General features: G+C 47.0%; 1 protein-coding gene and 1 pseudogene across 7 annotated transcripts; one reads left to right on the forward strand and one right to left on the reverse strand.

The window, feature by feature from the left end:
* The first annotated feature begins 12,823 nt into the window (after nt 1-12,823).
* Pfkfb3 (6-phosphofructo-2-kinase/fructose-2,6-biphosphatase 3) lies at nt 12,824-86,796 on the forward strand. 7 transcript variants are annotated; one of them, XM_047520082.1, is made up of 17 exons: nt 12,824-12,966; nt 67,550-67,675; nt 68,684-68,780; nt 69,440-69,506; nt 69,955-70,029; nt 70,243-70,299; nt 72,557-72,681; nt 73,278-73,485; nt 73,835-73,981; nt 74,107-74,211; nt 76,007-76,136; nt 76,702-76,764; nt 76,887-76,951; nt 78,453-78,626; nt 80,302-80,324; nt 82,844-82,896; nt 84,176-86,796. In XM_047520082.1, exons 1-16 carry the CDS (start codon nt 12,951-12,953, stop codon nt 82,884-82,886), a joined length of 1,521 nt encoding a protein of 506 aa, XP_047376038.1. In that variant the 5' UTR covers nt 12,824-12,950; the 3' UTR covers nt 82,887-82,896; nt 84,176-86,796. The 7 variants fall into 7 exon arrangements, with proteins under 7 accessions (XP_047376038.1, XP_047376040.1, XP_047376039.1 ...); XM_047520084.1 differs by lacking the exon at nt 12,824-12,966 and adding an exon at nt 27,691-27,773; XM_047520083.1 differs by lacking the exon at nt 12,824-12,966 and adding an exon at nt 47,945-48,088.
* Nucleotides 86,797-99,371: 12,575 nt separating this feature from the next.
* On the reverse strand, nt 99,372-100,068 carry LOC124961968 (mitochondrial nicotinamide adenine dinucleotide transporter SLC25A51-like; annotated as a pseudogene).
* Nucleotides 100,069-112,582: the final 12,514 nt, after the last annotated feature.

The raw sequence follows: 112,582 nt of genomic DNA on the forward strand, positions 1-112,582 counted from the left end.
AGTGCCCCTGGGTTCGATCCCTAGTATCACACTCAAAAGAAGTGAGGATATACTTTATTTTCCTTTTATTTTGGAGATGGGCTGCCCAGACTGGTCTCGAATTTGTGGGCTCAAGAGATCCTCCTGCCTCAGCCGCTCTAGTAACTCAAGACTGTACACCACTACACCCAGCAATTATTTTTTTAATTTTTAATCATTTTTATTAAAAAAATTTATTTTGAGATGGACTCACTATGTTGCCCAAGTTGACCTTGAACTCTAGATTTTCTTGCCTTAGCCTTCTGGATAACGGGGATCACAGACTGACTTTACCTGAGGAAATGAGTAATTTCCACTTTACTTATGAATATCAGGTTCCCTATAGACCTTGTATGGACAATTGCTTTATAAAATTCATGAGTACATTTACCTCAGCTGGAAGGGTGGCATATAATTTCTACATTTTGCTACATCTCACCACCAATTATTTTTATAACAATGACTCTGCAGGAATAAGGTAATACTTTTTCCTCCAGCATTTGGACAAAGCATATTTTTTTGGACAAAAATAAATTTTCCTCCTCACATGTCTTTTCAGGCTTCCCACCAGTCGCCCACACAGCCTTTCATTGTGCATAGCAAGTCCCCTCCTGCTAATGACAACCTTTGGGGCAAACCCAGAAGTTGTTTCCAAAGACTGAAATAACTTCTGTAATTGGGTGATGCCACCAAATTTGCTGCGCTCTTCAGTGGCCCATACAAGTTTGTGCTGAAACACATCATCTTCCCAGGGTGCAAAGGGGAAGAAAAGGCTGTGGTATGCTGTTGAACTTTTTGAAATTAATGAATTTAAAAATCGGGCAAGGGGAGATAGGATAGATCTTGCTTTTCCCAGTTGTTTCCTCTAGTTATCTACACAGAGCAAGGGAAATTATATATATTTTTTACACCAGTTAAGCAGCAAAGAGGTTTATTAAATGCTTACTGGTAGGCACTGAGGTTTTTGTTTTTTTTTTTAAATATTAGATATCCCCAAATCATGTTCAGGTGGACATGGCTCTAAAATATGTAAACAATGATGCTAGTAAACAGATGAAGATATGATATATTTGGCCTGAAAAACCTTTGGATCTTAGAGGAAAGATAACTTTTCCCCCTTTTATGACTTGCACTGCCTAAAACAAAAAATTAACAAATTCCAAAGCACAAATGCTTTACCGAAGCCATTTCCATACCAAAACTCCAACTCAAAATGTGGGGGCTTGCATGGTCTTTCTATTACCTTTTTTTTGGGGGGGTGGGTATCGAGATTGAACCCAGTGGTGCTTTACCACCAACCTACGTCTCCAGCCCTTTTTATTTTGAGACATGATCTCACTAAATTGCATAAGGCTTTTCTATGTTGCTTAGGTTGACTTTGAACTTGATATCCTCTTGCCTTGGCCTCCTGAACCACTAGGATTACAGGTGTGCACCACCACACCCAGGTTTTTTTTTATTTTGAGACAGTCTCAATTGTTCAGGCTGGCCTCAAACTTGTGATCCTTCTACTTCAGCCTCTGAAGTCACTGGGATTATAGCATATGCACTGTGTCCTGTGATTTTCCTGATCTTGCAAGGCAAATAGACCCATTGTGTTTTTTGTTTAGGGGGGGTATCAGGGATTGATCACTGAGCCACATCTCCAGCCCTATTTTGTACTTTATTTGGAGACAGAGTCTCACTGAGTTGCTTAGCACCTCGCCATTATTGAGGCTGGCTTTGAACTCTTGATCCTCTTGTTTCAGCCTCCTGTACTGTTGGGATTACAGGCATGTGCCACTGGGCCCGGTGACACATGCTGTTAAGCTAAGCCAAAAGTAAACCCTACTCATCCTTAAATCAGGTGATAAAGCCATGACATTAAATTGACCTATAAGACGAGTAAGTTCATTTAATAAGATGTTTTAAAACTTTACTCAAAGCAAATGTTTTAGACAAACTTTTGCTTTGAGTAAGTTTTGTGGACTGGGCTAAGTAAGAAGTACTTTAAATAGACCACCTTTGGGTCATTTTGATAAGACCCTGAAAATCCAAGAGAGCCACTTCTCACACAGTGGCCATCTCTGTGCTTGCAGACTGCCACCCCAATCCCTTGCTTTTCAGCTGCCCCAACACGTACGTGTCATTATTCTTTTTGTTGAGATGAAAGTAGAAATAGCTGGGATCTTGTGGGGAAAGCTGTTGCTTTTTCCTGGTATAAAGGGAATGTGTGGCTGGTGCTCCTTCTTTGTACGCAGCTTCAACCTTGAATGAGTGGACTGATGCCAGGAGACAGCAGTGATCTTAGACCGTGACTTCCCAGGTGGTCATGGTTGGTGGAACAGCACATTGCTGAGCCTGCTGACCTCTGGGCTTCTTAGACAAGAAGAGGCCTTTTTGTTACGACACGGTGAATTGGGGTTTCTGTTACTTTAAAACAAAGAATACCTAACTGATAATGGAATTAACTGTCTGAAAAAGAGTGTCTCCAGCGAACAGTTTCTTTTTTAAATGTTAAATCAGCTAAGTGGAGAAGTAGGGTGGTAGGCAGAGGAGTTTCACCTGTTTGAGGATGGAAGTTTAGGAACCCTTGACATTAGGTGGTACGTAGTTATATTGTCATCTACTGACAGACCCAGAGATTAAAGCTATAGTGTAAAGGGAAATAGAACAAAGGTAAGCCTGCAATCTAAATTGACTAAGGTCCAAAATATGGAGGCTTGCAAGGAGTGAGAAAAACCTCCAATGTGTCTAACTACGGACCCATTTGAACAAGGTCAATGAAAAGTTGTTATTCTTTATTTGATGTGTTGTGACAGACTGCTTGTCTTTTAGGTGCAGTTGGCTGGATCGCGAGGATCTAAATCTAGCCTTAAGACTACACAGTACCCATATATACAGGACTCAGTTAAATGGAATAACTTGCTCAGATTTGGGGCTGGTCTTGTAAACGCTTAGGTGGGGTGTTCTATATAAAGAGGTAGACTTGAACAGGCTTGTGAAAACTCCAGTCCAATTTCTCATTCCCACACTTTTCTGTATTTTACTTTTTAGAAACAAATATTTTCTTTCTTAGCCTTTGCAGCTAATCAGTAAGACATAAGCAGAAATCTACTGGGGGAGAGGGGTTCTGAGAGTACTTGTCTTTCCAGACAAGAGAGACATACTGCTGCTATGCATATTCCAAATACAGATGTGGTATCTGTCACTTAGCAACCAGGTTGTAACCTTGAGGAAAAGGTCAAGTGAATTACAGAGAGGAAAGCCTTGACTTTATTGAGTCTCAAGCCGTATTAACTGTTGCTACCTCCAGACTTTCTTGTTCTGTGACAAAACACATCCCAATTTGTTTAAGCCTCTGTAAGTCAGAATTTTATTTACATGGTGCTAAAAGTATTTCTAATGGATGCACACACACTCAAAAGGCAAGATTCAACCCTAATGGCAAAGACCATTAGGTGAAGTTAGTGAGGCTTTCTGAGCCAATACTGGTTTCACATAATAAGCTGCTTTCCCTGGAGGCAAGACTTGGGATGAACTGGGGAGGCCTCCCCACCTCAAAATAATTCCCTCAGTCTGATGCCTGAACTCCTGCCTGCAGAGCTGCACAGGATTTGGGTGAAGTGTCTACAGAGACCCTGCAGCTGTGGTCAGGAGGATAGCACCCCAAACCTTGTCCAGCTATGGTTTGTCCAATGTTGATCCTGTTTCCCAGAATCCTTATGTATTTCTACAGGTCTCACTTTCAGAAATTCTCCCACCTAGTCCTCTTTAAGCATTCCATTTCTGGTGCCTTTAAAACAAGGTTCGTTCTCCTCACCTTATCTGCAAGTCACTCCTTCCCATCTCTGGCTTTGTCCACCCGACCCTTCTCCACCGTCCATCTCGGGACCCCTCAATGCTCGCACAGTGCAGACGGTGTCTTCCAGCATTCTCCCCGGAGCTGTGCTCCGCCCATTGCGGTAAGTGCAGGGCCCTTGAGATGACTGTGCGACCAGGAAGACGGGCTGGTGCTGGGAGCGGCGGGACCTGCGCGGGGCGGGGAGCGCGAAGCGCCATTCGCAAGCCCTGGGACCCACAGAGTGTGCCGAGGCCTCTGTTTTAATTACCTTTTTTTTTTTTTTTTTGGCCGGGGGGTGCTGGGAATTGCACCTGGGGGCGCGCTGCCACTGGGCTACATCCCAGCCCTTTTCATTTTTTTCTTTTTCCTTTGCTCTTTCTCCCTTTCTTCCTCCCTCCCTCCCTTCCTTCCTTCTTTCTGTCTCTCTCTCTCTTCCCCCGCCCCTCCGTCCTCCCTCCCTTCCTTCCTTCCTTCCTTCCTTCCTTCCTTCCTTTCTCTTTCAACAAGTCTCTGTCCTTGAACTTAAACTGTCCTCCTGCCTCAGCTCCCTAAATCGCTGGGATTTTTTTCTACACCTTTTGTTCGCCTACTGATTGGGGGAGGGAAGATGTTTTCCTTTCTCTGGAACAGAGAGTAAGGCATATGATGTAAACTTAAAAAGATGCCAAAGATGCACAGGGGCCTTACCATCCCTCATCTCCTTCCCATCTTTAGCCTTGTTTGAACCTGACTCTTTCACTTCCCTTCTCAATTCATTGTCTGGTCAGTAGTCACATCGGAAGGGTCCTTTACTAATTCCGGATTAAGCAGGAGGAGAACACTGCTAGACTGACCCACCTCATTAGCTGGAATTTTGGCAATGACTTATTCGTATACCAGAATTAACAAAGCTCCTTAGTTATTCTGAGGAGAGGGGCAATTTGGCTTTCTTCCATCTGCCCTAACAAATAGCTTTGGGGCAAATGTGGCAGAGAGGGTTGCTGTCCACTTTTCCACACTCAGTTGATGGTGCCTGAACTAGGGCATGGTCAGGAGGCAGTGATGACAGCAGCAGGCACCCCCCAGGTGGGGACCCCCTCTCCCCGATCCTGGCCTTGAATAAAGGTCAGTGGGTCTGGAAACCTGAGTGGCTGAGGCTTTCTCAGTGGGTGACAGAGCTCCTGGCATAGTGGCTCCAACACTAACCTTTTTATCAGAAAGTATTAACTTCTGGGTAACCTCTTTTCCTTGGGACAAGATCCACCACTTGTTGGTAATGACATATTTTTTTCTTCATTAGGTTTCTTTTGACATTAGAGAAGTTTCTATTTAAGCAGAGACATGTGACATAAACTTGCTGTTGATATTTAGGGTTAAATTTAGATCATATATGTGTATTTGGCTTTTGTGTGTGTGTGTATTTGTGATCACATATGTGTGATCACATATGTGTGTTTGGCTTTTTTGTGGCACTGGAGATTGAACCCAGAACCTTGAACATGTTCAGCAAATGCTTTACCACTGAGCTACATGCCCAGTCCTGTATTTTGCATTTCAAGAACTTGAAGTTTTAAGAGAATATATCATATTTGAGTATGCTACATTTAAATCGTGATTCCAATTTAAAATGTATAATTGAGTAATTGATATTGATTTGTGATTTAAACTAGAAAATTCAGTATAATTTTGTTAAGATTATGAGCAGTATGGTAACAAGAGAAGTTAAGAGTTACATATTTAGTTGGTTAACTACAGTTTGAGCAAAGTGAAGTACTTAAAAAGTCTAAAATATTAATTTCACAAGTGCAGCTTAAAATCTTTAAGGTAGTTCAAATAACTAAATTTCTGATAACTAAATTTCAGTCATCAATGTTTCCCTTAACAGTGACTATGAAAATTTTTCTTTTATAAAAAATTTATAAATACAATCACAGAATTTTAAGTTAAACCTATGGACTTAAAAAAAAAAAAAAGACAAAGAAAAAAGAAATCGGAAGCTGAAGCTATATGTCAGGAGTAGAGAGTTTGTCTAGCATGCACAAGGCCCTGGGTCTGATCTCAAGCACTGAAAAAAAAAAAAAAATCAAATTTTGAATTTGAATAAAATGAATATTGATCAAAAATGAAAATAATTCCAAGCAGATATAAAAGCAAGCCTTAATTATAATAAAAACATAAAATTTGATTTTTTTTTTTTTTTTTTTTTTTTACAGTTTTTAAGAGTCATTTGCTTCTTACATTTGACCAATGACAAATACTCTCTGCATCTTATGGGGAAGGAAACAGGTAGAGGAAGGAAGAGAGCAGAAGCCCCGGAAGCACAATAGGGCCTCTGTTGGATTTGTGCACATCCTTTCACCCACTGGCCTGGCTCTTGTACTTTGTTACTTTGGCCTTCAAAGTGTCCTAATTACAAATGAAACACTATAACAATCACCATTTTCCTCTGGGAGTGTGCTATGGTGGATATAAGGTGTCCCCCAAAATCTCCTGTTAGTGCAGGTATATTCAGAGGTGAAATTATTGGATTTTGAGAGCTATCACCTGATCAGTCCATCCTACTAGTTTGAATGGACTGAACAGGTGGTAACTGCAGGCAGTTACCTACAGTTGGGATGTAGCTGGAGGAGGTGGGCCATTGGGGTGTACTCTGGAAGGGTGCCTCTTCCCTGTGGCCCCTTATCTCCTCTTCTCTCTCTGCTTCTTGGCTACCATGTCCTGACAGCTTTCCTCCGTCACACCCTTCCCCAATGATGTTCTGATTCACCTTGGGCCCAGAGGAATGAACTAGGTTGACCATGGACTAAACTCTGAACTGTGAGCCAAAATAAACTTTCCCTCCTCTAAGTTGTTCATGTTGGATGTTTTGGTCGCGGTGATGCAAAGCTAACACAACATGATTATATGGTTAATTTGAAATCACTGACGGTCCTCAGAAGACAGCATCCTGTTCTTGGAAGTAATGCAGTGGAAAGCAATCACTTAGCCCCAGAGACACTGATTCTGATTCCTGGGGGAAAGCCAGCCAGGCTCCTCAGCTGTAAATAGAGAATCAAAACTCAACTCGTGAAGGCTGAAGGCCCTGGGTTCCCAGCAAAGTTAACCCCTGAGGACTGTGATGTGGTGACCTTAGGACAGGGCTAAAGGAAAGAACAGAATTATTAGGAGGAAGGCCTAGGTCGAGGACTCTGTGCTGTCCTCTGGCTAAGCAACCAGGGCAAGTCATTCCCCCAGCTGAGACCAGCTTCACCGTGAAATGGGGTGAATGCTTGCCTCTGCCTGAATCAAAAGTTTGTCAGGGTGCTATGGGAAAAAAAAAAGACAAACATGAAAGCTTTTTATAACATTAAAAGAAAAAGAAAACAGCAAAAGAAATAAGAAGAGCCAGGGGAAATGGTACATGCCTGTAATCCCAGCAGCTCAGGAGGCTGAGGCAGGAGGATGGAAAGTTCAAAGTCAGCCTCGGCAATTTAGAGAGAACCTAAGCACCTTAGCAAGACCCTATCTCAAAAAAAAAAAAAAAAAAAAAAAAAAACTTAGAATATGACTCAGTGGCTAAGTGCCATTGCATTTAAATCCCTGATACCAAAAAAAAAAAAAAAAAAGAAGAAGAAGAAGAAACAATCTACAGAATGGAAGAAAATATCTGCAAACTATACATCTGACAAGGAGTTGATATCCAAAATATATAAGGAACTCTTGAGAGTGGGGTCAGGGAAGAAGAGAAGAGGAAAGAATAAAAAAGAAAAAGAAAGGGAAAACCTGATTTAAAATTAGATAATAGGTTGGGTGTGGTGGTACATACCTGTAGCCCCAGCACCTCCAAAGGCTGAAGCAGGAGGATCACAAGCTCAAGGCCAGCCTCAGCAACTTAGGCGGGTGCTATCTCAAAATACAAAATAAAAAGGTCCGGGGATATAGCTCGTGGTAGAGTGTCCCTGGGTTCAATCCCCAGCACCAAGAAAAAAAAAGAAAGGAAGGAAGAAAGAAGGTATGAAAGGAAGAAAGTAAGAAAAGAACAAAAAAGCCTGGTTTACATAGTTGACACCAGGGCAGGCCTTCCAACAGCAGACTGGTTACGGCTGAGAGTCCCTGAGGGCTCTGGTGTTTTCAATGGCTCCATCCTCAGTACAACCCCATCCTTTGGCTCAGTGACTTCAAAGCCCCACGTTTACTGTGGAACAGCTTGCTAGAGCCTTCACTCACTTTGGAGCCTCCCAGGAGTTACTCCTCCCCTCTGAAGGGCATGCATTCCCAGCTGCCTTGGCTGTGGCTGCTGAAGTTGCAAGGACAGCTGAAAGATAGGCACAGCGAACTCTCCTCCCATCAGGAACATTAATCACAGATTTGAACTGCATCCTGAGTCTGGAAATTTCAGCTGAGGGCAGGAGAAAGGATAATTAATTGCATTTCACTAGAACCAGGGCTGTACATAGGAGCTGAGTTTAAATAGGAAGATTATTTGGGAGAAAAAAGTTCTCTGTGAGGCATCTTTCATAGAGGCAGGTCAGGCTCTCTTGGGGGAATGGGGGAGCCCATACCCTCACTGCTTAGGGCTCATTCCCTCCCAGTGTAATCCTGTGCTACCAATTAATAGCTATTTATTTGGTATAATAAATTATTGTAGCCAGGTGTGATGGGTACACCTGTAATCCCAGTGGCTCAGGAGACTGAGGCAAGAGGATCACAAATTCGAAGCCAGCCTCAGCAACTTAGTGAGGCCCTGTCTCAAAATAAAAAATAAAAAGTGCTGGAGATGTAGCTCAGTGGTAAAGCGCTGCTTGAGTCCAATCCCCAGTACCCCCTCCCCCACCAAAATTCTCTCTAGTGGGCAGAATTCTAATAAGTTTCCCAGATTTCCAGGCCTTGTGCATAAACCTCCACCTGATTATTCAGTCAAGTGCCAACTAGGTCCAGCCCTGCAGGGATTTGCAAGTGTAACTGGATGCCAACCAGTTGACCTTAAGATAGGGAGATAGTGTAGATGCCTGAGTTCTTTAAGGCAGAGTTTTACCCAGCAGAAGCTAGAAACTGAGGTCAGAGTTCAAAGCACAGGAAGGACTCAACTGCCCCTTGCCACTTAAAGAGGGGTGGTACCACATGGCAAGGAATGAGAGTCTCCATAGCAGCAGACCCTGCTAACAGCCAGCATGGGAAAGATAGATGAGTCAGGGGAATAGATTGTTCTTGTTTGTGATCTGTGGTTCCATGGGTAGGTCTGCCAAAAGGAGGGGTGCCCTGCATAGGGGATCTTGAACCCCATGGGTTTCCTCTTTAATTCTCAAAGTGTGGCCCAAAAGTAACAGAACTACTGCTTCTGGGAACCTGGGAACCTTGCTAGAAGGCTAGAAATGCAGATCGCTCTACACTTAATGGGAAACCAGGATGTGGCCCGCAGATCTGCTTAAACAGCCCTTTGGGTGGTTCTCATACCTACTTGGTTTTGAGAGCCTCGTTACCAAATCACTAGTTAAGGCGACCATTTGTAAAATGATGACAGAAGGAGGAAGAGGTTGGGGATATTTGAGCCTGATCAACGTCCTTATAGTTTACCCACAATTCTTAGCAATTATGTTGGATTTTAAAAACACCACTTTGATATGCTAAGAGAGCCTTAGGAGCAAAGCAGTTTTCAAATCAATATCCATTAGGCAGAAAAGAAATGTCAGTGGGCACATTTGAACGTTTGGTGAGTAATGGCGAAATAACGTGGTTCTGTGACTCAGTGTATTGTTGAAGAAGCCTCAGGATATATTCTCACTTTCTCTTTTTTTTTTTTTCTTTTTTTTCCCTGGTACTGGGGATTGAACCCGGGGTGCTTTACCACTGAGCTACATCCCCCACCCTTTTTATTTTTTATTTTGAGACAGGGTCTCACTAAATTGCTTAGCCCCCCCCCCACCCAAATGCTAAGGGTGGCAAGAACTTGCAGTCCTCCTGCCTCAGTCTCCTGAGTTGATGGCTTAACAGGTGTGCACAACTATGCCCAATTGGGGAGAGTTTCTCCATTTAAAATAGCTTCACATCTTTTCTCTTGGTCTGCAAATTGGAGGGACTGCCCCACCACCCCTGTCCCCCTCTCTCCAGGACTGGCTGTGAGGAGATGGGTCTTCAGTCCTGGCCAGCCCAGCAGACCCAGTCCTCCAACGGCCTGCCCATCACAGGGTGAATCTGCTGAAGCTGCTCCTTCCAGGAAAAATCCGTGTGCTATTATCCGAACATGGAAGGGAAAGAAGGCAGCAACTGGTTACATTGTTCTTTTTCACATGGGATTAAACAGATTCAAAGTAGAGAGATCAGAACGTGACAGTCTGACCTGATTTTACTCACAAGTTTTCTGAAATCAAATGTGTAGGGTCTTTTTATTTTTTATTTTTTTCACTTACCAATAACCAGTTCTGGAAACCAGGCAGACATCCTATAGTTCAATCCAGTTCTGACCCTGGAGTAAGATGCCACGAGTTCAAGAGTTCAGTCCCACAAGACCCAAGGAAGTACTGGGTACCCAGCTTACGCACACTTCTGTCCAGCTTGGCTACAGTCTGGGGTTCCCACACCCACCAGCCTCCCACCTTTCATTTCATGTTCAGTTTTCCTAGAACAGCTCACAAAACACACGAAATCACTTTACTATGACTTCGGTTTATAAAGGACCCAGCTGGGGAGCAGCCACCAGGAAGAGATGCAGAGGGCAAGGTAAGTGGGGTGGGGCAGGAGTGTCGATGCCCTCCAAGTGTTCCAACCATGAAGTTCTCGGAGTTCCCTCTTTAGGGTTTGTATGGAGGCTTCGCTGCATAGGCATGATGGATCAAGCCATTCACCGATGGTGATTAAATCTATTTCTAGTCCCTCTTCCCTCCCCCGAGGTCAGGGGCTTGAACTGAGAGTTCCAACCCTTTCATCAGACCTTAGTCTTCCTGGCCAGCAGCTCCCATCCTGAAGCCACAGTTCCCAGTTCTCACACGGTCATACAAAGGCCACTTGTCACTCCGGAAATCCCAAGGGCTTCAGAAGTATTGGGTTGGGAACTGGGATCAAAGACGGAGTACCGTATATATTTCTTCCCGTACCACACCAGCCACGTTTCTCTGGGAACAAGTGAGTCCACTGGGGCAAAGGTGCCAACTGGAAGGAATGAGACCCACCCACATCAGAGGGCAGATTCTGGCTGTACTGTGACAGCCACTGCAGCACATCTGGTACGTGCATTCTGACCCTCTCTTTATCTGGACCTGGTGGCCTTAGATAAAATTTGCCTTCTGTGACCTCCAAGTCCCTGGAACTAAGTCCACATTCACTTGACATTATAATTCAGGCAGGGAAAAGGGCAGAGGGAGCTGACCATCACTCGTAGCACTGAATCTGGTCAGGCCCTGGGAAGCCCCACTTGTGCTCCTCGGACACCCACATTCCCAGTGAAGGTAGTCTGAGAGCACATAACCCAGCTGTCCAGCCAGGCCCATGAGGCAGTGTCTGTTCACAAGGCCCAGCAGCTGTGTTCCCAGGTTAAGTAACAAGACAAGGTCGGAGGCCGTAGTACTTCCTTCTTGCTGGCATTATCTCTCTTCAAAATGTAGGGAGAGCTGGGCAAGGTGGTGTATACCTGTAATCTCAGCGACTCAGGAAGCTGAGGCAGGAGGATCATGAGTTCAAGGCTATCCTAGGCAATTTGGCAAGACCCTTTCTAAAAGGGCTGGGAGGGATGAGGATGTAGCTCAGTACTTGCCCATCATGCCTGAGGCCCTGGGTTCAATCCCTAGCATTGGGGAAAAAAGGAGGAAGAGGAAGAGGTGGGAGAAGGGCAGGGGAGCGGGAGGGAGAGCAAGGAGGAGGAGGAATGTACCAGTGGTAGAGCACACCTGGGTTCAATCTTCAGTGAAAGGCAGGAGAGTCAGTTCAACAATTACCCAGAAAACATCGCAGGCTAAGAAACCAATAAAAAACAAAAACAAAACAAACAAAAAAAACCCCAGAACCGTTCCATGCCTACTGGCTGTAACTTTCCAGCTCAGCTCACCAGGAAGGTTCTTTTTTTCACCACATGGAGAGTGGGCCAATTGCTATCTGCATGGGCGTTTTAAGTATTAGATGAGGACATTGTAACTAGCATCACTTCTCCAAAGTGCAAACTATAACAGCACTCTTCACAGGATTTTTTTTTTTTTTTTTTTTTTTTTTTGAGAAGGGATCTCACTATGTCGCCTAGGCTGGTCTCCACTCATCCCTGGCTCAGAATTTCCTCTTAACTGACCCAAAAGGGGGTCTGTCTTTGAGACATTTGGGTTCCCCAAACAATAAAACGTCGCCTTTACAAAGCAAAATAAGTAGTAGGGCGAGGGCGACTCTGGCCTCCACTCCGCAAGAACCCCAAATGACACGGCTAACTTCTCTTGAGCTTTTATTGAGCCCCCGTGAGATTGTTTCAGGCTCTGGTGAAAGAGCAGTGACAAAAGAGAAAACAAAGATTCGCCTTCATGGGCCTGTGTACAAGCAGACATGAAGATTGTCGGGTGGCAAGTGCTGGGTGGGCTACGGAGCGCAGGGCTGTGCTGAACAGAGGCGGGAAGGCTCCCGGTTAGATGACCACGTCTTTTCCTGGCTGCCCCCTCCAGCCCTCTAATTTGAATACGAATTAACCAGTCATTTGAGCCCATGCCCTGTGCCCGTCTCATGTGCCCAAACGGCAGAAAGGTAACAATGGGACAGAATTCTCCCAAGTCCCTTTCCAGGGTGACGGTCCCAAGGAGTTGATGGATGCCTGTTTGCTTCCTGCGCGGGAGTGTGCCTTCCGTTCCACCGCATCGGCAAAGGCAGGCGGCAGCCCCAGCGCTCTAGCCAATTCCGCCTCTGGGGCCGTGTTGGGACAGGGCGGGACCCGGCGCAGCACCCCCGGCCTCACCGCGCAGCCCGCAGGCGCCGGGAGCGCACGGGTGACGACGCCTCCCGCGCTTCCTGCTTCGCCGCGGGGCCTCCTCCGCGCGGTGACGCGCCAGGCTTTGACCAAATATGTCCCTTTCCCCTCCCTCGTCTGCCCCATCACCCGCAGGCGCCCCGAACCGCGGGGTTGCCGCTTGGACATCGGCTTGCCTGTGCGTCGCGGGCCAGCCCCGCGGGGAGCGCTCCCTGCGCGATGCCCTTCAGGAAAGGTAGGGGTCCCCCTGGAACGCCCCGCGCTCTGCTCGCGCGCTCTGGAGACCTGCGCGGCCCCTGCGGGCAAAGGCGGGCTCGGGTCCCCGCCAGGTGCGGAAGCCTCGCGCTCAGGGACCACAGCGGTGTCGGGGCTGATGCTGAGACTCGCGCTGCCCTGTACCCTCGGGTCCCACGTTGTCCCCACGACCCTGCACTGCCTCTCCAGCTATGCATTGTCCCTTTTACCCCCGCACTGTCCCCTCCGGCGACTCCGCGGCGACACCACGTGCCGGAGCCGGCGGCAGAAAGCGCCGGGTGCGAGTCGCGGCACTTTTCAGCGAATCCCGGAATCCCGCTGCGTAAGAGTCCCGAGATGCAGACCGAACAGAGGACGGGAATTTTAGGGTTCCCGCAGCGGGCTGTCGACTCTGGCGGCTGGAACTGTGCCGTGTAGGGCGGCTTAGCGCCTGGCTGCGGAGGGGAAGTGACTCTCCCGTGCAAGGCAGATCTGTACCAGTCCCGCCTCTGCCCTTTCTCCCCTGCGGACCCCGGGGAAGTCATTTTACCACCTACGCTCAATTTCTTCCTTGGCAAAAAATGAGCACACGAAGAAGGGCAGTTGTGGAAGGACTGGGCGACAGGACACAGAGAAGCAAACCAATGCCTGAGTGAGGTCAGCCTGGCAGTCGCGGGCAGTGCCCATCTCGCTGTTTCTGCAGGCCCTGTCTTCTGCTATGGCTCCTGCATCTGATCTCACTCACTGTGTCCTTCTCTGCACCTGGTGCAAAGTCTGCCAGAAAAGCTCGGAAACGTCTGTTGGCTCCTGGGGAGGGTCGCCGATGTATTTGGCCCCATTTTACAGGCGGGGCAATGGAGGTCCAGTGACTCCTTCAGTCATAGCTTAGAGCTGGGCAGGAACCCAGGGCCACCTTCAGAGCAGAGCCCACGGGTAGATGTTGGGGCAGCAGAAGTGCTGGAAGAGGGGGGCTCATTTTACTTTCAAACCAGGTCTGTCTGACTCCTGCGTTTTCTGTTTATGTTGGGCTCAGGTGACCCTTTGTTACTCAGGAACCAAAGACTCCCCACTCTCCTGGGTACATTGCTGGTGGGGATTGAGTGGAAGTCTGGCCTCCCAAGGTTCTGAAACTGTGTCATGTGGCTCTCTCTGAACCCTCCACCCAGCTTCCTTGTCTCTCTCATAATTTGGGTCAATTGTCAGGTTAGTACTTCGGTTGCTGGGTAGCTGTACTGGCCTTTGTCCCTTAAGCAGAGAGGGTACTAAGGTACCATTGTAAGCTCCTGGCAGTGAACAGGGCTGACTTACACTCCCTGGAGATAGGGAGTTAGGAGGTTGTGAGAAGGCAAAGTGCTGTTCAAAGAGCAGGGGTGGAGTTCTGTCCCATCCTCAGTCAGCTGGTGACACTTAGACCCACAGTGGCTGAAGTCAGTGTCTCCATTGTTCCGTGTGTAAGGGAGCCACCTGGTCTCTTGGCTGTCCTGAGACTCTCAGAGTCCCTGCCCCACCTCATTAACTCTAGTGTGAAAAGTCACTTGTCAGTGAGTTCATCACTTCTCTTGCTAGCTTTGTGCTGTGGTTGCTGGTTGGCAAACTCCTAGAAGGCAAAGACAAATGTTTACCGGTCACAGGGCTTAGGGGGTTGCCTTATGAAGATTTCACTTTATGACAGTACATCGTAGTGTATTATTACACAGGTCAGAACATGTGCAAACTGCCCACTCGAGTTAAGCTTTGCTTCTGTTTGTTGCTTTACTAAAAAGGATTGCTGCGCAGTAAGGAAAGGATCACCCTCTTTTCCATGGACGCTACTTCCTGAGGGTCCGTGTGTGTGAGAAACAGTGCTTGCTTGGAATCAGTGCTAGATGAATTTTCCAGAAACTCTGGTGTGAGCCAAGGTACAAACTCTGACAGGCTGTGAGTTGTAGGTAGCGCTTCCCTGATTGATTGAACGGTGAGCTCTTGTTTAGCAGTAGACAGTCACAAGAGGGAATTGCAGGGAGCCAGGGCGTGGCTCTCTTGGTGTCCTGGTGCTCTGTCCTCTGAAGCTGCCCGGAGGGGAAAGTCCATTGCGAGAGGGAGCACCGCACCCTGTCTCTGTGCTGTGCACAGGTGGGGAGGCATCCGTGTGCATCCCCTTCTGCACTTTCTGAGTTTTGAGCCATCTGAATGTATTAACTATTTAACATGTAAGTTTATGAATAGGAAATGGAAAGACTCTGTTGCCCTTCTCCCAAATTCAAGTGCAGCCAGATGGAGAAGGCTTCTTCAGTGGGCCAGGAGCCAGAGGGATGGCTGCTAGTCCCTTTCCATGCGGCATTTCTGTGTTTGACAAGCCTAAGACTTGGGATCAGCTTTGTCAGGGGCCTGGCAGAAAACACTGAGAAGAGTTGAATGAGGGCTTAGTAATAGGGGACGGGGGAACATGCAGGGAGACCACAAGGGTTAGTGCAGAACCCTGGGCATTCTGCCCCTAGGTCTAAAATGTCTCGGGGCAGAACAGTTATTGGTGACAGCTGCCTGACTGGAGCCTCCTCAGAGGATGCAGGCAGCTCGTAGGCCAGAGAGTGGGAGCTGGGAGAATTGCACCCAGGTCTTAATTGCCCCTGTGATCTTGTGGCATTGACAGTCAGAGGGCCAGAGTCTGGTGAGTTGTCCGTACAGGTAGCCTGCTGGAACATGGTGCTGGATAGTGGACAGTGGATCTGGTGGGACAGCAGATAATCGCCAGAGATCTTAGGTCTTGACCAGGCATGGTGGCACATACCTATAATCCTAGAGACTCCGGATGCTGAGACAGAAGGATCAAGGACAGCCTGAGCAACTTAGCAAGACCCTGTCTCAAAATAAAAAAATTAAAAGAACTGGGGATGTAGCTCAGTGTTTCAATCCCTTGTCCCAGGGATAAAAGAAGAAGAAAAAAAAAAATCTTATGTCCTGTGCCTTGCCTGTAGGAAAAACCCAATGACATCTACTGAATTTCATTAGAGCAAAGTTGAGTGTATGCTACCTCTTTTCTTTTCTTACTTTCTTCACTGGGGATTGAACCCAGGGGTTCTTTATCACTCAGCTACATAACCAGCTCTATTTAAAAGATATTTTTTATTCTGAGACAGGATCTTGCTAAATTGCTTAGGGCCTTGCTAAACTGCTGATATTAGCTCTAAATTTGTAGTACTACTGCATAAGCCCTCCAGGCTGCTGGGATTACAGGCGTGCACCGTTGTACCCGGTTCTCATTCATTCACTCTCTAGACTGAGCATTTACTATGTGCCAGCATGGGGTGAACATACAGATATGGGGTCCTCACCTTGGAGTTCATCTCCTGCGCTCCCCAGCAAGTGCCAAGGAGAGGGATTCAGAACATAGCAGTTCTTTTTTTTTTTTTTTTTTTTTTTTTTTTCAGAACATAGCAGTTCTGAGTAAAAATATTCCAACTAAGGGGACTGGACTCTGGATTGAGAGGGATGTGGCCCTGGTCAACCTCACTGGACTGTCACAGACTGTGGTTCTAGAGGCTGTGACTGAGCCAGAGAACTTAAACCTGGTAGTCTACTTTTCCAACATGGACCAAAATGCTGTGGTACGTGTCAGGCAGAAACCATATATTTGGGGCAGAATAAATGGCGGCAGCTGGAATTGAGCCAGGTGGCCCTTGCTTGTGGTAAGTCTCAAGCAGCAGAGGCAGAGGGAAGGATGATAAGGCACCGTAGTCAGTGCTCAGTTCTCTTCCTGGTTGGTCTCCAGGGTGACCTCGACTGTAGTGGGAGGGAGGGTCACCTCCCTAGCTGAGCTGCTAGAAGTGGGTCTCTAGAAGTTGATTTGATTAGTCTGAATAGGGAGAAGTTCATGTCCTGAGATGAAACATGAAAGAGATTCAAGAGAACAAAAAGGAGCAGGAAGCACATCAGCTAGACCTGGAAGGAGTCATAAATGTCATGATTTAATCTGGGAGGCTGTGAGGGAGACTGAGGCGCTTCATCCTCAGCAAGAATTTTGCCCCTTAAAACCTGGATCTCTCCAGGAGTGTAGGTGTGGCTCAGCCTGGAGATAGGGGTCATGACTAAATTTTTGAGGTCCTTTTCAGGTGTAGAGTTCTATAAAAATGTCTTTGGACAATGATTTTCCAAGTTTTCTTGCCTCTCCCCATGGTCAGAAGGAACAACATGGAATAGCAGCCGAGCATTCTAACATTGTTCTAATGATAATTAGAAACTAAACTTTGCAGGTCCCTTCTGAGTGCTGGGAACTGTACAAAGTACTTTATGTGTTTCCATTTATCCATTCACCCAGCAACCCTCAAAAGTTCCTGGTATTATTACTTATATTTGAATGACAATGGGGCCTGAGAGACATTAAGTAACTTGCTGAGGCACCTCAGCAAATCATGTGATAAATCACGTGATCTTATTCTGCCTTTCCAACAAGGACCACAGTGCTGTGACACGACATGACATGATGCGATATGTGGTATCTCTCAGGCAGAAATCATGTACAAGAAGTCTGCCATTAACAATCAGCAAGGTTTTACATTAGGGCCTAGTAGAGAGACAGATTCAGACGCCTCAATCTTCTGGATCTGTGAGAGGTACGTGCAGATGGAAGTGGATGGAAATAGCCCTGGGTTCTGCCTCTTCTGCTGGCAGGACAAAGGGGTTCCCAGGGCACTGCTGTCATAGGTGCTAAACTCATAAACCCCGGTTGGGGTATTGTGGAGAGTAAGCCATCTGAATGTCAAGGCCACAGTTACACGATGCATTAACTGGTCACACTCTGACCATAGAGGTTCCACAGGGGAACATGAGGGGCAACAAAGTGACAGGGTCACCTCCAGGGATGTAGCACTTTTGGAATTTCTGTAGGCCAGCTGCTTTCTACAGGAGCTCAGTGGAAGCTATGCCAGCATTCTGGACCCCAAACTGGGACTGTCTCTTTGGTTTCCCCACTGGCGCAGATCCTAGAAAGACATCCTCGCAGAGGAAGCTGGGCCCATCGCTGATTCTCTCATCCCTTTCCTGGGCCCCTGCAGAGCCAGGTATGGTCCTCCACTGGAGTCTTTTCCTTAGTAGGGAATGTACTCTCTTTTCTCTCTTCTCTCATGGTGCCTAGGAACCTGGTGACCATGAACTGGGCTCCCTGAATTTCAGAGACTTTCTCTGACACCAACTTTGACATGCTTCTCCAGGAGAGGGTACCAAGGAATGACATTGGCTTTGGGAGGGCACCTACCAACCCAGCTGAGCCAGCTCCTTTTCCAATTAGGGGCCTTCTGTCTCTATGTTTCCCTTCCCCTGCTTATCACTTGAACTCCCTGCTGACAATGTCTTTCCGGCCTTTAATTATTTAGCTATACCCATCTAGCATTTCCTCATTACTCCATGAAGTGTTCAGGTGAGTTCCTCAGTGTCTAACAGTGTCCACTGAGGACCCCCACCGAGGACCCCACTGTGTGTGCTCACTCACCTGTTACCTTTCTCCTCAGACCCAGCCCATCTTCCCACGTGCCTACCACACAGTTCATGCTGCATTACACCCACACACACATCCATGCACACACATGTGTACACTTTGGATCATTCCTGAAAACAAAGTCCACATCTTTTCTGACACCTTTTCTGTCTATTCTAAGCTCATGGCAGCTCATGCAGGTATATCCTGTCCCATAACCAAAGTTTAACACTCATTTGTTCTCAAAATGCTTCCTGCATCCAGTTTTGTAAGCTACTTGAGTTGGGGTCTATACCTCAAACTTATATGGGCCACGTGGTAGCGAGTGCTTCGTAAACTTTATACTTGGTTAATCTTGGTTAATCAATCAAAAACTCCATTTTCTTTTGGAATGGGTAGCTGCAGAGCCGAGTTAGGATCCTTAGAAGACCTAAATACGGTATCATGTACCCAAATGTAATTTAAAATAAAGACAATGCCAATAAAAGGAAATATCAAGTTCTAAACATCACCCCTGGTGCCCTCAGCATGAGCATGGTCAGTGCGCTAGTTAATTCAGACTGGGGGGGTGGTCCTCAAAGTAGGGTGTCTTCTTGCAGAGAGCTAAAAATATGAACTGCTCATGAAGTCCTCAGGAACTGTGGATCCCTGAAAGTCTCAAGCTCACATTACATTCCTTTCACCTCTGCAGAACGGTGAGTCTCTCTTGTACCTTCTCAGGCCACTGGGAAATTCCCAGCAGGGCTGCCTCTTCGTCTGTGACCTAGTACCAGCAGACAGACACTGGTGGCTTTCCTGTTCCCTCAGTATCTGTGGCTAATGCCCCTGGGGTTCGAAGGCTCATCACTGTGTTACCCATCCTTCCCAGTATCTGTATATAGACAAAACCGGATAAAATGAACCGAGGGGAGATAAGCCACAGAAGTCAACTCAAGAAGGGCAAGGGACCATTGAGGTGGTGCACACTTGTAATCCCAGCTACTCAGGAAGCTGAGGCAGGAGGATCACAAGTTCAATGCCAACCTCAGCAACTTAGCAAGACTCTGACTCAAAATAAAAATAAAAAAGGGCTGGGAGTATAGCTTACTGGTAGGGCATCCCTGGGTTCAATTCCCTAGTATTAGGAAAAAAGAAAAGAAGAAGAAGAAGGGAGGGCACAGGCAATGGGGTGAGGTCATGCCTGTTCCCAACACTGTGCCCTTGCTTGCTTTTCTACAGGAGTTGTGTTCCAAGGAAATATAAGAGCTTAGGTCTTTTTATAATAACATCTGCCCAACATAAGGAAGGGCTCCTGGGTGACCACATGTAGAAGCCACTTACTCATTCCACAGGCCTGTGGTCATGTTTGCAGATCAGTTGGTTTGTAAGTGTGCATTCATCATTTGCTCTTGTGGGACAGTGCTGGAAGCTGCTCAGGCAGGTCCGCACAGGCAGTGAGAGGCTGCTGAAGCACTGGAGCAGTGTCAGGAATGTGTTCAAAGATGCCATGGCACTAGGAGCAAACAGTGGCCTGGGAGCCAGGAAACCAGGTTTTGACAGGTTCACCAGCATCAGGTGTCAGCTGGGCGATCTCAAGGAGGCCATCAAGGTCACTGGCCTCTACCCATCTGTCAAAGCAGGTGAGCTAAGATTCCCTTCAGTTCTGGTTCTGAGATCGAAGTGCCCTAGTTGTTTCGATGCTTGTTACAGACACCAGGTGTCCAGCCTCCCAGCTTCATGGCTAACTTGGCTGCAGGAGACAAAAGGAATTCCATTTGTACCTTTATCCTCCCGAGTCTGTCCTGGGCATCTTGGCCTGGTATCTGTTAGCATCCTAGGTGAGAGGTCAAGTTCTCAGGCAAGTAGCAAAAGAAGAGGCCATGACCCTGTTCTGGATTCCATGTGCTTGTTTGGCTTTGACTTGAGGACTGAAATTTACATGAAAAGGGCATCTATTTTAGTCAGTTTTTTATGGCTGTGATCAAATGTCCCCACAAGAACAACACTGAGGAGGAAAAGTTTATTTCGGCTCTCGGTTTTACAGGTTCAGTCCATGATCTGCTGACTTCATAGCTCAGGGCTCAAGGTTGGGCAGAACATCATGGCAGAAGGATGTGGCAGAGGGAAGCAGCTCAGGATATGGCAATGAGGAATCAGAGTCCTGCTCACCAGGGACAAAATATAAACCCCAAAGTCACACCCCTGGTAACCTACTTCCTCCTGCCACACCCTGGCCGTCTACAGTTACAGCCCAGTTAATCCATATCAGTGGATTAATCCACTGATTAGGTTATACCGCATAACTAGTCATTTCATCTCTGAAAATTCTCACATTGTCTCCTCACACATGAGCTTTTGTGGGACACCTCATATCTAAACCATAACAGTATCCTTGCTGTGACCAGCATTCCGTGGATGCAAAGCACATTTGTCCATGTCTCTCTTACTCTTTCTTGTCAGGCCATCCCCAGCATAAGTCTATGGTTCTTCAGATGGCCTCACTGCAAAGCATCTTTTTTTTCCTTCAGTACTGGGGATTGAACCTAGGGGCACTGTACCATTGAGCTACATCCCCAGGCTTTTTAAAGACAGAATCTAGTTAAGTTGCCTAGACTGGCTTAGAACTTTGAATCTGTAATCCTCTGGCCTCAGCCTCCCAAACTGCTGGGACTACAACCCTGACCACTGTGCCAAGCAACAAAGCATCCTTTGATAGGCTTCACAGAGTCTAAAGTCATCCGGAAGCAGGTCCCTCTTGCCTTCCTTTTAGAAGGGATGACTATGCACTTTTATAGATGGCTGGAAGAAGAGATTTAATTAATTTTGAAAGTTGGAAGCCTTAGTGTTTTCTTTACATGCTTAATTGTAGGCAAATTGGAAAATGCAGAAAATGATAACACAAAAATTGCTCATCATTTTATGATCTGCAAAGGAATAATCCCAAGGTTTCCTGCTGGGTGATTAGGACAGCAGAGGGGGAAAACACTGAGGAGAGTAAAGGAGGTTCAGCCTGAGTCTATTGACTATCCCCCTTTCTATTTTCCCCAAACCTTGTGTCTGGCTCCTGACTGTCTTGTGTGCAGGATATGAGCAAGTTGACCAGCTCCAGTTCAAGCCTTGTGGAGGCAGCCAAGGGAAGTGTGAAGAGTAGAAGGTGGTTGTCCTTAGCCTGTCCAGATGTTTTCCCAAAGCCATTCTGATGGGACTGCTCTTCAGATACTCCCCTGGCCTGTGTTTCAACCAACACTTTGTTAGAAATGAGAGCCCCTCCAGCCCTGTCCTTGAGCAGCTAGACAATAAGTGATTTCCAGAGGCACTGGGACCCTTACTTTGGCTCTCTCCCCTCACATGCAGGCAGACTGAGGTGCTGCTGGTACTTTTTCCTTTTTTTTGCAGTATTGGGAATTGGACCTAGGTGTGCTCTACTGCTGAGCTACATTCCCAGCCCTTTTTATTTATTTCGAAAAAAGGTCTAAGTTGCCCAGGCTGGGCTTGAACTCGCCTCTGTACAGGCTGAGAGTACAGGCGTGTACCTGATTACTGTCTCTGCTGGTGCTTTTGATGAATTCTGCTCTTTCCCAGGATGTTGGTTTGGTGCTTTGACAGTCTGCTTAGGATGCTGACCCTGATGATGGAATCCTGGAAACTCTCTCCCTGATGATACATAAGTCATGCTAGAGGCTTGTCTAGTTAAAGGGGTAGAGAAAGTCTAATCAGTCAGTGGGTGGTAAACAGGAAGTTGGGGAGGTGCCTCAAAGGAAGTATGGACTTTGAAACAGGAAGAGCAAAAGAGAAGGTCTGGCAGCCTGGGCACAAGAAAGATCTGCTGGATGCAGACAGACTCTAGGGAAAGCCTGGCCCTGTGACTGTCACTGGCCAGATTCTGGCTTAGATCCATGGGTGTCAGACTCCTGAGGCTCTTGTTCTGTCTGTACATTAGAATCAACTGGAAAGCTTTTAAGGAAGCTGAATGCCCCAGAAATTCTGATTAATAGCTTTGGCTTATGCTTGGACAAAAATGTTTCATGAAGTAATACTTAAGACTATGTAGTACACTCTGGTATTTTTTAGTCTTTTCTATTTCATAGAAATAGAGGCTGCTTCTGTTCCAGTAAATTGACAACAAGGCTACTAATGGACTATATATAACCCACCATCCTGAAGCTACTTTTCTGTATGTGTGCTCATTCTGCAGAGGCTGGGAACTATAACCTCCCTCCTCAGGCTCCCCTGCACCTATGGCTCTGTGTGACTTAAGTTTGCAGCAAGTTCTGGAAGGTCCAAGGAGACAGAAGCCTGCCAGGGAGCTTTGCTGGTCAGCACTGCTGTGGAGGCATCTGACCCTCCTGGGAGCTTTCTGAGCAAGGCTGCCACGGGAGGGAGCTGTGGATCTGGGTAAAGGGGGAGTAAGTACCACAACTGACCATGGACTGAAACCTCTGAAACTGTCAGTCAAAATAAACTTTTTCCTTTTTTTTTTTTTTTGGTGTTACAGAGGATTGAACCTATAGGGTCGCTATCACTGAGTCACACTCTGAGCCCTTTTTATTTTTTTTTGCAGTGCTGGAAATTAATCCCAGGGCCTCATGCATGCTAGGCAAATGCTTTACCAATGAGCTATGTCCCCAGCCCTTTATTCTGAGACAGGGTCTTGCTAAGTTGCCCAGGGTGGCAAGAGCCTTAACCTTCCAAGTTGCTGGGATTATAGGCATGCATCACCATGCCTGGCTAACTTCTTCTCTTTACAAGTTGATTATTCCAGGTATTTTTTCACAGCAACAGAAAGTTGACTAACATACCTACTAATGTCTAGTAATCCAGGTCTGGGTGTAAGTGTTGAGGATATAGAAGTGAATAAAACAGATAAAACTCCTGGACGACCAACAATAAAGACAAGCAAGTGAATGCAGTGTGTCCAGTGGGTCTAAGTGCTGGGAAAGAAAGAGCAGCAAAGAAGTGGGAGAGGGAGGAGGAGCATGGGGTGCGAGGGCTGCTGTTGTGAATAGGATGATCATTGCCAGGTGGCACGTGGGCAGAGACTGAAGGGAGGGAGTGGAGTGTTCCAGGCAGGGAGGTGTGAGGCAAAGGCCCATGGCTGGAGCAGGCAGATTGAGCTCTGGAGGAATCTGTACGGCAATAGCAGTGTATGGGAGCCGGATGGATGTGGGCTCAGGGAGGTAGTGGGCAGGTCATGCAGGTCCTCATCTGCCATGGTAAGGACTTTGTTTCTGACTCAGAGGGGAGTGCAAAGCCTTTGGAGAGTTGTAGTGGAGATACGACATGAATTAACTTGATGTTATAAAACACATTTCATTCATGGTTATTCTCCTGAGCATAGATTGTAGGGTGATGGCAGTGAAGCAGGGTGGGCAGGTAGGAGTCTCTAGGCATCAGGTGAGCAGTGATGACAAGATCTGTCGATGGATTAGATGTGGGTGAAAGAGAGCGAATCAATCACGGATGACTCCCACACTGCCTTCTACATGAGTCTTAGAGATGCTGAGAGCACCAGTTTCTTCCTAAACAGCTGCACAAAAGAGCTGAGGTGGTATGCTGCAGAGCTGAGCAGACCGCTTGGTTACAAGGGCAGCAGACACCTCTTCCATCCATCTTTGGTGGACGCCTTGAAGAGCCTGTATGAGGTCACTGTGACCTCCCTAAGCACCAGTTCAGGGTCACTGCATAGTTCAAAAGTACTGGACTCAACAAACAGTCTTCCAGAAAGATCCATCATGCTGTGGGCCGATCATCAGACAGATTTGATTTTAAGTAGAAAGTGGCCCTTAGGCTGGGTCCCAGCAGTGACAGTGGTGCCATCAAGTGGTGAAAAAAGGAGGGAGGGAAAAGAAATTGATTTTCAAATTCAGGGCTGATGCTCACTGCTACCTATAAGAACCTAGGAAAGTTTCTGTGTGGTTTACTTATAGGCACTGAGCACGATATCTTCCAATGTGGGAGGAAAGCATTTACTAGGTTTCCCAGATTCCCTTGTTTCTGTGTATTGACAATTAAATTTCTGTCCTTCCCTCCATTTCCACAAACTGAGAAGGGCTCCATTGTGAGGGGAAAGGTAAAACCCAACTCAGGAAGGCTTCCTGAGTCAACTCAGCCCAGCCTCCAGCTGATTAAGCCTCCAAACCGAGTGACCAGTTTATTCTGGTTTGCTGGGACTTACCTTATTTTAGCACCAACAGTCGTAAGTTCTAGAGACCCCCTTTTCCCAGGCAAACCAGGGCAGTTGATCACTCTGACCTCCAGTTTACCTTTGTGCCACAGTCTTGGTGACAGCTAGATGCCCTGTCTTAGAGAAACAGTTAAAAACCTCATTCATGATTGAAGAACAAAAAGAAAGAATCCAAGTTAATTTTATGGCTCTGGGCCAGCAGCCTGAAATGATGGAAGATTATTTTCCTAGCCAATTTTGCTAGACGGATTTATTAGAAAATCAAAACAAGAATTTTATCATCAACTTATTGCCTCAGAATAACGGCAAAGGAATCTCAATCTGGTTTCTTTGTGAAAAATCTAAAACTTGAATGTCATCCCTTTACAATAAAAATGAGTCAGTTAGCATGTACTTTCTCAGAAATCATATCTGCTTTTGTCACATCATTTCCTGTGGCCTAGATATAAATGGACAATGACAAAGGGAATCTATTTCAAGCTGAAATCATGTTTTGTTTAAATCCTGGATTATATATAAAAGCTTTTTCACTGAAAGCATTTGAATGAAGTGAAAAGGTCATATTGTCACTACTGCTTTACAGGAAATTGACATCTTAACTGTATAAACTTTAAAAAATCCATTCTGGAATGAATAGCAATAAGTAGCACATGCATAACAGTAAATCCTAATCTATGTTATAGAAGAGCCAACTCTGCTTAGAAAGGAGACAGTTATTTTTCTCTCAGAGGCTGTGAACTTTGTTTTTATAACTGATGATTGACTGGTAAGACCTTTTGAAAACCAGGCAGTGAAAAATCAAAAATCTGAATGTCATAACATTTGAGTTTAGTAAATAATAAAGAAATATAACCTCTTTAGTGATCAGGAAAATGAAGATTGAGACACATTTGGCCCCTATTTGGCTAAATGACAAGGTTAGATAATTTCACATAATTTCACATGTTGGAGAAAATACGGATTAAAAAGGTCCCTTAATCATTGTTAGTAGGAGTTGAAATTGAATACTCTGGAGATAGTTTGGTATTTATCTTGTAAAGCTGAAATTCACACATATCCTAAAATCAGCAATACCATTTGTAGGTGTAGGTGTGTTACTGAAATAGATGTTAGATGTGATGTTCATGGCAGTACTCTAAAACGCACTTTGACAGGAGGCTAAACAATTCTTGATATGTTAACACAAGGGGATATATGTGTATATTTATATTTATTTATTTTGTGGTACTAGGAATTTAACTCAGGGGTGCTCTACCATTCAACTATATCCTTAGCCCTTTTTTATTTTTGAGATAGGGTCTCACTAAGTTCTGGAGGCTAGCCTCAAACATGCCATCCTCCTGCCTCACCCTCCCAAGTAGTTGGGATTACAGGTGTGCACCACCATGGCCTTTTATTATTTTTTGTGGCATTGGCGATTGAACCCAGAGGCACTCTGCCACTGAGCTACATCCCTAGCCCTTTAAATTTTTTTTTTTTTATTGTGAGATAGGGTCTTGCTGAATTGCCCAAGCTGCCTCAAACTTGTGATCGCACCTCTTGCCTCAGCTTTCTGAGTAGATGGAATTACAGGTGTGTGCCACTGCCCCTGGCTTTTTAAAAAAGGGAAAGCCACCCAATCCAGGAGACATGCCTTTAAGCAGATGAAAAACATTTTAATGCCATTAGCTGGCATTCGTAAAGAAGAGCTTTCCTCTCCATCAACATTTTGACATTTTAATTTCTTTATTAGTAATAGTAGCTATATTATCAGCATGGACTCAGGGATTTTAAAAATTATTATTCCATGTGTTACAACTTGAGACATTATTCCTTTTGATGCTCAAATTGTTCCAAATTTGCCTGAGAGCTCCTTCAAGCTGGCTGTTGAGTCCTTTTGGCACATTCTCATCTGTTTTTGAGCTCCTGTTTATTTATCTATTCTATCTATCTATTTATTTATTTATTTTGCCATACTTGGGATTGAACACAGGGACACTCTATGACTGAGCTATATCTCCAGCCCTTTTCGGTTTTTGAGAAAGGGTCTTACTAAGTTACCAGAGCTGACCTAGAACTTGTGGTCCTCCTGCATCAGCCTCCAGAGTTTCTAGGATTACAAGGCATGCCCATCATGCCTGGCTTTGAGTTAATTCCTAGCACAATCAGATGTTGCAGGTTTGACTTCCCAATCTCAGTCTTGAGATCAGCCACTCCTCAAAGGATCTGCTTGCTTTTAGTGGAAAATGATAGTTAGAAGTCAGGATCTGGACTTTCTTGCTTCTGGGGTATCTTTGCAGAGGTAGAAAACATGTTTTTAAAAACCATAAATTCATACTGATCTCTTGTTCCAGTTCAGCAGCACATAGTTCTCTCCTTTCCCCATTCCAGAGCTGCGTTTTCCACTTACTTTTTTTGTTTTCCCTAGGAATGTTGTCTTCATCTTGGATCTCCTTTGCTGCTGGCTGTATTCACTAACATTTCTCAGGATAATAGCTGACCCCCACCCCAAAGAGCGATGGCTTTGTGTAGAGGGAGATCACACCTTCAGTGAGCCCTCCCTGGGAGTTTATAAAATATGCAGACAGGAGAGTTTGGAAGCAAGTACCACCAGCCATATTTTATGCTCACTCAATTACTGCATAAAAAGCGTACATAACTTTGATAATAAGAAGGATACTTCAAGGCAAAATAAAAAAGATAAAGCCTACGTAGACTTCGAGTGTCAACCCTTCTGGCCTACCTATACCTGCTGGGAGCCCGGCGTTGAGGGGAGGGAGATGAAGAAGTAGATAACAAAGGACCGAGAGATGGAGAACGCCCGGGGGGGTTCCCGCGGGAGGCCAGGGCGCTGCCTGTTCAGGGACCCCTGGCTCTGAGGACCCTGAGGCGCACCCCACCGCCTTCTCCGGCGCTGAAGGCAGCTGGGCCTCACCGGGCACAGCATCCCTTCCGAGGTCAGCGGAGGACTCGCGGCAGCTGCTGCAGGAAGGGGCGTGGCCTACGGAGGGTGGCCCGCGCGGATTGGCTGCGGCGCGCGGCGCACGAGCCAGTCAGCGCGCGCCCCGCCCCGCCCCAGCCGCGCCGCACGCTGTGTTCACGTGTCGCCGCGCCCCGCCCGGCGTGCCCCGCGCTGCCTGTCTGCGCCGTGAGCACCGCGTGGACCCGGCGCGGACCTGGCGCGCCAGCTGCCGAGCATCGGCGCCCGCCTCCTGCGGTCAGGTGTTTTCCTGGCGGGGGGTGTTTTCTGAGAACCCCTGGGAGCGACTGTGCTTTGTAAACACTGGGGTTGAAATGGGTCGGGCAGGTGCTGAGTGTCTGAGTTGGGTGGGGCCGGGATGGGCGTGCCAGCCGCAGAAGAGGAAAACAGTTACAGGGAGTTTTTGTTTTTGTTGAACAAGGGAGTCTTGGACCAGGGAGGTTGCGTAAGAGCACGGAGTGTTTTCATCTTCGATTTGAAAGTAATACAACTGCTTGGCAGAAGGGTGGTGCTAAACCCGCGGCTCGTGGACACGATGTTGTGCATGACATCCGTGTAAATAACGCACTGAAACCGCTGGGGAAGACACCTTCCGAGGATCGGGGGCCACGGTGGTCCCAAGGTGACGAAGCAACTGTGTCATGGGTGCAAGTTCTGAGACCCTGGAGACTGTTCCTAGTCTCTGGCTTGGGGTCCAGACCCCCTTCAAGAATTGGGTTTGTGGCCCCACTGATTCTTCTTGGAGAGGGCCTGAAGTTAATTTGGGTAGAGTTACTAAACTGGGAAGGGGTCAGGAAATGTCACTTGAGTTATGGTTGCAAGAAGTGGGGATGTTTAACCCAGACAAGGCAGGACTGAGGGATATGTGATCTATGTCTGCTCCTATTGGAGAGAATGTAAATAAGAGGTTAGACTGATCTTGTTCTCCCTCCGGACAAAACAGTTTTTGTTTTTTTTTTTTAACAGGAGTTGAATTTGAGGTCAGTTATAAAGACTGGGTAGGAATAAACACTTAGGAAGTTAGATCCTGGAGCCAGGTTCAGGTAGATGTTTACATTTATTAGTGAGAGAGTGGTGGAGCTAAGATTCAATTTTCATCTGCCAGACTCCAAAACCCTTGCCTTTTCTTCTCATGTATCTATTTAAATAGAAGAGATTACTTGGTGAATAATGAGATTGCAGAATGGTTTCTTCATTAATGAATCACACTGTACTGGAGGGTTTGTCTGCCTTGTTAATCTGTATGATGGTTACCTCAGGTAAAGAGGGAGATTGTCCAGGGCCAGGGGAAGATGCCAATGTGGGTTACTTGGATGGAAGAGGCCTCCAGTCTCACTATAAAGTCAGACCTTCATTGGTGGGTGTTTTGTCCTTACAAGTGCCCTCGCAGTTACTAAAAGAGTAATCCTGACTTTGAGTTTAACAAATGTGAGCATAGTATCCCATTGCCTTCCATCTTTCTCATTTCCTCCTAGCTTACTCCTCAACCCTCACCCTGGCTGACACTACTTTCTCTTCTCCATCCCATCTCCCTTTATCAGACTAGAAGTGAGACAGACCCCTCTAAGGACTGGAGTGAGTAACTTTGACCTGAGTACAGTGTAGCCCTTCAGGAAACACCAGATATAGCATCCTGTGAATACAGGAGGAAATGCCCACTCTGATTTGATTCAGCTCTGTGGTCCCCAAGGGTGGGATATTTAAGACTTAAGCCTGTATGGATGCATAATGGAGGCAGCCCTCTCTAAGGCTTTGAATTTAATTTGCTTTATGAATTAAGAGCTTCATACCTTTTTTTTTTGGCGTATGGTAATGGGGATTGAATCTGGAGGTACTCTACCACTGAGCCACACCTCTAGCCCTCCGCCCCTCTTTTTGGATACATGATCTGACTGTGTTGCTGAGGCTGGCCGCAAACTTGCTATCCTCTTACCTCAGCCTCCCAAGTAACTGGGATTACAGGATTACATGCATGCACCACTGTGCCTAGCTAATAGCTTCATACTTTCTGAAGAGGAGCACTTTTTAGAAGTTTTGTTTTGGGGGGTGGTATGAGGGGTTGAACTCAGGAGCACTCAACCACTAAGCCACATCCCCAGCCCTATTTTGTATTTTATTTGGAGACAGGGTCTCATTGAGTTGCTTAGTGCCTCGCTGTTGCTGAGGCTGGCTTTGAACTCATGATCCTCCTGCTTCAGCCTCCCAAGCCACTGGGATTACAGGCCTGTGCTACCACACCTGCCTAAAAGTCCTTTTTGATCCATACTATGTTAATTAAATTGTCAAATACAAGCCATTTTAACATCCATTGGAAGATGGGAGTTAAAGTATGTGTATGAAGAGGAAATACCTGTTTTTTTTCTTGTTCCTGGCAGACTTGGTTACAGTTTCTAATCAAGGAAATAACAGCTAATTCCTTTTCCCCTGGAGGGGTATGCTCGAGGCAGCCTTGGTGTCTGGTCACCTCTCTACACTGAGCACTACTTTGAGAGCTCCACAAGATAGCTCTGCAGATCCTCTTTCCTTCCTTTCCCTAGGCCTCCTCTATTATCCTTAACCCCTTTGGTCTCTTTCCACTCCTCTGCTCTCAGGCTTTTAAGGAAGTTGAGATACACTGAGGCAGCCACACACTGCCCCAAGCCATATGGTAGAGAAGTTGAAATGGTGTTTGTTTCTGCTGGTCTTTTTTTCCCCTTGGAAAGTCCCAAGAGTTTTCTTCTTTTTCTGCTGTCAAGTCCCCATATCCTTCATTTGCATGGTCTTTGAATAGTAGATGGTTGCTCAGTTGCATTTTGAATGATCTCTAAGGTTGTTAATCCGAGATTATATTTAATAAAGGGCTTTAGGACATCAACAGTTTAGAGGTGTAAGGACCTAGCTTTAGTCACATTGTGTTGTTTTCCTTGCCTGACCCACTCTTCACCTCATTTTTGTACAAAAGGGCAGCTCAGGTAGGGGCAGCCATGGAGATGGTGGGGGCCTGTGGATAGTAATGGGTCAGCTGTGGAGTCTTCTCTGCTCCCACTCACTGAGGTAGGTTCCTGGTCATGCTGACCATTTTGTATTCATGAGCCATCTTGAGGTGTGCTGCCTCATACATTTATAAGGGGGTGGGGATTCGTTCAGTAGGACTGAATCCCAGGCTCTGCTGTGGAGGCCAGGAGTGCATGTAAGAGGGGCAGAATGGTGGAATGTTGAGCATGGGCCCTGGAGTCAGCTGCCTGGGTTCAGGTACCAGCTCCACTGCTAAGCAGCTGTGTGGGTTTGGAAACTTTCCCTAGTCTCTGCTTCAGCTCCCTAATCGGTCAGTCTCACAGAGTTGTGAGGATTAAACGAACTACTAAGCACCAGGTGCTTCAGTGTGGCCTTGCACGTGCTTAGTACTTTCTCAATGGTTATTTCCAGTCTTAAAGGAGCTCACAGTCAAGCAGTGACAATTCTGCAGTTTCTGCCCCCACCTACTTTTATGTGAGTTTAATGGCCAGGAAATACAAAGAAAGAATGGTGAGCACAGCCGCTACCCCTGCCCCTAGGTATGAACCGTGCCTTCATTTAGCCTCCCTGGAGTGGGGAAGGGGGAAGCAGGCCAGCTCCATGGTGTGACTTAGTGTCTAAAAACTTCCAGCACCCTCCCAAAGTGGTCTTTAGTTCAATGCCTCTCCTCTTGTCTTCCCAGAAGTTTATTAACAGGGTCTCCATTCTTGAACTTCTTGCACACTGACCTTCCTGGGGATGGGAGTGGAGGGGGAGCATTATCTCCATTCTTTCTCTTGGGCCTGGAGAAGGGTAATGTGGTCTTTCTGGCTACAAGCAGGGCAGGATCTTAGTTTTAATGAACAGAGGGATACAGGCAGCCTACAACTGGGCCATGATGTAGGAGACGGGTGTCATTGATGAGTGTATAGAACAGACCTATTTTCCTTGGGATATCTGATTTTGCTCTTGGACTGTCAGTATGTGTTCCCCAGACCACTCAGATCCTTAGTTAGGAGGCAGATGAGCTTGCCATTGGGAACAGGGAGGAGGCGGCTGCTGGTGTCTACAGAGGGGCTTACAAATACATGGAATCTAAAAAAAAAAAAATCTAAACATTTGGCATCTCTAAATATTTATGGGCTAGGGCAAAATTCCAGTTACTGAGCCTTGTAAACAAAATTGGCCATGAGGCTGAGACCAGAGCCTCCCATCTAACTCCCAAGTTTTCATTTCTTGGATGTGCATTTCCTTGAGCTTTTCCCAGCTTCTTTTAGTTTTGGGTTCTTGGATCCTGAGAAGATTGAAATATTGATAGTATGACTTGCCTTCTAGGAAGACTTTTCTTATTCCCTATTTATAGTTACCTTAAGTTAGTAACACTCTGGGCATCCTTTTTGCATTGGATTTTTTGGGCTTCTGTTTGGGGTTATTTTGAGGTGGGAGTGGGTCTGAAAAGGGGAGTGTGCCTTGGGCTCCAAAAATAGAAACTTAATCCCAAACATTAGATGGTGTTCCTAGGAACAATTTTAAAACCTGTAGTTGAGGTAGTCACCTTATCTTGAGTGACTTCTGAGATTGTTTAAGGAGGTAGAGGTGGAGCTTAGGTAGAAGCAGGAAGACCACTTCCTGCTGGGTGGATGGATCAGAGGAGGATAGCCTACCCAAAAGTGCTTCAGAAAAGCCAGAAGAGATTACCGATCCAGGACCAGAATCTGCACGGAGGACTTTCCTCTTAATCCAGCAGCTGGGAAGGCAGGACATGCCTCAAGTCCTTCCTGTGCAGGAAAAAAATATTACAACTTACATGTTCATTTTAAATTTGTCTCTTTTATTTCTATTTATTTATGATAGGTTTTATTGTACATATAAAGTATCAGTACAGCAGCATGTATGTAATTTACAAATAAATATCTTATTTGAGGTTGTAGTTTGTGATCTGAAAAATCTGAATACCTCTGCTCAAAGCAGTAATGAGAGAATGGGGAGAGCGCAAGCCCTCTCAAGCTCGAGTGCCTGGGAATCCTCTGGAGAATGTGTTCAAATGCAAATCCTTGTGCCATAGGTCTGGGCTGGAGCCCAGAGTTCTGCAGTTGGAAGGCTGACTCAGAAAGCATGAATTAGTGCTTTTCCCATTTTTTGCTACAGAACTCCATTGAGAGTCTTAGTCATTGAGGGAAACCCCAAAACCACCGGTGTCAAGGACAGATCCTGTGACGTCTCCTGGAACACCCAGTGCTGTTGTAGAGACTGAGGAAGTACCTGCTCACTGCCTGGTCCCTGGCACCCTTGGTGGAATTAAGAGGATTTGCCAGGATCTGTTCCCATCAGGGATGTGTCATGTGCTTCCTGATGTGCTTCTTGGTCCAGATGGCTTCTTCAGCCCGCTTCAGGGGAGGAGAAGGTGCTGGTGAGAGGGTGGACACCATCCAGTTCAGGGGAGCAGGTAGCTGGAGTCTAGAACCACAGTGAGGTTCCTCTTCCACCATCCTTGCTGGCCAGACAGTGCTTTACTTTCCGTCTTGCCTCACAATTAGTGGTCTGTCACACTGCTTCCTGTGGGAACTAATAGTGGAAAAGCACACTTAAATACTGTGACTTAGAATTGCAACTCCACCAGGCTGTATTCTTTTACCACTCTCTAAATGAACTGAGGCACCAAATGGTGTAGTGACTTATTTATGATCACAAGGCAGAGCAGGTACAAATTATTCTTATTTTTTTTCTCACCGTTACTTCTCTTTTAATAAAAACTGCCTCTGTTTCAGAGTCAGATTATTAGATTTGAGTTTTGAGATTTAAATTCTCATTAAGTAAGTACAATTTGTTCAGTACTATCCAAGAATTCAGAGATGATTGTGACATAGTCCTTGGCCATAAGGACTCATGGTCTGTGGAGAGAGACAGATCAGTAAGGTTGTGTTTAGACTGTTGAGTGCAGTGATAGGTGAGGTCATTACGCTAAAGGGGTCTTCGGAGGATTCCATTTCTCAAAGAAGCGGGTCTGAGAAGGTTAGTTGGAGGTGTTGCCAAAAGCTCAGTCCTTGTCCCCAATGCCAATAAGGACATGATTTTGCATAAAAGGAAAAATAAAGTTTATTGCTTTGCTAGCAAGGGAGAAACACAGGGGAATCATGTCCCAACGGCTGTGATTCTGCCCATTAGCAGGAACAGGGGGCTTTTAAAGAGGTGATTCAGAGAAAATGAGATTAGGGAGGAGAGATCAGGAAGGAGAAGCTCAGGAAAAGTTTAGGGAAAAGAACATCAGAGAGGAGAAGGTCAGGGAGAAGAAGGTTGGGAAAAAGAAAAAATAAGTTTTAAGGGACATAGTCAATGCATCAGGTGAACCCCTATTCCAGAGGGAGTGTCCAAGCTGAATCCTGTCAGGTGAATAACCAGGTAAAGATGGGGGAGGGTGTCACCAGCAGGAGGATCAGTATGCAAACATAAGGAACATCTCAATTAAACCAAAAAAGAAATGATAATCGGAATAAAGAAGTCTAATTACTTAGGCTTGTTAACTGTCTGCCTTCTTGATATATTGAGCCTTTTGCCATGAAATATCCCTCTTCTTTAACTCAGTGAATATTCTTCATTTTGGTTGATTTTTTTTTTTTTTTAGATATTGGGTATTGAACCTAAGCGGTGCTTTACCACTGGACATCAACCCCAGTCCTTTTTATTTTGAGAAAGCTTCTCACTAAGTTGCTTGAGGCTTTCCCTAAGTTGATTAGGGCCTTGCTAAATTTCTGAGACTGGCCTCAAACTTGTGATCTTCCTGCTTCAGGCTCCAGAGTGGCTGGGATTGCAGGCATGTGCCACCACAGCTGGCTGGTTTATTTATATTTAATGCAATTATTAACGCTCGTCAAGCACATAAGAACCGAAAGCCTCTGTCCTTCCTTATTCCTCTTGGGAGAAAGGTGAGGGGGAGCTCTTAGAGGGAGCTATGTTTTCAGTCTGTTCTGATCCATGTAAGTATGGGTTTGGGTGTGGCCTGCTCTCTAATGGTTTCCTGAGTGGCAGGCACTGACCTGATGACCTGCTGTATGTGGGACTTGCAGAGGGGAGTCTTCAGGTTTGGGTTATTGCTCACCACACTGTGCTTTTAAAAATACTTTTTTTGCCCCCATGGATTGAATCCAGCTGCTCAACCACTGAGCCACATTCCCAGTCCTTTTTACGTTTTTTATTTTGAGACAGGATCTTGCTGAGTTGCTGAGGGCCTTGCTAAGTTGCTGAGACTGGCTTTGAACTTGAGATCTTCCTGTCTCAGCCTCCCAAACCGCTGGGATTATAAACATGCACCACCATGCCCATTCCACTTCTTGAGGAAGGGGCTGGTGTGAGGCGAGTCAGCCATGGGAACCACTCTTTCTGCCCTGTACCTTCCATCCTGTCACAAGGCCTCTGTCTTTTCCTCTCTAATCCCTTTCTACCCTAAAAAGCCCCCTGACCTCAGGATGACATCTTGGCATGATGAACTTGTCAATTTGCAAAGGGTTTACTTATATGAGAAGTTCGCCATCTATGTGGGCTTTACAGAGGTGTGCCAGTGGTAGCCTGGGCAGAGGAACAGGAAAATCTCTTGAAAGCAGGATTTCTACCCTTTGCCCCGAGCCTAGAGCGTACTGGCCAGGCCTGGTTTGACATGTCCTGGGTGTGGGCAAGGTAAATATGCTCTTCTGTGTCTGCATCATTGGTATGGAAGGTGTTCTCCCAAAGAGCTGCATGTCCTGTTGGTGTGTCCTGGCACTAGGCAGACCTTGCAGTTTCACCACAAGTTTCTCAGATCCCTAACAAGACCTAGTGGTCAATTTGTGGAACCAACTCCTTCATGGTCAAGCTGTGAGAGACCGATTTCTAACATTCTAAACTGGAGCCAAAGATGCTGGGTTCTAGTGACCTAAGGTACTATAACATGGTGATGAGTCACTTCTTAAGATATTAAGGGCATGTGCAGGTTCTTTAAAAATCTCTCTTGTGGTCAATGGGGAGACAGAGTAAAAACATCTTAAAAGCCTGAGGTGGTGAGGACTGGAGCAATTGACAAGTTCGCCCAAGGCCAGACACCTTGTCCAGGAAGAAGGACAGAACTAGATCTTCCACTTGTGACTGAGATGCTGGAATGTATATGTCCTGTCTCCCTGAAAGCAGGCTGCATTACTCAACTTTTTGTGGCTGTGACCAAAATGCCCAACAAGAACAACTTGGAGGAGGAAAAGTTTATTTTGGCTCACAGTTTGAAAGGTTCAGTTCATGGTCAACCAGTTCCATTATTGCTTGGGACCTGAGGTGAGGCGGAACATCATGGCGGAAAAGTATGGTGGAAGAAAGCTGCTCAGCTCATGATGTCCAGGAAGCAGAGAGAGGGGGGAAGGGGCTGCAGGGAAGGTGAACCTTTTGTGGCACATCACCCACCTCCTGCATTCATGCCTACAGTTACCACCTAGTGAGTCCATTCAAGCTCAGATGGACTGATCAGGTTTTGGTACTCTGATGCAGTCATGTCACCTCTGAGTATTCCTGCATCAACACAGGAGCTTTTAGGAGACACCTCATATCCAAACTGTAGCACAGGCCATTGTATAATAAGCTGCCGTGTCTACCCTCAGGTTCAGGTTCAGCATCATTACCAGTCATTTCTACCCAGTAGCCATCAACTACTGCAGCTATGCTGTTCTTGACAAGGGCCCCTGGCAGGTTTTTTTTTTTTTTTTTTTTTTTGGTACTGGGACTTGAACCTTTGCCACTGAGCTACATTCCCAGCCCTTTTTATTTTTTATTTTGAGACAGGGTCTTTCTAAGTTGCTTAGGGGCTTGCCAAGTTTCTAAGGCTGGCCTCAGATTTGCAATCCTCCTGCCTCAGCCTTGGCTGGGGGTACTTCTCTCAATCCTGTCTTCACAACGTGCCTTGCACTGGTGTCCTCCAGGTAGCTTTCCCGGACTGCACAGGTAGAGTTGGAGCATCCTCCTTGGCCCTTACATACGCCATAACAAACAACCCCATCGCTGTCATTGCTCCTGAAGTCCTGTGGCTCCCAGTGCTGAGCAGAGACCTGCACCCTGGAGGGAGCTTGTGAAGAGGCCATCTGCTGCATTGACATGTGGGAGATCTTGTCTGTCACTGTGTCTTGAGCACCACTTGCAGTAGGGGAGGTAGGCCAGCAGCTGTGTTGGATGCCGAGAGGAGTCAAGCTCTGAAGAGACTGAGTGTGGATGGGAATGTGCATACCCACACACACACACACACACACACACACACACACAACCTGTATACACTCCCAAGCTAACATCTTTGTGGTACAGGAAGTAAGAGCTTATGGGATCAGCAAGGGAGGTAGGCATTCATCGTGGAGGATGAGTAGGGAGTAGACAAAGGCAAAGGGGATTTCTGGAGGAGTGCTCCGTAGAAATGCCAAGATGGGCTGCAGGAAGGCGTTTGTGGGGAAGAAGTGGGTCAAGTGCAGGAGGTTGCTGAGATCCCGTTGTCGGGACCCTCAGTGAAGACTGAGGAGGCCGAGATTGGTCTTGGAGGCACCAGGGAGTCAGGGAGAGTTTCTGGGCAGGGGAAGAATAAAGTGTTGTTTCAGGAAGATTAGACTGTGGTGTGCACAATGCATTGGAAAGGAGAGGCAGTAGAGGAGGAGGTGGGAAGTGATGACCTAGGGTCTAAGTTAGACTTATAGAGTTAAAATCTGCAGGGATGGAAAAAACATTGATAACTGATAAAGGAAACATTATGGTTGGGCATGGTGGTACACACCATAATCCCAGAAACTCAGGAGGCCGAGGCAGGAGGATGGCAAGTTTGAGGTCAGCTTCAGCAACTTAGCAAGACCCTTAACATCTTAGCAAGACACTGTCTCAAAATAAAAAATGAAAAGAGCTGGGGATGTGACTTCGTGGTAAAGCACCCCTGGGTTCATCCCTCAATACCAAAATAATATTAAATGAAATAAGTAATATAAAAATAAATAAAAAGGAGTGGGGATGTAGCTCAGTAGTAAAGCACCCCTGGGTTCAATCCCCAGTACAAAAGAAAAAGAACTAAAAGAAGATGTTATGTGAGATAGGATTTGGTGACAAATCAGATACAGGAATGAGAGGGGCAAATTACTGTAAGGGGAGGCAGCAGATGTTACCACGTAATGTTAGGCCTTACTCCAAAGCCCAGGCTGTTCGGACCATCCTCTTGAGCCTTAGTTTCCTCATCTGTACAGTACGGTTGTTGGACCTCTGTGATTCATTCTGGTTTCCTAATTCAGACCTGCTAGTCACATCATTTCACTGACCCAGACCTGTTTACCAGAAGACTTCCCTGACCTTTTCCCTACCTAGCCGTGTAACTTAGTTTCTTATTCCAGGGTAAGAGTTCCTAGAAAAGTCATCTTCAGTAAATAATAAACAAGTCGAATTCTCATCTGTCTCACAATGCCCTGCACACCTGCCTGACTGCATCACCCCAGGCAGGGGACATGCGGCCTCCAGCTCAAGTTCTGCAGGGTGAGGGATTCCATAGCCTGGCCTGACCTCCCGGGCCAGTTGGCTGCCTAGGGCTGCCAGCCAAGGAAACCAAGACCTGAGGCTCACTTGCTGGGCTTGTCTACTTGTGTGGAGCTGGGCCTACTGACTGGACCACAGGTACCTGGGTGACTTGGGCAAGAGCCAAAGCCTGCATGAGACCTGGATAACCTGGAATTAAGTCCTTCCTCTTCATTTCCACTGAGAGAAAACAAGGTGCTCAGCAGCACTGTGTGCTCACGTTTTGGTTCACTCTGGGGCCTAAAAGGCTTTGAGGGCTCAGAGTTCCTCTTCCACTGGGCTCTGCTGGTGGCGCTTAGGGATGGTCCTTGTAAGTGTGGGAAGCATGAACCTTGTGAATAGCTTCTGTTTTCACTTGAGATTAAATTATTCCCATGCTTGCCTTACAAGCACAGGGCCCCGGGTTCGTTCCCCAGTACCGTTAAAAAAAAAAAAAAAAAAAATTATCCCCAGCTTATCTACTCAAACACCAGTTTTACCTTCTATTTAATTCCTGTGCACAAGGAAAATGTCTCTAGAAGGGAGAAATATGAGGTTGCTGTTAAATGTGATTCTCAGAAAATTGGGAGCTTTCATCTGTCTTGTTCCATCTTTCCCTCTTCTCCAGTGCAGCATCTAGTGTTGGTGTAACAGTAAGAATCCCCACTCGTCAAGTGTTCAAGCAAAAATTACTGAAATGGTTTCAGCACCATAATGAAAGCACAAATAGCTGGGATGGGAGTGGACTTGATGGATCAGCAGTGCATTTTATTCAGAAGCAGAGTCAGGCATCGGAGGGGCTCACTTTCTGGGTAGAAAATGGCCCCCAGTTACAGGAGGAACCTGTGCTTATATAGGTGGTACTGACAGATGACTTAGTCAGTGGGGACTTTAACAGAATGTCAGTTTGGACATTCAGGAAAGAGGTTGCAAAAATTTGAGACTCATTTTTACTGTGCAAGGATGGAGGGTCCAGAGTTCACTATTCAGTGCCTATCTCTTTCCTTCCAGGGTCTATTGTACTGTCACTGGGAAAGGATCAATGCTTGTCTTCTTCCCAGGGACTGTCATTTCCTGTATCCTTCAAAGTGCTTAGTACTTAGTACAAGCAATTCTCTGAGTATTTGCATGAACTCAAGATTCAAGCTCATGAAATCATGATGCTATTTAACATCACCCCCATTTTATAGATGGCACAGCTGAAGCATGGGCGGGAGTGAACTGGCCCAGAACTGTAGCTTGTCAGGGCCAGAGCTAGAACGTGAATCCAAGCGCTGGCTCCAGAGCCCTTGATCATCTCCAGGAACCTGTCTCATTCCTATGTGTATAGAACCACACTGGGGAAATAAGGCAGTGTGTTCCATCAAAGCGAGTAACTTATCTGTAGTGTGTTCGTGCAATGGAGTTCCACAGAACGACGCAGAAGAACAAATCAAAGCTGTGGAAGAATGCTGTGGGCAAATTGTTGGGTGAGGGAAGCCATCAGATCACATAATATGTGGTTCCATGGATAGGAAGTTCAAAACCTACCAAAGCGGGCTGGGGTTGTGGATCAGTGGTACAGCACTTGCCTAGCCCGTTTGAGGCACTGGGTTCCGTCCTCAGCACCACATAAAAATAAACAAACAAAGGTATTGTGAAAAGAAAAAAAAAAAAAAAATACCAAGATTCCACATTGTCAAGACCCTGGTTTCCTTGCAGGTGGTGATTGGAGAGGCTCCGGGGCCTTTGGTGCTGACCTGGTTCTGAAGTGGGGTGATGATTTCACTGGAAATTATCAGGCTGTGTGTTTCACATGTACATAGTACTCCAATAATGTTTATTTTAAAAGATGAACTAGGAGCTGGGGGCGGAGCTCAGAGGTAGAGCCTTGTCTAGCATGTGCAGGGCCTTGAATTCAATCCCCAGTACTGGGAAAAAATTGGGTGACAGGAAACCTGGGTTTTACTCCTAACTTACTTGTAAGTGACTCAAACAAGTCCCACTTCTGGGAGATTGATGGCTTGAACTGTCATATTGCAGCTACTGTGCCACCTCTTCACACAAAACCTTGCCTGAAATCTGGCCATAATAAACGGATCTAAGCTGGTGAAGTGGCATAGCCTGTAATCCCAGCTTCTCAGGACGGCGAGGCGGGAGGATTGCAAGTTCCTGACAGCCTCAGCAAATTAGCAGGACCCCATCTCAAAACAGAATTAAAAGATGGGTTGCAGGTGTAGCCCAGTGGTAGCGCTCCCCTGGGTTCAATTCCTAGTACTGCAAAAAATCAATACAATAAATAAATAAGAATAAAAAAGCAGATCTGGTGGAACTCTGAATTCAGGAGAGGAGCTAGCCTGGGCTCTGGCGAGTGGGCAGGAGCACCATGACTCCAGGCTTTTGCCACTGCTGAAGGTGAACTTCTTGTCCTTAGGAGGCCACCTCCCAGGGCCTGGTCAACTCTGGGATCCTGGGATCTCCTGATAGCCTGGTGTCCTCTTTCAGCTCCTAATTATTCCCTAACAGTTTCCTGGGGCCTCGTTCCCTGGCTCTGCTAGAGCCTGTCACAGACAGGGCTTGGCTTACCTCTGGTGTTTCTCAGACAGAACAGAACGAAAAGGCAGAGGGTCCCTGGTGGCTGAAACGCCACCATTCACGTCTTAGTATGCATTCCTTTTATCAGGTTGTTTTTTTCCCTAGTGGTTGATGAAACGGAGCTCAGTAAAGTAGGGCTTTTGATGCAGGGAAGGAGCATGGAAAGTACTGGGAAATGGAGCACGTGGCAGAGAGCCGTGTGCACCACGGAGGGTACACTGAGGGTGGACACGTGGATGGACGTATGTGGGTGGGTTTATGGGGGAGGAAAAGTGGGGGGGGGGGGTGGATGCTGCGCGAAGACCCCGGATGTGGGAGGGACCAAGGCATTCAGCCGAAATCCCCGGGGTTGCAAGGTTTCTTGCTACTGACCTCGGTGATAATAGGGAATCTAAAATCCAGGGACGCCCAGGCTTCAGGAAAGAGCCTTATTTGTTCAGAACCCCCTGTGTCCCTCAGTCCCAGTTGCTTTGGACCTCTGTGATCCCACGGGCCCATGCCGGCCTGCCTGCCTTCTCTCCGTCCTTCACTCAACAAATACTTATTGTGCACCCATGTGCCGGGCTGAGTTCTAGATATTGAGGATCTGCCAGTGACAGAAAGAGACAGAAACATCTCCGTCTTCACGGGGAGACACGAACATAAACAAGATGATAAGTCAAACACATAGGATGTTACATGGCGACGGGTGCTTGGGAGAAGGGACATAATGTAAGAAGGGATTCAAGTGTCGGGTGAGTGTCAGTCCTAAATGGCGAGGCCAGGAGTCCGGGCTGAGAGGTGACTCAAGCGGCAGGAAGCCAGAAGACTCACTTGGGAGGATCAGGAGTTGAAGTTGGGGAGAGCATCCCAGGCTGCTGCAGGAGCTGTGTGGCCAGAGCCTGTCCCCAGCGTCCCTTTCCTGCCTTCAGGACCTGGCATACCAGTGTCCAGAGAGCTCTGGACAGAGAGCAGCTGGGCATCATTTTGTCCTCGGGCTTAGGGATGGGCATCTCTGCCGTGACCTTGATCTCTGTGGGATGAACAGATGGACTTGCTCTTAGGGCAATTGCAACCTGCATTTTGCCAGTTGGGACTGGGGGAAGATTGAGGGCAGAAGGGCCCTCTGGGGGCCCCTCTCTGTGTCTGGCCTCTGTCCACCTCCTCTGCCCAGTGGGTGCTCCTGCTCTTCTGCTTCTGGAAAGTGGGTTGATGGGCCAGGGACAGAGGGCACTGGTCACTACCTTTGAAACTAACTGCCTTTGGAAATGGCCTCAGTCCCAGCTCCTCCCTACCAGCTATGACCTCTTTGCCTTTCTGCCCCTTGGGTGTCCTTGAGATTGTTTTCTTATCTCCAGAATATCAATAACGTCTACCTGGTTAGGTAGTTCTTAAGATTAGAAACAATTATTTAAAGTACCCAACACAATGCCTGGTACATTCAGTAAAAGGCAGCTATTATTAATTTATCAGCAATGAATACAAACAGCAAACACTTCTTAAGATCTATTGTCTCCCTTGTTATACCAGCTGGGAAAATGAGGTTAGGCTGTTGGTCCAAGTCCCACAGCTAGTAAGTGGGGAAGCTGGATTTGAACCCAGGCAGTCTGGTTCTTATTTGGGGAGAAGAGACTAATGGAAGGGGAGCTGGCAAGAGCCTGAAATCATACACGCTGTGCTGCTTTTGAGCTCTTTGTCCAAGTTCTTTATTCTTTGCTTAGACCTTTCTGATCGGGTTTCAATTAGCGGTTTGTTTCCTTCTGTGCTGAAAGACTTGTGTCTACAGGAGAAGGACTGGGCAGGAGGCAGAAAAATACGTCACTCTGGTCACGGACCACGGACGCCCAGGGAATGGTCAGAGAATTTTTCTTCCACTGGGGGAATGTTGTCATCCTTGGGGACCATCAGAGGACCTGTGTGGAGGCCCAGGACGGTGGCAGACAAGGGGGGGGGGGTGGAGAGAAAGAATCCCCCTACCGCCCATCTCCCACTGTCTCCTGCTTTGCTTTCCAAAGGGGAACTGAGGAGCTCAGGCCATGTGAGCAGGATGGGAAGCCCTGTTGTGGTCTGAGCAGATAGCACCCAGAGTAGGAGAGAGAGAGGGAGAGGGAGAGGGAGAGGGAGAGGGAGAGAGAGAGAGAAAGAGAAAGAGAGGAAGAGGAAGGGTGAGAGAGAGAGAGAGAGAGGGAAAGAGAGAGAGAGAGAGAGAGAAGCAGAAGAAACCCTCGTTCAGGCCCAACACAGCCAAAGGTGCTGGCTACAGGGTGCAGCCCTTAATCCCAGTGTGTGTCTCATTTGGTAAGTGGTGAGATGACCGCTGAGCCACCTGAGTGACAACCAGACATATGGCAACCTGGATTCTGCTCTGGGCATACAGCTCAGTGGGAGAGTGTTTGCCTTCAGTCTCCAGCTCTGCAAAGGAGGAGGAGGAGGAGGAGCAGGAGGAGGAGGAGGAGGAGAGATGCTTGGTCTCTTCATATTCAGTGATTCTAATTATTCAACTTTTGAGAATGCCTGTGATGAGTCTGGAAGGGTGGATGGATGTGGCGGCCCAAGCTCCGGGCCACAGACAGGCCTAAAGCAATCAGATCAAAGGGAGAAAAAGTAATAATTTTTTTTGTGTGATAACAATAATACAAGGCTCATTGTAGAAAAGACAGGAAATGCAAAGAAAGAAAGAAATCATCCACAATTCTGTAACCGAAGTAGACATTGCCAACATTACACTTTTCTTCTGCTTTTATTTTTTTATACCTTTATTATTTATTTATTTATTTTTATGTGGTGCTGAGGATGGAACCCAGGGCCTCACATGTGCCAGGTAAGCGCTTTGTCCCTGAGCTCCAGCTACAGCCCCTGCTTTATTTTTAATATAGTTGTGATTTTGTGGTTTTCGTTTTTTTGTTTTGTTTTGTTTTGTTTTGTTTTTGGTACTGGGGATTGAACCCAGGGGGCGCTCAACCCCTGAAACACATCTCCAGCCCTTTTTTATATTTTATTTAGAGAGAGGGTCTCACTAAGTTACTTAGGGCCTTGCTAAGTTGTTGAGGCTGGCTTTGAACTTGTAATCCTCCTACCTCAGCCTCCCAAGCTGCTGGAATTATAGGCATGCGCCACCGTGCTCAGCTCTTGATTTTGTGTTACAACTGCCCTGCTTTTAGTGAGTCAAAAGATGTTCTACTCTATCAGTTCTCTGCTAAGCATCAAAAGTGTGGAACATGTTCCTGAAACCAAGACATGCCCTGATCATGTAACATAGAGGCCAGTGCTGTCCTTCCTTAAAAGACAAGCCTTTGGAAGTGAAAATAGGGACCAGAATAAACATTTGCACAGCCCTGTTCATAGTGGCTCTGTTCACAGTAGCAAAGAGATGGGATAAACTCAAAAGAGTCCATCAAAGTCCAGGAATAGTGGCTCACCTGTAATCCCAGCTACTTGGGAGTGTGAGGCAGGAGGATTGTAAGTTTGAGGCCAACCTGGGCATCTTAGCAAGATCCAGACTCAAAAAATAAAAAGGGCTGGGGATATATCTCAGTGGAGGAACATCCCTGGGTTCACTCCACAGTACCAGAAGAAAAAAAGAAAAAGAGTCCATCAAAGGATGAAGGGATAAACAAAGGTGATCTGTATACATGATGGAATATTATACAGCCTTTAAAAAGAGGGAAATTCTGACATATGCTACAACACGGGTTAGCCTTAACAACATCATGCTGAATGAAGTATGCCAGTCACAACAGTACAAATATCTCTTGATCTCACTTAGGTGAGCAGTGGTCAGATTCCTAGAGGCAGAAAGTAGTAATTAGAATCAGTGGTTACCAGGGGCTGGAGGGAGAGGGGGCTGGAGAGTTTACTGTTTAATGAGGATGCAGTTTCAACCAGGAATATGAGAAAGTTCTGGAGGTAGATGGTGGTGATGGTTGCCTGATGATTTGAATGTATCGAATGCCACTGAACTGCATGTTTAAAGATGATTAAAATGGTGAGTTTTATGTTATGTATATTTCTCCACAATAAAACAGCAGCAGCACCACGGTTCCTGATTCCGGTCCTCACACCTTGCCTGGGGCTGACTCTTCCTCCCTCCTGGAGGTTTTCCTCTGACTCCTCCCCTGACTTTTCTGCCCTGACTTTTCTGGTGGGTAGCGGCAGGTGTGGGAGGGGTGAGCCTGAGAGGGAAGAAGGAGAGGAGCAAGACTAGTCTGCTGGCGAGAACAGATCATCCAGGAGGCGCAGGGTAGTGCCAGCAGCTGTGTCCTGGGGCCGTCCTGGTCGGGGGGAGGCAGGAGCCTCTGCAGAGTCTCATGGGCCAGGTCTCCATGCCTTCCCTCTCTGTTGAGCTCCAAGGTGCAGAACAGGCAGAGCAGCAAGCACTGACCTGGTGGGCTACAGACGGGCCTGGGCTGTGCGACGCAGAATCCCCCTGCCTGGCACCCCACCCGTGCCTCCGCTAGGCTTCTGCCATGCCCGACTGAGTCCCTTGGTTGTAAGGCAGGGGGAGCCAGCAGAAGGGGAAGCAGGACCATCTTGGCCTCACCAACTCGGCTGGATGACGTCCAAATGTGGGTGAAGTTTGCCATCCAGGCTGGGGTCTGGGGCCAGGGCAGAGGGCAGAGCCCCTGCCAGGCACTGTTGCGTCTTTCCGACTCCCCAGGGGCCCCCTTGCTTCACAGCAGGGGCAGTCGGAACTTCTGCCGGTCCCCAGAGTCACTCTGTGGCAAGCCTGGCAGGTGCTGGGGCTCCAGAGCACAGTGCACACCCACCCAGCCCCATCCTAGGAGATTCAGTCTTTCCCGGCCTCACCTGCTTTTCCTCCTGGGAACTCCAGTGGGTCTAGCAGCAGGGAACTTTCTCTGGAAACTCCCTGGGAGTTGAGGATCTTAAGAATGTATCCAGTCTTCTTTCAGAAGGTCAGCCCAGTTTTTAGTTCTCTAAAAGCTACCAAACAAAGCCGCCTTTCAAAGTTGCTTAAATGGCTTCACGGGGAAAAGTCGGCTGCCCAGACTCAGCACGGACACCAACTTCAGGGGGTTTGCTTGCTCTAGACTCTGCTGGCCCGTCTGCAGAACACCTCCAGACTCGCCGCAGTCTCGTTGACTCATGGCTTCCCGCACTTCTGGCTCTTGTTTCCGCAACAAGGAATAAAATCCTTGCAGCCAGGTACCATCGCCCAGCCTGAAGCTCAGGGAACAGCTGGTGCTGTGGCTAGGGAGGTGAATACTACCAGTCTCCACAGGCTAGACGTTCCATTCACTCCAGAAACTTTTTCAAGATCGCCAAGCCTGAGCCCCATCCCAGGGATGTGGACTTAATTTGACACGATGGACTTTACATATGGTATTTCTAGAAATTCCCAAGATGCCCCCCAGCCCTGCCCTGGTATTGGGGCGGGGGAAACCAGAGTCTGGAGCATGCTACGCAAGTGCTCCACTATGGAGCTACATCCCCAGTCCTTTTTAAACAGAATTTCACCAAGTTGCCCAGTCTGCCTCCTCCTCCCAGGTAGCTGGGAGTACAGGTGTCTGCCACCATACTGGGCTCCCCAGGTCATTCTTATGTACCTCTGGCTGGTGTTGGAAATTCTTGATCTCAGTCATGTTCAGGTTCAGTAGCGGGCTTTGCATATTCACTTTTTCTCCCCCTGGGAACTTTTTTTGGGAGGTACTTGGAATTGAACCCAGGGGCACTCTATTACTGAACTACACCCCAAGTCCTTCTAATTTTTTTTTTTTTTTTTTTTTTTTTTTTGAGACAGGATCTCACTAGGTTGCTTAGGGCTTCACTAAGTTGCTGAGGCTGGCCTTGAACTTGCGATCCTCCTGTCTCGGCCTCCATAGTTGTTGGGATTACAGGCATGTGCCATCACACCTGGCTCTCCCGCAAGGCTTTCAGCACATCAGCCGGAAGCTCAGTTTATCCAAAGCCAGACACAAGACCCTGATTGAAATAGCCCGAGGGCCAAGTTCTTGTTTTCCAGGAGGATTCTTTTGGAAGAAGTACCCAGGTGACCAGAGTACAGCCAGAGGGCTTCCTGGTGAGATCTGGAGACACATGGCTGTCTGCCCACAGGCCTTCCAGCTCTGTCCATGCTTCCTCTTTGAATTCCCTCCTTGCTTGGGGAGGGTAGAAACAGTGCAGGAAGCTCAGCCGTACTCTAGGGTTGTACCTCCAAGTCGTTAATCAGTCACTGATCATTTAACAGGAGTGGGCATTAGACCCTTGTCTGAAAGCATGTTTTAACAAGGGTGAGAAGAGAACCTCAGGGGGTTGAGGAAGACAGTAGGGGAGTCCTGGGTCTCCAGTTTGCTCCCCTCTGGTCTCACCAGTCTTCCATCTGCTGTTGCAGGACCAGTGGTCCATTCTGAGGCTCAGCCGAGTCACCGTGGGGCTCAGACTATCACCTGGTTGTAGTAGATCTGTGTTTCTCTCCTCTCCCAATGTAAAAAGTCCTGGAATCCTTCTCCTGGTGACATAAAGCTTGACTGGTTTGGAAGAGCTGGAGCCCAGGCCCGGTTTTCTGGGTAAGCTCCATTAGAACTGCTGGTGACTCCTCTTGCTTGCAGAGATACAATGAGCCAAAAGAAAAAGGTACTGGGTGGTACCATTTTGGTGGTATATGATAGAGAAGTGATTTCAAGTCAGACTGTTTTGGTTTTCCTTCTATTACTAATATTCTAATTGTAAGATTCGCATGGAATGGAATTTGAACGATATCCTTAATGTATTTTTGCTTTTGACTGTAAATAACAGGAGTAGCTTAAACACTGAGAGCCCATCACGTGACCACATCCTGACAAGCCCCTGACAAAGGGGAGTGGCTCAGCCCCATCACCACTCATCCCTGCAGATGGACTGAGAAGCCACCTGCCTGCAGCAGGGGACCTCTGCCTCCCTCCTTCTACCACACCCAGCTTTAGTCAGCTGATAGTGCGGGGTGGTTGCAGGGCCCACGGTGACATACACACCTTCACCTCCAGAGTTTATAATGACAGATACTGTTTGATTCACTTCAGTTGTGTAAGCAAAAATAACTTTCTGACAGATAAATTCAAGAATGGTATTGTAACCAAGCATGGTGGTGCAGGCCTGCAAATCCCAGCAACTCTGGAGGCAGAGGCAGGAGAATCTCAAGTTCAAGGCGAGACTGGGCAGCTTAGGGAGACCCTGTCTCAAAATAAAACACAAAGAGATGTTGCTCAGTGGTAGAGTGCCCTGGGTTCAATCCCTAACATTGCAAAAAGAGAAAATAAAAAAGAAAAAGAAGAGCATTTGTTAAAATTGTGTTTGGGAGAAGAACACTATAACCAGTGACTGCTGGTGTCTCCCCTTATTCATTCTGCCATCTTTCTTAATAGCAGCATCCTGGGTAGTTGGCCTGGCTCAGAGGCCTCATCTGCCTGTATGTCCCAGCAAGAGGTGACTCCATGGCTAAATCTGACCAGGGAGAGCAGTGTGGAAGTGTTGTGTGGATTTCTGGAAAGTCATCTTCAAAGGGAAAGGTGAGCTCCGTCGTGCCTGCCCTGCTCCAGCAGTACCTCGGTATGTAAGTGGTGTTGTGTGGACTGAATAGTGTCATGCTGTGTAACACATAGTAAATGAGGAGATGTCCTAGGTTGCTTCTCTGCACTACAGATGACCGGCTTCACAGGTGGCAGATCTTTTTATTTTTGGTACCAGAGATTGAACTCAGGGGCACTTAACCACTGAGCCACATCTCCAGCCCTTTTATTTTGTATTTTGACACAGGGTCTTGCTAAGTTGCGTAGGGTCCTGCTAAATTGCCAAGGCTGGCTTTGATTTCTCTTGTCCTCCTGCTTCAGCCTCCCTAGCTGCTGGGATTACAGGCATGCGTCACTACACCAGGCTATGTGGCAGGTCTTTTGTTGTCAGCAAATGGAAAATCGAATTAAATGTACTTGTCATTATCTTTCAATATTGGTTTTTGAATGGCCGGAGTTGTCTCAATTCCTTGTTTGTTTAAAAGCCATAAGAATTTTTGATTAAATGTATATGCACTTTCCAAATCGAAGGAAGGAACTTTTGAGGTAAAGGTGCAGAATTATTAAGCTCTGATGCTCTGTCTGAACTTTAACATTCTTGAGTTTCGACTTTGCATTTTGTAATAATTTCAGGCTTAATGGAAAGTTGCAAAAATAGTTCAAAAGTTTCCTGGATAGCCTTCACCCAGATTCTGCAAATTTAACATTTTACTGCATTTCCTTCATCATTCCCTCTTTCCCTCTTTATCTATCTATCTATCTATCATCTATCCATCCACTCACCCATCCATCCATCTATATATCTCCATCTTATCTCAGAAAAAGAGGGAGAGAAGATGTGCGTGTGTGTGTGTGTGTATACAGAGAGAGTAATAGGCATTGTTCTTTGGACCCATTTGAGAGCTAGATGCAGATACGATTTCCCTCTGCTTTAAATAAAAACAAGGACAGTACAGTGATCAAAATGGGGAAAGCAGTATTGACACTGTTCTATTATCTAATATGCACACTTTCGGTCTCATCAATTTCCCACTAGTGTTCTTTATTTACAAAACAAGAGCAACATTTCGACTGACTCAGGATTTTATGCAGGCTCACAAGTTTTGGGGAGTTGTCATGTCACTTCTGTTTCCTTCATCTAGAACAGTCTTTCCTCTTTCCTGCCTCTCGTGGCCTCGGTATATTTGAAGAGTATATACGATGCACTTTTTAAAAACACAATTACAAATTAAAGTGTGGTTAAAATGTACCATCTTGGCCATTTTTAAGTGTGCAGTTCAGTAGGGCTAAGTATCTTCACATTATTGTGCAACAGAGCTCCAGAACTTCTCTTCTGGCAAAACTGAAACTTGCCTGCACTGCAAGTTCAGAAGTTCTCAGGGCTCTTTTCTGTGTTAAAGTCCTCGAGCCAGTAATTGCCATGCTGTGGGAATTGGGCACAAAGCTGCTGATATGACATTTAGCAGTACATTTGACCACCTGGGGCAGCAGGAAGGGTCTGGAGGACACTGGGTGAAACATTCCTTTGACAAGCCCTTTGACAAGTCCTGCTGAAAGGACTTGGAAGTGCCACATGGGGTCCACACACCAAGTAGAAACAGTTCTACTTGGGTTTCAAATTTTTAATCAGTAAGTGTTTGGATTCTTTCCCAGCAGCACTGAGGACTGAACCCAGGAGTTCTCTACAGTTTTAGGCCCGATTCCCACAGCATGGCAGCTATTGTCTTGTAGGAGTCACAGAGCAGGTGAGAGGTAGAGTTGGGACAGGTGTTCAGTCCCCCTGCAGAATCACAGGATCCTTCATTTGCAGGGCTAGTCAGAGGCCAGCTGGTTGTATTCTAGCGATGGGGGAACCCCTCTAGAAAGTTCTGCTAGACAGACATCTGGCTGTGATTCTAAATACAGCAGGTACTTGCTATCTCTCTGGCCTGCTGTTATCCATTGTATGGGAAGCCACCTGCTATAGTTTGGACCTAGAGTGTCCCCCAGAGTCCCATGTATAGAAGGGTTGGTCCCCAGCCTGTGGTGCTCTTGGAAGGTAATAGAATCTGGGAGGTGAAGCCTGGTGGGAGGAAGTTAGGTCATGGGGGACATGCCCTTGAAGGAAAATAGGGACTCAGGCTCCTCTTCTTTCTTTCACGTCCCAGAAGCTGTGAAGTAAACAACTTCCTCTACCACACACTGATGCCGAGCAACTGGGCCAGCTGATCATGAACCAAACCTCTGAAACCCTGAACCAAATACAATCCTTCCTCTTTTTATGTTGATTGCCTCAGGTATTTTGACACAGTAACAGAAAGCTGCCTAACACAACATGTCCTTGTACCTTTGAACCAGCATCTGATTTCTATTTATGGGTCAACATAATGCAAGACAACTGCCCATGTATTTGTAAGCAGCTATCATTTTATCTCATAGTCTTGTTCTTCATCTCATCTCTGGTTCTTCAGCTATTCCTCACAGGATGGCGTCTGGGTGGCTGGTTGCCTTTCTCAGGAGGTATAGGAGTGTGTTGACATTCCGCTGAAAAGGAGTCACCCAGAACTGCACAGGATCCTTCTTCCCAGTGTCATCACAGATGGTCCCTTTCTGTAGTGTGAACGCTGTGCGTTGACAGAGCTCAGCTGGGTGAATTTGTCCAACAGTTAGTCAGTGTTGCTTTCTAAAACCTGCCTTTTTGGGGAGCTCAGTTCAGCTCTATTTTTAGGATGTTTTCCACTGGGAGAAAGAAGGAGCACGGAGCAGGGGAAGGATGCCAGCTCTGCTTTGCCAGCCCCAAGTTGCTCCACTGCATACGTCAGCAGCCACGAGTGCAGTCGGGTCTTGCTCCATGGTGCCTGTCCCCTACTTTCTCAATGTGGCTCCTTCGTGCATCACCAGGGCACTTTTCCATACTCAGCAGAAGAGATGGTCTGGTTCCAGTTTCTGTTCTCCCAGTTTAGCAATCTCAATTGACCTGACTTGGAAGCTTCCTGTCAGCCTCATGTGGGGTGTGTGTGTGTGTGTGCGCGCACACACACTCACGTGCATGTTAGGGGGATGTCGGATCTGCTGAGGAAGCCTAGAGGTGGAAACCAAATTGCAGAGCTATCAAGAGTGGAAGAAACCCACTCAGACACAGAGTCACCCACCTGGGGTGGACCTGGACAGTTTACAAATGCTAATTTTTATTTTATTTCACGAAGAACAATGGGAATCATTGATCTCTGCCATGCAAGAAGTGGAGGAGATGCTTAAAGACCATCTGGACACCTCATCAGCCCATATGAGAACAAAGGTCCAGAACACGTACAGACAGGTCAGGACCAGGGTCTGGGCTCCAGTCTCCCAGGCCATAACTCCAACCCCCACACCACAATTTCTTCCCAGTCCTCTTATTCCTTCCGGCCAAGGTTGGGAACTGCAATAAACTCAGATCATAATGGTTGGTTGATTATTTAACCTAAAATTGGTTTTTTTTTCTTTGGTGTGGTACTGAAAATTTAACCCAGGGTTTTACACATGCTAGGCAAGTGCTCTCCCACTGGGCTATATCTTCAGTCACCTCCTTTTTTAAAAATTTATTTTGAGACATGTTCTAAGTTGCCTAGGCTGACCTTGAACTTATGATCCTTCTGCCTAACCTCGCACATATCTGGGATTACAGGCATGCTAGACCATGCCAGAGTTGCTTGTGTGTATATGTATGTGTGTGTGTGTGTGTGTGTGTGTGGTGCTGAGGTGTGAATCCAGGGCCTCAGGCATGCCAGGCAAGCACTTTACCACTGAACCACAGCCACAACCCCTAGAATTGCTTTTTGTTGTAGTAATTTTGGGTCCCTGGCTTATTTTGGTATTTCCTGTAGATCTAATGGTATTATTCAACAGGATCTCTCTTTAGATCCCAACTCTTTAAACATCATGAAGCAAATTCACTCTTTAGCGAATAGCATGGTCTCTCTGCCATCTGCTGTGAGAAAAGTCTTTCTGCCATCTTAAAATCAAGGCGTGCTCCTTAACATGCAGAACACAGGTTTTGATGGGAATGTGATGCTGCTTGCAGATACTTGAGAATGAACATCTGCTGTTAGAAGGGGCGTAGGCATATTCTGTTTTTCAAGTTTTTTTTTTTTTTTTTTTTGTACTGAGGAGTAAACCCAGGGGTGCTTCAGCACTGAGTACATCCTCAACTCTTTTTTTGTATTTTATTTTATTTTTTTAAATTTAAAAACAGAGTCTCACTGAGTTGCTTAGGGCCTTGCTACATTGCTGAAACTGACTTTGAACTCACAATCCTCCTACCTCAGCCTCCTGAGCCACTGGTATTATAGGCAAGCACCATCACACCAAGTCACGGGCATATTCTGTATCCAGCAGCAGAGGGAGAAGGAAGTGGGGGAAATTCCAGGAAGATCAATGTCTTTCTATCCAGTGGTGCTGTCTAATAATAGAGCCGAAGTTCACACGGGGCTGGGGGATGGGGTTGGAGGAGAGATGGGGGAACTCTGGGTCATTATGGCTGTCCTGTTGGTTGCCTCTGGTCCTAAGCATCTGTCTGCCCTCTTTAAGCACCATGAGTGATGACTGAGAGATAATTTGTCTTACCAGTGAATAAACAGTGATGCCAGGAAACATCCAACTGGTCCCCCTTCCACAGACCCATATACAATTTATCTACTGAGACCTTAGAAACCTTTTCACCTGGTGAAGGTCATGGAGCACTTTTCTTATGGAAAAGGTGGATTTCTGCTCCTGCTTCTTTTCCATCCATGACTTGGGAGAAGACCTCAGACAGGAGACATCTGAGTGTGGTCTGGTGATTAGTTGTGTTAACCTACCCTAGAATAAGTCTTTACCTAGAGCTGTCATATCAGTTTTTATGGATCTTAACCCATATAAACTTAACCCATTCTGGATTTTTCTTCAATTTCTCTTTATGTTATCTTTGGGTTTACAGAATATTACTGCTGAGAAAGTTTTCTGGCAAGAAACAAAAACATTTGTCATATTTCACTGAAAAATCAAGGTTAAGTGTCAATGAGAGAGCTAGCAAGGTCCGCAGTCATGCCTTCCTGGGTAGCCGGCCATATCTGCCTGAGGTCACTTTGGTCCAGCATCTGGTCCTCAGGTTTTCCTGTTTAGAAGTTAGATTTTGACAGTACACACAGATATAGTTCAGCTTAGGCAAACTGAGTCACAAACCAATCTGGTTAAGAGAATGATTTAAGTATTCATTTGTTTTCTGTTACTCTAACGAAGTAGCTGAATCTGGGTAGCTTTATAAGAAGAGAGGTTCATTTGGCTCATAGTTCTTGTCCAGGGTCAAGGGACTGCACCTGGTGACCAAGACAGTGCAAAATGTCACATGGCTAGGGAAAAGGAGTGGGCGTGTGCATGCTTTGTGTTTATGTGTGTGTTTCCCCTCTTGTTCTCTTCTTTTTCTTTGGTAGTGGGGATTGAACCCAGGGACACTCTACTACTGAGCCCTTTTAGTTTTTATTTTGAGACAGGGTTCCACTAAGTTGCTTAAGGCCTTGCTAAGTTGCTGAGGCTGGTCTTGAATTTATGATCCTCTTGCCTCAGCCTCCTGAGTTGCTGGGATTACAGGCATGCACCACTGTGCTCAGCAAACTAGGACATCTGAAAACCTCTGAGAAATACAGGAGCCCCTCCTGATTCAGGTCTTCAATTTCCTCAGTTTCAGTTACCTGAAAGTAGTCAAGGAAAAATTCTAGAAATAAATAATTCATAAGTTTTAGATATTTTGTAGTAAATAGTACGTTGTTACAATTGTTCTTTTTTATTATGTTATTATTGTTAATCTCTTACTGTGCCCAATTTGTAAATTAGACTTTCTCATAGGTGTGTGCATATAGAAAAAAATACTGTCTATAGACAGTTTGGCACTCTCTGAAGAGTGTCAGAGGTGTCTGAGGAGACACATCCACTGGGGGTCTTCTCTCTATGGGTAAGTGGTGATTGCTGTATACAAGAAGACTAAGGCTACCTTCACATCTTTTTCTGTTTTAATTGTGCTTCATCATTAAAATGAATGCCATTTCTTTTCATAAAACTTGTCATTTCTTGTTAAATGGACCTTAGTATACTTGTAAAGCATGTGCTGTTCCTACATCACATCTGGAAGGTTCTGCAGATGTGATTGCTAAAGCATACAGGCTCATAAGTCTCTCTGAGAGCCTGGGTTTGTACTTTCACATGAAAAACACTTTACATTGAAGCATTATTTGGAAATTTTAAGTTATTAATCTTTGTGATTGCTTCTTTTCTTATTGGTGTGTTATAATTATACCTATTAGTGGGATTCATTATGTCATGTGTAGTTGCTTAAGATGATTCTTATTTGTACATTTTAAATGAATATTATCTAATTCAGAGACTATTTTAGTCAGTTTTTTTGCTGCCATGACTAAAAGACCTGAAAAGAACAATTGTTAGAGAAAAAATTATTTTGGGGCTCACAGTTTCAGAGTTTTCAGTCCATAGACAGCTGACTCCATTCCTCAAGGTTCAAGGTGAGGCTGAACATCATGGCAGGAGAGTGTGGTGGAGGGAAGCGACTCACATGATGATCAGAAAGCAGAGATACAAAATATATACCCCAAAGGCATGCCCCCAATGACTCACCTCCTCCAGCCACACCCCACCCACCTTCAGTTACCACTCAGTTGATCCCCAGCAAGGGATTAAGTCACTGATTGGGTTAAGGCTCTCATAATCCAATCACTTCTCCTCTAAACCTTCTTGCATTGTCTCATGCATGAGCTTTTGGGGGACACCTCACATTCATACCATAACAGACCACCACCTAAAACTCTCGGATCCAAAATTTTGCTGTTAGCCTTGTCATTGGGAAGGAGATTGAGCATTCTAGTTGGAAAGTGATTACATTGGAAGCAACTTGAAAGAAAACCAAACTAGCTGAAGATTTTGTTATTCCTCAGCTTATCGTCTATGTGACCATAGGATATTTATTTAATGTTTCTGAGTCTCAGTTTCAACTCTAAGGAAGAAAGGCAGGGGTGTGTATGTATGTGTATGTGTGCACGTGTGCGTTGAGGAGACACTGACATTCAAAAGTGAATTCAGATAAGGCACGTAACTTGCTTGACTTGGTTGCTGTGGTCCAGCTGGGGCTCAGTGAATTCTTGTTGCATATAAAATGAGAGATCTTGACTTTGGGTTCCACATGCCCTCAGACTCAGTAAGGAAAAACTGAAGAACAAAGGAATGCGCATGAAATTCCCAGGCGACCTGCTTTCAGTTAAGTGAATTTAACATCCTGCATGGACTCTGGTTTGGCCTGCATTTGGTGCATTCTTCCCTTTCCCCTCTCTTGAGTTCTCACCTGATCCACGGACGTTTCTTCCTTTGTTCTTCAGCTATAAGCTCTTGGGCACAGGGACTCTTTCTTTGTAACAGTTCATGTGAAGCTTGGATTAACACCAGAATGATGCCTCTCTGATTACCTCTTTCTGTCCCCTGGCTGGACCCATGCTAACTAAGATTCCTTCTGTAGTTTCTTCCTTGCAGGTTCTGAGACACAACTACAGCTTGTGAGTGTCTAGTAACTGCTGGCTGCCCACAGTAGTTAACCATTTTTGAGACACCTTTCACCCCAGGAAAAGAGGCTTAGCATGAATTTCTCAGAAGCCTCTGCTGAATTCTTCGACTGTCTCTTTATCTTAAGCTTGCCCACTGGGGACAGGACACAGACCTACTGATATTTTCCTAAAGATCTATGCAAAGTTGAGAAATAGAAACCACCCTCATTAAAACACAGCTGAAGCTTTATTCTCTTTTTCCACGGGTACAGGATTCATGCAAATTCCATGTGTACATGTATGTGTCATTTGCAAGAAACAATGGTGTTGTCAACACATGCAGATCACTATGGAGTTCTTGACCATCTTCCTGCCAAGTCTTTCCCCCTCAATGCCCAAATCTACACATCTATGCTTTTTTTTTTTTTTTTCAGAATTTGAGCAAACTGAACTATCTCGCTGATCTAAAAGTTTTTTTGAAAGTCAACTTTTTGTTTTAAAACAACTACGGACTTGTAGGAAGTTGCAAAATAGTACATAGAGTACCATGAACCTTTCACCTGCTTCCTCCAATGGTGACATATTATGTAACTGTAGTAAAACATGGAAACCAGTTAACTGATGTTGGTATAACACTGCTAAGTAGATTACAGGACATCTGATTTTGAAAAAGCATGATGATTTTGAAGTCACAATATAGTACATTTTAACAAAAATGACTCTCATGTCTCGATATTGGGTAGGGAACCGTGTCTGAACTATAACACCCTCTTGAAGCAGTAGGGAAGTGTGATGCTGGATATGAAACACGAACAGGCAGCTTTAGGAGCATGATCCCAAGCTCAGAAGGGTCCTTAAAAGAGGGAAAAGTCCATACCAGGTGGAGTAACATGCACTGGGCAGAGGGAAGTGGAAACTTGGGTTTGGTGGGACATAGATGGCACAATTTGAGTTGATTCACCCAGAGCAGGTCTGTGGCTATTGTGAACTCTTTTTGCATCTCAGTGAGACAGTGAAGTCTACTTGATTGGAGAAAAAAGTAATGACATGTGTAGAAAAGAAATGAATTCTTTTCTTTTTAAAATAGATGTTACTTTTTAGAACAGTTTTAGGTTCATTGCAAGATCAATTCCCATCTCTGCACCTCTGTAGGCACAACTGTAGTTGGAGTTTTACAGTCAGTAGCCTTTTCAGATTGGCTTTTTTCATTTAGTGATATGTATTTAAGGCTTCTCCAGGTCTTTTTGTGGCTCATTTCTTTTTAGCACTGAGTCATACGCCATTGTTTAGAGGTACCATAGTTTGTTCATTAACCTAACAAGGGATATCTGGATTGCTTCCATGTTTTGGCAGGTATGAATAAAGTTGCTAGGAGCTCATGAATCGGTGTTTTTTTTTTTTTTATTTGTTCTAATTAGTTATACATGACAGTAGAATACACTTTGATACATCACGTATAGATGGAGTATAATTTCTCATTCTTCTCGTTGTACATGATGTAGAATCCCACCAGTTGTATAGTTATATATGTACATAGGGTAGTAATGTCTGATTCATTCTACTATCCTTCCTACCCCCAACATGAATTGTTTTTTAAATCTCCTGTGTGACACTGTATTGGTAGTCTTGAGTCTCTATTCTCATTCATATATGAGTCACAAATATTTTATTAAAAAAAAAATCCCCCTCCCCCTCTTTGGATGGGCGGTGATAGAAGGGTTTGGTTTTGCTGTTTATGTGGTGTCTCAGATTCATTCTCTCATCCATGGGATTTTTCAGTGGCGCAAATAATGACACTTTGTGTCTAATTAGCAACTTCTGATTGCTCACAGCCTGCCACAGCTTGTTACCTCTCTTTCTCCCTGGGGAAGAGGTAGACACTGGCATGGTTTAAATGTTTAAATCTAACTAGTTGGTGCAGGATCATGCACATGATGTCACTTACTGCTGTTATAATCATGTCTGGGGGTGCTGGTAAGGGTTAGATGACACTGGCCAGCAGAGGAAACTAGGAGTAAAGGTCACGGAGGGAAACTACCTCCATGTCCTTTCTCTAAGGGTGAACCTAGCTCAGTGAATTCAGCTCTGCAAGCACCCCACCAAGCACTTGGTAGCGTTTTAAGTAATTGCCCTGCTAATGTCTTGTCTACACAATGACGGTCTTTCACTGCTCTTTGCTTCCAAACAGCTTAATTGTTCTGTGTGAGATCATCCAAATCACTGTCAGATCTTCCCCTGCTTGAGGAGTCCTCTCAGCACCCTGGGTTAGGGTGAGTCTATAATGAATCCCCCAGGAGGGGACAGCTATCTGCTGTCTGTGTCAAGTAGAGGAAACCCACTCCCCAAACAAACCTTGTTCTTGACTGGCTTTCTCCCTTAATCTTTGATCTGATTTCCTGACTTCTCTAATCTCCAAACCTTCGTTTATTCCTTCACATGAAGCAAGGGGCTTTGACTAGATTGTCTTGAAGACCTTATGGCTTAAATAGGGTCAAGGTTTGTGACTCAGAATCGAAGAGAAATCCTGTCTACCCTGGCACTTGGAGTTGTTCTGGCTGTAAAAATATCATGTAGTAGAGAAATGGTTACAATCTTGGCAGCCTTTTCTGACAGGCTGCATTCGTAGCATCTACCCAGTTTGGGGACTTGGGAGTTGGTGGATCCCTGGAGGGCCACATTTGAGAAGACAGGGGTCCATCAGCAGAACTAGGTAAAGAGTTAGGCTGTCTAAATCAGCAAACTCCAAAAAGTAAATTCTTGGAATATAGTTGTAGTTGGTTTGCTTATGAGCAGTTTTGTAGTGAAGAAATTTTCTCTCCCATGAGGTCTCTTGTTTATTCAGGCCAGTAAAGGTTGCATACATTTCAAACTGACCATTAAAAACACCCTCAAGTGTGAATTTGTCTTTGACCTTCATGCACTCTCAGTTTGCACTTACCTATCCCAAGCAGCACGGGGATTAAATTGACTTCTGTTTGCTTGCTGCATATCTGGTGCAGGAGGTGACTGGGGAGGAACCAGTCTTTGTTCTGGAGGTCCACAGCTTTACTGACACACAGGCAGGGAAAGTGCTCTATCTGCAGTGCTCAGCGGGGATCTCTGGGGATGTCAACTGTCTAGTGCCCTGATTGCCAACCCTGGTCAGATGCTGTTATCTAGGTCAAGAGATTAAAGAAGTGACTTTTCTAGCGCAGATCCCCACCCTTGCTTTCCCTGAGCTGAAACCAATATCGTGTTCAAAATCTTAGAAGGTGAAAGAATGCCACCTGGTCCACTTACCTGGCCTATAGGTATGTGCAAAATCCCTAGTGGGCAAGTAGCAGGCGAGCAGGTGCAGATCGTTGCCCTGCGCTCCCTGCAGGGGTGCAGTTCTCCTCGCCCGCAGCCTAAAACCCTCCCTGACCCCTGCAAACCCTAATGCCCGGAATGCTTCCCCGTAGCGCTGGCACTCGCTGACTTGTTTTCTCCTTTGGGTCAGCCCACTCTTATTTCGGGAGTGGAGTGGGGCTCTCCTCTCCCTTGGGAATTCTAAGGTGTCACCTCTGGCATTTGCTCCCACTGCAGAAAAACAAGTCCAAATGTAATGCATCGGGTTTCTGAACAGCTGCCCGAGCGCGGAAATCAGACAGTCAGCAAAGTTACGTGGGGAGCTGGGGCTCTGGGGAGGGCGGCGCGCCAGGGCGGGGTGCGGAGTGGGGGTCGGAATCCGGAGGCCCCGGGAACACGGGCCAGGTGGGTGACTGTGGGCGCTCAGGGCCCCTCCGGGCGGACCCGGATGCTGGAGAGGGCGGAGGCCCGGGCGGGGCGGGAGAGTGGGGCGGGAGCAGCTGTGCCCGCCGCCAGGGAGCGGGCGCCCTCCCAGCCGAGCATGCAGGACGTGAGCGACGTGTGGCAGCCTCTGCGCAGACTTTTCCACTGCACTGTGGGTTTCAGCGAGCGCCGCCTTCTTCCCTCCAATCACAGCCCAGCCTCTGCGCGAAGTGTGCACCCCTCCGCAAGGCAGGGCTAAGCTTCTGTGCTGAGAGACTTCGCTTGCTAAAGTCAAGTCATTCATGTCGTGCCCCTCTTAGGGCGGAGGTTCCCACCCAGAGCGCCCCAGATCTTCACTAGACAGCCTCTGGTCTAACTACGGGCTGTCATTTATCGCGAGCCAATGCAAACTGTGAGGACCAATAAAGCATGGCACGGACATATCAAAATGTGGTGAGGGAAGGCTATATGGTGTACAGGAATACACGGTATAAATTTTGAGTTTGCATTACCAAGGTGTTGCCGCTCAATAGTTATTCCGGAGTTTATAGTCAGGTAATGGATTAAGGGTAGGAATGGGGTTCAGTTTTATTTACTACTCAGAGAGAGCGCCCAGAAGACCGGGCTGCAGGGGTTGACATCGCACTAGACAGTGCACCACGTTGCTCCTATCCTCCCAGCACAGTTCAGGTGAGGGGCCGGAATTATTCAGGTCTCCTTAAGGGATAACGAGAAAGGTCTAACAAGGTAAAGAGCCAACCAGGACTCCGCGTTTGGACACAGGACTAGAAAGCCGGAGCAGGGCGTGCTGCTGTCGCCCGCCCGCAGGGAGCGCCACTAGTCCGCCTCCTAGCTCGCCTATCCTCCTCCCACGTGAAAGGGGGCTGGGACGCAAAGAATGCGGCCCGCCCAGAGCTGACGTGAGCCTTGCTGCCGGCCCGGATACTTTAAAAGGCCCGGCGGTGCGTGTGGCATCCTGGTAGAGCTGGAGAGGAGGCAAGCGGGCTTGCTGGGCGTTTTGGTCGCGGCTGTCACTGCGCCCGAGCATCCCCGGGCTTTCCAGAGCAGACAAGCCGGCCGTGCTGGCAGCCACAGCCCTGCGCCCCTCGCAGAGCCCGCGGATCCCCGTTCGGGCTAGCGTCCAGGACTTAGCACAAAGCACGTTTCCCAAAGCAGCACAGCGAGCGCCCGATCGCGCGCCGGCGCACGCACCCCTACTCTCCTTTGTTCCCGGGGTCGGCGGCCGCCCTTCTCCCCACGTCGGAATCTCCTCCCGGGGTGGCGGGCCGCCGAGTGCAGCTGCGAAGATGCCCTTGGAGCTGACACAGAGCCGGGTGCAGAAGATATGGGTGCCCGTCGACCACCGGCCCTCGTTGCCCAGATGTGAGTGCAGCTGCGCGGGGGCCAGGCTGCAGATTGCGCCGCGTGCAGGGCCAGGCCATTGTGTGCGGCCGCTTTGTGCTGGTGCCCCTCTGCGGGAAGCGCGCTCGTGCGGGCGCGGCCGGCGGGGCGGGGGCGGCGGCAGGCTGCGCCTCCGGGGCTGGACGGCGGGGGCGCTGTGGTCCCGGAAACGGCGAGCGCTCCCAGGCCCCGGCTGCGAGAGCCCGAGGCGGCGGAAAGCGTGCGCCTTGGGGACGCCACAGAGGCTGGTCCGCGCGCTCCACGCCGCGCCGGCACCAGCGGCTCACTGCGGCAGGGGCGCGGCGGGCGGCGCTTTCGCTCCTCGCCCTACTTTCCTGTCTGCATTTCCATCTTCTCTCTCCCTTGCTATACATTTCTCTCTCCTTTTCCATCTGCTCACCCTCTTTTTACCCTCACACAAACTTGTCTTCTCTTCGTTCTCGATTCCCACCTCCCACTCCCTTGTCTCTACATTGCCATCCCTCCCCCACTTTCCACGACGACTTCAGGAGCCCCCAGACTGGGGGGCAACAGCCATCCGGAACCAAGCCTGTAGCTCCTGCTTTGGGGAGGGTCCGTAGATTGGCGACTGCACGGTTGGCGGAGTTTTACACGTGCACACACACTCCCCCGAGCTCGGAATTTGCTGGCAGTTCGCCTTCCTGCCACGCCAGACGCCCTGGGTAAATGATTTGGAGGTTCCCTTGGGCTCCATCTCTAGCTGCAGAGAGCCGCCTCTCTGGCGGCAGAATGGCAGTTGAAATGGCTCTGAGGCGTTGTTGCCCTTCCAGGTAAGGCACCCAGAAAAGCCCAACAGGTGCAGAGGGGCCAGTGCGTGCTGGGCGTTTTGCTTAGGCCAGAGAGTCAACGGTGGGATCCAGGTGCAAATGCTGGTGGCTTTCGGTCATCTGAGGGCACCTGAGTTCCAGGCTGCCACGTTTCTTAGGATGGCCACCACTGACAGTGACAGCTCACTTGGAGGTGTGCCGCGTCTGAGTCACGACTTCTCTACCCAAGACCTGCCCCCAGCGGGTGGCGCTGGCCCAACCAGCAGGTCCCTTCTGTTGAACCTGAGGGTTTGGGGGAAACCCTCAGCTATCATCCTGCTCTCTCTTTCTGGCCAAGATAGCCAGGAGAGGTTGGCAGGCTTCTCTTTTGTTTCTCAGCCCTTTCAGATACATTCACTAATCTGGGGCTGCCTGAGGTCTTTATTGGCTTTCTGTAAAAATACCCCAAGGAGATATTACCAGGGCCAGATACAGAAACAAATCCTGCCCCTTTTGGACTTTTGAATACATTAACTATCATCTATAGGGTACTTAGTAACTATAATTGGCCACACAAAACATGGGCTGTTTTTCTGTATCCACATAAGTCCAGGTGATGGTATGTATGCATACACACACGCTCTCTGGGATGGTCCCCAGGTTTGGGTCTGAGAGGACCATCCTGTGTTTCTGAGAGGGCACTGAGGTTGGTTGGCATTACCTCAGTGATTTTGACAGACACCAGCATGCAGGAGGGCATTTTCAGGCTTCAGAATCCAATCCATCAGTCTCCTTGAGCCTGCACGTATCTCACGCAGATGAGAGATCTGCCCAAGAAGAAGAATCACTGTCAGAACCATTCAAAGCTTGAGGGAGAGGTGTGTCTGCCAAAGCATATGGGTTGAGACACTTGTCCGCCCGCTCCTGGAATCCTCGTGTGTGGCTCTGGGGTGTAGTCTCCAACACATTCCTTCTTGCAAAAATATCTGCAGCCTGGGTATTTATTACACATCCTTATTTCAAGTAGTGGTGTCTTTCCCAGTTTATGTAGTTATATTTGTCTTTTACTGGAATGGGGGAAGGTGAACACTTCTTCTCTAATAGCACTTGAAACACTGGGTGGGATTTCTTTCTCCTGTTATCACCTTTATCAGTTGTCTCCTCTTTGGATGTCTGCAGCAGAGCCCTCTGAGGTTTATTACTAAAAGAGGGTATAGGGAATGTTTCTGTTCAGGTACAAAGAACAGTAGAACAGCAAAAAGCCCCAGATGGATAAGCCCAAGACAGATGATATTGCTGTCCCTGAAGCACCCAAATTGGGTGAGCTGTTGTCCCACTAACATTGTGGTAAGACCTTGGCAAAATTCACAGCTTCCATCAAATGCAAATGGAGACTTGTTGAATTTGTGAATCAGCTTAATTGACTAGAAGTAGTTCTTGGTTAGCAAGGGTCTCCTTTTTTATTGATCATCACTAAAAATCGAGCACCTCCCTACTGATCTAGAAGATTTATTAGCCATTCAGAACCTCAGTTTCCTTGTCTGTAAAGGAGGTTACATTCCATGTACTTAATTGGGGTGTGAGGGGGTTCCGCTCAATGTTGCAGATCCTGAGTTAAGGCCTAGGACTTAGGCATTAGCTAAGTTGTCATCTCATTGGAGCATAGAGAGTATTATCACTTGTCACTGCAGTATCTTAAACATCAGGTATAAAGACAACATCTTAAAGCACCAGACTTTTTTCATTTTCCTAAAACACTGGTGAATGAGACAAAGCCAGTCTATCTTGGCTTAGGATTAGTGTCAGTTAGAACAGACACTGCAGGGGATCGACTGCAGTGAAGAAGGGGGGTTTTCTCCTAGGAGCTATCCCCACTGATGACATTCTAACTTAGGGAAGATGGGTGGGTGTTCCAGAGAAATCCCTGCCTTGTCCTCAGCTGGCCCCAGTAGTGACTCTCAGCTGAAGCTGCCCACTAAAAGCATTTGAGCGAGATTTTGAAAAACAAAAACAAAAACAAAACAAAATGTACGGAGCCTCAAACCAAGTCAGGATTGCCCCAGATGGAACCCAGTTAACTTATTTTTTAAAAGCTTCTTAGGTTTAACCACTTAGGAGAGTCACTCATATAGGAAAGAGCAGTTTGAAGGATTCTGGAAAGGAAGGACCTACTCTGAGCCACTGTCTGTCACTCAGATAGCCATAATGGCCCATACTAACAGAGGACATGAATTATGCTGTGGTTCATTCTTATAGTGGTGTCTATGGAGCATCCCTCCATTGCACAGAAAGGGAGACAGAGACACGGCGAGATGAACTTGTCCAGGGGAGTGGTGAGGCCAGGCTTTGACTCTAGGCCCTGCATGCTTCTCACTCTGCCTCCTCAGGTTGCCCGTGAGTCTCTATAAAATACCCATTGCCCAGTGTTGCTGGCTGAGATCATAGGAGGCTGTGAAGGCCATTTATTCGTTAGGTGTAAGATTAGGTTGACGTTGGTTAAACTGTGCATGCACAGGAATTCATGTATGCCAACGCCATTGAATAGTGCAGAAGAGGTCTTGAAAGAGGTGACTGTTAGCTGCATGCTGCTGCTGTTCATTAGACAGCATCGTTCTCTGTGCTGCATTCTGGTCTCTCTAGAGACCAGCTGAGTTAGGTCTGTTTTTCCAGAGAGAACTTCTTAGGGTGGTTGTGTATCGCTAGGGTCAAAGCAGATCTTTTTGCACAGCTTGATTTTGCCCTGCAGTAGGTCGAAGGTGGTTCCCGTCAATGGGCACAATCTCAGTTTTCCTTACATGATGGAGAAAAGGGGTCCCTTCTTGGCTCACAGCTGTCTCTCATGAACAGCCCCTTGCATTTCTTCCCCTTGAACTTGTAATTGGAGTATAACTCACCTACTTGTAGAAAAGAACAAATGACTTAGCATCTTTTTAGCTTTAAGGGTAGCATTTGGTCGAGCCTCTGGGTAGAAGTAAGCTCAAGGGAGGTGGCAGGGGTGGGCACAGCAGAGGGTCTTGCTAATAATCTATTTTGTGATGCTGAGTTCTAGTGTCAGTAGGGCAGCTATCCAGTGTCTGCATTTGTCTACATGTTGCACGTTCACAGAGAGGCTAGTCCCTTCGTCCAGGGAGTGATATGGGACAGATGAGGCTGGACACCTGAGGAGTTGTCAGGAAGCAGGTTTATTTAAGCAGCAGCGGTCCAGAGGGGCTTCAGGAGGAGAGCTGGAGTTGGGACCCAGGGCTGCAGCCTTGCCCTAGCCATTTGAGAGACAAGCACTGTCCAGGTGGGGATTTAACTGCTTATCTGCTGACTCTTTCTATAATTGACTTCCCTAGTCACTGTAACCGAAGTCACATGCTGACTCGCTAGCCTTCTGGTTTTCATTTGGAGTCCGGTGTATATTTACCTGCAGGGAGGGGACACAGGTAGCCAGCTTGCCCTGTGAACTAACAGGATGGTATGGCCAGCTTCTGTATACTCAGGTCTTTGCTCAGTGATGCGGACCCAGGTTCTTCCATATGTCCTTCTGGCCACCTGACATCCAGAGCATGTGTCTTATGAGTGAGTGAGTAAATGACCTTGTAGTGTGAAGGCTCAACTCCTGAGACTTGGTGATTTTCTGTGAGATCTTACTCAAGGGACCATGGCCTTCACCATCAATAATACTTTTAGCCCGGGCCTCCCAGACTGTAATCAGTGGTCTTTAGACAGATTCCCTTCCCCATAACACAGTGTGCCCACTTATGCGTTTTTAAGTTGACACAAGTTTAAACTCAATACTTACTATGCCTCATCCTTTGTGCTGTAGGAAAAGAAAAGGCAGGGACCCAGGGAGGGCAGTGAGAGAGTTGCTGGGATAGCTGGTAAAAAAAGACCATAGGGAAGAGAAGAAGAAACTGAGGGTCTAAGGGGATTCAGTCAGGAGTGGGAGATTATAGGTTCATGCAGACACTTGAGATGTGCTTTGAGTTTAAAAAAGAGTGGTGGTCAGGGTGGGGATGAAGAATAGTAGCCAGAGATTTAGTTGAAAGGCTCTGTGGTTCCCTCCTTTGGCTGAGACCCAGGGGACATCTGGGTGGAGGGAAGTTGCAGCCCTCTTTGAATCTCAGACAGGAAGCCCAGTCAATGGGAAGAATGGCTTCACCTTGTCAACTGAGGGAGTGATGGTTTTGGATTTGAAATTCAACCTGACCTTTTGCCTAAAGGCATTGACTCTGCTGTGGCATGGTTTTGTTTGTTTTCTGCCTCCCAGATTGTCTATTACCAGAGGAGATTTGTTCCTGTGATTAGTGGATAGACATAATCCCCAACTTGATAAATCAGTCAGCTTCTGCCTCTGCTTCCTTGGCCTGATTCCAGGAGAGATATCCCCTGCGTGCACAGCTGTGTGTGTCTCCATGCATGTCTGGATGCTCTTGGGTGGTGGCCCCTGGGGTCACCTGATAGGGAGGGGCTGCTGGCCTCAGGGAGGGGGTCAGGGCATGGATATTGTTTCAAGGCACAGGTGGGGTGTCAGTGGTAGGTGGCCCTTCTGTGAATTGTCAACTGCAGCTGCCAGGACAACGGGGTTGGGGAGCAGGCGGCGAAACCTATACCCGCGGGCTCTCAGGGAGGCTGCCGTCTCTCTGTCTCTGGGGACATATGGCCCCTTGGTGCTTGTTTGCACTGCTCAAGTGCTTATCACCTGTGGGTCTCATCCTGGACAGTGATAAGCATCCGTTTTCTAGGAACCTGTTTGTTCCAGGAACCCTGGAAGCTGAGGGACTTCAGCCACAACCTTCTGTGGCTTTTCAGCCTCTGGGAGGCCGTGATGGCCTTACTTCCTGCTCCTCACCCAGATCCTGAATATGAATGAGTAGGAATGGGAAACGAAGCACCTGCCTGCCACGCACACCTCCACCTCACCCCCGCCCAGGCCCCGGGGCAGATCCTGGAGTCCACCGCGGTGTGTTCAAGATGACCTCCGTTGGGACTGTGCTGGGTGTCCCGCATGGGCCTGTCCTCGGGGTTGTGGCAAGCCTTCCTTCCCACCCAGCTACCTTCCATCTTAGGCGCCCCCTGCAGCCTGGGCCCTGTCCAGTTCTGAAGCCCGCCTGGACTGGAGGTAGGGCTTTCATAGCTCCTCCTGCCGGCCGCCGGCCTGTGCCAGGAAGTGCCGAGGACAGCTGGGCTGGAGTTGGCAGGCGGCCTTTGGCTTTTGGGAGCTGGCTTGTCACTGGGATGCAGGAATTCCAGGAGTCTCAGGGGCAAGATGACGGCCAAGGAGACACTGGGCCTTTAGTTTCCAGAACAGGCTTCTTTTAGCTGCTTTCTGCACACCTCCCTCCCTCGCCTTCTGTCTTATTGAGATTCTGAGGAATATGGGGCAGTCATTCGGCAGCGGGAGCCAGGAGGGAAATCAGCATTCTGGGTCTCCGACCTACTTTCATTTAATAAGCTCTGAATTTTAGAAACTGGCCGTTGGATTTTTTTTTTTTTTTTTTTTAAGAAATGTTGTCCAGACTTCCCGTGTGGGGGTCAGAAAGTTGACAGGTGGCTTCTCTCCATCCCTGGGCTTACTGGGCCACCTTCCTTGTCCCTTTGCCACCTGCCCTCTCAGTTTCACACTGCAGTGGGGAACGGCCTCCCCCTCCAGCTGATGTGCCCTGCCCTGAGCTAGGGTCCCTTCCTCACACCCCCAGGAGCGCTCTTCCACCATGCTGTTGGTAATGGGGTCCCTGGCCAGGTCAGGGCCCTTCATACCAGGTTGAGAATTTGGGACTGGCACTATTTTTGCCAAATTTATAACCTGAGAGTGAGACTGAGCTCAAGGTGTGACTGAGGGGCTCTGGCTACCACAGGGCCCTGGTCCGCTGGCTTGTCAGCGCCAGGGGCTTTGGAGCGGGGACTGAAGTACATTAATGTAGTGCCATTCTTATAAATTTCATGTTGGGCGTCGGACTGTGTTCATCAGCTTGTGTCGCCTGACCAGTGACCCATCTCTTGACTCCTCTTTCCAGCTTGTGGGCCGAAGCTGACCAACTCCCCGACGGTGATTGTCATGGTGGGCCTCCCCGCCCGGGGCAAAACTTACATCTCCAAGAAGTTGACTCGCTACCTCAACTGGATTGGTGTCCCAACGAAAGGTGAGCCAGGTCCCCAGTTAGGCTGTTCTGTTGGGGGCTGCAGCCCTGCATGCCAGACCCCCACAGTGTGAAAACGTGACCTTCACCCCCAGTGGCTGGTGCCTGGGGGCAGGCTCAGGGGGCGCCTGTCCCGGGGCTTGGAGTCTGATCCCAGCCCCTTCCCAGCTGTGTCCCCACCGTACTGCGTCAACACCCCTCCGTACCTTTTAGGTTTTGTCTCACTGGCCATTCTCTTTTTCCCCGCTCCCCAGAATCCGGTCTGACTCAGGTGTCAGCTCCAGCTCTCTCTGGCCACCTCACTGTGTGGCTCTTTTACTTGAAATTCGCCGGGCCCTAGTTGAAATGCTCCTCTGATGACCTCCAGTGCTCCATACTTTCCTGCCGTCAGTGATACTTTTATGAATCTCTGTCTGGTGTTCTCAACTTCAAATGGGAAATATCTTGAGGACAGGGACAGCTTTTCTATTTGCTGTCTCCCATTTTGCCCAATAAATCTTTCTTTGGGTGCTGGGGCTTGAACCCAGGGCTTTGTGCATGCCACGGTTGCGCTCTACCACTGAGCAACATGCCCGCTGCCCCCGTGACTGTCCCCTTGGCTCCAGCTGCTGTGCCAGCAGGAGAATGACTGATTCAGACCCGGCAGTGAGACCGACCCACTTGGATACCAAAGGCAGAGTCACTGTCCCTATTTTTGCTAGCCTTGTGACCGTCCCTCTTTCTGCCATGTCGTGTGACTGACTGGAGGCTGGCCTCATGAGATGGCCTCAGGTAGAGTCAGTGGCAGGGGGCACTGTGTTTTATTCCGGGAAGCAGAGCGGCTTGCCTCCAAGAAGGGGTGATGACTCGGGAGCGGAAGTTCCGCCCTCCGGCTTCCATGTTGTCTTGTTCACATTGGTGTGTGTTGGTGGTGGGTTGGTTTTCCCTTGGGTTGAGGTGTGTTTGCAGTCGGGGGTGGGCCTCTGCCTCTTGTTGGGGGTCATCCAGGGCTGTCCTTATCTTTCCCTCCAGTGTTCAACGTGGGCGAGTACCGCCGTGAGGCCGTGAAGCAGTACAGCTCCTATAACTTCTTCCGCCCCGACAATGAGGAAGCCATGAAAGTCCGAAAGTAAGGCGCGGGCTGCTTGCTTGGGGTGTTGGTTTGCTTTGTTTCCAAGCCAGGTTCCGTAAGAGGGAGGGAAAGCCGGCCTGCAGTGTGACTGTCCACTGGTGGCCTTCAGCTGGGTCCAGTGTTAGGACAAGCCTCTTGGCCTCTCTGAGAGTGCCTGCTTTGATCTGTTCCCAGATGTTCTGACAGATCAACAGCAGCCACATCCTGAGGGTGGACAAAGTCCTCTTCTTTGGAAATCATCTGTTTGTGTTTGCAAAGGATTTCATGTTAAGCCCGAGGCATCCTGAAACCCTCCGGTGCTGGCGTTCAGCTCTGGCTGCACCTTAGCCTCAGCAGGGGAGCTTGTAAAGATTCTCGCGCCAATGCCAGGGCCCACCCAGGCCAGCTCAGTGAGGATCTGCGGGTGGGCTCCGGCATCAGCTTGGTAGCTCCCCAGGAAGTGATTCCAGTGTGCAGCCGGGAGCAGCATCACCTCCCGAGGGCTTCTGTAACTGCACTGGGCATCAGATTGGAAGCCTCTAGGCCCCAGGAAGCCTGGCCGGCACTGGGCAGCTACAACTTGAAGGGCAGGTTCCCGTGCTGGGACCTGGGGGGTGCTTGGGCTTCCCGGGCTCGACCTGCTCTGAAGTGCGGCTTCTCTTCCTCGTGTGTTGCAGGCAGTGTGCCTTAGCCGCCCTGAGAGATGTCAAAAGCTACCTGACAAAGGAAGGGGGACAAATTGCAGTAAGTCTGGGGATACCGCCAGCTTGGTCTCCAGTCCCCCAGCAGGGTGGTGTCCTCACTGGCCTGAGCTGTGTTGAGGGCCACTGCAGGTTGACACAGACAGGGCAAGAGCCTCTGGCCCTGAGGTTGAGGAAGCAGGTGACTGGATTAGCCCGGTGGCTCAGGAAGGTGGTCCTGGGATGGCCGTGAGGTGTGGCCCTGCTGTGCTATCGCCTGCCCCTCTCTGGGCAGCTGGGTGCCAGCACTATAGCCAGGGTCCCTCTGTGTCCACCCTCCCACTTCAGTTCACTGCTGGTTTGTTTGGTTTTGCCACCCCTCCCCTATTGTCCTTGGAGAGGTGGGCAGGGCAGACTCTCCTGAGCTCCTGAAGCACATTTTCAGGCTTATTGTCGGTAAATATCATCAAAATCAGGCTTGGAGCCTTCTTCCTCACCCTTCTTTCCATCAGGTTTTCGATGCCACTAATACCACTAGAGAGAGGAGACACATGATCCTTCATTTTGCCAAAGAAAATGATTTCAAGGTGAACCAAACTTCTCGCCTTGTCCCAACAAGCTCAGGGTGGGCGGGGGTGGTGGAGGAAGACCCTCGGAGACTAGCTCCTTCCCTGATCCCTGCTGGGTCCGTCGCCTTCTGGGGGGACATGTGGTGTCCTTCCTCCTTGTATGTGATAGTGACGTGGGCATTGGCCCTCTGCGGTGTTTGTGTCCTAACATTCCTGCCTCGCTTCCACCAGGCGTTTTTCATTGAGTCTGTGTGTGACGACCCGACAGTTGTGGCCTCCAACATCATGGTAAGACCATCAGAAAGCCCCACGCACGTGTAGCAGCTCTGACTGCAAGGACTTTTGTAATCCTAGAAAAGTAGGAGCCCAGATCAGGTGGCCAGGAGGCACCCTGCCGGACACGAGCTGCCCCTCCCGGCTGCGTTGCTGTGTCGGTGATGGGGTGGAGGCACAGGCCTACAGTGAGGTGCACCTCAGGAGCGTGGTCTCTGCCTGGGTTGGCTCTACCCGGGGTCCTGGAGGAGAGTTGGCAGGACAGTCTTTGGGTCGTGAGAGATTGATGAAGAGACCAGGAGCAGTTTCTGCAGGTGACAGGAGCTTGGCAGGGCTCTCTGGGATAAAGGGCAGGTCACCCCTCCAGATGGGACAGGAAGCAGTGTGCTGATCTCTGCTGTGAAGGTCCCTGGTAGGTGAGAAGGGTTGTGTGTAAGCACAGGTCTCTAGGACTTCTCATCCTGAAGGCAGAGTCCCCAAGCCCGGGAAGGAGTATAGTAAAGCTGTTCTCCTGCTAGTGCATCTAACAGACTTCATCTCCATAGTGCTAAGGGAGCTGGAGGGTATTTGGCAACATAATTTGATTAATTCTTTATTTTATCCCTTGATAGTGATGTATTGTTCATAGGAATGGTTTGTATGAGGACTTTCTCTTTTCATATTGTAGATCATTTTCTTTCTAGCCTAAGCATATCAGAGTACTATGTATTCGTAAAGAAAAGCAGTTCTTTTTGGACAGCGAGTGCTGTGGTATTGCTGTATACAACTATATGTCTTTTTTGGTGTGTGTAGTGCTGGTGATTAAACCCTTGGATGTTCTACCACTGAGCTAGATCCCCAGCCCTTTTTTACTTTATTTTGAGACAGTGTCTCACTAAGTGGTCAAGGCTGGCCTCACACTTGCTATCTATCCTCCTGCCTTAGCCTCTCTAACCCCTGGGGATTTCAGGCATGTGCCTCTGCATCCAGTACAAATATGCATTTTTGTAAAGGTGATTCTAAACATGCCTTAGCTTCTAATATTGGTCCTTTTCTCCAAGGCAGAGGAAATACTTACAAGCATTTGTAAGAAATGAGTTCATATTTCAGGAAGAGCTCTTTGAATTGAGGAAAACCAGTTCAAATGAGTTTCAGTGGGTCCAAAGGAAGAGGCTCAAAGCACAAGGAAACAGAAGTTGCAAGAATCTGAACAAAGGCCTTTGCTGTTTCTTTGGTTTGATTTTCCTTGTTCCATTTGGTAGCGAAGCCAAGTGCAGCTGGGAAGTCATTTTCCCCAGTGAGTCGTCACCAGCGTGCTTAGCTGGCAGTTTATCTTTTATCTTGTAGCGTTAACGCAGCTGGTCATTTCCCCAACCCTCTGTGTGCAGAAGCCTCTTGCTCTGATTAAACCTCGAGGCAGCTTTGCAGGTTAGGCCCAGGAGCTTGTGAACTTAGATTGACTTTTTACTCTGTGATACATGTTACCGCGTTAGCCCTTTTAAAGTGTACAGTCCAGTGGTGGTAAGTGCATTCCTGTCCTTGGGCAGTGGCCTCACCAGCCCTTTCTGTCTGTACCATGAAACCCCAGCTGCTCACTGACAAGGAACCTTGAAATGCAGCTGTCTCCTCGTTGTGATGGTTGTCAGGGAGAAACGAAGCACAGGCATTAAAAATTCCTGAATTTCCCTAAGACCTGCCTGGTTCCTCAGACCTACTGTGCAGTTACAGGAGAGCGCAGCTTCTCCCAGGAGGGCAGCCCTTGGACACGTGTGGCCCCAGGTCTAGTTAGACAAGCAGCTCATCACAGATCAGCCACAAGTGGCTGCTGCCTCTGTCCAGGTGAATGAGCACACCCAAGGTCAGGGCCATCTCTAGTGACTATTAAGGTGCCTTTTGTAATCACTGACCTGCTCTTGGCGTGGGGAAGATTACAGGTGCTTATGTGGGATTCAGCTGAATTGAGGGCCAGGCTGTCTGGCAGTGACTCAGTTTCGGGACGGATCCTGACTCGGTGGTCTGTTCTCAGGTGTTCATTACGGGATCCCTGTGGGTTTCCTGTGTCTGTCCTTGCAGCCGGTGATTCTGTCTCCCCTGGGCCTTCTCCCCATGTAATCATGGGGTTCTGAGTCAACCCTCAGTTTCTTTCTTTTTTTTTTTCTCTTAAACGCTGGGTAGGATAATCTTTATTCTGAGCCTTTCTGGGCTTTCCCCTTTTGAAAGCCCCAAATCCTGCTTAATCTGAGCAGAAAGCCTCCCAGCGTGATTCATCAGCTGCCTCTTTGTGGCATTACAGGAAGTTAAAATCTCCAGCCCGGATTACAAAGACTGCAACTCGGCAGAAGCCATGGACGACTTCATGAAGAGAATCAGTTGCTACGAAGCCAGCTATCAGCCGCTGGACCCCGATAAATGTGACAGGTAATTCCAGGAGGTGACTGTCTCTGGGTTACCTAAATTAGGGTGTTTTTTTTTTTTTTTTTTTTTTTTTATGTTTTCTTGATGTTCCCAACAAACATTTGCCCCTGAATACTTGCATAAACTCTCTTTGAAAAATTCTGTGCATGTACACGTGGCATAATGAATCCTACTAGTATTGATAATGTACCAATGAAAATAAAATCATTAAAATTTCTTTTTAAAAGTCCTTGATTACGATCAGTAGGAACACTTCGAGCTGCTGTAGAGGTGGGGGAGGGGAAGCCACTTGGGCCCCGTCTTGCTCCTGTCCTCTGGGAGTTCCTTCATTTCTTTTCTATTCTCTTGCTTTTCTGTCCACTCTTCTGGGTGGCCAGTGGCTTCTTGGCCAGGCCCTACTGTGGGAACGGTGGCCTTGCTCTTCCTCTCTGGCTCCCAGAGGGGAAGACGGAGTCTGGGCCTGAAGGAGCGTTTAGTCCCGCATTGCCGTCTTCCCAGGGAGTGAGTCTCTGGAAGGCGGCCCAGGCCCAGGGCTGGGTGTGCTGGCAGGGCTCTCCAGGGAGGCCTGAGGGGTGGTCCTCAGTGGCGTGTCTCTGTAGGGACTTGTCACTGATCAAAGTGATTGACGTGGGCCGGAGGTTCTTGGTGAACAGAGTTCAGGACCACATCCAGAGCCGCATCGTCTACTACCTGATGAACATCCACGTGCAGCCCCGCACCATCTACCTGTGCCGGCACGGCGAGAACGAGTTCAACCTCCAGGGCAAGATTGGGGGGGACTCGGGCCTGTCCAGCCGGGGCAAGAAGGTAGGAGGAGGACGGCGGGCAGGGGCTGGGGTTGACAGGTGGCAGGCAGGGGCTGGCTTCTGAGAGTGGGAGAGTGCTGGGGTCCCGGGGTGGAGGGACTGTGCGCTGTGTGTGGTGTGTGTGTGTGTGTGTGTGTGTGTGTGTGTGTGTAGGTGTGTAGGTGTGCTGCTGAGTGTGGACGTGGACAGGGCGAGAAGAGCCGCGTCTCCTTGGCTTTGAGGAGGTCTTGTCAGGTGGGGTCGGACACCCTCAGCACGGTGGGTCCCTGTCAGCCGGCGGGATGCGAGGACCGTGGATCCTGCAGGAGCCCGCATCACTGCGTCTTCCTCTCTTGCCTGTCGTTTGTCAGTTTGCCAACGCCCTGAGCAAGTTTGTGGAGGAGCAGAACCTGAAGGACCTCCGGGTGTGGACCAGCCAGCTGAAGAGCACTATCCAGACGGCAGAGGCGCTGAAGCTCCCCTACGAGCAGTGGAAGGCGCTCAACGAGATCGACGCTGTGAGTCCCTGGGCCAGCGAGGCCGTGGCGGTGGGGTGGGGAGGCTGCCCTGGGTCCCCCGCAGAGCCTCCTTGGGTGGCCCCGGTGGGCGTGTTCCCTGGAGTGACCACGGGTGTTTCCGTCAGGGTGTGTGTGAGGAGCTGACCTACGAGGAGATCAGGGACACCTACCCTGAGGAGTACGCGCTGCGGGAGCAGGACAAGTACTACTACCGCTACCCCACAGGCGAGGTGAGCCCGGGGGGCTCCCGTCCCATGCTGTCAGTCTGCGGGCCTTTGCATTTGCTGTGAGAGGGTCGGGCGGGTGGTGAGTGCTGCAGGCGGGGGTGGCATAGAGAGGGCCGAGGGGCCAGGTGGACCCCGTCCCAGCCTCTCTGGGCACCAGCCCCTCACTCTTCGCTGCAGGCTCATTCTTACCTCTGCCACCTTGGACTTGAGCCTTGCTAAGTGGCACCTTGTACGCAGCCTTAAGAGAAGTGCAGTTGTATTTTCCCATAAGTGGAAGCGGGAGGTGTGTGGGTCTGTCTCCACACGTAGTGACGTGGGAGAGCTTCACTCTGCACCAGGGCTTGAGACGGCAGACAGGCCAGGCTCCAGGAGGTCATCTCATGTCGCTGGCTCTGGGGCCTGAGCCGATGCTGGCAGAGGGCATTTCCCCGACCAGCCAGCGCCTGCGTGGAGCGTGCAGACCCGTGTGCTCTGGGAGCTCGGCCAGGCCCTGGCGTGGACACCCAGTGGGTGCTCTTCCTGGCCATGCCCTTCCAAGCATTCGTCATACCTTGTCCCCAACTGGCACCATGCTGCCCTCTTGTCTCACGCTGGCCCTCGCTCGCAGGGATGCTGGTGAGGAGGAAAACGAAGCGGGGGGCAGGGTGAGGAGGAGTTGCAGGTCTTTTTTAGGGACACAACCCTGTCCCTTCCTTTTACATTTGCTTGTTGAGATGACATGTATGTGGCACAGAAGTCATGATTTTAACCACGTTAAAATATTTGAGTCAGTGGGTTTTAGTAGACAGTTGTCCCTTGGTATCCTCAGGGAATTGGCTCAGGACTCCCTGAAGATACCAAACCCTGTAGATAGATGCTCAAGATATTCCTTGCATATAATCTACACACATCCTCCCAGGTACTTGAAATTATCTCTAGATGACTAGCAATACCAGCATAATGTAAGTGCTATGTAAGCATTTGTTAAACAGTTCATTAGGGAATTCATTCAGTCAGATGCAACTTTTACCCAACACTAGGTGCCAGGCAAGTGCTTTACCCTTGAACTACACCCCCAGCCCTTTTTAATTTTATTTTGAGACAGGGTCTTGCTAAGTTACTGAGGCTGACCTTGAACTCGTGATCCTCCTGCCTCAGCCTCCTGAGTCATTGAGATTATAGGTGTGTGCCACCGTTTCCAGCTGCAAACGTACATCACATGGATATTTTCAATCTGCAGTTGGTTGTGGAAGCCCTGGAAGCAGAAGGCCGGCTATTTTCACAGTGCCATGTCACCATCACCACTTGTTCTAGAACATTTCCCTCACTCCAAAAGGAAACCTCAGACTTGCTAGCGGGTCATTCCAGATTCCCCCAGCCCCTGCCCCTGGCAGGCGTGAACCTGTTTCCTGCCTCTGGAGTTGGCTGTTCTGGACATTTCATAGAAGTGGAGTCATGCAGTTTATGTGGGCTTTTGTGCTTGGCTTCTTTTGCTCGACATAAAAGCGTTTGAGGTTCTCCATGTTGGTCTGTGTGTCATGCATTCTTGGTTGTAGCTGAGTATTTTTCTGTTGTACAGCCCACCCTTTCTCAGCCACCCCTGACCCTCTGCTCCTGGAGAGCTGAAGGAAGAGGAAGGTGTCAGAGAAGCTGGCAGGTTATGTTCCCCTCAGGATTATTGTGTTCACCTGCAGAGCTGAAGGCCCAGGGGATGGGCGCATGGATGGAGCGGCCAATCCTGAGCTCTCTGGTCGGTGATGCTGGAAGGTCTTCCCACGGCCTTCTGCTCTGACGTGGTGTCCCATCTCTCTGTGCTCAGTCCTACCAGGATCTGGTCCAGCGTCTGGAGCCTGTGATCATGGAGCTGGAGCGTCAGGAGAATGTGCTGGTCATTTGCCACCAGGCTGTCCTGCGCTGCTTGCTGGCCTACTTCTTGGATAAGAGTGCAGGTTCGTTCGGTCGGGCAGGTCGTGGCCTTGGGAAGGGGAGGGACGAAAACCGGCCCTTGAATGCATGTGGCTGCAGGGCAGGGTCTGGCTCACAGCCTGGGGTGGGGGTGGGGGTCCTCTCCCCACAGAGCCACCTGGCTGGCCCCGGGGAACACCGTTCATCCCTTCAAACACAGCCTACCGGAAACCCTCAGCTCCACAAGGTGGGGGGTCTTTGGGTGGGTGGGGGCTGTGAAACTCTTCTCATCAGCCCACTGTCAAAGAACAAAGAGCTCAGAGAACTCTAATGAGAATCTCAGGTGAATCTAAGGATTTTGAATTGTTTGGAAAATGACTTTAAAAAAAAAAAAAAGAAAGAAAAGAAAAGTGGGTTTGGGGTTTATTCTTTTGGTTAGGTGTCTTTTCCTAGGGCCACATGCCTTGGGCAGGATGCCCTGTGTCTTGGGATAAGATGCCCCTGCCCTGGTTTGGCTTCTGGGTGTCCTGTGTGGGCCCATGGCTGTCCCTCAGTTCCTCCCGCTGCCTCAGGTCTTGTACCTAATTGTGGGACCATCTCTCTTTTCAGAAGAGATGCCCTACCTGAAGTGCCCTCTTCACACTGTCCTGAAACTGACGCCTGTCGCTTACGGTGAGTAGCAGCCCTTGCCAAGCACTGCCTCTGGGGTCTCTGTCTCCTGGTGGCCCCTGGGAGCTATAGGCAGGACTGTCCCTTTAACGGAAGCTGCCCTGTCCCCACCCTTCACCCCCCAGGTTGCCGTGTGGAATCCATCTACCTGAATGTGGAGTCAGTGAGCACGCACCGGGAGAGGTCAGAGGTGAGTGGAGGTCTCTAGATGGATGACGCCTGCATCATGCCAGGATGTGGGGGGCCCTGGGGAAGGCCCCTCGCGGTTCCTGCTGGAGCAGCTCGTCTGGCCTCGGCCTGGGTGGCTCCCACAGTCAGCACCTCTGTTCTCCTGCCCCGTCTTTCCTGTGGCTTCTGGGGACCTGTTTATTCTCCTTTTCCTTTCTTTCCATGCTGTCTCTCCCCATTTCTACTTGACTGGAGAAGCGAGTATCATCTCCCCTTTGAAACACCACCCGAGCACAGTTGCTGTGACTTATTTTGGCAGCTAGAACTGCTTTCAAGTCCCAGAGTCCTGGTTCTGACAGGCTCAGCCCATCATCTGACACGGTCACCTGAACGTGCTCGGGTGCAGAACTAGCAGGACTTCAGGTGGGAGAGTGAGGGACGGCCAGCAGGAAGGGTTTTCAGGAGACGCAGAGCTTGGTTGGTGCCGTCTTCCACCCTGGGGAGATCTGAGATTTGGGGGTCACTCTGGGCAAGTCTCTCACTGAGTAGATTCGATGTCCGTTCGGGAGTACGTTGTGAAAGTGAGTTTGAATTCGTTTTCTACAGGCTGACAAAATACAGTGCTTTGCTAGTGTAGTCTTATACCGACCGTGGCTTTCTGTCTGTGGAGTCCCCAGAGCAGGTGGCTTCCCGGTTCCCAGGAAGCTTGGCCATCAGGGTTTGGCATAAAGGGCACGTGAGCTGTTCTCCAGGTTTCTGCCCAGCTTCACGTGGAGTGAATTGAAAGCGGACAATGTCCCTCAGCTGTGTTGCCTCCTCTGCAGCCCCCTGCACTCCGAACGAGGTCACTGATGCTGCTTTGCCTCCGCCCTGTGAGGACAGGCCTGGCCTGGCTGCGGCCTGCAGCTCCAGACCCGGGGTCTCAGAACACTGGCGTGGGGAGCACCAGGGTGGTGCAGTGAACCCAGCGCTGAGGCTCTGGGCCAGGGCCTGTGAGAGGAGGGAGGGCTGGCGTCTGGTCCTGGTGGCAGACTCTGCCTGATGCTGATTTTCCCTAACTTTGGTCTCCTGGCTGGTTGGGAAGCCCCCAGGCCTGGTCCTCAGGCAGGGCGTGCCTGTGCGCCGCAGGCCCTGGGGGAAGGGAACTGGCTCCGACACCTTTCTCTCCCTCTCCTTTGAGCCTCAGACCAAGTCTTTCTCTTGGGTTCCCCTCGGTGGCCCTGCGGGGGCTGGAGGCAAGGTTCTTTTCTGGACCTCCTTCTGCTGTGATCGAAATGATTCCCTCCCCACTGTGCGCACGTTGCCCCGTGGCTGCCCTTTGGAATGATGCAGGGGAGGAGCGGGAGGGAGTCACACCTGTCCCTGATCGGAGGTCATGGCAGAAACACGGCCCACCGCCACTCACTTGGTCCAACTGGTTGTGTCCATAACACCCAGGAGCAAGGGGACTTTTGTGTGGCTTATCTCCCTCCCTCCACTCCCTGTAACTGTCGCCTTCTCTCTTTTGTCTTTGTCTCGCTTAGGATGCAAAGAAGGGACCTAACCCGCTCATGAGACGCAATAGTGTCACCCCACTAGCCAGCCCCGAACCCACCAAAAAGCCTCGCATCAACAGCTTTGAGGAGCATGTGGCTTCCACTTCTGCTGCCCTGCCCAGCTGCCTGCCCCCGGAGGTGCCCACGCAGCTGCCCGGACAAGTCAGTGACTCCCCTTTCCTACCTGCCTCGGGGGAAGCGTGCCCAGGGCAGCGGCCCCAGACCTGGGTTGTGTGCTGTGTTTGTGAGTGAGAGTGTGTGTGTGTGTGTGTGTGTGTGTGTGTGTGTGTGTGTTGGGGGAGAACACAAGAAGCCCCTCTGAAGACCTCTCCTTGCTGACAGCTGTGACTGCCCGTGTCCTTCTGAGGTTGTGATCTGTACTGGGCAGAACTGGGCAGAGCAGAAGAAATAGCGAAAGGCACGAGTCCTGTTCACCTTGGTGACAGTGGTTTCTAAAGTGGAGTCGATGGCCATCCCCCAGTCCCGAATCTGTCCGTGTGGACCAAGGGCATCTCTTTGGTCCCACCCATGGCTGAGTGTTTCACTGAGTTGTCCCCCTGGCTGTCACTCCATTACAGAAGAACTAGGGTCACACAGGCCCTGGAGCCTGACCTCTGCCCAGAGCCAACGTGGTCCCCTTAGAACCAGGCAGTCCTCACGGGCTGGACAGCCAGGAAGGAGCCACTTCCTCACACAGGTGGTCAAAACCCCCACCAACCCAACCCACGCGGATTTCCCTAGCTGGAAAAAGTAAAGGCCGGAAGGTTTTGTCTGTGGGGCACTAAGATCTGTTTGCAGAAAACCAGTTCTTTCCTCAAAAGTAGCCAAGAAGCTGTGCAAATGTGTGAGATGTAGAAATCTCTGGGTTCCAGTTTAGGTGCCCCCCCAGGGGTCCCCCACCTCTGTCCCTATGCTCGGCCTCTCACAGATCAATATAGTTTGAGTTTCCAATGGGCTTTGTTTGTGACCTCCATGCCAGGCTGCCCTGGCAGCTCCCCAACTCTTCCTGCCCTCCCCAGAGCTTCCTCCAGCCTTCTGGTATCTGGAATGTGCTGTGGGGAGAGGGCTGTGGCCTCTGCAGGTTATTGACCTTCCCCTGGCCTCAGTTTTCCCATCTGTATAATGGGGGAATAATACTACCACAGAAGGCAGATCAGATAAGGTGATTTTTTTCCCATGCCTCTAACCTGTTGTCAGGCACATAATGAGAGACAACAGTGACTGGCTGGGAGCCTGCAGACCTGGCTTTGGCTCTAGCTCTGCCACTCGCATGAATGTGGATTTTAATGGCCCTGACCTCAGTCTCCTTTGCTTTGCTAATGGGGGCGAGAGACCCCTAATAATTATTCCCTCAGGTCTCAAATCTGAGGATGTTTAAATGAAAACTGAGCAGAAGTGAGAGTGTCTCTGACTTTTTATTCTGGTATCCTGGTATACTTGGAAGTGGCAGAGGTAGCTTTTTCAGATGCTCAAGGGGACTTGCCTCAGCAGGGGCAGGTGACATCCCAAGCTGCACTGACCCCAGTCATGTAGGTCACCGTGGCAGGGGCCCAGTCCTCTCTCACTTGAAGTGAGCTGCCCTGGCTTTTACAGGACAGTCCTCAGGGCTGCCTGAGAGTGGCTCCCAGCCAGGTGTGGGGCGTCTGCCAGGGCTCGTCCCTCCAGATGGCGTCCTGCCTCCTGACTGACACACCTCTCTCTCTCTCTCTCTCTCTCTCTCTCTCTCTCTCTCTCTCCCTCTCTCTCCCTCCCTCCCTCCCTCCCTCCCTCCCTCCCTCCCTCCCTCCCTCCCTCTCTCCCCTCTCCCTCTCTCCCTCTCTCCTTTTTCTCCCTGCAGCCTTTGCTAGGGAAGGCCTGTCTGTAAGTATTTCTCGAATAATTCTGCTGCTTCTACTCTTCCCTTCTTGCTTGCCAGTTTGGCCGCCTGCCTGTTAAAATCCTGAGGATAAAGACACTTTTTGTGAAGCCTGGAGTCTTCCATGGGGGAGGAGGAGATGGGCAGGGAGGAGAGAGGAGGGAGTTCAGGAACATTGTAGACAGGGACGCAAGAGGGATGGTGACCGGCTGAGGCTCCTCATGGGCCCGTGCTGTCACGTCCACGTGCGACATGTGCCCTCTTAGAGGGCCAGTTTGGTGGCAGGCTGGGTCCAGGCCTGCTGCCATTGACTTTTATGCCCTCTCCCCTCTCAGAGGAGCATCCTTTTATTCTGAAAGGAAAATTTAGCCAGAGCCTAATCTTCAAAACGAGGACACACCTGGCGGGGTGTGGCAGGTTGGCCTGGAGCCCTCCTCCTCTCCCTCCCTCTGAGGAGCCCCCTGCTCCAGAGAGGTCTGCATGGACCCTGTACTTGGGGATCACGTTGTCCCTTGGGAGAACCCGCTCAGCCCTAAGCTGCACTTGGGACTGGGCGCATGCAGCTTTGACATCAGACGTGTAGGGTGCCCCTGTGCTTCATGCTCTGCTGGAACTTCTGGTTCAGCGTGGGCTCTGGCAGCCGCTGGGGAGAGAAGGCAGCGTTTCCGCTGCCCCGTGACCCCTGGCTGCAGAAGGTGCTGAGACCTTCATGTTGCAGAGTTTTAATAGCTGCCACCGTAACATGCCACCCTCCCCGCTCCAGTGATACCTCTCCCTTTACCTCTCCCTTGGTTCCCTCTGCACTCATTAGGTTACCTTGATACGTTTATGCTGAAACTGGGGAGGGGTTCGGCTGGAGCAGGAGTGGCTTGGCAGCACACCTGGGCTGTGGTGGCACCGCAGTCAGATGTACCTCCTAGGGCGGTACAGAGCTCACAGAGAACGCTGTGGCTCATCCCCGCCTCTCCAGTCCTTAAATAACCCTAGGAGGTGGCCAGGGCGGTTCCTCCCCGCTGAACAGATGAGGGCTGATGTCAGGCGACCCGCCCACGGCCAGCCAGCTGGTCGGCAGCCAAACCAGGACTTAGATGGGCCTCCTTTTCTGAAGCCTGGTGTCTTCCTCTCTGCCAGCCGCTGGGAGCAGCTGGGACACTTCCCCTGCCTCTGTTCTGAGGTCTCTGGTCCTTGCAGCGCGAGGGGTACTGCTAGCTGCTGTTGGTTTCTGGTTTAGGTCCCTGAGCCTTTACTTGCAGCTGCTTGCTTGGTTAATGGTGGCCTGTCCTTTAACACCCATCTTCTAAGAGCAAGAGACCCCCATTGTCCAGTGTCCTTTGCTCCTTTGAAGCCAGCATTCCAGCACATGGGCTACCGGAGGACCAGGGTTCTCACACGACAGCCTGCCGTTAGGCTCGGAGGCTATGGTCTTGCACACGCTCTGTTCCTTTTAAAGAAGTCTCCCACTGCTAACGCTGAGTTTGCCCGGCTCTGGGGTGAATTCAATTGTGCTCTGGGCTAGAATCCCTCTAGTTCAGTAAGAATATATAGCCCAACCCACAGACTGTGGTCAGAATTCCACTCCTGAAGTTGCAGAATCCAGCCTGCCTGTGAGAGTGACCCCATGTCTTGGATCACAGACCCCACATTTTGGATCAATTCTAGGAATTGATCTGGACCCAGTGACCAAAATTTATTATTAGAGTCTGACCACGCCAGGTTTGCATCTTGGTTACACTGCCCACCCTTGTATTAGAACTCTGGACAAGTTAAAGCAATTCTGGGACCTGAACTTCATACATTGGTAAAATGGAAAGAACTTTATGAGTTTTTTTTTTATTTTTTATTTTTATTTTTTTTTTATTTTTTGGTGGTACTGGAGATTATACCCAAGAGTGCTCTACTACTGAGCTACACTCCCATCCCTTTTTCATTTTTATTGTGAGAGAGTCTTGCTTAGTTGCCCAGGCTGGCCTTGAACTTGCCAATCCTCCTGTTTCAGCCTCCCAAGTCACTGGGATTACAGGTGTGTGCCACTGTGCCTGGCTTATAAGGGGTTTTAATAATGAAATATAGATCTAACACTTAGATTCAGGGCCTGATGAACAATGGCTGCTGTTATTATCAGGGAGGAACTTGGTGCCCTGCACCTTAGTGGACACTTTTTGGTCTCAGGGTCTGAATCTGCACTTTGGTGCTCCTGTTTTTTCTGCCCCAGGCTGGTGGGATTTCTTCCCATGAGCAGCCACGGTGCTCAGACGTGGGAGGAAGGGAGCCCCTGGGGTATGGGGCCAGTGATCACAGTTTCTTGGCAAAATTGGCATGGTGGCCCAGACCCTGTGCTCTGCAGTGTCTTCCTGGGGCTGTGCTAGCAGTGTGGGGTGGAGAGACCACCTGGCATCCATGACGTGTTCTTTATTTTAAAATTTCAAATGCACTCTAGAAAAAATGCTACTGAAAGATTTTTTTTCTTTTCCAACCTGGTTTTTTTTTTTTTTTTTCTCTCTCTCTTCCCCACTATGCTTGAAAGACGAACTGTCTGTCACATTTTCTCAAAGTTTTCTCCTTACTAACCTTGGAAAGGTAAATGACTGGTGCATGTCCCTTTGTCCCCTCCTGCATCTCCAAGTCATGGCATCTCAGCTGTAGGGCATCTTGGTCTGTGTGCAGAAGGCCATCGTGGCGTATGTGGCTCATGTGTCAGTATCCAAGGGTCTTACCAGCAGTGCCATTGTGTGAGGTCTGTCTTCTCCCCTGTGTGTGTCCTGAGCCAGGGGCCCCATAACCGAGTGACATCCACGTGACCCGCCTTGTGGCACTCAGTGTTGTCTGTGCGTTGTCTTCATATGTGAAAGCCAGGGTGGAGCAAAGCCACAGCCCCTCACCCTCAGGTCCCACAGCCTGGCTGGGGCTGTCGAGGCATGAGGACCAGGCCACTTTCAGAGACCCGGCCTCTCACAGAGGGTGCCAGTTGCCTGGGTTCCTGAGTCCTATCAGGACCTGGGTGGAGGTTCTGGTGCTGTCCAGACCTGTGAGGCTCCTCTCTCGAGCTGTCTCCACCTGGGGCGCTCAGGGAGAGAGTGTGAGGCAATCCTTGCATCCCCTTCTGCCTGGGCTCTGTTCACTTCTCAGTGTTGTTGGAGATACTCGGAGTCAGAAAGGATAGTATAAAAATTATGTTTCTTTTTCTTCTTTTTTTTTTTTTCGAGGGGTAGATCAGGGAGTTCAGGGAGAGACCCCTGCTTTGCAATGGCAGCGATCATGTGTCCCTAACCAATTTAAGAATATTTTTAGGGAGGTTTTGATACCAGCTCGTGCCTCAGGGACAGCACTTCCTCCTAGGGTCACTTTGATCATCCCGCTTAACCACCCGTGCACGCCTCTTGAGTGCTGGGCCCAGATTCCAGACACCAGGTCCCAAGCCTGAGTCAGGAGACAAAGCCTGTGCTGCTTCAGGGCCCTCAGCCCATCCTGGCCTGGCTGTGGCCAGCAGGGAGTCCCTGTGTGGGTGCAGAGGGCAGCCCTGGGTTCCTAAGGGGAGTGAGCACTGGAGCTTTGGGGTCCTGAGCCACATTCCTGTCCCACCTTCCTTCACCTCCTTCCAGCAGGAACCTGGTGCTAAGCAGGCTCCTGGTCTGTGTCCACCCCATTGCTCTGTGAGCTGGGGTTATCTTCTGTCACGCTCTGGACCTACCTGGGCACTCTTTCACCTGTTTTGTGATGATACCTCTCTTGGGTTCTGTTCTTTGTGTGGGGCAAAGGGAGGGGAAGAAGTCTCATTGGCATGGCTTTGAGCCTTCTGCTGAAGAAACACAGTTGGCAACAAATCCCGATTCCCCGCCCCTCTTTCTCCTGAAAACAGAACATGAAAGGCCCCCGCGGTGGCGCCGACTCCTCCAGGGAGCACTGAAGCAGACGCATCCGGTTCCGTTCCATTTCCACTTCTGCAGCTTAGCTTGTGCCCACCCATCGACCTGAGGCCAAAACAATCCCCAGGACTTCTGAACCAGGCTGGGTGGATGAGAAGGGGAGACTGCTGGCTGGAGAGCAGCTGCACCCCACGGTTCCGAGATGGCCGAGACAGCAGCCACGTGGATCCCTGCTCAGGCTGCGAGCTGCGGGCCTCGCCACGCTCCTGGGCCTTCCAGGGTGTCTGGCCTCAAGTCCTTCCACCAGTCTTGAGGAGGACAGTGAGCAGTGGAGGAGGTGAGACACTGATCGGGGACACTGGCCCCCACTGTGCTGTTTTGTTCTGTTTCTGTGATCCTGGCCTGGCGTTTTCTTAGCTGGGGAGATATGACTGGCAGAGAATCCCGAAGTTAAAGGAGGGCGAGATCCTAGCTGCTGACAGTCGAGAGATCTTTGAAAACTCACATGGCTCTTTTGTGCATCTTGGCCTGGGGAGATGCCTCGTGGAGAGAGACTGAGTGGGGACTTCTCCTGAAAAGTCTCTGAGCTGATGTTGGCCTGTCAGCTGAGCAGCGACTTGCTTGGAATTCCCTCATGTTCCCTCGCCTCCCCAGCCCTGAGTTCAAGAACAGACCGACCGTGTTGGTAAAAGGAGGTATTTGGCAAAAATGCAACAGATGAGCAGGGCTTCCTCTCCCAGGGGCCCTGGGGTCCCTCTGTTCCCTACCTGGACCTGGAGGTGCTCCAGTGAATCGCTCTCCCGGAGCTGCTTGCTTTTGCACGTTTTCAGGTGACCTGAAAGTCACACCTCTTCAGGACTTAAAGCTGGGGCGTGAGGCCCTCGGAGGCTTAGAGCCTCCAGATGTGAGGAGTCGGGCAGACCCATGAGATGGGGAAGCTCGGAGCATTTGAATCGTTGCAAGACCGACCCTGTGCAATGGCATGGAGCAGAGCCAGCCTCCTCCTGGATGCTCGTCACCTCCCATGTCCCTGGGTGGAGTCGATGGCCCAAGCTAGGCCCATTCCAGGCTGCTTCCTCCAAGAGATCGCCTGCACATTTTTGTCAGGTGCCTACTGTGTGCCTGGCACCACTCTGGGTACCTTGGGGATTTCAGAAGATCAAATGTCATCCTTGCCTTGCCTCGCTGGCATCTATGACTGTTTGCAGGGATTGAAAACAGGGCTTATGGGACATGTGGTTCTAGATACCTGTAGTTTCTGTCTGTTGGTCTCTCCTCCCTCGTTGCCTCAAAACATGGGATAGGAGAGGGTATCTTATGCCCAGAAGAAACTGTTTGGAAACTCAGCAGTACTGTTTGTCCAAATGACCCTTTAAGGATGTCTCAAAGCTGGTGCCAAAGGTCACTTTTCTTCTCACCTTCTGCTGTGGACCCTGGGACCATGCCCTTCAAGGGAACAGGTCCTGGGGTGAGGGTGGGGACGTAGACACGTGAAGCTGAGAGCGGAGAGAAGAGCTGCTTTGTTCATTGAGAGGAACCCTTAGAGACTGCACGTTTCCCTAACTGGGATTAAGTGGGACACAGGGACACGCTTCAGATACTGCACGATTGAGTTCCATGTTTTTTCACACCTAACCCTTCAATTCTTTCCTGCCCACCCCACCCCTTTTTAACTGGCAGTCTTCCAGAGAGCAAGACTATCTAGGTGTACAGTCCTTACAGTGTAAGACTTGGGGTCCTTTTTTTCCCCCAGTATCTTGAGTCACGTCAGGTTGTGTGTGTGGCACACGCATGTGCACAAACGTTTAGATTGGTCTTATTTTGGGACCTGCGGGCCCTGCAGCTTTGCACCTGAGGGTGGTCTTGTAGATGCCACCCCCGCCCTATTCTGTATGATCTGATACAGTCGGGGCTCCAGGAGGGTGTGTCCGGCTCACCCCTGACGACCCGGTATCAATACGTACACGAAGAGGGCTTTGCCTAACATAGGACTTCAGTTTGGTGAGAGCCTAGGTGGGGAGAGCACGTGGATAGGGTTGGGGAGGGGAGATCTTGGAGAAGGGAGAATTCTGCTTCACTCGAAAGCCAGTAGCCTGACTTTGGAAGGGACGTCGACTGGTGGTTGCATCTGACATGTAGTCGTGGAACCTCTGCTTCTCCTGTCCACCCCCCACCAAAAGAAAACAAAATGAAACAAAACTGGGACCAATTTTTTTAACTTTGCGTATTTGTTTTTTGGGTAAGTTTCCCCCCTCCTTCGACCATGGGCAAAGCATTTGGGGAAGAAGAAAAACTGTTTGAACCACACCAATGATATTTTCGTTTGTAATACTTGAAATTTATTTTTTTATTATTTTGATAGCAGATGTGCTATTTATTTATTTAATATGTATAAGGGAGCCTAAAAATAGATTCTGTATAGATTGGGTTTAATTGTTAACTGGTTTGGGGGCCTCTTATGTGTGACTTACGACTCCTGTGTTCTGTATATTTTGTATATTTGTCTGAATTAATGACCTGGAATGAAGCTGTGCTAGCTTTTAAACAGGGGATGCCTTTGAAAATTTGTATATTTTGCATTTGCCAGATCAATAAAATACCTGGTTGAAATACACTGATGAAGTGCACGTGGGATTGTTTTTTGGGGGAGAAGGAAGAATCTTGGAGACTCACGGTCAGTGGACCTCTCAGCTCTTGACTTTCCTTTATACCCGACATTCAGATGCAGACTATCTGCTGCCTATATTTGGAGAAGAATAAGATGTGTTAATTTTAAACTGAGGTGTTTTTTTTTTTTCAGCATGGAAATTGAACCCAGGGCCTTCTGCATGCTAGCAAGCACCCTACCCGTGAGCAACAGCCTCAGTTTTTTTTTTTTTATATATTGACAAAGGGTCTTGCTAAGTTGCTAAGGCTGTCCAAAGTCCTGTCTTCCAAAGTCCTGAGGCTGTCCTCAAACTTGGGATCCTCATGCGTCAGCTTCTCAAGTTGTTGGGATTACAGATGCATGTCACTATGTCACTGTGTCTGGCTTAGATTTCATTCTTCTTTTTCTTTAATAAGACATTTTAAAAATTTGTTCTTTTTAGTTATACATGACAGTAGAACATACTTTGACATATTATACATATATGGAGTACAATTTCCCATTCTGGTTGTACACGATGTGGAATTACATTGGTCAGGTATTCATATATGAACATAGGGAAGCAATGTCTGATTCATTCTACCAAATTTCCTATTTCCATTCCCCCTCCCTTCCCTTCATTCCCCTTTCTCTAATCCAAAGTACTTCTATTCTTCCCTACCCCATGTCCCTTATTGTGAGTTAGCATCTGTGTATCAGAGAAAACCTTCAGTCTTTGGCTTTTTTGGGATTGGTTTATTTCACTGAGCATGATAGTCTCCAGTTCCATACATTTACCGGCAAATGCCGTAATTTCATTTCTCTTTATGACTGAGTAACATTCCATTGTGTACACATACCACATTTTCTTTATCCGTTCATCTGTTGAAGGGCACTTAGGTTGGTTCCATAGTTTAGCTATTGTGAATTGAGCTGCTGTAAACATTGATGTGGATGTGTCACTGTAGTATGCTGGTTTTAAATCTTTGGGGTACAAAGTGAGGAGTGGGATTCCTGGGTCAAATTGTGGTTCCATTCCAAGTTTCTAGACTTCATTTTTAGAGTGGTTTTAGGTTGACGGAAGAGAGCAGGAGGTACGGAGAGTTCCTGTGAGTTCCTGTGCAGGGTTTCTGTGTATGCCTGGTCCTGCATAGTCTCCCCGCTTATTCACATCTTGCGTCAGTATGGTCCATGTGTTGCGACTGAGGGGCTGAAGTGGACCTGGAGACTGTGGCCCGCATTAGGGTTTGTGCTCTGTCCTATGCTGTTCTCTGGGTCTGACAAGTGCAGGTGCTCTCTGTTTACCATTGCGGCTCCAGACAGCGGCCTGCCAGTTCCATACCCTTCCCCCAGTCCTTTCACACAGCAGGTCTCTCGCCAGCCTTGTGTCACCTAACAGGCCCCACAGCATTATAGGAAGGCATGTTTCATTTGAGGTTCCTCTCATTTTCCACCATTCCCTACCCCTTCTAGTCGCTTCCAAATGGAAAATCACTTGCTCACACTTGAATGACTTCTTCAGCTCTTATTGATTGTCCAAAATTCCGAGACATTTTTCATCCTGGAACATTGGTCTTCATCTCTTCAGATTAGACCAAGCTGAGGACTGGATGAGAACTTGTAGGCTCCATCTGGCCCCCACCCAACACCCCAGAAATAGCCCTGGCTCACAGATCAGCTTTTCTCCCTCTGTCCCTTCCACTGTGCCAAGGCTAGCTGTGAGGAGAACAGGCATCCTCCACTTGACTTCTCTGTAAATGACTTCCAGGTCGGGGATCTGGAAACCACACCACAGAGTGCGTGGTATTTGATGAACCTGAGGCCATGCTCCCCGAGTTCTAAGCTGCATTTGACTACACGTTAGACTTTGGGTGCAGGGGACCCTGCAGTGGTCTTGATAGTCTTTGTCCCCAAATCTGGCCTAGTCTTGGACTATCTTCTAAGAAAATTTAAAGACCCCTATAAAAGATGATGTGTACATATTTTAAAGTGCAGGGCCTCTGGACTATGGACATTTGCAGTGGACGCACAACCTTTTGGGTGAGCTCTGAGATTCACCTGGGTGGCCTTGGACTGAATCTCCGACCATTGACTAAACATTGAAGAGTGAGTAAACAGGCAGATGGCTTTCAATTTGTATTCTAACTAATTTGGAGGTGAAATTTGTTGCAAGTATTTTCTTAGCATGCTGTTTTCCTTTTGCTTAAGGATGGCTTTTGATGACCTTGAACTCCAAACATTTTCATAGTGGAATCTCAGTAATTCCTTTGTAGTTTCTTTTGCTTTTTAAACTTGGTGTTTTCCCATCCAGAGCTAGATATCCACTACTACTCTTTTTAATAGTCTGATTTTTAAAAATATTTTTTAGTTATAGGTGGACACAATACCTTTATTTTATTTATTTTTATGTGGTGCTGAGGATGGAAGCCAGTGCCTCATACATGCGAGGCAAGCGCTCTACCCCTGAGCCACAACCCAGCCCAATAGTCTGGCTTTTAAAAAAACACTTAAGTTGAGGTGTATGGTGTGGTGCTGTGATTAACTTTTCCCCCACATAGTTAACCGTGTCTTCTAGTACTGTTTGCTCAATAATTTGAAGTGAAAGCATTCTCAGTGGTGTCTGTTGAAGAGCAGAAAGTGAGTCTGAGGGCAGAGTGAGACCCCACTCTGGAAGCTCCTGCTAGCCTCAGCCCTGGCCTGGAATGGGGAGCATTTTGCTTTGAGGACTCCGGGGTCTCCCAGTCCAGGGCCCAAGAAGAGGGACGCCTACCACTCCATTTTCTTTAGAGATCTTTTCATGGTGGTAACAAACCTTCCTAAGCACCCACTCGCTCACTCCACTCTCTGCTTCTACTGTTTCATCAGCGTTCATAACTGTTCTGTCAACCTTCCAAGCTGAAGTTGCTGGCAGCAGGCACCAGCTTTTGCCCTTGGGAGAGCCATTGTTTGCAGTCCACCTGGCCCTGGAGATGTGGGTTTTGTCCCTTGGAACAAAGTGCTTCCCCTCATAATTGATAGGGCCCTGCTGGGGGAGAGCGGGATTATGCCAGTCCTGACCGATCAGCCTTTTGACCCCTTTGCTGGGGCCCCAGCCAAATGGGATGTGCCTGAGCAGTTAGATGTCAGGGCTTATCGGTTTGGATTCAGTGGTTCTTAATCAGAGTTGCACAGCACAGTCGCCTAGAGAGGTTTTCCAAAATGCGTACATCCTGGTCTCACACCTGGAGGTTGTGATTTGTAACTGAGTACATTACAAATCGGTATTTTGTGGGGAGAGTTTGAGGTGTTCTAAGATCCTGAGAGAGAGAGAGGAGTTGAGAACCCCTGGCCCAGACTGACCATCATAAAGAAAGGGAGAGTGGGGTATATCCATCACTCACACGAGGTATTAAGGTGTTAGACTCAGAAGCAGACGACAGGAGGTGGCTGCCAAGGGCCGGGGGAGGGAGATGTGGGGGTTTTGTTCTATGGGGATAAAGTTTCAGTTATGCAAGATTAAACAACTGTACAGAGGTCTACTGTGTAACGTGAACCTGTAGTTAACAATAGCGTAAATAAGTGTACTTCAAAATATGTTCAGAGAATAGACCTGAACTTCTTAACACACATCCAAAAATTCAAGAATCCGTAGAACCACAAGGACATTTCAGGAGGTGAAGAATGTGTTTAGTATCTTGGTTGTTGTTTTAATTTGGATGTGAAGTGTCCCCCAAAAGCTCACATGGGAGACAATGCAGAAAGTTCAGAGGAGAAATGATTGGATTTTAAGGTCTTAACCCAATCAGTGAATTAATCCCTGATAAGATTAATTGAAGCAATAGGATGTGGCTGAAGGAGGTGGGAATGGGGGTGTAACTATGGGGTACATATTTTGTATCTGGAGAGTGGAGTCTCTCTCTCTCTCTCTCTGCTTCCTGATGATGCCAGCTGCTTCCCTCTGCCACACTCTTCCACCATGATGTTCTGCCTCACCTCAAGCCCCAAGGAATGGAGCTGGCCTTCTATGGACTAAGACCTCTGAAACCATGAGTCCTCAAATAAACTCTTCCTCCCCTACAATTGTGTTGGTCAGATCCTTTTAGTCACAGCAGTGAAAAAACTGACTAAGAGAGTTGTGGTGATGGTTTCATGGGTACATGCCTGATTTTTTTGGAGACCAATTATAGCCCAAATAAAACAACACTAAAAACAAACGAACAAAAAATGCAAACGTCTGTCACCCGTGCAGCACAGTCTTCTTCATCCTGGTCCCTGGGGTCAGGGTGGGGTCAGACAGTGAAAGAACAACCCCGACTGCCCAGCAGTTTACAGTCTTTGGTGAGAGGTGTCCGTGAAGGTGGAAGCATGGTGTCTTAGAATATCATGCCTGTCTTCTCTCCTCATTGCGCTATCCTTCAAGTCACTGCCTCCCTAACACACAGTTAAATCAGGTGCTCAGTACTGATTTCCCACCTCCGAGGTTTCTGCCATGTAGAAAACTGGGCGACCTAAAGCACCGCACCCCATGGCCCAGGTTTTTTAATCGTCTTTACTTACTTATTTTAGGAGGTTTGGGTTTACAGAAAAGTTGAGCTTAAACTGTCCGTCTCTTATAGAAACCTAAATATTGTGACAGAGGAAGTTCAGAATTAAGTGGATCTGTAGAAAATAAGGCTATTTGGAATTACACACACACACACACACACACACACACACACACAATATATATATATACACACTCACTCTTTCTTTTTGGACTGACATCTGTATATCTCATACAGTATCAATCCATCAGCCCCATTTCACTGAGTGGTCAGATATTTAGGGATATTCTCCTAATGTCTCTTTTAGTTCATTCTGATCGCCCACATCCATCCACTTCTTACTGCCTCTACCCCCACTGCCCTTATTGAGACCCCACCATTTGCTGCTGGGTCACACTGTCTGTTTCCCCATCTAGTCTTTTTTATTTGGTGGTGGTGGTGCTGAGGATTGAACCCAGGACCTTGTGCATGCAAGGCAAGCACTCTACCAACCGAGCTATCTCCCCAGTCCTCCCCATCTGGTCTTTTCTCCCCTATATCTGTTACCAATGTAATGAGCGATCTTCTGAAATAAAATCAAGTGGCACCACTGTTCTTAAAATCCTTCCATGACTTCCATCTCATGATAGAGGCCAAAGTCTTTATCATGGCCTCCTGGAGTCCCAGCGGGCCATTTTGGGTTCCGTTTACTGTGTGATCCCAGTTCCTTTCACCCTCCCTTTTCATTCTGCTCTTGCCACTCTGCCTAGCACAGTCCTTGAACATGGCGGCATGAGGCCACCTAGGGCCTTGGGGCTCACCATTTCCTGTGTCTGGAACGTCTCCCCAGGTATCCAAGGCCCTCCCTTACCTCTTCCTCTTGATCCCCATTCAGATGTCACTATCAGAGAGGCCTTTCAGAGATATGCCCCCCCAAAAGGCTCTCTGTCTTCAAAATCACTGCGTCTCCCCTGTCCTGCATTTTTTTTTCTATATGTCACCGTTTCAAAGAGTTTGTAGCAACTTATTTTCTACTGCTAGAGTGTAGGCTTCTCGAGAGCAGAACAGTTCACTGGTCTTCTTGCTTCCTGAAATAGTCCCTGGCTCCTGGCAGGCTCTCAGTAAGTATTGTTGAATGAATAATTGGTATTATGCAAGAGAGAGATGAAGTGTTGAAAGTGCACACTGAGCAACTAATTCAGCTTGGTAAAGGAATTTTAGGAAGACTATAGAAAAAGGAAAGCTGAGCAAAATTTTATTGAAGAATATTATGTTAATAATAAATTCAAAGCCTTAGTGAGTTTTGAAATTCTGAATGACAGAATACTTTTGAGTTCTGTGGATTGTTTTATAAATTCGTTTTAAGCTCACATCCTCCAATTCAGAGTATCTGAGATAGATAAAAGCAGCCTCCAGTTTTCTGAAAAACAATATAGGCAACAATTACTATCTGATCCATACATCAACAGCAAAGTTCATGCAAGTACATTGCTTAACTGTATGAGCTCTAAAAATAGAGATAAAAGCAAGTAACTAAAAGCTAGTAAAGCTAGGGGGTTTATTCAGTTTTTCCTTTGAGTTTTTTCCCCTCCCTACCTCTGCAAAACAGGACCAGCGTTTTTTTGGTGTACTTTCCAAGGGGTATATCTGCCATAGATAGATCCTCACCTTCCATATTTTCCCTTTTCTAAAACAACCAGAAATGTTTGCTTACACTTACATCGTCTTTTTCTGCTTTTCAAAAATGAATGAATGAATGAATGAATGAATGAATGAATGAATGACTAGGACAAGCCCCTCATACACTCCAGAGGCAATAAATAAATATAAATAAAGCAAGCCCCTCACTATTGCACTGGTTTCTTAAATGTTGGTTGTGATGTTAAATCTGAAACCACATTAATCAACTTTTACTACTTTATGTTGAAATCCATTTGGTCTACCTTGCTCCTTTGGATTGCTTTTTTTTTTTTTTTTTTTTTAAATCCATGCATGATTTTATAATGCCCAATGTAGGTCCTTTGGAAAATATTGGGTCGCTGGGTTATGGAGATCTTCCAAATGTTTTTGGTCACAGCCTGAAGAGTTAACTAACATGTGCATTTCATAACACAACATTAAAAAGGTCACATTTTCCCACAGCATAGGGGTTGAACCCAGGACCTTGCTATGCTAGGCAAATGCTCTACCACTGAGCTACATACCCACCAGTTTTTCAATTTTGTTTTGAAATAGAGTATTGCTAAATTGCCCAGGCTGACTTTGAACTTGGCATCCTCCTCCTTCAGCCTCTTGAATAGCTGGGATCATCTTCATATGCCACCATGTCTGGCTAGAAAATTATTTAAGTATTAGAAAATATTCAGTGTTAGAGTTTTAGTTACAAGTTTTCTGAAATTCGAATTTTTACTTGAAAATCTGAAATTGGCAGCATATAATGTCTGTAGTTTTCCTTGAAGTGGTAGTCTTAATTTATCCAATTCTGAGAAACCATCTGTCCTTTTTTTCTTTTGTGTGTGTTGCTGGGTAGTGAACCCATGGCCTTGCACACGTTAGGCAAGTGCTCTGTTGCTGAGCTACATTGCCCTGCCTTTAAAAAAAAAAAAAAAAAAAAAAAAAAAAAAAAAAGCGAGACAAGGTCTCAGGGTAAATTGCTCAGCCTGGCCTCACACTTATGATCCTCCTGTTTCAGCCTCCCAAATAGCTGGGATTTCAGGCATGTGCCACTGACCCAACCTGTTCTTTTTCCTTTTAAAAGTGATATATTTGTTGCATTTTTAAGCAAGAAGTTGTTTTTATGATTTAAAGTAGAAATCCTGGACTGGGGTTGTGGCTCAGTGGTAGTGTGCTTGCCTAGCACGAGAGAGACCTTGGATTTGATCCTCAGCACCACATAAAAAATAAAATAAAGGTATTGTGTCCACCTACAACTAAAAAATATATTTAAGAAATAGAAATCCAACCATTCTTGTGCATAAGTGATCTCAAAGGGCACTCATGCATTTCCCACAATAAAGGACATGTCATTAGCATGGCAGGCAAAGTCCCCAAGCCAAGGACCCTGCTACCTTCTGCTTGCATTCTTAGTTCCCTCCCTAATGACATGCAACTCACAGTCTGAGTCTTAGTAGTTTTCTGAACGAGCCTTGCTCTGTATTCTTGAACCTCTTCATGTTCTCCTCTCTTTGCCTGGGTCATGACTCTTCTCTCCAAATTCAACCAAATCCCTTCTAATTGTATAGAACTCAATTTGAGGTGTCAATCTTCTGGTGTCTTCCTTTCATCTTTAATACTGTGTGTGTGTGTGTGTGTAAAATGTAAACATATTCAATATATTCTTAGAGTCCTCTGTGCTTACTTTTGTGCTTCTGCATTGCTGTGCCATAGCTTATATACTCTAAGGTTAGGGCAGAGTTTAACAAGAACTTAGAAAGGCAGTGACTCTAAGGTCTGTAGATGCCCAGTAGGTAAACAAAAGTCGGATAAAGTTTGGCCTCTCTGCTTTCACTTTGTATCTTTATTACCTTAAACTTTGTGAACTGCTCAGCTCTACGTATAGGCACGTTAATCATTTAAGGAGGATTCATCTAAGAGCTGCTAATACAAGATTTATTATGCCTAAATTTACCTTACCTATCTCATCCCCCTTCAGGACAGGGCAGGAATTTGAGGGACATTTACAGCATCATGTTCCAGACCCCTGGAGTGGTGCCTAAGTCTCCTGTCATTGCCTGTACCTTCCCTGAATAGTGGTGCTTTGCAGACACATCATCCCACAGGGAGACAGCCCCCTGATAGGAGCAATCATCTCGTGGGGACTGAACGTCCCCCTTCCAGAATCACAGGTCTGATAGATAACATTCTGCATCCTGCACAGCAAATGGAGACTGCACTCTCAAGTGATAAGAACTTCTTCAGAGGCCCCTGTAGAACCAGAACTGAGATAATGATCAACCAGGCCACGGTTTGACCAAGACAGCTTCATTACACATCCCTGTCACCTGCCTCAATTCTTCCTCGAAATCTAAAGAAATCTCATAATGGTAACTGGAAGACAGGATTGAGATGTTTGATTTCACTTTGTCTTCCCCATATGGTCCTATTGATTAAAGTTCCTTTCCTGCTTTTCACCCTTACCTTTTCTGTTCGGGTTTTGGAGTGAGTGGCAAGACCTTATATAATGGAATCTCTGGTAACAGCATCTTACTCATCTCAGGCAGAATGCAAAGCACGCTCAAGGGACACTGCACACCAGTCTCACAGCAAATAATGTGGTAACGAAAGAGTGAAGGAGGACTACCACGTGGGAATTCCCATCCTTCTCTTTCAGGTAGCTTTGTGCCTGTATCAGTTAGCTTTTCAGGCTGAGAATTGAACCTAGTGCCTCACACGTGCCACGACCTCAGTCCCTAAAAACACATTTCATCATAGCAGTTACTGTTGGGAGGTGGGGAAAACTGTAAGGAGGTGGGGTCCATTTGAAGGAGCAAGTCCCTGTGGTGTGCCCTAGATGCATATGTATTGTCCTTGGCCTCTTGTTCTCTCTCTCTCTCTCTCTCTCTCTCTCTCTCTCTCTCTCTCTCTCTCTCTCCTTTGCTTTCTGACTGCCGTGAGCTGAGCAGTTTTCCCCCGCCATGCTTTTCCACTGTGATGTTCTGTCTCATCTCAGGCCCAGAGCAATGGAATCAGCTGACCATGGCTGAAACCTCTGAGACCATGAGTCAAAATAAATCTTTCCTCCTTTAGGTTGTTTTTTCCAAGTAGTTTGTCACAGTGATGAAACGCTGACTAACACAAAGTCAGAGCAGAAATATTCTTTAGAAATGTAAATGAAATGTTTTTTTAGGACCAATGGAACTTTAAGAAACATTTAAAAAATCCCCTCGGATAAAATTTCTATGTCTCTTCTCACCCTAGTATGAAATTTCAGGTCCGTGCTGCCTCAAATGACTAAGTAAAAATTTATAAACACACGCACACATGCACACACCACAGAGAAAATGACACACAGGATAAGATGTTAACAGTAGGTAATTCTCAGTAAAAGGTATATAGTTTTTTTTTTTTTTTCAATATCTACTCTTGCAAATTTTCTGTACGTTTAAAATTATTTCTAAGCGAGGGGAAAGGGTACGTGGGTAGGAAGGATATTAGAGTGAAACAGACATTACTTCATGTACGTACATGTATGATGGCATGACTGATGTGCATGTATAATCAGAAAAATGAGAGATTATGCTCTATTTATATATGACCCATCAAAATGTACAAATGCATTCTACTGTCATATACAACTAATTGGAACAAATAAAATTTAAAAATTTTAAAAATGAGAACCAAAAAATTTTTTTAAAAATTATTTCTAAATAAGAAGTAAAAAACTTTTATGTGAATTCTTTGAGTCTCTCTGCATCATTTTGTAAGATTGTTAAAATCTATATTTACCATCAATCTTCCTTTTACTTTCTTTTCAATGTGTAGTAATGTCTACCTCCTAGTAACAAAAATTGAAATTATGTGCTAGCTGCTAAAAAGATTATATTCTAGCAGTGTAGATTGTATTCTAGTTTTCTTTTGCATTAAATATGTGTAGGGAAAATCTGAACTTCATGGTTAGTGAAAGGACTGGAGTTACCTCTGATTTTTATATTCATTTAATCATTTCCTAAAGCCAGAAATTAAACTCGATGCACTCACATCCACTTTTACAAAGTAAATACATCTTTTTTAGTAGCCTGATGCATGAGAGGTACCTGACAATGAGCTTCAGGCCTCCAGCAGGCGTCTCAGGATGGGTTTTGCCCCACCTAAAGATGGGAGCTAGGGCTTCCAGGATTATCCAAGATGGCAGCTCTGGCTTCCAAATGTGTTGGCAAATGGGGAGCTGCAGCTCAGGGTGTGGCCATGGTCAGCTGGAGGTCCTGCAGATACTGTAACAGTGAACTTCCAGGCAACAGCAGGCAGCTGGTGCTCCACTGGCGGTCGGCGATCAGTTTACTGACTGTTGTCAGACGATCGGGAGGTGAACCTCATGCGTTGGGTGATGGGTAGGTGTAAGGCAGGCGATGGACAGGTGAGAGGCAGGCAAATGGCGGATAATAGGCGCCTGACAGAGAGCAATCTGCACTCAAAAAAGGCGTCAATATGCTGACAGACTGCAGGTGATCACAGCAGACAAATGGGGTAAACAGCAGGGGATCAATAAGCAGCAAAAACTGCCTCACCAAGAAACAGATATTCTCTGCTTGAAACCGGAGTTACGGAGCGACAGGGAACACAGCCTCCTCTAGTCCGCCATCTTGGATCTCTCCTACATCTTTTTTAGAACATCTCCCTCCATAAATAACTTAAAATTTTATGTACACACTATATTGAATGACATAGCAATGAATCTTGTTTTATAACATGAATCTTAAGTGATTTCTATTAAGTTGATATTTTTTCTTTTAAATGGATCATTTTTAGTATTCTCATGCAATGTAGTCCACTAGTACCTTTCATATGGGTAATTTACAATAGCTTCAAAATGCACAGCTTCTGCTGCCAATGCCTCACTCCCTTCTAGAAAGTCTCCTGGTATCTTGTAGTTTCAATCACCATCTTATGGTAACTAATGATGCCGAGTATTGTTTCATGTGCTTATTGCCATCCATCTCTCTTCTCTGTGAAGTGTCTATTCAAAGCTTTTGCCCATTAAAAAAAATTGGGTTATTTGTTTTCTCATCATTGAGTTTTGAGGGTTCCTTATTTGTTCTGGACAGAAATTCCTCACCAGATCTGTGATTTGTAAGCATTTTCTTTCTGTCAATGACTTATTTTTTTGTTTTCTTAACACTGTCTTTCAAAAAACAGAAGTTCTTATTTATGGTGACATTTAATTTATCAATTTTTTTCATGGATCATGCTTTTAGTATTGTAGCTGATAAATGCCTAACTCAAGGTCACAAAGACTTCTGTTTTCTTATAGAAGTTTCGTAGTTTTAAGCTTTACATTTAGGTCTATAATCTATCTATAATAGTATGTATTAGTTATTTTTTACTACATAACACATTTCCATAAACTTAGCAACTTAAAACAACACGTGATTATCTTCCGGTTTCTGTGGGTCAGAAGGCCAGAATAACTGAGTATTTTTGCTCAGTCTCACAAAACTAAAATCATCTGGAATGTGTTCTTATCTGGAGCTTGGCAAAATCTTATCAGAATGGTGGCAAAATTTGATTCCTTGTGGTTGTAGAGCTGTTTTTCCTGTTGGCTGTTGACTGAGGGTCACTCTCAGCTCCTAGACATTGCACTCAGGTCCTAACGACATTACTCTCTCACTACATGGCTGCTTAAAGTACTTATTAAAAGTCCTCCAAAGTATCTTTTTCCAGACTACTATGGCAGATTCTTGGCACACTATTTGCAGCTGAAAGAGAAGTTATATAATGTAGAATGATCATGGGAGTGATTATGCTATTGACTGTCATACATTTAACCTAATCAAAGAGGTGAGAATCCTGTGATATTCCTAGGCCTGGAGAGGGAATTAAGCAGGACATATACACAGGGGAATGAATTTGGGAAATCTTCTTATAATTCTTTCTACCACAGAATAAGAGGCATGAATTTCTAGCTTAATGCTACTTTTATGAACAGAAGTTCTTTATTCAATGTGCTTAAATTTATCACTTTTTTCCTTTTATGACTTTCTTTTTATATCTAAACTTTTTATACTTCAAGGTTATCAGAATACTCTATTACAGTTTCATCTAATAGTTTTACAGTTTTGTCTCCTGCATTTAGGTTTCTAATCTGGTAAGAATTGATTCTTGTGAATAGTGCCTTATAGAAGTCTGATTTTACTTTTACCTTACAGGCAATCAGATGTTTCAGCACATCATTGAAACATCCATCCTTTCCTCATTTTAAAATGATAAGATTAAAGCTATTGTTTAATATAGAAAATAGTTGACATAGTTATGCTTTTGAGTTTTATGATCCATGAACATAGTATATATTTCCATTTTTTTGGGATACATTTTATAATTTTCTCTTTCACACAATGTAAAGACCTTTCAACACATTAAAACTGACCAGTGTCTTTTGTTTCTCCTGCTAATGATAAAGTCATTGACCAAATGAGCACTGTAAGTCATTGCGGCAGGCAGATGCTCCTCAATGGGACCTCAAAGGCCAAAAAAAAAAAAAAAAAAGATGTTGCTGAAGCCATTAGGAAGAAGAATGGGCACCAAACTTAGATAATACTCTCCAATTTCATGGCATTACAGCTCTGAAAGCCTGATAGGTGCTTGTAAGTTTGTCAAAATGCTTGTGGTCTTGAAGCAATGTCTGAACTCTTGCCAGCAGAGTGAAAATGGCTTGTGTTGTCCTTGCAAGTACTGCTGCCATTCAATGGGTTGCAAACTCTAGGGCATTGTTGTGCTTTTGGAGAAGGTGAGACAAATCCTCATACAGACCAAACATAAGTGTCAGGGTGGTAGTTTTCTGCATTAATGGGGGAAGGATTCTGTGATAAGAGTTTCAAAATCCGTCCCTCCTCACCTGAAGTACAGCATTACTGGTTTTGATTCCATAGAGCTACTGCTGAAAAAGGGTCTTCTGAACGGGAAATGAGATGGCTACCTTGTTGAAAGCTGCGCAGCAGCCACACAAGTAGAACCTCATTTCACCAACAGTTGTAATGTGAGGTGATATATATTGTTTTGAAGATGTTAGGATGGGCGGTCTCCTGTCATGAACTTCTGAGTCCATCGTGTGGCTTGAGATCTTAAGTTTTTTTTTTTTTTTTCTTTTTTTAACCTGTCACACCAGCTGAGCCTGGGGGTGTGGGGGCTGATAGCTTTTTGTCAACTTTCCCAATTTCTTCCATTGTTACTTGTTTGTTAATTTCTCTCTTCTGGAGTCAATTTTGATAACTGGATTTCCATGACCCTGGGTGCCTGGCCCCATGCCTCAAGCAGCAGGCCTGCAGGGCAGTGGTGAGTGAGACTGCATCCCCTGCTACTTAAAAAAATTTTTTTTTTAGTTGTCAATGGATCTTTTATTTTATTTATTATATGTGGTGCTGAGGTCGAATCCAGGACCTCACACATGCCAAGGCAAGTGCTCTACCACTGAGCCACCTCTCCAGCCCCATCCCGTGATATCCTTGAATTTCTGTTTTTTCTTTTAAAAACAACATTTTAAAAACTCCACATTATCACCACTGCTTTCGTGCAGTCAGTGTTTGTGTAGACTTGCCCAGGACTAGATGGTTAGGATACCTGGGTTCTGGGGAGGTCACTTGTTTCCTCACTAACTGGTAGACTTAAGTCCACGTAACTACAGAAACAATCTGTGTTCCTGGTGCTAGGATTCTGGACATTTTCAAGTGAGCCTTCCTAGATTTCTTATATGCATGAGACTAGATGGTTTCTGAGACATTTTTTTTATTTTGAAATAACTTTAACTTTCCAGAAGTTGCAAATATGGTACAGAGACCCCAATATACCCTTCTGTCAGTTTCCCCTGAAGCCAGTATTTTATAAAATTGTGGCGCACTTATCAAAACTAGGAGTTACTATTACTATAATACAATTATGAACCTATAGACCTTTTTTAGGTCTCCCCAGCTTTTCCACTAATCCATTTTGGTTCAGGACCTAATCCAGAAGGCCACATTGCATTGTGGTACCTCCTCAGACTCCTTGACATTTTCTCAGTAAGGAAGACTTGTCTGTCTTCTTCCCATTTATTGACTATTCAATCACTTATTTACATCACTGTGGCTCGTGGATATTCCTTGGTAGATGAATTCTTACGTATCTGAACCGGTCCGAATTCTGTGATTTCCATGTTCATCTCGCCTCCCACCATTCTGAATACTCAGCAGTTTTCCTGTGGGGGACAAGCCTGGCCAGGGCATGTTGTTGCTCCTCAGTACAAAAGGAGTTGCCTCAGTTTCCTCCCTGATCCAAGGGCAGCAGCAAGCATTCTCTCTCCCACTTTCCTGGTGTGCCTTAACTATAATGGCAGATCTCTCTCAGGTGTTTGGGTAGCTCTGTGGGATGAAAGTTTCTCATCATAATGTCTTAAAACAACTTTTTTTTTTTTTTTTTTAACAGCAGATTCAGTTACTATTCAGTCTAGAGGGTCTTGTTTTAATTACTCCTGTGAGACTTCTACAATCTGACAGGGGGAGACTGTCCCCACAAGAATCTCTTGAATGCCTGGTATATGCAAATCCTTGGTCCAAGAATTAGAAATAGAAAATATTTGAAGACTTGGCAGCACGGTTATTAGCTAAGGGTCTGATTTACTGCAAATTTTCAGGACCTCAGAGTTCCGAGATGACTAAGAGAGCTACCTGAAGAAAGCAAGAGTCTCAGAGATGGCTCATTAAAGGGGAAACCAAAAAGAAACCTCTTTGGAAACCACAATGTAATGGCTGGAGATGGAGCGGCTGCTGGCTCCAGGCAGCTGGTCCTGGGACAATGAATCTAGAATCTTTCTGTCTAACTCCAGGGTTTGAGGGAAACTCAATCTAAGACTTCCTTTAAATTGTAATTAAGTCCCAGAATGCACCATTGATGAAGTTAATCAGGAACGACCAGTATAGAGAGCGGAATGGGAAGGATAGCCCTACTGAGATAGCTGTAGATACACCCTCTTACCTCTGAAAGGGAACAGAGCCAAGCCTTGACCAGGCTGGCCTCGGGGTGCCCTCCCTGGAATCCCATCCACCGGAGCCAGCCATTTCCTCCCTGGCTCCCCCTACGGGCCAAGGCTGTTTTTTGCTGGGACTTTTTTTCTTTTTCTTTTTTCCTCTAGTTTACTTGGCAAATCTCAAATGGAGGAGGGAAGAAGGTGTAAGAGAAATTATTCTTCTGTCATTCTATAACTTCCAGGGCTTTCTAGCTCTTTCCCCCAGCTCACTGAGGGGAGGAGTTGGTCTCATTCGACTGTTTGTGCCTTTGTGGACTCCAGGTGCAGACATTAACTCACTTGCCAGCACTAAGAACATGCCCCACACCGGGAGTCCTAAGTGAAGAACATTCAGTGCAGACTGAACTCTATTCTCCATCTTCTACCATGGGTCACAGGAATATGGCGTCTGTCAAAAGGAAAGGGAATTTCTGCAGACACCCTGTTCCTTCTGGACCCATCTGATGGCTCACTCTCTTTTCAAGAAACAGGAGCCTTATTACAATTTGGACCAGGCCTGAGAGTGTGGGCACAGGACCCAGAAAAGCTGTCTTCAGCAGGCAATCTGGGTCAGGTGACCCTAAAGCATACCCCAGCCCAGTCAAGGATCTGAACTTTCTCACACAGGAGTAAACTGGTTCAAGTGCAAGCAGGGTCTATCTGGACAGGTAGTTCTTAGTCTTTTAAATCAGCAGCTCACAAAGGAGTAGGGTAGAATCAGAAAAAGTACAGTAGACTGTTGGACTACTAGAGATGCTATCACATCTGGTGCCATGGACAAGTGAGAAAAACTGAGTTAAGTCAGGTTCGTTCACTCATTCAGAGTTTATGAAGTTTCTATTATTGTCCCAGAATGTTCTAGATGCTAGGAGGAACTTTTACAAGAGACGAGTGAGAGAAGACATCAGTTCCTATCAAAGAGAAACATGAACTCATTATAATATGAGCTATGGAGTCTTAGAACGCCAGATTGCTAGAGCAGACACCTTCGAGATCTGCTCGTTCAACTCTTCTACTTCACAGATGAGAAACTGAGGCTCACAGAGCAAAGGTAACCTTGGGTGTCATGGCGGCTGGGATTGAAACAATCTTGATCTCTTTCTTTATAGCAACTTACTTCCCTGGTAACAGTGCCCCAAGATGTGTCAGAAGCTTGTTGTTGCATTTAGAAAAAAAACTCTAAACTGCCAAATGCAGCAATAGCTACTGACTGAGGCCAATTTCCTTCTTCCTTCTGTAAGCCCACTCTTCTTCCTGCCTCTCACAGAGGGTCTGTGCTATCCCTTCCACCGCCACTCACCCTGTTGTTCATCTGGGCTGCTCTTTGGTGGTGTCTGTCTACCTGCTAGACCCTTAGAGTCTCCTGTTTAAGCAGTGAATTTGCCATTCAACTTGCATGTGAAAATGTTGGCAATTTTTCCTAAAGAAAACACTGAAGAAATTTACATTCAAATCAAAACCACAAGACACAATCCTTTAATCCCAGAACAATCCCTTTAGACAGGCTCTAGAACATCAGGGGAAAATGTCAGTTTTGCAGTTTTGCCAAAGAAGCCTCCTGGAATGGCAAAGATCGCATATGGAACCCAGAGACTGGGGTGCTTCCCTTCTCTGTTCCTCTGGTTGCTCAGCCCTGGAAATGCCACAAGTCACCAAGTGAGGTGGAGGGCTAAGGCCCTCGTGGAGCTAGACCTTGGCTTGTTTCAGTCCCTGGAAGTAGAAGCAAGGTGTCTACAATAGCTATCTTCATCCTCTGCTTTGATGGCAGAGGTCTCACCTCCGTACTTGGATGTTAATATTCATTATGGTGGGGCCAGTATTTCTGTTGGGTGGAAAACTTGAGTTCAGCGAAACAGGAGGGAGGAAGTGTTGTCAGTTAAATGAAAAAGAGGCAACATTTCTTCTATTTCTGGAGCCAAATCTTGATCTGAAATGGCAAGGCTTTGCCTCTCAGACAGCCTGATTTAATTGTTGAACAAAGCCCTCTTCTTGTGGGGAAGAAAGACAAGGACGCCAACAATTAGCCCTCTAGAATGTAGGTCTGCCAAAACAATGGGGAGGAAATCGGCAGCGACATCCATCCGCCCACTGCTTTTTTGGCTAGTCCAGGCCAAGGCAAAACAAAGGAAAACACATGCCGGTGGTTCAAGAGTTCAGCTCTGTCTGCAGAAAAGCCCCACTTCCCTTTCCCTGGACACTCCAGACCTCTGTTGCCATTCTGCCGCTGTGACAACTTCTGAACCCTCTCCTAACAAGCCCTCTCCAGTTGGGGGAAACTTTGTGAACTTAACTTGATTTTCTCACCAGGGAATATAAGAAGGATCCAGAAGAATAAGCAAGAATAGCATCCAAATGCCCTCAGGGGATTCTGAACACTGTCATTCTGAACACTGCATGAGAAAGCCCAGGCTCAGAGGTTAAAGGTTTTTGCTCCTTGTCACACAGGTGATCACAGGGAGAGCAGGGAATAAACCAGGTAGCTCCAGTTATGGGTGAGCATGAAGCCAATGTCTTTGTTGTTTTGCTGGATCTAATTTGAGGAAACAGGTAAACAAAAGGAAAATAGAGCGAGAAAGGTAAAGAAATAAAAACTTAAAAATTTTCAAAAAGGAGAAAAAAACCCCCTTCTATTTGTAAATTCTTTTAACTTTAGTTTATCATGGAAAGATTTTACTTCATCTTCAAATCTGAAGTTTAGTTTTGCTGGGTATAAGATTCTTGGTTGGCAACCATGTTCTTTCAGAGCTTGAAATATATTGTTCCAGGCGCTTCTTGCTTTTAAAGTCTGGGCTGAGAAATCTGCTTATATCTCTATTGGTTTCGCCCATATGTAATCTGATGCTTTTCTCTCGCAGCCTTTAAAATTCTATCTTTATTTTGGATGTTAGGCATTTTCATTATAATGTGTCTTTGTGTGGATCTGTTGTAATTTTGTGCATTTGGTGTTCTGTAAGCTTCTTGTATTTGATTTTCCATTTCATTCTTCAGTTTTGGGAAGCTTTCTGATATTATTTCATTGAATAGGTTGTTCATTCCTTTAGTTTATATCTCTGTACCTTCCTCAATCCTGATAATTCTTAAATTTGTTCTTTTCATGATGTGCCATAGTTCTTGGAGTTTCTATTCATGATTTCTTACCATCATCTCTGTGTGGTCACTTTGCTTTCAAGATTAAATATTTTGTCTTCATTGTCTGAGGTTCTGTCTTCCAAGTGATCTAGTCTGCTGGTGATGCTTTCCACTGAGTTTTTGATTTGGTTATTGTTTCCTTCATTTCAAGGATTTCTTTTTTTTTTTTTTCCAGAATCTCTATCTCTTTGTTGAAATAATCTTTTGCTTCCTGCAGTTGCTCTTTTAACTGTTTATTGGTATGATCATTCATTGCCCACATTTGCTTATCTCATCCTTTGCTTCACAAATCATTTTAATTATGTACTGAACTCCTTTTCTGACATTTCTTCTACCTTGCTATCATTGGATTCTATTAATATAGAATCTTGGTTTGTTTGGAACTCTTTCTTCCCTTGTTTTTTCATGTTGTTCACATATCTTCCCCTCTAGCAGTGCAGATCTTAGGTATTGCAGTTTCCCCGCAATAGGCTTATAGTGACCTGCAGTTTCCAAAACCTCTTCTTTAAGGGGGAGATCAATATTAGTAGCATCCAGTACAGAAAATATGCTGCCCTAAACCAAATAGCCCCTATGAAGACGTTAACAATATTGCCATAATAAGCAGTGGATGAGTTCAATTATTATCTCCAGTATAACAAATAGATTTTCAATGAGGTCTACAGTTTATAATGGTAGACAAAGAGGATGGGGAGGGGTGTAGGATGTAACTGTTAATGGAATAAGAAAAGGGTATATAGAAGTACTAGATTGTAGGAAGAGTCAAAGTGGAATCAAAAGAAGTTTGTTGTTAGTATGAGAAAAGGGAGAAAGAGACTCTGAGGAAACAGGTAAACAAAAGGAAAATAGAGAGAGTGAGAAAAAAAAATACACTATAACAGTCATATAGTATTCAAACATATAGTATTCAAACCTCCTTCAGTAGCCTGATGCATGAGAGGTACCTGACAATGAGCTTCAAGTGTCCAGCAGGTGTCTCAGGATGGGATGTGCCCCACCTAAAGATGGGAGCTATTGCTTCCAGGATAATCCAAGATGGCTGCTATGACTTCCAAATGTGTTGGCAAATGGGGAGCTGCAGCTCCGGGGTGTGGGCATGGTCAATGGAGTCCTGGAGGCGGGCTGCAGTAGGTTGGGCAGGGGTCCTGGAGGCAGGGCACAGTCAGTACGGCTGGGGGTCCTTTAGATCCTGACCTTTGTCTCAAAATGGCAGCAGCCACGTGTAACCAAACCTGCAGGTACTATGACAGTGGACTTCCAGGCAATGGCAGGCAGCTGGCAGTCCACTGGCCGCCTGTAGTCAGTCTGCTGGCTACTGGTGGACGATCAGAAGATGGACCTTGGGCGGTGGATAATGGATAGGTGAAAGGCAGGCGATGGGCAGGCAAGAGGCAGGCAAATGGTGGATGATAGGCACCAGTCAGTGAACAATCTGCACTCAAAAAGAAGGTGATATGCTGTCAGACTGCAGGTGATCGCAGTGGACAAATGGGGTAAAGAACAGGGGATCGATAAGCAGTAGACTGCCTCACAGAGAAACGGACATCCTCTGCTTGAAACCCAAGTTATGGAGTGACAAGGAATGCAGCCTCCCTCTAGTCCGCCATCTTGGAACTCTCTAATTTGATTAGAGAAAAGTCTGTGACTCTCCAGAAAGTCAAGAGAGCCCAAAGGAGCAAAGGGTCTTGCGAGATGGGAAAACCAAACTTTCATTTTTATTTTTAAAGTTTTTTAACAGTTGTAGGTGGACACGATACCTTCATTTTATTTATTTTTATGCAGTGCCTCATGCATGCTAGGTGAGTGCTGTACCACTAAGCCACAACCCCAGCGTCTGACCTTTCATTTTTATTGATGTGATTTCCCTGGAAATTATACACTTCCAGTTTTTCTGGGTCAATATAAAAGTATAAGCATTAATTTTTCTGGTTTGGAAATGTCATTCTCTCTACTTCTTTTTTCTGCAGTATTAAATTTGTGGTTTAAAAAAAAAAATGTGTTCTGTCCCTGGTGCTGAGTTGCTAGAGACTAGTTCCCCTGAGAGTGGCTGAACCAACCACCTCACAAACTTGTGTTGGATACCTGCCACAGGTAAAACATTGTGTAGGGTGCTGTGGAACATATGAAGGCAACCAGAAAGTTGGGAATGGAAAGGATACAATTAAACAAGTTTAGCACAAAATACAAGGGATGGTGTGAGTCGGGCGAACTAAACCAGTGTTTCTTAATGTCACTGCTCACCCAATCAACTTGTGGCCTTCCAAACAGATTGCTTGGATTGGTTTGGATGCATGCTTTAGTCAGCTTTTTCATCACTGTGACCAAATGACCAGATAAGAACAATTGGAGAAGGAAAGTTTTATTTGGGGCTCACAGTTTCAGAGGTCTCAGTTCATAAATGGCCGACTACATTGCTATCCAGTGACCCACCGCCTCCAGCCACACCCTACCTGCTTATAGTCACCACCCAGTTAATCCCTATCAGTGGATTAATGCACTATTAAGTTAAGGCTCTCATAACCCAATCATTTCACCTCCAAGTTTTCTTGCACTCTCTCACACATGAGCTTTTGGGGGACACCTCACATCTAAACCAAAACATTGCCCCCTTGCCTCTTGTTCACATAGGTATTTAAAAAGTTCCCTGGGTGATTCTAACATATGGCAACCAGAATAACCTAAAATAGCTTTTTCAACTCCAAGATCTCATAAATTGAAAATGATGTAAATAAACATGGAATGTTCAGAGGGCAGAGAGAAGGGTGGGTAGAAAGCACTAGAGTTATATATTTTGCTTTAGTTAATCTTGGCAAAGTTCCTGCTTCTCCTTCGGTCTGTGGCAGACCATCCACATCCATCCCTACTCAGTGAATCACCTCTGGAGCTGTGACCAACTCAATCCACCAGGGAAAGGTCTCACTCTCTCTGAAGTTCTTTGAATCCACAGCCCTTCAGTGACTTTTTTTTGGTGGGGTGCATACTGGGGATTGAACCCAGGGGTGCTCCACCACTGAGCTACATCCCCAGCACTTTTTATTTTTTAATTTTGACACAGGGTCTTGCTAAGTTGCTGAGGCTGACCTCCAACTTGTGATCCTCCTGCCTCAGTCTCCCAAGTTGCTGGCATCACAGGTGAGTACCACCACACCTGACCCCCAGTATCTTTTAGGAAATATGTGTTTCTTTATCCATTTTTCTTTTTCTCTTTCATTTGTCATGGTGGTCGGTGCAGAGGTCTGTTACAACATCCTACATTCCAGACAGAAGGCAAACTTTCCCCTTTAGGCATCGGAGGAAACCCTGCAAGAGCAGGCATGTGAACTGATGTGTGGGAAAGATGGATTTGTTGGCAAAGCCAGGAAGAGGTGCGTCGAGGAGAGCCGGGGTGTGTACAGAGGTCACTGTGACGATGAACAGAATGGAAGAGATGTTATGGGGAAGAGTGGCAGGTTGTTAGACGGATTCAGGCCTGGGTCTGTCCAACTATAGAGCCCAAGCTTTTGGTCCACCATACAACCTGTGAAATTGCATCCCTAAGAGTGGCCAATAGAGAAATAAACCTCTTTGGTTTAAGTTGTTCTGGTGTATTTGTGGGACCTGCTTTTGGGTTTGGGACTTCTACCTTCAACTTTGTTCTACCTGAGAATGGCTAAGAAGATTCTAAAAACTCGTGTCAAACTCATGACTTTATATATAGATATTTCTAAGTTGTCAGTGTCTCTTTTATTTTATTTACTTATATGTGGTGCTGAGTATTGAACTCAGGGCCTCACACATGCCAGGCAAGCACTCTACCACTGAGCCTCAACTCCTGATCCATTGTAAGTTTCCTTTGCAATTTTTAAAAAATGTAGCTTGTGATGAACAATGGTGTAGACTGTTTTAAATTCAATTTATTTTAACTATACAAAACACATGACGTTGTACATATTTGGGGGAACTAGGTGATATTCCCATATGTGTATACTTTGTGTATAGTGCATACTTTCTGATTAGATAATTAAGCACGAAAATCTTGTTCTAAAGAGTTCATTTCTTTTGATCCATTGACTTAGTTTCTAGAAATCTGTCCTGAGGCATACCTGCAGACAGAGTCTTGTGTGGAAAGTTATGTGTAATGAGTACAAATTCAGAAAGGACTGCAATGTCTTATATAAAGGAATGATATAAGGAATGATATATTAAACATATGTAATAATACATATGATTATAAACATCTGAAGTATCTCATATGGGGCCATCAATATGGAATTGGTTAAAATCAATTATGGTATGGTCATGCTATGGAAAACTGTAATAGTTCAAAACAATGAACTATACATATGCACAGGTTTGAAAAATATCTAATAGATATTGTTATATAGTATGATACATCCATGTCTCTCTAGCTGTGTGTGTGTGTGCACACCAATGCATAGAAAAGACTAGAAGGAGACATATCATACTGTTAATAAATGTAAATTAGTTTTGCAGAATGTGTGTGTGGAGGGGTGATAAAGTAGGAACTTTATGGTTTACTTTGTACATTTCTGTTTTAGTTAGCTTTTGTGTCACTCTGACTAAAATACCTGACAAGAACAACTTACAGGAAGAAAATTTTATTTGGGGCTAATGGTTTCAGAGGTCTTAGTCCACAGATGGGTGACTCCATTGCTCTGGGCCCGAGGTGAGGCAGAACATCATGGTGGAAGAGCCCAGTGGAGGAAAGCTGCTCGGGTCAGCAAGGGGTGGGATCAGGAAAAAGAATGAGAAAGAGAGAAGAGAGAGAGAGAGAGAGAGAGAGAGAGAGAGAGAGAAACACACACACACACACACGGGTGGGGGGAGGGGCTGCAGGGAAAATGTGTCCTTCCAATCATTCCAGGATGTGTCCCCAGTGACCCTTCTCCAGCCACATCCCACCAGCCTACAGTTACCGCTCGGTCCATTCAAACTAGGGGCTGATTAGGTTACAGCTCTCACAACTCAATCATTTCGCCTCCGAATATTCCTGCAATAACACAGGATATCTCATATCAAAACCATAACAACTGTATTTGGATCTTTTACAAATAAGAACATTTACATCTATCATGTAATTAAAAATAATAAAATCTCGACTTCTTTTTAAAAAGGCATGACTTTCAGTTTTCTTTTTTTGTGACTTCTCTTAAAGCTTGACTACATATTGAAAGATGAAAAAAGAAAATTATCCTCTCTTTTCTAGGAAACTGAAGTGGTGTTATAAAATGTAACCTATTGGGCAATTGCTTTCTGGTGAACCTGTTACCCAGTGAGATGAAAAGCAAGTTTGTTAAGGTCTTGTCACCGTGGAGGACAGGATGTGGTACTCTATGGTAACTGGATTTGTTCCAGGCCAGGGTGACAGTGTGTCAGCTACCAGCCAGTTGGTGGATAGCTCAGAAACAGCCCCCATCATCTTAAGCTCCAGCTTTCTTCTCCCCTGGCTGTTGATGCTGGGAAGAGAAAGAACATGAAGTATTGCCTCTGCCTGGCAGTGGGGGATGTGAGGCAGGGAGGAAAGTTTGGCTTCCACCTAGAGAGGAGAAAGAACGTAGTAGGGAGGCAGCTTTTGTTCAAAGGTGCTGTACTTACTGGGGATGAGCAATAGAGGGTCTTTTAACCCATGCGCTTGGATGCTTGGTGGTTCTGCTTTATCCTCTTCTGACTGTCACTCAAGACAATCCACATGTGCTCCTTCTTGTTAAGGAGTTAAAGCATGGAATTGCAAAAAGGGACGCTGAGCTCCCAGCCCAATTCCCTGGTTGGCAGGGGAGTACCTGGATTCACAGAGAGGGAACCCCAGCACCCATGGCCAGAACTGGGGTCACATCAAGCATCCTGGAGCCCAGACTGGGACTTGTACCCCTTCTTCACTTCTCTGACTGGGTTGCAAGTGGCTCCTTGTGATATCTGGCTGAAAGAAACTGCATCGACCTGAACTGAAGACGAGGACTTAGCTGTCCTTGTTCTGGGGTCCTCTGAGACTTTCTAGGGTCAATGTCAGTTGTGTAAAATGTTTGACAGTCTTTACTTCTGTGCTTTTTTTGTGCTCGAATCAGCCAATTGAAATGATCACTTTCCTTTAACTTGTGTAAGAACATGACCTAGAACTATTTGTAGTTAATTCTCTGGAGCCCCATTTATAGAATTATGGTGTGTGTGGGGGGGATTGCATTTATTTTCATTTCTTTCTAATCCCCATCTAAATGAAATGATCAGTTTTAAATTTTTTTTTTTTTTTGTAGTACTGGGGATTGAACGGTGAACCTTGCATATACTAGTTAAGCACTGAACTACATCCCAGCCCTTTCTAAATTTTATTTTAATGTAGGATCTTGCCAAATTGCCCAGGTTACTCTCAAATTTGTGATCCTTCTGTCTCAGTCTCCTGAGTAGCTGATTACAGATGCATGCTACTGTGCCTGGCTCAATCAATCTCTTTTAAAGAATCAATCAATTATAACGCAAAAATATAAAATTTATATACTTCTGGATATAATTATTCCAACAGGTGTCTCCTTTCACTGACTATAGAAATTTGAGACAAATAAAAATTAGTTTTTTTGGTTTAATTTTGTGTAGTGTCGAGAACTCTGACTGGCCAAACGTTCTGGTGCTTGGTGGGGAAGGCTTTGCCCTGAGGCAGTTTGGATGTGTGCATTTGGGAGTCGGGGACTCTGTGTCTGAATGACAGCAGTCTGGCTGGGGATGCTCCAGTTTCTAGGTCTGGAGAGACGGCCCAGGTAGCCCTGATGCTAACCTGATGGAAAATTGCCCCCGCTGCTTCCCCTTCAGGGGCTTCGGATTCACTGTGTGTGAGAAAAACGTGACCACAGCGTTCTCTTACCGTCATTACCATCGTCATAATTAAAGAGGACGCTGGCAGGATGGTAGGGCAGCCTTGACATTTAGCCTGTTCTCTCCTGTGTTCTTTGTGTTTCTAATAACATTGGCAACAGTGTTCTAGTGGAAAGAGCCCCAGGCCAGGAGTACAGGGGAGCAGGCTGCAGTCTCCAACTTGCCACTAATGAGCTGGTTTGGGGTCAGCCACATAAACTCAGAAAACCGTCATTCCTTCCTCTACCCCGTCATGGACTGCTCTAAATCTTCTCAATCTCAGAGTTTAGGGCCTGTCCCCTTTGAACTCAGTTTACCTTTTATTCTTGGCCTTGAGACTGCAATGGTTTTCTGGAGAAGACTTAGTTCTCTTCTTCTTAAATGACTTGACCCCACATCCCTCCAACCAGAGGACATGAACTCACTGTACGAATTGAGGATCTTGTTTTCAGGATAGGTCATGAGAGGTGTAGATAACTCAACCAGTTTAGACTTTGTCATCCGAGAGGGAGGGAGAGAGAGAGAGAGAGAGAGAGAGAGAGAGAGAGAGAGAGAGAGAGGGAGGAAGGGGAAGGGGGAGGGAGGGAGAGAGGGAGAGAGGGAGGAGGGAGGA

Source organism: Sciurus carolinensis, chromosome 12 (genome assembly GCF_902686445.1).
Source record: "Sciurus carolinensis chromosome 12, mSciCar1.2, whole genome shotgun sequence".
Taxonomy (NCBI): Eukaryota; Metazoa; Chordata; class Mammalia; order Rodentia; family Sciuridae; genus Sciurus; species Sciurus carolinensis.

Coding starts and splice junctions, on each gene's coding strand:
- Pfkfb3 (XM_047520079.1), top strand. CDS start 60,687: ATGCCCTTGGAGCTGACACAGAGCCGGGTGCAGAAGATATGGGTGCCC. Junction 67,676..68,683: donor GATTGGTGTCCCAACGAAAG/GTGAGCCAGGTC, acceptor CTTTCCCTCCAG/TGTTCAACGTGGGCGAGTAC. Junction 80,325..82,843: donor TTGCTAGGGAAGGCCTGTCT/GTAAGTATTTCT, acceptor TATGCTTGAAAG/ACGAACTGTCTGTCACATTT.